At 35.9% G+C, this 144179-nt stretch overlaps 1 long non-coding RNA gene across 5 annotated transcripts; it reads right to left on the bottom strand.

Annotated features, from left to right (window-relative positions):
* Positions 1–4287: 4287 nt before the first annotated feature.
* Positions 4288–117352, bottom strand: LOC146436078 (uncharacterized). 5 transcript variants are annotated; one of them, XR_014852506.1, is made up of 7 exons: positions 117329–117352; positions 92736–92853; positions 89059–89160; positions 85841–85969; positions 37448–37561; positions 36308–36404; positions 4288–4795 (listed from the first exon to the last, which is right to left on the bottom strand). It is a non-coding gene; the product is annotated as an uncharacterized LOC146436078 (long non-coding RNA). The 5 variants fall into 5 exon arrangements; XR_014852505.1 differs by lacking the exons at positions 4288–4795; positions 36308–36404; positions 37448–37561 and adding exons at positions 70225–72304; positions 87067–87185; XR_014852504.1 differs by lacking the exons at positions 4288–4795; positions 36308–36404; positions 37448–37561 and adding exons at positions 70225–72304; positions 96931–97062.
* Between the last annotated feature and the right edge of the window lie 26827 nt (positions 117353–144179).

Consider the following 144179-nt stretch of genomic DNA (forward strand, 5'->3'; position numbering starts at 1 on the left):
ATTTTGTTGAGATTCTTTTGGGGGGAGGTGTTGTTGTTGTTGTTGTTGTTGTCTTGATTTTGATTTGTTTGGGTGTTTGTTTGTTTGGTTGGTTTTTTCTCCTAATTTTTTTTATACAGTGTGTCAGGGAAGGGAACACATAACAGCATTACAGAACAGCTTTTCTCATAAGGAAAATGCTTCTAGTTAGTTTTGAGGTATGCCAGCAGCATTAATTCAGGATTCTGCATGATATTTGATGCAAAGTAGTCTTGCACTATGTAAATTCTCAAACTGTTGGCAGCGTTTTCTGATACCTGAAGAAGATAAAGGTAAAGACTGAATAAACCAGCATAAAAATGAGGGTGAAATGTACACACCAGAATGGAACTAATGATAAAATTACCAGGAGGAATTAATTTTTGATCTTTCTCTCTCTCAAAATTGGCAAAGAATGTGGCCTTTATGGACTCTGAGCTTCCCATAGGATGAAATAACAGTTATTCAGTAGGTAAAGGAAATATGTAAATTTTAAGGAAAAAAAAATAAAGATCAGCTATTAAAATCTAGCATAAGCAGTTGAGGAAATGACAAGATAAGAAAGCAAGAAACAACAGTATATTTTTATTTCTTTTTTAGTACTCCCAAGACCAGTGATTTATGAAGCCCAGTTCTAGCCATAACCCTGCCCCTTTTCTAATGGAAACCCTAAACCAGGACTTTGTTCTACCATTGGCTTGGTTCACAGTTTTTAGTTCATTAAGTTTTGTCTGGAACCAGCAGAAATTGACATATATAGGGTTGGAATCATTGTTGAGGATAGCTGTTGATATAATGCTGAAGCAAGGTTCTGCAAAACAGCCTGTATTTAGGTTTTATAGTCACAGTAACTACTTGGTAAAGTACAAATTTAGGACAGGAAGGAAGCATTATGTAAGAGGAAATGTGAAGCTGGATTGGAAATGTGATTCAAATATGACTCCGGAAAGAACAGTAAAAAATTATTGAGTTATAGATAGTGCTTTTGCTCTGAAGATTTTCCTTATCTGGAAGCAAACACTGGGCTAGTTTCAGTGAATTTGGCAGCACTAGGATTCTTATCAGAATAAGTTGTGAGATAGCTGCATGGGCCTTTGAAGACCAGACCCAGCTGAGCTGGTTACAGAACAAAATCATTGAAATATGGCATTGGGTTAAGGCTGCGGACAGAAGTCATAGGGAGATCTGACAGGTTTGGTTAAGGTCCAGATAGGACCCCAGGGCTGGCATGCCTGGACTAGCTCTGGGTTTTTCAGATGCTGTCTAACCATCATCATCTGATTGAAGTAGGGGTTGCTTGGCTTATCAAGAACTAAAAAATTAAGTTCAGGAAAAATTTAAAATAAAATGCTTAATCTGGAAAAAAATCTTATTGCAACTAGCTTGATTTATGCTCCATTTTTTCCTTAGAAAATAAGTATGATACTTACATACACACTGGTTTCCACTTATTTAATCTTTTTTTTTTTACTGTGATTCTAACCTTTTTTCAAGCAATAATATTTTTAATTGACTTTTTACTACATACTGAGAGTTACTGATAAAACGCTTTTACAGAAAGAAATATTTTGTTTTTTAATTCCCCCTGAAAATTTTTAAGAAAATTATAGAGGCAAAAAGAAAGTTCTGGAACCCTGGACCCTAACTCAGCATAAGATTTCAGCTACTGCATTTCCTTCATATCTGTTTTCTGAATACTGTTACAGCAGCTCTGTTGCCATGGTCTTGTTTTTCTCTCAGCTGAGTTAATTTCCCATCACTGTAAACAAATTAACATAAATTATTAGTTTTCTCATTTTTGCACAATAACAGAGTGGTATCTTACTCCCAGTCACATGAATGAAACATATTTTCTCCAGCATTAAACACTTGACGAAGCTTATCTTCCTTAAACTTTACTGAATGCTGTGATGTAGTCATTCTGGATACACTGGAGAAGCCCTTACTCATTTTCAACACCACTTACTCATGCCTCTAGTGCCAAAGAACTCATCTGGCTTAAAGAGATTACCAGCTACATGTGTGCATGTGTATTGCATCTTGCTGACACAGTAGACTGAGGAATGTTTCATATTATGTTTTCAGATTTTTACAGCTTTGCAGCCAGGACTGTATATATTTTACATAAATATTGGGAAAAGAAAGCAATAGTCTTGATGTTTGAAAGAAGCAGTAAATTAAACAATGAACAGATGGAAGATTTTTTTTTTTTTAACAGAAGTAGGTGACATTTAAAATATTCTAGGCACTGAATCTAATCCCTTTCTCTGATAAATGGCATTACTCTTAGCCTTTCATTTTGCTCCTTCAATAAAAAATATCATTATACTAGGGATATTTCTTACTTTATGTTTTCATTGTTCTTTTTGTCAGTTTTTGTGTGTGAATTCCTGAGTGAAAGAAATCTCTCTGAACCTGTGTCTCCCACGCATACACACCCACCCCTTTCATACCATTTCAAGGCTTTATTTTTCTTCTACTGAAATCAAGGCTATTATATTCACAATTTTTCATCAAACTGTATCATAACAACAGTGAACCATGCAATCTGAAGAGGTTTCTTTCTCTATACTCAGTTGCTACCCACAGAAAACTTCATTAAAATAAATATGAATTCCATCTTCAAAATGGAAGAACACAAGAATGACCTATGTGTGCCACAGTTTCTTTTCTACTTTTTGATCTGAAGAGTCAACCTGCAGAAATACATGGACACACTGTCCTATGAATTCCTTCCATTAATGTTCATCTTTTGCATCTGGGCACTAGGTCATCCCAGCACTGCACGTAATAGAGAGGTAGTGGAAATTGTGATTTGAACTTTGTTTGCCTATTTCCCCTCTTTGACTTACAATTTTCACTTTTTCTACAGAAACAAAATATTTAATAGGTGACAAATGTCCCTGTGTTTACACACAAACCTAGCCATCTGAATTTCATGGATCTCAAGACAGCAAATATCATGTGGATTTGGCAACACTCAGAAGCAAACTGTGAGGGGAACTCATGCCTAACTCCCAAATTTGGTTAGAACTGTCCGTAGAACAGATCACCTCTCCTTTACCTTTCAGTGTATTGCATGCCAGTGTATATGCATCTCCATATTAGCAAAGGCCTTTATCTCAGGAGAAAGAGTATCCAGCTCTCTGTAAAGGTCTAGTTTCTTTAATTACTTCCCATTAATTCCACTGCTTGCTAACACATGCTCTGTTGTCCTTTAGGAGAACCACATCATGCCCCTCTGAATCATCCAGGAAAAATCTTCAATCCTTTTTCACAGAAACGCATAAAGGATCCTACCCAAAGTAGTAAGAGATGTGAATGGTGCACATCTGCAGGGAAGCTTGGTTTTATAGCCTCTTTGTGCTCCCAGTTATTATACAGCACATTGAGCCACCCCTCCTTCTGCATTTCATACAGAATACTTACAACCTCACAACAGAAGGCGACTAAAAATAGCCTTAAGGTCTCATCATCAGCTTCCAAACTAATAAGCCACCAATGGTATCTGAAATTGTTGCACCATAAGATGCAGGGAAAGATAAGCACATTACTATATGCATCTCTCCCTTGGAAACTGTTGTCTGCACCTAGCTGCCTAATTAATGTCTTAAACAGCACTGCAGTAAAGTTTGTCACAAGGATGTCCCAAAAGCAGCACTTGTTTAATTTTTATGACCCTCTATGACTTAAATTTTAACTATACAAATGGTCCTTTATACTATTGGTCTGACTTGAGAGAAAAAGACCCTCAGGCAAAAAGATGTACCACAATAACAAGTCAATTTATTTCACTAGAAACAATAAATAAAAAGAAACTTTTCTACCTCTTACTTCTCAAAGTGCCTCATTTAGATACATAGCCTTCAAAATCTGTTAATTTGAAAAGGTGGGGTTTAGTTTTGTGGTGGTTTTAATGAAAAAAAAACTATACTGTAAGCATACAAAGGCAGATATTCATAGAAGTAGATACCTACATTATGTAAATATAGCCAGCTCCCCTGCCTTCAGTGGGTCTCTGTTAATCCACATACCAGGATCTGGATAGTTTTTGTTGGATGTATAAAACATGCTAATACTGACATAAATTGCTATTTAGTCTATTTTAATAAGTACTATACTAATTAACTTACTGATAAATTCAATATGTACACTCAGACTTCTTTAGAGTGCCATTTTTGTATATCATTAATTAGACCCAAATAAGTGTTTTTAGAGTAGTTCTCCTAAGAAAAGTGTTATTTAAGAATTAAAACAAGAATGGCAATGAGAACACCACTTTACAGTAATACAAATGTATTAAAAGTGATAAATGTGAAATTTTGGGAATAGCTGACTTCTCTGTTTCACATAAAAAAGCAAGGCTTCCTCTCCTCAATCAGCAAAATTTCCCATAACTTCAATGGCACAGCATCCAAACTGTCAAAACCCACAATCCTGTTGCATTATATGACAGTTCAGAGTATATTTCATGGGCTGTAAATCATCCTCAGCATTTCACTGAGAAACAGCAATGTTAACAAGCCTCTTCCATTGGCTAAACCACGGGAAGCCCATGAAAACTGTCATCAGCAGACCAGGAGTACACCCACATTGTGGCAGCAGAAAGAGCAACTGAAAAAGGAGCTGAGGCATGGCTCACTTTAGCACAACTGGCAAGGAGGAAAGAAAAATAACAATAATAATAACAAAAAGTAAAATACTTGCCTAGGAAGTATATCACTGTCATTATTCCATAGCCTCACTGACACACCAGAATTATGAACAGCCACAGCATCTATAGAAAAGAAATAAAGTGCCACACAAAAATTTTGATTTCTTCTTTTTTTTTTTTTTTTTTTCTCAGAGGACTTTACTGACTCTGATAGGAAAAGAAATGGTGTACTGCAGTTTAAATATATTTCATCCTTTGTAAATGTACAGTCACCCGCAGAACCTCACTTCAGGAATTACTCCAGATTGATGTAGACATGAACAGTCAGCAGGCCAGAAAAACAGCTTACCAGGAAGAAAAATGTAGTACACCAAGCAAAACACAGCACAACATTGTGTGTTATGTGGAAGTGAAAAACTTGGCCGTTGTATTTATCACCCCATTCCATTGCGTGCAGCAGTTACTGTGAGTGCTTGTATCAGCAAGCATTGGAGGTGAATATCAAACACACAAGCAAGCATTATAAATACACTATGAGAAACTTCAAAAGCTGCCATGGTTTCCTTGGCTCTGAAGGCTCCAAGCACTCCTGAGAGCTGCCTACCTGTAACCAGACCCTTCACCCCCTGGCAGGATGGACATTGTAGAAGGACCTTGTCCTGTGGAAGGACATTGATGGCTGGGACACTTTCCTGCTCTCTGAGAGGGACACCCTTCACACCCTCACACCCTCCTGGCAGCCAAATGCTTCTTCACAGAGGGGGGGACTTGCAGTGCTAACCTCTTAAATGCCCACCCTTCCCCTGTGAGATTCCTCCTTCCCCCCAAACACAGTGGCCTGGGATAAAGTACTAAATCATTAAAAAACAAAAGGAGGAGTTCACAAAAAAGAGTTTACAGTAAGCAAGAATTACTGTGGTAAACTTCAGGTGAGTGATTGTTTGCTCAAGTAATGATATACTAAAAGCTGAATAATTTCATCCATCTGCAGTCATAGGGGACTGTGGATACTGAAGCCACCAGGTCTTTTTATAAAACATGAGGAAGGAGAGGGGGAAGATGCCCAAAGGATTACTTTTCATTAGGGTGAAAAATCCCTGAGGAAAAACCTTGGAAAAAATAAATTTAAAACCTTTATTAGAAAAACAACTTCAGGGATAAATCTCTATGGAGACAATCAAACTGATTAAAGAGTTTTTCTTGCTTGATTCCAGATCAAGATAATAGATCCTGGATGGTGATGATAATTATTACTGCAATTGTTGAAAATAGAGGCTTAAAGTGAAAAATATGAGTCTTTTCATAAAGTGAATAAGCACCTCTGTTCAAAATATTTTCTAGTTTGAAAGGAAAAGTAAGGTAAAATAAGGAAAAGAAATTTTTTAATGCTCATTTGTAGGGAAAAAATGGTACACAAAGAAATCTAGTGCCGTTCTTATGGTTAAAAAGGAAATTTATATCAATGAACAAATTAATAGAAATCAGCTGAATTACAGTGGAAGGTCTTCTTCTCTTTACAATAAATGATACATCCAGGTAAAATAGCAAAAATAACTCTATAACATGCATATAGTCAAATTCAACAGCCCACATAGCTTTGCCTAACTGCAAGAAAAAAGTAAAATTTTCAGAATATTAAGATGTCAAGCTTTTCAATGTTTCTTTACTTCTATTTATTTTATTCAACTAAATTGTTACTAAAATTTTGTACCAGTGTTTCCAGAGAACATGCAACTCTAAAAATAGATGCATGCTTAACCAGCCTCAGGGTTTGCTCCCAAAAAAGGGGAAAAAAATTTTCCTTTCCATTTTTCAGTATTTTTCAGGGCTTTGCTTCAAAAAGATTCAGCAAAAATTTTCGGTAACAGCTCAAACTGCAGACAAATGTCTGTGTTTCAGGGTCTTGTGAGCTTATCAGAAGCTTTTGAAAGGCAGATTAGAAGATTACAAATGTCCATTAGGACTATTTGAACAAAAAAAGTTACAGCAATGTGCTCTCCAGCTCACAAGGTTTCACAACGGGGTGTGTATGATGGATGTGCATCTGTTAGTAGAAATTATAGATAAGCACCCCAGGTTTTGACTTATCCCTAACTTACTCAAAATTTTGTTTAAAATTCAGCCTGGACCTTCAAATTAAAGAATGTTTTCTAATATCTATCAGTCTTTATTGGTGATAAATGCAATCAGAGATCTTGTTCTATCTTGGGTAAATGTGATCATTGTTCCCTACAAATATGCAAAGAAAATTGAGAAAATTAAAAATAAAAACTAACACAGTGTATTGAAGATTTTTTTGAACAGCAAAAGAGTCATACTCTCAGTGCTTTTGAAGGACTAAGCTTAATTTTATTAACTGCAGATTATTAAAGCCTCTTTTTTTTTCTTTTTATGTTGTTCAATATTATATTTGTACTGCAATAAAAAATACATTCTATAACTGACTGCAAGCAATCTATGAGGAAATTTTGTTACTGGATTTTATTCATAAATAGAAAAGTGTGGTCAAATAATCCATCTGTATTATTTATATTTTTAAAATAATACCTGGGTTTTTTCCACAATATTTTAGCAGCATTAAACATTATAAATCACAAAAAAAGAAGAAATGGAATTGCTATTTCATGAGAGAAATACCTCTGACTTTAGAAATAATTTTATTGTTCTGAGCTTTGACTATAATCAAGGTACTTAGTAGCATGATTTCATTTATCCTTCTGCTAAAAGGGCAAAGCTGATAGACAGGTGACTGATGACAAGTTGAGTGTTTCTTCTATGATATGATAGCTATGATAAACAGTAGGGAGAAATTACACTAATCTGAGAACTTAATTTTCTTCTGCCAATAACTAAAATTCCAGAATTATTTGGTATTGGTATACCTGGAGTTTGTTAGTCGTTCAGGTGAAAAAGTTTATTTCCCAGATGAAGCAAAATGGTTGTTTGAGTATTGGTATTCAAAAATTAACAAAAGAAGTAGTAGTCTTTTGGTCTTGCAGCAGGTTATTCACTTGTTTGTTATTTGTCACTATTACAGCTTTATGACTTTAAAACTTTGCATTAATTGCTGACAAAATGGATAGCTAAAACTGAAACAGAAACCAATATGATGCCATTCATTCATTCTGAAATGTTCAGGTGGCATGCACTAAAAAAGGATATCAAATAAAAATGATCTAGAGTTCTCAGTACCAGAAAATTTAAGCTGTGGAGCACAAGTGTGAGAAAACACTTGGAAAAATTCCTCCTTGATCTGACTGGGTGAATAGGTTGGCTGATCCAGCTACAGGATAAAGATAAGGACCATAGATAATCAGGATAGAGGGAGATGCTTCATAACTCAGGATGAATCATGTTTCTTATTACCATTCAATTTTCCCTTAATTAATGGGATGCAGCTGTAACATTTACTCATCTATCTGCCTGCAATACAATTGAGTAACCATCAATAAATAATAAGTTCAGGGGCATTGTTTACTTTTTTTTTAAAAGTCAAAGTTCTGAGTGTGTGCTGTGGGTTTGGCTGCTTAAATTCAGGACCAAGTTAGGTAAAGGCACAAGTGTTCAGCTTTGGAGGGACCTGCTTGAGAAAGGTCTGCTGGGAATGCTTACCTGGATTTCCTATGCTAGCAGATTCGACTTTGCTGAATGTCTGTATCATCCTTTACCTGTTTGTTCTGACCCTAAATATCTAGACTTCAGTTTTGGCACTGCAAGGCATTGTGGCATAGATGTAATTTTAAGCGCATAAAGTGCACAAACATGGATTTCATTAATACCTTTCATATTTTTGAAATTATACACATGCAAAAGCAAGCCCTTAAAAAATGACATTAGAAATTATAATTTTTCATTCAAAGGTAATCCCAAAAATGTTGAATTTAAGATCTTTTCAAAAATATTAAAACCTCCCTAATTACCAAGTCCACCATGTCAGCTCAGCAACCTTCACAAATATTGTGTTCTAGCAGCCCAAGGTTGTTGTTTTTGCTAGAAAAAATGCCAAACTCATGGAAAATTGCCTCACTAGTCAGTTTTTTTAAAACAGAAAGATGAAATTCAATAACAAGGCCTTCCTATCCCCTCTCCTATATATTTCAGTTGCAGAGCTTTTAAGCTATTTAAAAACAATAAGAAAACATTTGGGTGATATTCACTTAGTTATGGATATCCAACTAAAAACGTGTAATGTATATATGGAATTATAGAATCCAAAAAATTCTGGAGGTAGCCATCTGATAATAGAAAATGTAATTTTTCTAAACCAATATCATTGAAATGTGGCAAGACATGGATGTAGACAAATCGTAACATTGCAGGTCTGATACAGAGTTCTGCTGTGCTGAGAGTCTGAAGGAAATAAGATAGATGGAATCAGATAACTTCCAGCTTTGCATGGGCTTCTTGCTCCTCGGGGATACAGGCAATCCTTTTGCTCATATTCTGCAGTAGAAACCTAAAGGACTGAAGCAAACTCACTGTGGGGAAGCAGGGAACTCAGATGAATTTAATGTATTGAATTGGTTTATAGCAGTATAGTAGAACCTCTTCTAGAGGGTCTTTCCGAGGACAAAGCAAGCAATTCATATTTGGCTCAATAACATTCGCTTACATAGCAGGAAAGAATAATTACTCCATCGTAGGAATGAAAGGTGAAATTTTATAGATTAAGTTATTTTGTGGGTCAGATAAGATGATCATGGTAGTTCTTTTTGACCTTAAAATCTATGGATCTGTGTATTAAGCTGTAGAGACCTGTCTAGATTTTTATATTTAGACTAAAATTGAATACTGTTTGGAACGATTAGAAATTTTTTTCCCTCCCTCTTAAAGGCATAACAGGAGGCAAATACTGATTTTACCTATACTTTTAAAAATCTCCAACATTTTTTTCATTCCCCCGGACTAATTATGAATTTAAAAGGCTTTTGCCATCTTTGACTGACTTCTTTGGCAACAGATTTAGAAGTCACATGCAGTGAATACAACCATGTATCATTCATTGGTCTTTGCAGCACATAGTGTATGGCAAAATATAATGAATATGAAGCACTATTTCATAGCTTCACATCAAGTTAGTATGATAATAAAGAAATGTTGAATTATGCAGTTTGATTGCCTAAAAATTGGAAGGAATTATTTTCACTTCTGTGACAATACTTTAAAGCTAATCAATAAATGGTGAAGAGCTGACTGTTAAATTATTTCACACCCTGAAAATACTTAGCATCTCCCAATTTCTGTGAATAGCAAAGGCAAAAGCAGAGACAATGGCCAGATTGTGTTTATTTTCATGAATTATTTTTTTCAACTCAAACTGTCTGCTGTGTTCCAAAAGAGTGCAATTTGCTAGAAATATTTCCACAAAATAAAAGTATCAAATGCAAAAATAGTGGCACCCAGTGGTCAAGACATACCTTATTTTTATGCTCAAAACAACAAATTATTTTTTCTGGGAAATGCCGTACTTCTTTCTGCTGGAATATAGTATGTCCTGTTTCAATGAAATGACGAATTGCCACTTTACCAGCATTCGTTGCCATAGACTGTTTTCTCATGTTCAATAAGATTCACATTGATTTTGGGATAATTTGTTTCTGTGAGCAAAGTGGTTTTGAGCAATCAATACAAGTTGTTGATTGTCTGTAAGGTAATTAATTCCTTAGAGGTCACGTCTGAAGAAGAGGTTTTATACAAAGATAAACCCAAAATTTCTTCTATTCAAATTTCACATTTACTTTTCCCTAGCTAAAATGTGATTTTTTTTTTTTTAATTTTGAAAGAGAAATCAAATGATTTGGTGGTTTACAATGAAGATGTGGTTTCACTTCAATTTAGTTCAGTTTCCTACATAGCTGTTCTACTTTCTCTACCTTACCAATTCATATTAGTCTATACATGTGAAAACCTCACCAAAGTCTTGTGATTCTTTTGGTCAAAATTGCTAACACACCTTAAGCTGCTTATCAGCTCTGGATGAAGATAAACTACTAGTTCTCCTGTGTCTTCCAAATCAACTTTTGTATAACCAGATATGTGATTTCACCATTCACTGAAAAAGAACTATGGGGCAACTGAATGTAGAGGCCTTAAAACCATCCATCCATGAACAACAGCTACTGAAAACAGCTCACCTATAGGTGAAATACAAGAATGGAACTGAAAGAGTTTATCAGTAGAACAGGATCAAACAAATACAGATAAAAGAAAATAACGTCTTGTCCCCGCAACGTCTTTTTTTTCCTTTAGGAAAAGAATTTTCATGTGCTACGTATGGTAACTACTACCTCCAATATTGTGGTAAAATCTATTATCTCACAACATTATCATTGTAACTAATATTATGTACAAAAGTCAGCAATCAAAAGATTTGTGGGAATATCTGGCTCCACAAAAACTGTTTTCATTGGAAGTTTTATACTTCTTTTTTCCAAACACAATTAGGATTTATCCCAATCAGTAGTAGTTGTACATGACATTTCTTTAAGTAAAAATGTTATAGCAGCTACAGGTGCTGTTTTCTCCGCTACAATGAAATGCTGCTGTATTTTTGTCACATCTTGCCTTTAGGTCAAATCTCTTCCTGTTTTATCAGCATAACAACTAATGTTAAGTCCAAAACATAGTATTTAAAAGAATTCTAGAAAATATTATGAACTATACTGAATCAGGGAAAAAAAACCACCCCAAACAAACAGATAAAACCAAAAAAACCAGAATTTTCTTTTTCCCATTAAAAATCTAAAAGTATTTACTGAAAGTTTGCACACATATTCAAATTTCATGTATGCCTCAGAATATTTAAATTTTTCACTGAAGATTGTACAAATATTAATAAAATAAGCATTCTAGGGCATTGTTAGAATTAAAATAATGGTGAATTTAATTTATTTTAATTTAAATTATACTACCAATATTAAGTAGTTAAGTGTTTTTATTACACTCTACTGTTGATCAGTTTGCTAAAAAGTAAGCTTAGCAGGTCCTATTAGCCAGAATAAGTCATATATCTCAAATAAAAAGAAACAAAATAACCTAATTCTATTTTCAGATGCCTGCAAAAAAGGTAGAAAGAAAAAGAATTGTTTTAAGTTGTGTTCAGATTTGACTTACAAAGCCATAAAAAAGATATTAACACATATGCATTTTCATCTTTATCAGAAGCTGTAAACACCACTACAACTAGCTCAGAAAGGCCAATTCAGTATTTGTAAAATAGAAAGAAACTTTCAACATAGTGTTTTCTACATAGCCCTCACTGTCTTGTGAGGGCAAAAACTGGCATTTTATCCTGTTAAATATGGTTTGAAGCATAATTTTTCAAAAAGTATAAATAACTGCAAATGCCTATTCAGCTCTTCTGAAGAACACACTGTGTTTTTCCAGCAGAGCTGTCTGCCAGTGAGACTTTGAGCCAGCTCTGGATTAGGTTCTTTCCCACTTCCCTTCTCTTTCCTCACGCGCCAGTGTGCCAAGGACATTTTTTTTAGTATCTTCCTTTGTGGGTTTACCTCTTCAAATCATGTTATTTTATTGCCCACTAACATAATTATTAAGCAACTAGGAGAACCTAGACTGTATTTGGCTTTGAATTTTGGATCTCCTTACTATACAGAATGGGAAGAAATTTTGTTTCTTAAGTAATGATCAAAAGTGATGACCAATGCCCAAGTATTATCTTTTTTTTTTTTTTTTTTCCTTGCGGTGAACCTGGATGCCATTTGACAACATCATTTTCTGTGTCTGAGGTGTTTGAGTAGAAAGTTATTCTGAAGACCATTTCACTGAAATTAACACCAAAACTAAACACCTCAGGTATTTGAAATCCTGTAGAGCTCAAGCAGATGAGCATTTGAAGAAAGAAATAACACAAATTAAAGCTGAAAAATATATTTAGCCTGTTTTCAATGAGCTGAACTGCTTATAATTCTTGAAAAAGTGTAATGAGATCTGAACATGCATGAGAAGTTTGTTATGTCCATTACACAACACAGTCTACTATCAGCTCATTGGTTAATTCCAGAAACAGGTTGCTACTTATTAGAAAAATTGCCCTTTTTTTAAATTTAATTACTGCAGAATGGAAGTCAGACTTTTTAGAAAACAAGACTTTAAGAAATAAATTCTATTTATAAATAAAGAAATTGTGATCAAAACTAATACACTTGAGAAAATATACTTTTTTTAGCACTTGCTACTATCATGAGTCTTCCTATTGAAGAAACATTTCAAACATGAATTATTGATCATAATATAGAATTTCCATTTCAGATGTCTTTGTCTTTTTGGTTTTCAGAGTTTGTGGAAAAAATGTTAAGGGGTGGAGTTGCTTTTTTTGAGTTAGCTTTTTCTGGAACATGTCTTAAGAGAGCTCAGATTCTTGACCAAATAACAGAACCAGTCACAGTCTTTCTTGCTTAGTTGTGTAGTAAGTGATAGTATTTTTTAAAATTAATATAAAAAGAAATTGAATACGAACAGGATGGATTGCATCAAATATGTACTACACTGTTCTGAGAATCTGAGTTCAAGCAAAGTTCAGTGGCTTACTGCTTCACTGAAGAAAAACATGGGCATGGAATCAAGCTTGCATTAGCAGAAACCTATCAGAGGTATCTTCTGGCTCCTAAACTAACGTGATTTAATATATGTATCATACTAAAAACATGGGCAGTGGATATGAGTTCTACATCTTGCTGAATGCATTCAACTCCTCCACAGTAATTTAAGACATGTGAAGATAATTCTGGGAAAGATTGTCGGGTCAGAATGTGTTCAGGAATGAAGACAAAAAATCTTTTGTGCGTAGTATAAACAGTAGCTTCAGGCTGATATAATTAAATTCCACACTGCATGCTAAACTAAGCTGAGTGTGTCTGTCTGTGAAGTACATTTTAGAATAGTTTTAGACAAAGCTCAGTATTTTTCAGACTAGTATATTTAAATGTTGTTTTGAGGTTGTTTTTTAAAGCACTGTTAACAAGGAACAAATATTTTTTTTAAAAAAAGTTTTACCTCACTTTGGAGAATTAACTTTCAATGTCTCAAGGTTCTAACAGTACAAAGAGCTATCCTGGGCTTCAGGACGATCTGGGAACTGCCATTTCAGTCTGTGGCTGAGATGTTGTTGCAGATAAGCTGCCATATATTTGATACTTACAATCATAATTAGTTACTCTCTCTCCTTGTGTCCCATAAAATGAAATAAAAAATACACATATTCAGCAGATTTTGAAAGCACCACAAAGCTTTTCTACTTTACACTTCCATAACATTTAAAATAGGCTCTTCTTCATTTCATCGCAAGTTACAACTGAGGAATCCAAATTCCCTGCTGTAGCTTTAGGGAGGGAAAATCAAAAGCTTATCTTAATAGTGTAGAATTGCCCTTCATGAAAGCAGGCAATCATCATCTATGCTAATTAATGAACATTTATCTCATTTAGGACTGCCAGAGGGATTTTTTTAGAAGACAAAAACAACAAAAACAAACAGAACCCCCAAAACCCAATTTATTCCAGTCTCTTTATCCTCTCTTCTGGCTGCCAATTTCTCTTCTCAGACACATTCAGCAGTCCCTGACTCACTTTCTTTTCATTGTTCTGTGAATGTATTTTGATGATGGCTCTAAGCAAAGCCTTTGAGACGAAGGTGAGCCACAGTTTCTGTCTCTCTTCAGTGTGTCAAAAAGGCTGCTCTCAAGATGAAGTCAAGCAGATAAGAAGTATTAGGAAGAAACTGAATGGAATCTCATGGTGAAAACTATCAGGAAGTAACAAGGACTGGTAGCTGACTGAGGGAAGAAAGAGATCAGGATCTCAAGGAGCCTGAAAGAAAAAAAGATATTTTGGACTGATACAGTAAAGCAAGTGGGAGGATTCTTTTGAACTTTCATCATTAGTCCTGGCAAAACTTCCAATGCCAGATATATTCCAGACAATATAAGAAAGGTTTGAATTTCTCTATAATGTAGACATAGTTATAAAACCATGAAAAATGATTCAATTGATTTTTCTTAAAGCATTCATCTGTCAGTTGTATGCATGTTTATGCCATATGAACACATGCATGTGTTTAACACTTAAGGCCTATTGTTACTCTTTTTGGTAAGTTTTTCTTTAAATGTGACACCTTCCAGTGTTTTATGTGGGGAAAGTTCTAGTGTTCCAATCATGTAAGGTCAGACTGGATTCTATCTAAATAACTAGAATAAGTTAGATCTAGAAAAGAATTTTGATAGGAAAAAAAAGAAGGTGATAGAAAAATGTAGACTTTTTTTTTATCTGCAAGCTTCTTTCAACTTTTGGTTTTAAAATCATCATTTTTTTTCAGAGTCAATCTAATTCTCAGAAAAAAGGCAAAAAAAGGATTGTGAGAAATTTAGTGGCTTATCTTTTATTCTCTTTTTAGTTTTGGAAAATAAAATTAACAACAAAATGTGCTATGAGCAAAGGAATAAATTAGATCTTATTTTCTAGGCATCTGTGTCTCTCAGCATAACTTCAACAGTCAACTTGGCATTTTCCTTGCCTTTAACTATTCTGCAGTAATTTCTCTGATTCTTTCCGTCCCAGCTCCATTAATCCTACAGGCAAATCCCAAAGTTACCTTCTGTATCACCAAATCATCACCCAGGAAAGAGGTAGGGAATACTGTTGTTGCTTTGATGATCCAGCAATCCAAGCAGAACATGTGAATTCAGACTACATTTTTCTCAAATAACAGAGTTCATCTTCTATATCCACCTAAACAATTTCCTAAGGAAAGGAATAGAATATCCATGGCACTGGAACCCTTCACGTACCTTTTATTTGAGGACTCAGTAAAAGTTTCAAAACTTATTAAGGTGGGAGTGACAGATGGAAAAACAGACTTGAACTACTGAAAAAATCACCTTCAAATTATCTCTTCCCCACAAATGGAATATTATGCTAAGTAATAAGAACTCTATAGTTTTAATGAAAAAAATTCTCCCAAATGATTGTATTCCTGAGAGAAGAAAACACAGGAACTTCAAAACTACATTTGGAACAAAACTCTTTCAAGAGTTGATAGATGTTTGAACATTGCTTGTTATGAAACCTTTGCATTTAAGAAAAAACATATAACATATAAAGAAAATAACATTTGCAAAAGAACTTGCATGGCTCTCATTTTTATTCACATTCTCTTTCCTCAGTGGAGAGAATCACTTAGAGTATATGAAATAAACGTAATTGTGAGGGCCTTCAATTTAAACTGGCTTATTCTCCTTTTTCTCTTGCAGGCCGGGTCAATATATTTATGCTTGAGAACTGTGTTCTACTGTTTGGGGACAGGTTATTCGTTTTGTGGTAAAACCATCTGGCCATCCATCATTATGTCAGCCTTTGGCTTTACTCAGCTGGTGACTATTTTCTTGCCTTGTTCAGGAGAGTGAGTTAACCTGTTCTAATAAGGTTTCGAGGGAATCCATCAGCTGTTTTCTCCCTTATATTATTAATGAGCTCTATAAGATTTTTTTTTACTGAAGAGCTGAGTTTTCACCTGCTAAATATCCATACATTCATGGGATTTGCTGCATGTAAGCTTGACTTCTGCTTATTTTTCTGTGTTTAGAAATATTTTTTTATTATTTTCATCTACTGAATCAAATAAAGTAAGCTCTTCATGTTAATTTACTATTTTTACTTCTTCTAAGTTAAACAAAAATATTTTCAGATTTGATTAATTTGTTACAGAATTGTCTCATTACTTGGCATTGCTGTGGGGGAATAATATAAAAAATTCTTTCAGTAAATTCTATATTTTCAAAATTATTATTTAAGATACATAATGTGGGCTGATTCAGTATTTAGCACATTTATGCTGTCATGCTTCTATATCTTCCTATCTGCTGCCAGTTCATGGTACAATTGAAAAAAAATTGAGACTATATAATTATAGCTCAAAAAACCCAATGTTTTCAGTCTGAAGGAATGAAAATTCTCTTTTTTTTAAAATTCATGTTATTTCCTGTATCAGAATTTGGCTTCAAGCTCTCATCTTTAAACAAAATTAAAACTAGAACTCCTATATTCTTCATTTCTTGGTAAAAAACCTTATCTGTTAGACTGTTAAGGTCTAACAGTCACAAATTTTTGTTCTGAGCTGGTATTATTTTAATTTTTTTTAATTGTTACAGGACATAATGGCAAACATCAAATGTTTTTAAAGCCTGACTCAAAGTCTTCTGTATTGTCAATACCATCTTCATTTTTGTAAAGGAAAAAAAATTAATTTGTTTTGTGTCTTTCTCTAATGAGTGCTTTGGGCTAACGTGCATGAGATTTTATGTAGTGTTTGTCTAAACAATTTTGCTATTCTTATAACTACACTTTGGAGTTCTACCTTGTGACAGGAAATGTAACTTCACATTTAGCTTCAAAAACAAAATTAAGACCTTTTACAGTCTGATTACGTTCTGGGATCTTGTGTAAATTAAATTTCCATGAAAGAGACACTTGAAAAATACTGAAGACATCACTGTTGCTATCCATGTGTCTGCCTGCACAAATAACTTCTTGATATCTCTACATGACATTGGAAAAAAATTAATTGATAATTAACAAATTTAATAGACAGTAAGTGGACCTCAAGGCAAAGATGTCAGCTATTATGCCATGAAGCTTTTCTCCTTTCCTCCAAAAGATATTGTGTGTTACATGGAAAAAAAATAGCAATATCAGAAGATGTTGTCAACTCTCAGTTCTGGAATACCTAATCCCACATTAAAGGTAAGGAGAATCTTAATAAGGGGAAATTGACCCCTGAAGCAAAGGGGAGATTTGAACCTCTCTCATGCCTTGAATGGACAGGAAAAGGCTTCCTTCCTCCAGCTGGTATGTGAATATTGCTTTTGCTTGTCCCTGTCTGTCTTGACAAGACTAAAAACATAATGTCTCAAAAATGTCAATGCAGTTTGTTGAGTAAATGCCAAAATGAACTGGTTTTACATTTCTGTAACATAAATATTTGGATTCAAACAGAAGTAATTATAGATTCAATCAAAATTATAACTATCCTGCCAGAGGTGGGTTGCTCTATTCCGCTTGTGACTTTCATGTTTTTAACAGTTTTATAAAAATTTATTTTGAAGCCTTTATGAAGTCCTGAGCCATATAGAAACTGTTTTTATGGTTGTTGCTAGTCTCATCATTAGTTAATAAAGTTTTAATTTGATTCCTAAACATCTAGACATAAAGTTTTCCATTTCTTGAGTGCCTCGAAAATTCATGATCTGTAGAGTGTGTAAGACTTTTTTGGAAATGTATTTGTCACTAAAGGGTTTCTTCTCTACTTAAAAAAAATAAATTGCTAGTGCATCTGGATAAGTTTTTTGAAAAACATCTGTGTTTACAGTTTTATTGTTTTTCACTTTACTCAAACTAGTATGTATCTATATGAATAGGTATGTCTTTATGCATTATGCATAAGCCTTATGGAACAATACATAATGCATAAGAACAAATACATTGAGTCCCATTCACTGCTTACTGTAGAAAACTTGTCTTTAAACCATATCATTAAAGTTTTGGTGATGTTTCTTTCACATTGGAATCAGACACCACTTTGTAGGGAATTTTTTATAATGGCACTTCAGAGAAGCTTTGGGGTAATTCTGCAGGTGTTCTTATGATTATGTATAAAACTTAATTCTGTTTCTTTAAGAGGCTGTAATGGAAACCAAAGGATTAATCACTTTTTGTTATAAGAAATTGTAACAACTATCTCGTGTAATTTTAAGAAGCTACCAGATCCTCATTGTCATATATTGCAGATTAAGATTGTGTGAAGATGAGGTGCTCTGTTCCTCAGACATGTCCACCTAGATAAAAAGAGAAAGAAAGCTGACTGATAGTACTAACCTTTATTTTAATCAAAAAGAAGATTGTGAGGGGGAGGTAGTCAATATTCTAACTTGCTTCAGCCTCTTTGAACAGCAAATATCTCAGATGTTTAAACTCTGGTGGGATGAATGATGAACAATGGCACATTAAATAGTTGCACTACTATTTTATGTTTCCATTATCTTAATTCTCTATACCATTCATAAGTTTCATCAACTGAGTATGTGAAAAAAATAATAATAAAATGTGTGACAACTCTGCAATTCGGTGATGTAGTTCCTAAAATATTACAATTTAATATTCAAAGGTTAATGACAATGGAATGCACAGTAGGAGAGCTTTGAGATTTTAAGATAGGGATGGACATGTAAATAGCCCAGCCACTAAATCAGAGAAAACAGATAGATATAATCAGAGTAACCGAGAAATATGCATTCAGTAATTAGTCATTTTTCCTTATTATGCCTCTATTGCTATCTGTAAGTGGTTTTAGTTCTGTCAATATACAGTTGCTTTACACAAATATATACACACACATACCAATATCCTCAAATGCTAAATCAGAATTCATACTTCAGAGATTTGTTGTCTACAGTCCAGATCATGCTGTGAACTTGGTATCACAAATCATGGTATCAGTGTGTGTTTTCAATTAAATGAAAAAGAGATTCATCCATATAAAGATATGAACTTTTGTGGAATCCCAGTACAAACAGGCCTGATTATAGGCCATCTAAAGTGCACTTCTATCTCTTTGCTGTATTTGGAGATTTCGGATCAATCTTGTGTATCTGTACCTGTGTTCAAGTGCAATAACTGGAAGCAAATGACACTTTAGAGGACACTGTGAGATCAAGCAGAGCATCCAAGTTTTACATACCTTGAAACTGAATTATTTGAATAATTTTCATTTATCAAACCTAATGATGAAAAAAGCTAAACAAGTCTCTACAGCAGGTCACAATTCAAATGAGGCAGTCTCAGGCCAGAATGACTCAATCTGAAAATGAAAATATATACAGACTCTAAGTAATGAAACGCATTAAGAAAAATACCTAATAATACTTTTAAAAGATAGAAAGAAACATATAGAAACTTCTTTTTCTTGACACTTGTTCATTTTTTGAACATGTTTTTGGTTTTATTTATTAAACAGACTTGGGTAATTCTGTGTTTTGTTTACCAAAAAATGCAATTTTGCAATTCATTATTTCTGTGAAAATTATTAGAATGCGTGAATCATTTAAGTCAAATAACAAGGCAAAAATGATAGTAAAATAAAATAAAATAAAACAAAAGAAATATAATCTCCTGCCTTTCAGTTTTCACTGTACTAAAAAGGCTGAGGATCTGAGTTCAATTGATTATCACAAAAGGTGACTTTTCCTTTCTCCGCAGCATGCAAAACAGAATGCCTAACTTTTAGGATGAATTTCCCTCATTTTACCATCATAATAAATAAACTTCAGCATACAGTTTGCAGAGATATCATTAAATGGGGATGTCCTCAATTTCTTTCTTTACAAAGTGGGATCATCTCGTCATGTGTTCTTTCTTTCCTAGCTGTTGAGATTCCGGATTTCATGCAACCACCTGAGCTACTTGGGGAACTTTAATTTCCAAGACCTGGGCAGCCTGCCTACCTTTGCACACACTTAATAAAATCAGACAGAAAGAATTACAGACTTAAAAGGGGATGGAAAAAAAATGCTTATGGAAAAAGTAACATAAGGTTGTTATTCTAAAGAGGGTTCACATTTGTTTTCAATATGAAACTTGAATATAGCATGGAAAATTGAAATAGGTTTTTTTTTGAGGGCTGCACTAACACAAAAAAATTAATAGAAAATGTGATTCCAGATTGTAGGGAATACCTGGCATACAACAATTTGAATATGAATAAATCCTAAACAATTAGTTCTCTCTACTTGGTTTAATCTTTTTGAGACAAAATAATTGCATCTGCATTGTTTACCTGTTTACCCTATTTTTGTTAATTATAGGTGGAGGGTTTTTTCATCCCAGTATAAGAGGCAATGCCACTTCTGTTTTATAAACTACCTGGTTTTAAATGTTATCCAAAGTGCTGAAGTAATCAGTAATGACAGGAGATAAATGGAATATATGACTTCTTTAGCTTAGGAAAAACAGAACTCTGTGAAATGAGTCTTCCAAAGAATTTTGAATTTTATTTGTTTATTTCCACTTAGATTTGCATGAGTAAGGTACAATAACACACAGATTTAACTATATGCCAGATGCAAAGTAGAAGTCAACCCCATCCCTCTCAGAAATTATGATATGACAACTTTCATTAGTTCAGTACTTAACATGCAATGACTTTTGCTTTCTCCTGTGCTTCTCACCCTCTCTGGTGTACTGCACACTAAAATGGTTAATTCCTTGCTTGTTAGCTTGATGCTGCATCCCTGCAATTTACAAATGATTCTCCCCAGCCCTCAAGCTTTGGTATTTGGCTCTCAAAACTTCCTTGGAAATATTTCAATTATTTTCAATGCATGTGATGAATAATATAAGCAATGTCTATGTCTCAAATGATATAATTGAGAAATTAGACATAAAGATTAGGATTCTTTTAGGAAGAATTATGGCTACACAGCAACCTAGATGCCTCATGTTCAAGGAAGCCAACCCCAAATATCAAGGAAAAAATAGAAATGTAGACTGTTTAGCTACATGTCACAAATTAAAAATGAGGTTTTACCACCTTTATTTTGTTCCCAGAAAGATTGCTTTTACTTAAATTGCTACTGAGAGCTCCTACATTCTTCAGCTCTTGCTCAAAAGACTTTTGTATCTAGATCTGTGGTAGGGAATAACAAGTCATTATGATACACATATACATACATATATACACCAACTTGTCATGAAATATCAAAGATGAAGCATCAAAATGCCGTCACTGAAAGGATGCACTGAAGACGACCATTTCAGAACTCCTACCAATTTGCAAAACTATTTGTCTGGAAAGGTGAAAGGCTGGTCCTCTACATTTATGGTAATTTGACTATTTGTGGAACTTAAAACCAACAGAAGAAAGGCTTAGAGAGAGAGAAAATGAACAGTATTTCTGATAAAATATCCTTTCAGCAAGATATTGATCATTAAAGCTTGTCTACTTTTTGTAACCTTTGCTATTTTTTCCACCAAAAAAACCCATAACCAACCAAGCCTTTTTTCTTCAAATGTTAACTTTCTTTCTCTTAAGACATTACACTGGGATGACACCATGAAACTAAAAATAAAAACATATAGTAAATCCTCATTAATAGGTAAAATTTTAAGTATTCAATCCCTTCAATAATAATGAAGGAACATCCTGATCATTATATATTTGAGCCTGCCAGAACAAGATTTCTCTCAATGACAAAGTAGAACTAGAAATATGCTTGCAAAAGTGTTAGTTAAGAAGCATGACAGCTTAGTAAGCCACTTTTACTAAATATTTTAAATTTATTTTCTTTTTCTGTTTCTGAATAAGCTAATAGCACACTGATTTTTCAAATATATCTGGTATTTATATATTTTAATATTAAATTATGAGCTCAACAGTTTGTCTGCAGTTTGTCTGCAAGCAACTTATGGAACCACTTTTGAATAGATGCTTTTTTGTTTAAATATTTTCATTTTTATATCTACTGTCTGGATTTCTCTGTCCATTTCTAATCTGAATAATATATATATTTTTGCTATCATCAGTCCTCTATGTATTGTTTTTGCCAGGATGATATTCCGCATTATTCCCACTCTTTAATCAGGCACAGGTGTTTTTTATATATCAGCCGTATAATGGGCTGTAGAACTGACCCAAACTTGCAGATTTAAAAACCTTTAAATCTCTCTCTCTATATATAAAAGTATCAGAGAAAGCATATTCTTGTTGAAAGATTGTTGAAAAAACACTTTCTTAGAGACAGATATAAATTACTAGCAAAAATACGTCTCTAATCATGTATATATGATCAGGGTGGCATCACTTCAGAGATCTTTGCAGCATGCTCAGCTATGCTGCATGGGCATAATTATGCAATTAGGCATTGTCCCATGATAGGAACATGGGGAACTTCTTTGGATCCTGTAATGAACAGCAATATAGAGTTCATAGCTACCTACCTATAAGCTGCTCTTTCTTAGCAGCTTATATAAAACTTGTTTGCCTCTTCATAGGGGTTGCTGATACCTGGTCAATCCATTTGTGTTGCCTGGGCGCACAAGAGCATCTCAACAGGCTTAAAGGGAAGTGTTTGGACTTGCTCTATGCAGAAATGCTAATACCACCTGTACATAGATTCATAATTAAGGTTCTTATCTAATATGCCTAGGCATAAAAAATTCAAAGACATAGGTTAATCCTCCCCCTCTTTCAGACAAAGGTCCTAATTCTCAAATTCTGGAATGTGTTATGAAGCAGTACCTCATTTTTTGCTCAATTAACTGTGTAAAAATGTAAGCCCCTTGATTGGTACCAAAAGTGAGATGCTGAAAACTAAACAATATAAGCAGTGCTCCCAACCAAAAAACATATAACAATCCCTTCCATGCTAGAACACTACAGATGAACACCTAGTCCTTTTTCTTCAGCAGCAAAAAAAAACCTTGAAAACTCACGACATGTCATCTAGGTAGTTAACATCATGCATAATCCTGGAGAAGAATTGACTGTACTTTTGACACATGCTAAAATAAGCCTAAATTGAGATAAAACTACTGGGAGCTTCTTTGGAGCAACATGCTCATTCATCTGTGAGAAGTTTTTGTCATTTTTCTTTCTCTAACTTTTGTTAGATAAATAGTTTTGTTTTTAGACACATACTTTCTTCTCAGTTATCAAGCTATGGAGAAAAACTTGCTTGTCATAATGTAGGCTGAGTCATTAGGCCACTGACAGACTAAAACAGAGTTACCACACTTGACACAAGCATGTAAATCCTCATGTGAACAATCCAGAGTGTGAATAAGATATCTGTTTTCTGCCAATAATTTGTAATGTGGGTTAAATTTATGCTGTTCTAGTGAAATCTGTTCACTAGAATATTTGTAGGAAAGAAAATAAAAATAAAAATAAAAATAAAAATAAAAATAAAAATAATAGAAATAAAAATAATAAAAATAATAAAATAATAAAAATAATAAAAATAATAAATATAATAAAAAAAATAAGCAAATTTATTTTAAACACCTCATATGGATTTTGCTTTGCTTAGCCAGTAGGAATTAAGCTCCCCCTCGTCTCCTCCAATGTTTTTCTTGCTAGTCAAATTGGCAGAATTTGTCTTTAAATCCGTGGTGGTCAATGAGGAATAAAACTTAATCCCATGACATTAAAGAAAATGGCAACTTTTCTTTAGGTGTAGTAGACACAGGACCATGTTAACCATATTTTGCTTTGAAAATATATTTTTTTTCACATTCACAACAGCTTACAAGTATTAGATACATTCTTTTCTTTAAGTAAACCATTCTTAAAAAAACCAAACAAACAAACAAAAAAAAACTGATGTCATCTCTTTCAGACTGAATTTAAACTTCAATCAGGAAATTCCAACCAATTTTCTCTTTCAAGAGAAAAGTTGGCTGGAAACTCTGGGACAATGACAGGTCCTTGAGAGTAAGCCAGTGAGTTACGGTGACAAGAACCATTCTGAAGTGCTTTAATGGTGGACTTTCCAAGGGGAAAAAAGATTAGGGCAGTAGTCTCTAGTGGGTACTTCAATTCACATCTGACCTACTTGATGCTGGCAAATGTAGGTTATCATTGTTTAGAATGTTGGCCAAACCCTCTCCAAACAATTGAAGTGCTATTAGTGGGATATGATGTTATGAGTCAGAAATTATCTGCTCTTTGAAGAGGTGAAACCTTTACCTGTTTCTGTATTGCCTTTTTTAGCTTTTCTTTTTAAGCAGTTTTAAAGATGGATGATATACTTACTGCACCAATATTGCACTGAGTGAAGCCAGCTGAAAAATATGGCAAAAAGATTGCAAAACTGAAGTTTGAAACATAATCCCAAACATTTAGACACTTAAATAAATAAATAAATTAAATAGCCAGCAGAATGTCAGAAGCTTAAAGCCTTTGCAGAAGAATAATGAAATGGTAAGCTGAGGAGATGTGTGAGTATTAGTTACATAAATCTTTGTCTTGTATCCCTCCCTACTGGTTAAATCAGAATCCTCCTCCTTTATTTCACTTCTACACTGATGTTTTGCATGGATTTTGGTCCTGGTGCACAAGACCCAAAGACCTGAAGGACCATTGTTCCAAGAGTGTGATTAAGTAAACAAGAGGGAAGATTTCACTGTATTGCTTAGTATAATTGTTGCAAGCTGTTTTCTAAACACATTGAAGGATGCAGCAGTAGCATCTGCTGTAGTGCGACTTCTAGACATTCTGATGGCATATTGACTATGCAAATTAGTCTTCCCCAAAACTTACAGTTGTTTCTAAACATCAGTCCCACCTAATAGAGCTGACATTACAACATTGACAGCTCAATACATTTATCTCCAAACTATGCACGAAGCAGAGCTCACCCATGACTGCAGTGCAGATATCATGTCTCCAATCATAGTATCAGAAGTAAACACTGCTACTGACTGATCTGCCAAAGAACTTTGATTGGTAGTAGTCTGTGGTGACAGCCTGTCACATTTGGTCTAGGAAGTCACTACCCACAGCCTAGCCACCACAGAGTTAAATACAATGGGTCGGTTACACATATAAATCATAAAATAAAATGTCAAAATAAATCATAGCCCAATAAAGTTATCTGTTTTGCAGTGGTTTTGTTCAGTAGCTGCAACACAGATCTCCACAAACAATTAAAGGAAACTCTAGGAAGCCTGTGCACTGATCCCTTAAGCAAAGCAGCTTCAGGAAACAGAATCCAGTACAAAAATTTTCCTATGAGTCTCTATCCCTTCAAATGATGCCACCACTGAATGCATGCCAAGTTGTTAGTGAAACTGGTGTGCAGGAGACTCAGTGTATACTGGAAACCTGTGAATTATGTCAGCCAGTCTGGTTCTGCTTGGGCTTTTTTCCAGAAAGGATATCTGGTTTGATTCCCTATATCAGAACACAATAGAGCAGAAAATAGTTTGCGGAAAGTCAGGGTAATTGAATGTTTCGATTCAAAATTCATGGCTGTCCAGCTATTTCTTTTATGCATGAACAGAAAATCCCATGTGTGTAAAAAGTTTGGACCAGAGTTGTCAGGAGTATGTTACCTTATCATTTCTTCAGTGAATGCATGGCAATGTAGAATGTCTCTGGAAGACAGAGGTGGTCTAGGTGGGGCTTTCAAAATAGATTTTCCATTTCAGTTAAAAACTTCAAAGATTAAAAGATTCTCATTAATCTCGAAAAAATACATTCTGTAGAAAATGTTAACATTTCTCAGAACAGTTAAGAAACTTGATTATAAACTCAGTTTCACACACTGAGATAGTTCTGGGAGATAATTTCAAACACACCAGAAGGATTTTATCCTTCTAATGAAACTGTATCTATTCTTGTGCATTGTGCAAACTGGACTGGGTTGCTCAGAAGGCTGTTGAGATGCAGAGTAATCTTCCAGCACAGATTCTTAAATATGTTGTGGAATAAAGTTGTCACATTTTAAAGCTATATGTATTAGGAATTTAAAGAGTCACCTAATTCACTGTTGGGAAGAAAAAAAGTCAGGCTTTGTTGGGGTTTTTTTTTTCCTTATTTTTCACTTTTGGGACAAAGATACTTTCAGCATACTACAATCCTCATCATCTTCACCTCTGACCTTCAAGTTGTAAGTTCCTCACAGAGCAGCTCTAAACCTATTGCTCTGACAGCTGAGAGACTGAGCTGTGTGTGACTGCATTTGGAGGTGTGCTCAGTCTCCCTACCTGCTGCTGGGCTATAGACTAGAGAATTACTTTATCTTTCCATACAGCTCCCTCTTTCTGCTGTTTGCTCTGCTAGGTTCAAGCTGTGTCTGCACTTACTTAAATGCCACTAAGATACCAGCACACGTGGCAAGCCTTTCCCTGGAAAGGCTTAAAATGCTGCAGAAATTCCATCTTTGGGCAGAACTGAATCCAGCATCCATGTGACTGGCAGCCCTCTACAGGGGCCAAAGGTATGCTGATCTGTCCTAGGAATCAAAGCCTTAAAATATATTTGTAAAAAAATGAGAATATTCTTGACAGATAAATCTGTGGAAATGCAATCCCACTATTCCAGGCAGCCATGGTGTGGGGATTCTGTCCAAGCCACTGTTTCACAGGCATGCATTAGAGGTTTGTGCTCTGTATCCTGTAGAGTAGCTGTGAAATGTAGCTCCTACTCTGAACTTACTCAGGCAAAAGCAGCCTGGAGAACATTGATAATGTGTAGCACATGTTAACTCAAACATCCAGCGTATTCTTTCTGGACTGCAGTGTGGTACTATTATCTTTATCCCCTTTGCATCTTTTTTCTGAACTCCCCTGTTACTACCCTGTTCCTGATTCATAGAAAATCAGTTAATGAGTGGCACTGTCTAAAAAAATTACTGTATGAGGTTATATTTAAGCTAAATAACAGCTATACTTCTGTAGACACATTCCATTCTGAAACAAACAATAGTGTTAAACAATGCGCCACAAAGTGATAACTAATCTAGGAAACATATTTTCTGTATTGATTCCTTGTGAAGCCTTTTTTTTAAATGAATAAATGACCTAAATAAATATATTTTGTGTGTCTGTATGTGTACAAACATATATATTTTTACATATCTGCCTATCAAAATTCTCATATGTGTTCCTTGCTGTGTAATAGATGCTATAAAATGCCACTTCTCCTTGGAGAGTGAGGTGAATGCATGGTGAGTGTGCAGAGACTGGCAGTGTTTTATGGAACCTGGCAAATGTAGGTGTAATAACAATAGATGTGCCAACATCCGAAGGTCAACATCCAAAATTTTTTGGCCAGACATTTAATCTTTCATGAGCTGGAGATAGTTATTACTCTTTAAAAAGACTCCCCAGTGACTATTAACAGATGCATTGTATTTAAACATATTTATTTACCTAGTGTTATAGAGATGAATAAGATTATTTGTAAATGATTAATCAATAGTACAAAGAAGCTATATTAAATATGGAAAAAGGGACAGAAAAGACAGAGAAAATATCTCTTACATTAAATTATCTTCCTATGAAATGAAATACTTCTTACAGCTGTTTGCATTCATATCAAAGTTGCACTCCCTCTTCACAAAAGTCTGCAAAGAGACTGATGCAGTGACATCATTGCCTTATTACAGGCACTGATTCTGGGCTGAGGTTTGTCATCCTGTCAACAGCAAGTGTGACCATTTGTGTGGCAAGGACATGTTAGGACACCTGGGACACATTTGTATATACAGCCTTTTCCTGCCGTCTGCCTGCCTGCTGCCTAAGCTTGTTCCCACCCACATTCCGCTCTAAAGACCACAGTGGGAGAAGGGCAGGAGAAAGAAGGGGAAGGACATGGGGGTGGGGATAAGAGGGAAAAGTGTTGATAAGGGATTACAATGACCGGAATGTACAAATTGGAGGTGGGGGACATGAGAAGCAGTTAAAGAGGAGTTAAGACATGATGTATGGGACAATCCTGATTTTTCCTATTATTGCCTATGTTATTTTATATTTTAATAATTAAAATGTTCTAAAATATTACCTATTCTTTATCTCTATGTTGCTATCTCTTTGTATATACATACATGTATATATCTACATTTACATGGATCAGAAAAGAGTTAAAATTGTTTCCAGAATAGGCCATGTATAAATGTACTTCTAACTCTATGAATTGTGTTCAAACGCTTGGGGATAAGGATAGTAAGGATAGTAACTATCATTCCTTGGTTTAAAATAATTTATGCATATATGTGTACAAATGTTTTTGTACATACATTTGTACATAATGTACATATACACACTTTACATTTCACTCCTTGATCATATGGAAAAGGTGTAACATAATATTTGGCTTTCAGTTTTCAAGAATTGTCAGAAGCTTAGACTGATCTCTCTTTAAAAAGATCTCCAACAATACTGTCCCTTCAAGACTACACAGTGCAATACCAGCATCAGGATTCATGATATCAATTCAATGTTACTGAATCTTTCAGATTTATAGTCTTCCTATAAGTTCCTCAATTCAAAACTGACCCTTTAACCTGTGAATTCTAGTACAACTAGTGCAGAGAAACAATGCCCTCTGTGCTAGACTGGGATATCACAAGTCAGTCTATGACAATCTACCCTGATAATAGAGAGGGCAGAAAAGGAAACAAAGACCTTGCATAAGTGTGTAAAGATTTGGAATAAATAATGTAGTGATGTTTAGAAATGGTGAACATTAGAGCAAAATGTGCGGTAAGACTTTATGAATAAGCCACTCATAAAATCTACGCCCTGTGGAGTAGCTGTAGGTGACTAATTGACTGCCTGTAAGCAAACCATTACAACTCTGTTACTCCATCAGCTGCAGGGAGGACACAGTGGGAAAAAAACAACTTCTAAGTAAGGTTTTCACACCCCTGCCTTGTGGTGAACTCCTCAGCTGCTTTTCACATTCTAAATCCAGAGCATGTTTCTTCTCACAAACTCCATATCAGTGTAGTGCTGGTATACACAGCATGCTCTGCTATGGCAGTTGTGCCATATAAATAGAAACAAATTTAGCCCTGGTATAAGCATGCACACATTTTCCAACAAAACCACTGCCTTTATTAAGAAAAATGTCACAGTAAGAAAGAAGTACTGTGACACTTATATAAGTGGGAATGTGTCATCATAGAGCATCAACACATCTCCAGGTCTTCTTGTTTATTTTTGTCTCTCTCTAGAACTAACTTAAGAGTGATGATTGCAACAGAAGGTGGAAAAAAACTGGAAAGAAATAAGGTGGGAGTGATTAAATATATTATTTAAAGGTATATTTTTCATGGCAATTAATATTTTGTGGATAAAAGATCATTTACATACTAATTTTGTGGATAAAAAATCATTTACATACTAATTTTTTAAGAAATATGGGAACAAGAGCAAGGCTAAAATTCTCCTAGAAGAGTCTCTGTATTCACGGACATCTAACATCATACTGCTTCCTTCAGTTTTCCTCAGCTTAGCTACTGTTTCCTAGCTTCAAGCTACACAAATGGATATATGTAGTACAAGAGAAAACAAAATATGGTTCACTCCCATCTTCTAATCTTCTGGATATCTAAAAATATCTCTAAACCAGACTCAATGTAAAGACTGCTGATAATCTGTGCAGAAAGTTCAGTGCCCTGTATGGAATGTCCCCCTGTGACCCAAGAAGTATTCCAGAGACCCAGGGGATCACAGTGGAGATGCTCAGGAAATGCAGTGACAGCTGGCTTTTCTGAAAACTTTTTGAAACTTCCTTCTTCTGTTTGGATAAGATATACCAAAAAAAGGCCAGTTGGAACTCAAATATGCAAAAATAAAAGTGAGTATGAATATGTATTTATTCACATGCATATAAATTTCTCCCTATATATAATTTTTTAACAGCTAAAAACTGTCTTAAGAACTCCAACAAAATTTGGAACTGGCTTCACTTCAAGATTGAAGTAGTTTAAATAAGTTCTTGTTTCATCAAAAGGAGTCCATCTACGCCACCATCTCTGGAGATTAATAGAGTATTGCCCACAAGCTACAAATTTGACCAGACATCAGGGGAGGCATGAAAAAGAACCACCACACCATAAACGGGGTCAGGGTTGATTCTTGTGCTTATGATGTGTCATGTCTTATTAAAAACAATGAGCAAGGAGGACAGATAGTCATCAGCCTTTTATTTTCTTCATGCTTATGCATAGTTAGTATTCAACACCCTTATGATGGAGGCAGAAAATCACAAGTAATTATTGCCTGTGGGAACTCATTTAATAGGGATAACTCAATTGCTTGCAATCAAATATTCTTGCCCTTATTTGTCTCAGCATCTGCTGTATTCTGTCTGCCAGACAGAGCTGTGAGCTGAGGGACCTGAGAGGATTGAGGTCTTTGAGGTCTGCGTACTTGAGAGCTCCACATGGCAAACCACTCAAGGTGCTCTAATAGCACTTAATGACATTGCATGTCTTCAGCTTAGTCTTAAAAAGTATGCAAAGAAAAAATAAAATAAAATAAAAAAAAAAAGAAAAGAAAAGAGGTAAAGAAAGAAGAAAAATTGGCTGAGATTTTGTGTGTTGAATGAGGAGATTCAGTTTTTTGAGAAGCAATTAGACTGAGGAAACCTGGCAATGGAGAGAATTAATAATTTCCTTTACTGGTAAAGAAGTTTACAGGTGTATCTGCATCTTTTTTACTTTCCCAGTATCCATCTTGTTAGCCTTTAAGGATTGACCCTTTGTGTTTGTAGCCTTTTAAAAGCTATAAAGATATTCATAAGAGCCTCTGAGTACATAAGACCATTCTTAAGCCATGGGGAAAGACAGAAATAGTTCTACACTTTTTCCTTATGCTCGTTTCTCTCTTATGGGCTTCCTTCTTGTCAATATATTTTTGTGAGATATCCCAGAAAATAGAATTCTACCATTTACCTGCTTAGACAGTGACAAACATTAAGAGAATGATGTACAGCATCTGAGGAAAAACAAGTAACACAAAACCTAACCACAAACAAAACAAAGAAGCAAACAAGAAACTCACAAGTAAGGTGTACAGAAGCATCTCAGAATTAAAAAAGCAGAACTTTTGGAGCTCAGGGACTAAAAAATTATGGTGGTTTTTCCCTTATAATTTATGTATATCTTGCTATTTTGGGTAAAATCTAATCTGGTTTAAAACTTTTATCAGGTTCCAGAACACAGAGTAACAATAATTTTCTCAAGGCAGGCTTTTTATTGCTTCTCTGTTACAACACATTGTTACACAATGCTAGTTAGACACTCAAAAAATAACATTACCAAAACTCTTACACAGAGGCAATGTCCAAACAACCCAAGGTGAAATCCAAAGCAACACTTAAGCACCTACCATACCGTAATCTAAACGTATCCAGAAGGGTGATCTAAAAAACTCCATGTACTCACTTGCATGTTTAAGGCATCTAAGTTTTCTAACTTGGTGTGTCTCTGCACACATCAAAATATGCCACCTTCTCAGCTGAATGAAATGCACATCCTCCACACCTAGTCCCTGTGGGATGCGAAGCGGTGTGTCGTGCTCGGTTTGCCAAGTGTCCTGGCTCAGTAGGTGTGCTGAGCTCGCTTCACGCTCGGCAGCAGCAATGGCAGCACATTGCAGAGCTCCCACAGCCACTTCCATTCAAAAATAGGTCAGGAGAAGGCGGCAAGTACTTGCACAGCAAGGCTGTTATGCAAAACCTGTTTAGTAATATCACCTCCTCCCCCTCCTCCTCCCTCTTCTCGCTGGCTATCTTCTGAAAGAGAAGCAGGAGAGAGCTGTCTGCTGACACTTCATATGACTTACATATAGAAGTGCAGGGAAAGCATTTGCAAATCCTAGTTCCACAGAACCTAATTTGGACTATGCATAAGTGCCTAAATTCAGAAGAAACAAAATTTTAGATGCTTCCCTCCTTGAAATTTTCAAGTGCATAGATTAGCTATCGACCATCAAATACGTTGGCTGATATGAATAACACTTGAGGATTGTACTGGAAAGTGCACATGTTCCATGCTGCACTATGAATTTCACTCCTCAAGTTTACATCTAATTTTGAGGCACTGAGTCAGTGAGAAGCCCTCCAGTACTTAAGAACTGAACCCTTAACCTGATTTTTGAAAGTTGAAGATAAAACATATTGAACCTTGCCCTATGGATCAGTGTATGCACAGTGCCTTTCTCTTCTGAATACCTAAGCAAAGGAAGTTAGATCCTAGTGTTATGAAAAATGTACAAACTGATTTTCCACAGTTATTTCAAAGAATGCCTGGCCAGTGACAGAAATTAAAGGACATCAAAAGCCCAGAAAAAGCTCTATTTAGCAGATGAAATGTAAAAATAAAGGATCAGTCCGCTTCTGCTCTATACTCTGTGTGGGCTCTCTTCCTCTACCAGCTTCAGCAGGAGCAGAAAAGCCAAGGGACAGAGAGTTGATTTTATTAGTTTCATTCACATAGATGACGATGACCTTGACATGTTCTAGAAAGATTTCTCTTCCGCAAAGCTACCAGCAAATGAAGCAAGGGATGAAGTTATAAGACAAACCAACAGTCATGTTATTTGTACAGATACTTCAGAAAGCAATAATTATATGTAATAAGAAAAAAGAAATCCATAGTTGATATAGTTTTCCTGATATCTAAGTCAATATCTTCTTTCACTTCCTTGTAAACCTACAGACTTGCACTCATCTTGCAATTTTTATTGTAGTCTAACTTGGGCTGTCGTGGTCGTGTGGATGTCCTAATCTACACCCTTCAGAATATTGTTTTTGAGATGCCAGCACTTGCAGTATTGTGACATTTTTTAAATGGGCAGAATTAATTTCATTTCATCCATGAAATTTGGATTCTTTCACCCTTCTCTCTCAGATTTTCCCTGTGAATTATCTGTCATTAAGTACCAAGCCAGAATTACCGGGCCATGAAGACATGGGTTCTAGTCCATGCCACTCATTCTATTCAGGTCCCTTTCAAAATACTATGTACTGTTTTCCCTTTTAAAGTCCTCTTCATAAATAAGATATTCACATTTTCTGAATCAAAACTCTTGATCAAGATTGGTTCACAACACCTGTAGGTCAGTTTTGTTGACTTGTGTTAAGAGTGCTGGAACAGTGAGGTAACTACCCATATGGTCACTGAGTGAGTTAGAAATTAAATCCAACACAAAATTTCCTTTTATGACCATCAGACTAAACTTTCCTGCTCCTTAAGCTGTCCTGCATACAAGATCTATTCTTGTAATATTCGAGGGGACAGACCCAATAACTATTTTTTAATGAAAAGCCAATGTGTTCAGTGAGTATTAACTTGTACAAAAATATTTGTCAAGGTCCATGCTAAAGGCTCGTTCACACTGTCAAAGATACAAAAAGCATACTGATTTGTGGGTTTGGTTTGTTAGGTTCTTTTTACTGTTAGATCTGTTTCTGCCCCTAAAAACACTGAGCAGGCCTCCCTGGAGCCTTTTTTTAGGTATTTTGTGTGGATAAATGCATATCATGTAAGTGCTGATAAACGAGGCCAGGTATATTTTAATAACCTTCAACGTGGAAGGTATTTGTGTACCACTCTTACACACAGTCAGTCACTGTGTATCTTGGCAAAGAAAGATCCGTTTCTGAGGGAAGAGAACTATTTCCATCCTTAATAAGTCATTCCAAGTTTCCTGTGATGTTATAAATAATCGGGCAAGCAGCCGGTTTTATTCTCCCTAATTTGATATGGCAGACTTGGAGAACAGAAAAGTTCAGCCTCAACATAAGCTCTAGAGTTGGACTTTGACCAAAATTTCCCCCTTCCCTCCCATAATGAGATAAAGTTTATCATAAAACATGCTTACCAAGGCAGCTAAGACAGGGCTCAGGCTTCACATCTGTTTCCTAGGAGCCCCTAGTCAGTCCTGCATGCTGCATGCATGAGGTCACAGCGTGCTGGGCTTGCCTGGGAGAGCTGGCAGCTTGGCTGACAGTCTTAGCTAATACACTTGTCATTTGGGAAAATGAAAAAGTGCTTGCAAAACACAGCTTAAATTAGATTGTGAGTAATTGGAAAAGGAAATATAAAGTCACACAGTTTTATATGCGCGTCGGGAAGGCAGTGAGGTGATGCATTGAGTACCTGGGTTACTGGCAAAGGTCAAGCACCCTCATGACAGTCTGAGATCTTTTTAAAATTTTGAGGAGACACACAATTGTCACAGAACTTTCAAGAGCTGCACAATGCAGAGACATGAGAACATAACAGAGCTTATTTTTATGTGTAAAAGAAGGTCAATTGAAAGGACACATTCCTTCATAATTATAAGACTGACAAGAGGAATTTGTGATTATATTAGAACTTGAGAAAAGATTTTTTTTTTAAGCCTGCCTCTGTAAATGATGCTTGGCAACATTTTGGGAAAGTCATTCAAGCTGTTTCTAATTGTCCTTCAATTGTAAAAGAAGTTAAATAAATAACTCTATCTACAGCTCAGAAATTCAGGAAGATTAATTAGATAATGTTATTGAAATCGCTTATAGGCACTCTATAATAATAATGCAGGCCAAAGCACTTTACCGATGTTCATTACTTTCAAATATGATGGAAAGGGAATTTTTTTGGTTTTCAAAAGCTTCAGGTCATATTTACAGATCAACTTCATTTCCAGAATGCAATCCAGATGTATTGTTACGGATTTTAAAATAAAATTATAGCTTTAAGGTAAAACATGCTAATAGGAAAATTAACTCGTACTGATGAATCATAACATGAAGTAATTTCCCTTTTAAAACAAAACTAAAACCTTGCTTTGCTCCCTTAACCCAGATGGTATTCTTTCAGAAGAGGTAACTTGGATCCATCTTGGATCTTTTATACTTCCTAAAACACTCTGCATTCTTAAAAAAAAAAAACCCTATATGGGAATTAAGGATATTTTCCTAAAGTAGTCTACTCCCAGTTGTAAACCCTCTATTAGAAAATTAAGAAACTGTTAGCTGAGTTATACTTCCCTATCCTTTATATGACTTCTTAAGAAAGAGTACCCAAGTACCTCACCTGCTCTCTCTTTTCTATCTCTGTCTTTCTATTCCTCAGAACCAAAAGAACTCTCCCAAAGACTGAAAAGGTCTTCCTGGATAGTGATGTAATGTTCTCAAGTAGAATGGATGCTGGAAAGACACAGAGAGACTGAACAGTTTGTTTGGATAGTGAGGCAACCCTGCTGCCCTGTTGCCAGCTGGAGCAGAACAGTTTCTGCTTCTGCAGCAGCAGGTCTGAGCAACACAACCTGGCTGCTTTCTGGAATGTGTAGACCTGAATCTGATTTCAACAAAGGTTGCTTCACACCACTCAGGTGGTGGAAATGAGTCTGAAAGTGAGTATAAATCGTATTTATACCTACTACAAGGCTTCTTTATATGGCTAAGTCAGTGGAAAATTGCTTTGGTGTAAATGCACTTTAGGCTCTCATACTTTTAATTTGGAATAAAAAAGGAAAGAAAAAGAGAAAGAAAACCCTTTCAATGTCCCAGGTTAAGGCTGGATAACAGCCATACTGTAACATAAGCTAAGATTTCAAAGGTGTCTCAGGAAACAGGTCTCCAGCTTCCATTCACTTTTCAAGGAGGCTGAGTGACTCACTTCCTGAGACCTGTTCGAAACCCTATCCAGAACGATTACTCTGTCTGCATACAACTGGATTGTTTTCTAATGACTGACTAGAGTCTGACAGACCTACTACCACAGAGTCTACTTTTGGTCAAGAAATAGTGCTCTTTTTTATCAACATTGGAAGATTTTACCTAGCAGTACATGTGTTCAAGTTATAGCTGACAAAGACATTGTTTTTGCCTATGGCATCACTGTAGTGCCACCTCAGAGGAGCTAATCAGAATAAGGTTTAGCTTGTGCTCAAATGCTTACATGGCAGGTTCCCAAACAAAACACCAGGTGTTAGTCATCCTGTAGGTCTCAGTACTCCCTTCAAGTCAACAGTGAACCATTGCCCCGGAATTTCAAAACCAGCCTGCAGCAGAATTACTCTGTGACCAGCTGGTGACTGCAGGGTCAAGGATTTTTGATCCACACTTAACCATTGTCATCATTTTCCTGAACTGCCAGCAGCACTCACAAAAGCTGGACCCCATTCTATTAAAGGAGATGCCCATGCCTCCATTCTGAGTAAACAGACTGAGAAGTTACAGCAAGACATCTCAAAAAGAAAATTGCAAGAAATATTTTGTGTTGCTAGTTAAGAATCAAATACAACACAGCTAAACTAACTCAAGGAAGCTGTTTTATTTCTCTCTACAGTCAGTGGAGAGAGACAGGTACTTGGAGAAGACTGTCCCTCTCTTCCCTATATTATAGAAACAGAAGGGATTACCCATCCTTGGAAGTTAAATTTTTCTGTGCTTTGATGAAAGAGATGCCTTTAACAATGAACTTATGTTAAACAACTCCAGTTTCTGGTCTTAGAGCTTTAATCGCAATATCATCAAATTTATGCATAATCTTAACATTGAGAAAATTTAATTGTTCAGAAGCTGATATTGTGTTGTATACCTTTGAGAATTTTATTCGCTCATGATCCATTGAACACACTGTGAAATTCATACATAGAGAGATGCAGATACATACACACACATGCATATGCGTTGTATATTCAAACAATATCTGAAACAATGTAAAACAGCCAAAGGTCCTCTTTGGAAAGCAGAAAGCCAAAAGCACAAGGTGATTAATGATGATGGATTTTATTGATTTTATTAGCAAACAAGGCCTCAAACAACTTTTCTTTGTTCTATGGATGCAAAAATCCCAGGACACTGTGCATCAAAGTATTTTTCAACTTATGGTGTTAGAAGCAAGGTCACTGAATGGACTGGGTTTCTTACCCTTCAGTAAATAATATTAGAAAATATCTCTAGTTTTAGCCCTTGCCAGACTTTTGCAATACTAAATGTCAAATTCTTGGTATGAACATCTAAACTGCAATTCACCCACTTGATTTTCAATCCTTGTTTTGAAACCAGCCCATGATGGTTCTAAACTGCAGGCATTTTCCCCACTTACTATCCACTGTTAACCATCTACATCTTTATTAAGCTATCATAGCATTAATTTGGATTAATACAGCCTTTGCAAATTACAAATCTCTAATATATAGGAGACCCAACACAGATGTGAAGGAAAGAGCTTTTGGACTGTAACAAGCAAATCTTCTTACTTACCTGTAACCATCTACGCATTAAACTTCAGATGTAAGCTGCCTGCTCTGGGTGCCTGTGCCAGAAAAGAGAGACAGGCTCCTGAAGATGATTAATTTATCTTAGGTTAGCCAGGACCTTAAGAAAGAGGAGAAAGAATCTGGAGGTGTCTAAATTTATTCAGTGACTATAAATGGAGTCTTGGTAAATAGCTTCTACCTTTAGGAGGCTAAATTTAGGAATGATTATTCCCACTCCTACTGACTGTGCATAAGTCCTCAGTAAATATCAGTCAAATCAAGTGTAAAGATTTTGTGCCTTAAAACTGAACACAAGACAAAAGTCTACAGTAGAAGCTGATTTTGCATTTACAGAATTACAGAATTATAGAATATTTTGAGTTGGAACAGTTGCTCAGAGCCTTGTCCAAATTAATCTTGAATGGTTCCTGGGATGGGACATTTACCATCTTTCTGGGCACTCTCTGGTCTCTCTCTCTCTCTCTCTTCTCCCATATTGCATATTTTTTAAAATATATGCAAGATTAAGGAGTGTACACCAGGAGTGTCCCTTCCACTCATACTTAAGGTATAATAGAAGGTTAGTTTGACCTCCATTTTTTTTTCTGTGTGAGTGCTTTTCAAATTAAACAATTATTTTAGGCTAAACAATTTCTAAGCTGTTGTTTTCTCTGTGTTCCCAATCTAAAGTATTTTAATATATCCAAATGTCTTCTTTTTAATTACTCCAGAAAATATACTGAGCAAAATTAAGGTTCAAATACATAATCTTGACTTAAATGTCAAATCAGTCTTTCAGACAGCAATAAGTGATTGGAATTTTATGATTTTTGTTGGCAATATATTCCCATACAGAAAGAAATGTCCTAACACAAAACTCCATTACCTTGAGATTAATTGATAATCTGACTCTTTTTTCTGTGGAAATGTAAATTACTGGTTTCTCCAACCATGAATCTTGATTTGATTATTGTGGCCATAAACTACCACAACACTGACAATGCACTACAAAGGGAATCTAACCAATTGTTCCTAGCCTTCACTGCCGTGCCAGTAATATGTGGTAGCAAATTTGGAAACTAGAAATAGGACTCTATTTGAAACAGGGACTAGGATGTATCTCAGTGGTTTTTAATCTGCCAGATGAGTAGGCTGAACTCCTGAAGTCCCCTTATTTGTACCAGGAGATAGAAATAAAATCCATAATAAACCTATGGATGAATTGCACCACTGCTGTGTGGGATTCTCTGCTGTTCTTGTAATATTTGTTCTCTAAAGTCATCACAGCATTAAAAAAAAAAAAAAAAGAAAAATAAACCCAAATAAAACAACAAAAAGCCAAGCAAATCAACAAACAAAAAAGTCTACCTTAAGGAGTGGACCTAATTACAATACTTGGAGCAGGAACCATACACATAGTTTTTTAAGTTAGAGGCCTTGGCCTGTGATTTGAGACCAAGTTCCACCTCTGTTAAGAACACAAACCAGAAGACACTTTTAAAAGTCCCCAGACACAATGCAGACAGCCCAGCACTCCTAACCAACAGCCAGGCACGTGGCTCCAGCCGGCAGGTCTAATGAACAAGATTAGTGCCTGTTTTATGAATTAAAATTTGATGTAAAAAATAGTGTTTCATTTTCTCAGCAACCTCAGTCTAATTATTAACAGCAGTTTCAGTTGGCAAAATTCACTATTTTTCCTCCTTTCCTTTGTAAGTGAAAAGCCTCAGCCTCTTATTTATTTTCTTTCTCCTCTAATGCTCTTGTAGTTCTATGCCAGCTGGTTCTGCTACTTTCTTTTTTCCCCTCTTTTATATGGTTTCATTTTCCAGTAAAAGAAATATATAATGTATGAATTTCTGTAAAAGCTCACACTTTCAGATTTGTTTATTCCCATTGTTAGCAATCCAAAGTAGCCACATGTTCACAGCATGTTCTGTCTGGCAGGAACACCCGTTGCTTAATTTCCTACCACCACCCTCACAATCCTGGCAGGCTCTGGTCAGTCAGATGCATTTGTTTTCCCTAATTGCCTGATGGCACTTTCAGAAATCCTTTTCATTGGGAAATGAGTGATCACAGGAGACTTCTCCAGACATAAGAAAGACTGATAGTCAGTAGGCTGAAGGAGGTCAAAGAGTGTTGTTTGCTAGACTGTAATGAGCTTAAAAATGTCTTATTAACTGCTATTTAAACATCATATTAATCCCCTATTTTTTTCTCCATCAATTCTCACAGACACTGTTGCTCTCCAAAGTAAGATCTGCAGCTCAAAGGACACTGAACTGTCAGTAGCTTCAGGGATCACTGACTTAATAAGTCCACACACATTATTTGAAAGTTATGATTGCTAAGAGATGGAAAATAGAACACCTTTCAGAATTCAATAATTCCAATAATGCAATAAAGCATTACCTCCTAAAAACTTATTGCAGAAAATCTCTCCAGGGAAAAATAATTTCAGAGAACCATAGAACTGTTCATCCTGGAAAAGACCTTTAATATCCTCTCATCCAACTGTTCACCCAAAATCTCCAAGGCCCTAAACTATTTCTCCAAATGGCACATCTACATGTCTGTTAAATATCTCCAGGGATGGCGACTCCCCTGGGAAGCCTGTTCCAGGGCTTGAACACCCCCCTATTTGCGAAACAACTTTTCCTTATATCCAATTTAAACCTCCCCTGGTGCCAATTGAAACCATTTCCTCTTGTCCCATCACTTGTTACTTGGGAGAAGAGGCCAACCCTGACCTGGCTACAAATACCTCCTTTCAGTCTGTGAGGAGTGACAAGGTCCCCCACCTTTCCTCCAGGCTGAACAATCCCAGTTCCCTCAGCTGCTCCTCAAGACTTGTGTTCCAAACCCTTCCTCATCTCGGTCATCCTTCTCTGGACACGCCCCAGTACCCCAATGTCCTTCTGGTGAGTGGCCCAAAACTGACCACAGCAGTTGAGTCCTGGCTTCAGCAGTGCCAAGCACAGCTGGCAATTTCCTCTCGTTTTATGTTATCCCTCCCAGCCTTTAGTGGGAATCTGCATAGCAGAAGTGGTTCAACTAATATTACCACAGAGGCAATTACCAGTCCTTTTTCTGGAAATACTCTCTATGTTGTTACCATACAGTTTAATGACTAAATACTTTCAAGTGGGATAGTCTGAGAGGTTAAACAGTTCAAAGTACTGGGTGGGAATCTGAAAAATCTCTAGTGCTCTAGATTCAGTTTTATTTTGGTACACAGATTCTTTCATTTTAATGCAAGTTTTCATTTGACTGTTATGAAATTGTTACATATGCACAGGGTAGAATTTTTTTTTTTAATGGGAACACAATAGGAAAGAAAATCAAACCCATCCTTTCCAGTAGTGGGTTTGTCAACTGATTTTATCAAGTCATGAACAAAGCCATCCCCACTTGGATAAACATACTACTCTAAGAATGTCAAAAGGGAATTAATTGATATTCCAAGACTTACCATAATGTTTCTCTTATTGTTCACTTGCCAATGGATACCTAATCTGTGCATAAACTTTTTCATTTTTTTCCTTGGAGCCCTTACCCTTTGTCCTTTGAGGAGCTATGCAGAATCAAAGCTGTACAGAGTCTTTTGCCTTGAACACATTTTGTCCCACATCTTAATTTTCTTTCATGAATGCTTCACAAATCTCTATGCAAGAAAAGAGCCAAAGAAACAACAAACTGCCCCTAGTCTCTCTACACAGTAATATCCTACAATGAGCATCTAACCTTTTGTCTGACATTTTTTCTCATGATTTGTGAGTGTTCTTATGCTATCTTGGTTATGATTGTGTCAGTGGTATGTGAGAAACACGTTCTGTATCCTGGCTCTATAATATTAAAATGCGGATTAATCATAAATGTAAAGCATCTTAAGTGATTTGGTATGAATGAGCTGAGTATGAAAGGGCATACATATACAAATACAGCCAGGATATTTGACTACATTAACAAAGCTTTCTTACAAAAGCTTTAGGTGAGTATTTAAAAGTCTTCTTGAAAGGAGAAAAGAAAAAGCACGGAAAAAAATAGTAATAAATTTAACAATTAAATGATTCTTTCATCATGTGCTTCATCATCAATCCAGTTTTCGACATTATTGAGGACAGAAATCATTATTTCATATATTTTCTTTATTTCACACATTTTTTTTATTTCACTTTATGCCTTGAGCAATTTTAATTTATATTTGTATTTTGAGTCTGTTGTAGTTTCAAAATGCATATATAGTGTGGAGAAACTAGATCTTAGTTCTGTTGTCAGCATAAAAAAACCATCAGCAAGGAAAAAAGGTGCAAGTGGCATTATGTCTCTGTGGCAAAACTCCAGGCACAGACATTCCCCAAAGATTCCCCAAAAATTTCTTATGCTTTTTGACAGTTTCCCTTGAATCACTTTCAATCACATCTGTATTGATGATCTTGCATCAAAAACTTCTTCCTCCTTACTCGGAAATAAATAAATAAAACATCAAACCAATAAAAATTTCTAGTACTGGTTTTGTTCAGTGACTGTTCCATGTATAACCAAGTAAATCAGTTTTTATATTTTACTATTAATACACTAATGGTCAGAAGCCTCAGAGTTTCAGCTGCTGTTGTGCTCCACCCTCTAGAGATAGATTGGAGGCTCCTCTGGCTATGAAAAGTTCAAAATGCATAAGAGAAAACACATGTAAAAGAGAGAAATAATGATTTTTTCCATCAGCTTTGGTATTTTGTATTACTTCCTTTTTTACCTTGGAATAGGTTTTTTACTGCTGAACTTGAAATTACTTCCAATTTTGATCTTCTCAAATATTGACACAGGGATGCACAAAGAGAGTCGGGGCTTAAGCTTAGATAGTAAGTAAGTATGACCTACCATGATGACTAATTTTTACAGCCAGTCATGCTTTTCAAAGGGAGGGGTGCCTAACTTGAGTTACAGCACTTTCACTACAGTCCCTCTGCTGTTAATAAAATCATATGTGGTGGCTGCGTTGCTTTACCATGCACCCACCTGCCCTGTCCATCAAATGTGACTATTAATTCTAAGTGTGATCTAAGTGTGATACTGGGAAACATGGAGGACTTCTCTGAGTATGATGGTTCATACTTTGCTTAGTCATTTTTTAAATTTTTATATATATATATATATATATATATATATACACACATACTATATATTATTAAAAAACATTACATAGACTTTTGGTTCCAGCCAGAGTTCAAGATACAAATCTCCTCAAGTGTTATCTATTGAGTTCCTTTCTCAGACTCACATACCACAGAAAAATCAATTGTTAAAGTGCATAAGAAAAAAACAAAACAAAATGGAAAAAAAAACCCCATGATTAAAGAGAGTTTTTGGATAAAAACAGATCACATCTTGGGCCATTTCTGTATACACTTTAGGTCCAGGTACACTTCTCAATACTATTTTCTATGCATTTAAATTTAATTTATTTGGTGCTTTAATATTTTATAGATATGGTTTGTGACTAGGTGGGATTAGGGGTGTTGTTTACATGCTCAGGGGTTTTTAAATGGAAATCATGTTTTCTTAATTCTGCTAAGATGTCAAGAGGCTCTTAGGTCTGGACACCTATAAATTAAAATTTGTTGAGATGAGGATGATAACTAAAAATATGTTGTTAAGCTTCTTGGGTCATGGCTGTAATATAAAGTTTGAGTAGAAAGGAAATCAATCTCTTATACTGCCATCATTGCAATGTAACAGATATGAACAAACATTTTCATGTGCAGCAAGAAAAATAACATTTTGCGCTTAAATAAATTTTCCAGTCTGGTTATCTCAAAGCATATCACTATCATGGAATAAGTAATTTAAGGAAGGTATTCAAGTCTTGATCAGGAGTAGAATCTACAGTAAATTTTTTTTTAACCCCCCAAATGAATTGTATTAAAAAAATGCTTCATTATATTTATTTAATGTTTTATTTGCCTCTTTCTCTGCTGTTTTATAGTAAACAAATGTCCCCTTTTTCCACCTGGAGGAAAACCAACAGGAAACCTTGGAAATTAAAGAAAACTATAAAGAACATAATTATGAATAAGAACAAGAAAGACTAAAGTGCTTTGTGCAAGGAGAGAGTGTTTTGTCAATGAATAAAAAACAAATTGTCTGAGTTTTCTCATTAAGTTTACCTAACATATGTAATTATTATGATTGGTAACACATGGTATTCAGAAATCAGTCTTGAAAATGTGTTTTTACAGTGGGTGGCTATTTTTCGTACGTGTGTGAAGGATTTTATTCTTAACTATATTCGAAAGTCTGTCGACAATACAGCTGGGCTTTCCCCATTGTTCTCAGGAACCATACCACCAGCCCATACAATATTGTATTGCCCCAGTGACTTTACCAGAGCTGTGCCAAATTACTCCAGCTGGGTGCTGGGACCCTCAAAGTGAAAGGAAACCATGGTCATTACAAATCAATAGTCTCAACACTCAGGAAGATTTCATATCCATTTTGTTTTAATACAAAGAGCTACAGACATTGTTACAAAGACATTCTCACCTAGGAAATGTATTCTTTAATTTTTCTGATAATTTAACATGTACCATTTGTTTTAGAATGACTAGTGTTACATAGTTTATTAATAAGAAATAAGAATTCTCTATTGATTTAACTCAGTACATTTACAGGACGGATGCCAAAAACTTTGTCCATGTTCAACATGCTTGAATCATGGCAATTGGTGTCTGAATTTACTCAAGATAAAAATAATTTTCTATTGTTAGAGTAGGAGCACAAGTTTATCACTGGAGAAGAAAAGCTGCATATTTGAAAATTGGAATGGTAGTCATTTATTCCAAATTATCTAGCTCAAGTCATATTCATGTTTGCTTGCCATGCACACTTTGAAGCACAGAATGAACAGGCACACTCATTTTTTCAATCTATACGTCAGGGACCAGTGGTATTACTGGTGGCATCTGATATAAAGAAAAAATCCTCCATATTATTATAACATAAAATAAGTAAATAACAGTCATACATGTATTTGTAGAAACCATCATGTTTATATGTAGGATATGTCTGAATACTCCTAGCAGTCTTAGTCTTCTGTATTTAGGCAGGAGAATGAGTCAGGTGTGATTGTAAAACTGTTGCTGCAAGCTGAGCTGGAGTGAGCTACTTCTGTGAAATTTATCTCAGACGCAGTTTTATTCCATAGAATGCGTGAAGATGCTTTCTGTACTCCAATTGGAAGTTAGGCTTTCTCCTGTTTATTGAAGAATTGGATCATAAATATTCAGCTCTAGGAGGAAAACACAATGCTAAGAAAATCCAACTCCCTAAAGTTTTTAAGTGGGATGTACGAGTAAGCAGATCCTCTCACTTTCTTTTCAATCTGCAATCTCTAACAGGCTGTTTTCCTCTTCACCACTTTATTGCAGATGTCTTGACTTTTAGCCTTTTATTCCTCTCAACTTCTTTATATGAAAAATAAAATGGATGTTCACACCCAATTCACAATAATGTCTGTCTTTGTTCATTGTGTCAATATGCTTATGGCTGGCAGCAATCAGGCTGAGATGCATCTCATAAACTTGTGCATACTCCCATCAACAGAAAATATAACCACGAAAAAAAATCCATTTAATTAGAGTATGAATAAACCTGAATTGTAAAAGTGTAGAGCCTTTCCCTTTTTCACTTCCACTTTTTTGAATTGGGAATTGCTGAGACTGGCAAAAGGAAGGAAGTGTGCCAAAACTATTTTAATAGTGTATAAAACTATATAAAGGGACTGGTAATTAATCAACAGCCATTGTCTGAACTAGTCAGCATATCCTTCAGCCTACATACATCTTTTTGTGCAGATAATACTTCAGGAACATGGGGAACGCTACCTGTCAAGCTAACCTGACACAATTTTAGTTCCTACAAGCTTTTCTCTCAGAAAAAATAATTGTAGGATCATTAATCCTAAATGATAGGATGATTCAGGTCTGAAAAGACTTCAGCATGTCTCAAGTCCAACTGTGGCTCAGAACAGGGTAAACTTTAAGGATAGGGCAAGTTGCCAAGGCTTTGTCCAGTCAGGTCTTGAACACTTCTGAGGAATGAGGTCGGCCAACCTCTCTGGATAACCTGCTCCAGAACCTGACAGTCCTCATGGTGGAACAGCTTTTCCTTTAATATTAAGGGGAAAGACTCCGCTGTATATTAAAACTCAAAGCATATCTTCTCCACAGTTTCTAAAAACATACACACAACCACAGACACGCAAACACAGAAAATCACATAAAATGTACATACAGCCAGCTGTAAAACCAGGACAACACATACACACAGGACCCCCACCCAGGAAAGTACACAGGGTAAGACATTTATGAGTTGACAGGACAAATTGTGGGGATCATGCACAGGGCTTGGCCAGACAAGGACATTCAGCAGCAGCCTGTTTACAAGTGGCACGCCCTCCCCACTGCCCTTTTAATTTCTTCCTGATCCATCTTAATCCCTTCATTCTCCTGCTATTGGCCGTTCCTGTAAACATGCAACACATTTTGCACAATTACACAAGCCCCCCCAAATATTCCATAGGACATTTGTCACTTTTCATGAGACCTATGGTTGTCTTGTTTCCCCTCATTTTACCAGTTATGAAGTTCCTTATGAACCTCCTCAAGCCTTTGAGTAGTTTCATCAGTGGCTTGAGAGCTCTGGGCCTCTGTGGGTTTGCTGTTATCTGCTCTTCCTGAGGAGCTGAGTCTGGATGTTTAATGAATTACTTCCTCTGTCTCTATTCCCAAACTGAATGTTCGTATATTCCACATTCCCTCACATTTCTATCCAGGCACAAGCTTTCCTGTTTCAACTTATGCTGTACTGCATCTTCCTGTCTCACACCATTATATGTCTTCACTTTCTTGATATGCTTCTCATAGATACTGGGATTTTCTTTTGAGTCCTGCCTAAGATAGCTTCTCCTCCAGGCTGAGCCCCCGACTTTCAGCTGCTTCTCACAGGGAAATTCCTCTGGTCACCTTGGTGGCCTCTGATGCATTTCCTGAAGTTTATCAATTACTTCCTTGTGTCTGGAATACCCCAAAATGTGCACAGTATTTTCAGCATGGTCTGACAAGTGCTGAGTAGATGGGAATACTCCATTTGCTCAGTCAGCTGACCATACTTTTGGCCAAGGATGTTGTTGGCTGTCTTTGCTGCCAGGCTGCACTGCTGGCTCATATTCATGCAAAATCTACCAAGAGACCTACTTATCACTTGTAGCCAAGCTTCTACCTCAGACAAGCCTCAACCTATATCACTATTCTTCCTTCATATGGCCAGGATTTTGCCTTAGACTTTGTTTAACTTCATAAGGTTCCTCTCAGCTCTTTTCTTGATTGTTGTAGGTCCCCCTTCATGGCAGTCCTTCATTTACACTTTATCAACTGGCTCCCCAGTCATGGTCTCCTGATCTTAAAACTGGGATCTACTAGTTGCAGCAAATATAAAAGGACAGTAATGTGGGTTTTTTAAAAACAATGCTTTTTTGTAACCCCTCTATAACCCTCTTCCTTTCTAGATTATAAGTGGCAAATACATAGCATGGTGAGTTAGCTGAGGTGATGAAGTTTCCTGAGGTGCGTTGCTCTTTCACTGCCTGAGATAAAAACTTGTATGGTGTATGAAAAAAAAAACCAAAAACAAACCAAATCAATACATAACCAAAATACATTCCCAGAAAACCAAACAAACAAACAAATGAGCAAATTAGTCTAGAAATTCAGTTCCCTAACTATGTTCACTGAATGAATCTCCTTCCTTTTCTTTTCTACTTGAAGTGTTCAGAAGGTTATTTTTCTAGGAGTGTCTTTACAAAATGTGCCCTAAAACCTGGCAATCAAGATTACAATACTGTATTAGCTTTCTAAAAATATGATTGGGAAATCAATCGCTACTTATATTCCATTATATTGAGAATATCTATTGTTAATCTATTAAAGCTTTCACTGCAAGGTAACAGAAGGAAGAAAGCATATAACAGACAGTAAATAAAACCTCCAGGGTAGCAAACGCTAAATTTTAAGAATTATTAAATAACTACACAAAAGAACATTTAATTCAGATGTTCTCAAATGATAATTCTGATATTCAGTTCTCAGAGGGACCAAACTAACAGTGACTTCAGGAGAAACTTGAAGATATAGTGCTTAGAACATTTTGTTTTGAAGGAAAAAATCAGATAGAAAACATGCTTAAAAGTACTATGTGTGTTGGCATGGAAACCAGAGTGATTAATCACAAAAAAGTGAAGTTGAGACAGCACAAGTGTCAATTTCTCCTAAAATACACCATCAGAATATAAGCACAAAACTCTACTAAAGAAAATTATAAAAAAATACTGAATATGCAATAAAAATGCCTCCAGAGAGGTTACTACGTATGAAGAAATGGAGATATAGTATCTTTGAGCAATTCTACCTCTTGGGATAATCATGACACTGATATTGACTCATGTTATCTGGGTTGATATTTTAGGGAAATTAACCAAGTCCTTTTGTGATGATCCTTTAAAGATAATGTTTTCATCTAACTAATAATTTTGGCTATATGACAGACAAACCATGAAGTAGATGCCCATGGAGTATTGCTGCTAAGCCTCTGGGAGATAAAAGGCTTTGTGAGTATTTCGTAAGGGTTCCTATTGGCTTTCTATTGATGTCTGATAATACCTTGGTTGTCTTGAAATAATCTCAGGAATGTGAAGTTTAAGGAATTTGACAGGTATGTTGAGGGCCAAATTCCCTTTTTTCCATGCAGTTGGAGCACATGGACTAATTCTGCCTGCATCCCAGAGCTAAGAATGTGGCTCAGCTCTGCTCAGAAGGGTGTGTGCTGCACAGCACATCCCCATGCCAGGATTACTCTCCAGGTGCACAGGCCCTTCTGACAACAGTATTGTCTTTCACAGTTTCCTAGTAAATGCCAGGGCTGGTATAAAGCATGGCTGAGAGGATTAGTTGTATAAAATCACTTCTACAGACTTCATGAGCAGTCAGTCTAGGCTGAAGGGGTCATCTCCTGCTTTCTTTTGGCCCCCTCAACCTCATTCCTATTCCTTCCCTTCTGGTAAGTCCAATGTGATTGGGATACCTTCATGTACTGCAAGTTTAATCAGATTCAAAATCCAAGTGTTTCAAGTGAGGAACTGCAATAAATGGTGGAATCGGGGAGAATGATGGCATTACCATGGTAGTGTTGGATTATATACTTAAGGATTTATTCAACTCTGCCTGAATTCAACAAGAATATTTTATTGAATTTTATTAATAATTTGCCTGAATTTTTTCCTTATATAGGGTTTTATGGGGTTTGAAGTTTTGTTTTGCTGGTTGGTTGGTTGGGTTGGGTTTTGTTATTAAGTCTAAATAGCCAGTGACTGCAGATTTTATCTAGAGGCTCTTTACAGATATATGGTAGAAAACATGAATTTGCACCTGAATCTTCAGATATCAGATAAACTTCAGGGTCTTCAGTCACATGTCTCCCATGATCAAGCAGCAGACCCTACAGAAAACCAGAGAAAAGAAAAAACAAAACCAAACATGGAGGTGTCTAAAAGAGACGTCATAATTTCTTCAATTATTTTTAGTGTCTTGATGTGCAATCAGCACTGAATTACTTTGTTTCTTGGATTTTCTGTCTGTAAAACTAAGAAGTCTCCCTAAATACCTCTTTATCTGTGTGAAAAGATTTATTGGTTTATAAAAAAGTAGCATTTTGAAGCATAGATACTCTGCATTACTTTTTGGGATTTTGATTTTTTTTTTGTTATGGTTTGGTTTGGGATTTTTTTTTTGTTTTACTTTTGCAAAGAACATGCTTGCCTTTGCAGCTATGTGCCAGATTATCTGTGTCATGCAGAACTGCATGTGCTTTCCTTTTGACATCCTGTATCAGCACAGCAAATTGTTTCACTAAGTGCCACTTATTCAGTAAGTGCAACAAAATTAAAGCTGAAGATGAATCATATATGAGGGCAGGGATCAAGGAGCTGTTTATTTTACAAATGTCTCTAATAGGCATATTTCTTCTTTAGATCAAGGAAATATTTGACTCATATCAATAGAAGCATCAGTATCATGAAAGGGCATCTGTACTTTTCAAGGCTTTGTGTATATAATTAATTTTCAAAGAAATTTCATCACTTCTTCATGCATTACTTCTGCATTACAGTATTTCTTAAGTGTCAGTGATTTGTAACTCTAATTGTCAAGGGTATGATTCATAAAAGTGAATTATTTTAAAGGCAAAAAGATAGAAAGAAGGGTCAAGGAACTGCATATCTGCAGTTCAAGAAAACTTGGTAGGACTGTTTTAAATTATCCAGCAAGGCTTATAATCTAAGCAAAAGTCTGAAAGCTAAATTTGAAAAGGCATCAAATAAACCACTAAATGTTATCTCTTTTATATATTTATTTCAATTCACAGAATATTTAATATGATCATTACTCTGTCAATGCATATGTACATTATACAGGAAATCTCTAGTAGAGCATTCATAATGACTAAATGGCCACATTTGTGTATTTATAGAACGTGCCTATCTGGGTTGATGTAGCAAAGTGAGTCAAGGTAACGACTACTGAATCATAATCATCTGCTTTGGAAATCATTCTGGCCTACCTCATAGTGTATGGATATGTCATAAGTTAAATTTGCATTACATACATTTTATGCCTCAAGAAGGTGGAAGAAAGATAATTTTTTTAAGATTTACACCATATTTAGGCTTGCAGCATCAGTTGTCAGTTGTCTTTCAAGTTAAAAATATACTTGGTTTATCTTACTCTAAGGTTTTCTCCCATCAGTGCAGGTAGGAATTAATTTCTGAATATGTCAAATGGTCAAAATTCTTTGAAAGTTTTAGAGAATATCTATTATTTTGGCCTTTACTTTGTAAAAGAGGACATTAGGCACGTTTTTAATACTGTTCAGTGTGTTTGGAAAAATAGAAAGCTCCCATAAATGTTCCCCTCATAGCAAGGTACATCTCTGGGTGCACTTCGTCAAGGTGCTTAGAGTGATGACTTGACTGCAGAGCAGGTGTTTTTCATACAAACCTCACTGAGATAACTGGTCGCCGAATTGTCCATTGTGATGGACCTCCTTGGAGTGCTTCACAGAATGATTTAGATAGTAAGGAACATCTTGCAGCACCTGTGACCCAAGCTCTTTCTCAAAGCTGGAACAACATGGGAGTAGTTTTGCCTTTAGAGTTAGATCATGGTCTATATACAACATCCTTTCCAAAGGAAACCATGGTACATGGATGCACACTGAGGTCTCTCAAATGCACAGATGAGTTGTGGGTACACAGGCATACAGGCTTTAAGAGGGGAGGGACATTGTTCAACTCAATGGCTTGTGGCACAAATTAATTTTTTACGCTGTTACTTGAGCCACGGTTTTACATTACACACAAGAATAAGGTATATAGTGAAATGCACTGACTGTTGCTCAGTCGAAGTGTGTGCTTGGCATTATCAGGGTGAAGAAACATAAAGGGCAACTCGTCATTAACTTCAGAGAATTTATTGCAGAAAAGTTGAAAACCATGTAAAATCCTTTCCTAATTTATGACAGTACAAATAAATGAGAAAAAAAATGTGAAGAGAAGAAGGACAAGAATATCTAGAAGGATGTTTGGTGCAGCCAGTTCTAAGATATGACATTACTTTCATTCCACTCTCTCTGTACTAGTATGAGTTTAATATCTGTGTGCAGCTCCAAGGAACAAAAAATTATTGCAACTAGTCACAATGGTAGCTGTAATCAATAAAAGAAAAATGCCAGAATAATCGAGCTGATTATGTTGAAAATTCTGCCTCCCTGTAAACTTAAAACTAGGAAAAAGGTGTTTGGAGTGTATCTCTAACAAAGTCCTTCTGGCTTAAAGCCAGGTAAAAAATGCCTAAAGAAATAAAGTTTCTTTTAAGGAAAAACGATTTCTTTCCTAGTTCTTTATCCTTCCCTTCCATTACCCCAGGATGAAACCAGACTTAAGCACTGTTTTTGCAAGGCATAATTTCAGAATCTTGCCAACAGAAAAACTGTAGTTGTGGGGAAGGCAGCAAATGATGTCTGCAAAAGATCTTGATTCCAAGCAGATGTCAGTAATAAAAGAAAAGCGAAATCGAGAAAATCCTGAGGCAGAGGCGAGAAGGTGTTACCAAGTTCAAAGTATTTTTAAAGTTTTTCACTGCAGCTACATTTCAGAGGGCCATCAGACCATAACCCGAAATCTGTGAGATCTGTAGAAGTGGTTCACCAAAACTGCTCTTCAGCTTATTGCATCAGAAAGTAAAGACGTCTGTTAAAATAAAATTAAAAAATTAAAATAAAATTTAAAAAAAGAAAGGAACAGTAATGAGGAAGCTCCAGCACTTCAGGAAAACAGACTGAACAGGAAGGCAAAAGGGAATCTGTTATACTACTCAGGCAGCTGAACAGGCTGCTGAACTCTGGCCCAGCGATGGAGAATGTCAAAAGTCTGCCACACACATTTCCTGTTTTGCATTGTTTCATGAATCCCAAACAGCTGCTGTGCCACTGAAGTCAGGAAAAGCCTCACCCAGCTCATTGTTTCAGACATGATGACAAAAAATATTAATGACGCAAAATTAGAATTTTTCATGCCAGGGCCACCAGTCTGTCCCATGGACTTTGACATGGCCATGAATTTATGCTGATTTTTGGCTTACTTCTTACAACTTTAACCTTTGAGATACCAGAAAAAAAATGTGCTACATCTACTATGTTATGCCATCTTATTTATTGTAATATATTTTAATGTAATAGAAAAAACAAAATTACAGACAGTAAGAATTTATATCATCTAAAGGGATAATATGATAGAAAGAGAAAAACTGAAGGGTAATTTAGTTTCTTGGACAGGAAGCTTTCATAGAAAACAGTATTGGTCTTGAAAATCTAGTGTCAGTAGAGAGTTTTAAATTATATTTATTTGGTTTTTTTCCCCTCAATGTGATTGTGTTGACATTTTATTAAAGTTTAAGGATTACAGTTTGTAGATATTTTTCTGAAAAGGTGATTTAGCTCCAACTCAATACCTGATCCACCTGTTGAATTAATGCAAACATTCCCACTGATCTTAAAAAGAGTTGCATTAAATTATGCATTATTTGAATGAAGCAACAAAAGAGTTTAGTGGGATCCTGCATCTATGCTTATTTTTGAGCAAATCCAAAATTATGACATATGATCCCTTGTTTTTACAGAAAAACAGAATAGTTGAGGTTGGAAGGCGTTTCTGGAGATCAAATAGTCATATCACCCTGCTTAATGCCAGATTATCAAAGCAGATTTACAACATCAATTACTTACCCCTTAATGTAAATTATGTCAGTGGAAAATGTTCTTTCAAGAAAATATATATAGGGGGATTCTTTGAAAACTGATGCCATGTAAAGATTTTAACTGTAAAAATACAATACCTATCTCTTTACCAACATGTAATTTTCTCAGCCATCCCCTAGGACAAAACCACTATTTAATTTTTTCGTTACAAATATATGCAGTCCCCTCTCCTCCAAGAAAAAAAATTATAGTTATCAATTACAACTAATGAGCATGTTTCTCTGAAGCTGCAAGAAACAGAAAATATTAAAATACTCTGTAAATGAGTACTGGTTTGTAATGCCTCAGTGATAGACATAGCAAAAAGCTTGTCATACTGTATGAAACCATTTCTTGGCCAGAGATAGTCATCCAAAGTTTTTCTTTCCTTTATTCATCAACTTTGAGACTTCTGTCATTATGAAGTTTGTATTATTCTCATCCATTTGGCAGACTGTCAGGAAGGAGTCAATACTATTAATAGCAAAAGCGACAATGAAAGTTCAAAAGGGAACAAATTCTTTGATATGCTAAGACTGCTGTGTTTATGATTGGTTCAAAATGTTTCAGAAGGAGAACTCATACCACTGCAGCACTAGATATTAGATCTTTAAAGTCAATGTGGAAATCACCAAAGGAAAGTGAGGAAATGGAGTGCTGGAAATGCTGGAAATACTGAAAATAGTGAACATCAGGTTATCAAAGTACCATAATATCAGATTTTATAAACGTACAGAACTGTTAGGGATTCAAGCTTTTGTACACATTTACTGCTGCAAAATATTAGAGTTTATGGTTTGTAAGCACTGCAGTATGGAAGGAAAACAACAGTCAGCAAAAGATTTTCAGAAGATAAAAAAGAAAGGACCAACTTTTTCTGACTTTTTGACAGTTAAAAAAGGAACTATGAGTAAAAAATATTTGCAGCTCTTCTGGAGTATTCACTCAAATACTATACTCGGTAAGCAGTCACATTTATATTCTGGGAGTCTTTGTATTAATTCAGCGTATTTTTACCCTTGTCAGAAACTGCCAGTCCACACAGGAACCAAACAAACTAAAGACTTCAATAATAACCGCCTCTCTTACAAGATTTTCAGCATTTCCCAATGGACCAGGCTCCACAAAATATCTAAAACTTTGGTTTTTTGGGTTTTTTTTAATAAATTTGTCGTCAAAAAGGCTTGACTTGGATTTGCCTCACAGATGGAAATTATAAGGCAATCAGACTGAAAGAAATGACACTTCACTTAGCGCAATTATCTAGAAACTACAACCCTGAGATGGGTTAGGTATCTTTATGACTTACTTTATGCACGAGGTCAGCCAAAATAATCATTCTGGTCCTTTCCATATTAATAGCTACAGTTCTACTTCCTCTCCTCTGCTCTTTTATACTTTCAAATGAGCTTGAAGCCTGATCTTAGAGTCCCAATTTCTGAATGTTTCATAGTTACCCACGTGGAACAGTGGGTAACTTGTTTTAGCTGTGCACCTCACTTGTACACCAAGGAAGTGCTAGCTCATTAGAGCTTTGAACAACACCTAGAAATAGCTGTAAGTGCTAAAAATGTTTACTTTCATGAGCTTCTGATGTCATGCTCTGCATTATACTTACTCTCTGGAATTGCTGTTCAGTCCTTTAAAAACCTAAACATTTAATTTTTATCTCTTGGTTTTTTTCTGGTCTCTCTTTGTGGCATGGGAAGGCAGTGGAGCAGTATCCTTCCATTCAGCCTCCTGCAACAGAACTGTATTGATCTGGAGAAAGGGACTAAATTTTTTCATCCTCAAGTAACACCAGAAATTTCCTTGGATTTGAAATTCTGTGTAGTGGGGCATAGAATGTAATCCTATGCCACCCTCATTAGACCATTTCACTAGAAATTATGACCTCTAGAATAGCTGGGACCAAAGAGAGTTCTTTACACCATGCTGTTAGAAAGATTTTTCAAATGAATGGGCAGCAAGACCACAAACAGCATTACTTAATATTCATAGTGAGAAAAGTCATAGGAGAAACTTTATTTATGTACAGTAGAGTTTCAATTAAAGTCTAAGTTTTTATAAAGTTGAAAATCACTGCTGTCATTGGACTTGTAAATTCCTAATGACTACAACTGCCAAAACACATCAGACAATATTATTATTTCATTATAGTGGTTTGGGCTTTAGACATATCCAGCTGGACTATGGTCATTGAGAATTTACAGCTTTATGTTAAAAAACTGACATAGGACTCCACTGCATACCTGGCATCATTGTATTTTAATTATTTTGCATAATGGAATGGCTGATTTGACTTTAAAAACAACTGTGGGTTTTATCAAGTTAATTCTTTCTTTTTAACCCTCCTGTCTTTCTCTTCTCCAGTACCACAAGCCCTGCAATTTCCAAATTGGACCTTTGACCCATGTTTTAAAAAAAAGAGTAGGGATTTCCTCTGAGGCAGATGTCAGCAGCTACATGTAAATCAGCCTGCGAGATGTAGTGCCATTCAGGGAATACTTGAGCAGGCAGCTTTCCCTCCAAGGCAGAGAGATATCCTCTTAGCAATGTGACTCAAGGACAAAAGGACATGGCAAATGCAATAACTCCAAACATTATCTACCAGCAGTCTAAAACCTTTTAATAGTTGAAAGCTACTCCTCATCCTGGGGCAGCTTTTTCTCTTTTTCTAGTTGGCAAAATCTGTTGATAAGGCAGTCAGCTTTGCTATCACAATTTCAAACTAACCAAAAAACTTGCAATAAAATAGAATGTTAAAATATTTTTGGACTTATTCAACTGTGTATGACTGTGAATAGTGCATCATGATGTGTGTCCTTTTTTTTTCCATCCCCTGAAGGGAGAACAGGCAAGTATTCCATTCAGATAGATCACTGATTAATGTTCACAGCTCTCGGCATTCACTGGCTTCAGGAGTTGTTTATAGAAAATATGTAGCTGAGTCTCAAAGCCAACAACATTCCCCCAGGGTGCCCATTAAGCAGAAGGGCAGCACAGTTGTAAACAATCTACTTTGTAAAGTCAAAGAATTTGATAGAAAAGACATCTAAGTAATATTTAGTAAATATTTCATATTTTGCAATGTATAGCTTGCAGGAAGAGAGAAAAAAGGGAAAGATAAATTTTAAAAGTTATTCAAGTGAAAAATATCTCTCTAATCATAATCTAAAAATATCTCTCTAATAATAATCTAATAATGTTTTTTCATAAAATGGATACATCATAAAAGGCCATCAGTGCCAATGGATGAGACTGGGATCCATAGGTTTTCAAGGAGAAACAGAGCTCAGGAACAACAAGCCAAAGAGAGGACAAGTGTGTGTTGGGAAGGTACTGTGTAAGAGCTTCCCAAGGAGTGATAAAACTCTGCTGAACCCAATAGCACTGACGATCTCAGGACATGAAGAACATGATGCATCTGTGGAACCACAAGCAAAGATGGGCACCCACTGTGGCTTGGTGCCATATGGCCCCTGGCTGCTGTGCACAGATAAAGACTACAGCACAGATTCTCTACCAACAGGCACCCAAGGCCTTCTCTTAACACCTCCTCAGAAGGTCCTGGCACATCTCAGCCAGCCCCACAGCTTTAGGGGAGCAGCCAAAAGGCATCACCCATTCGGGCTGACCTCCCTGCTGCTTCTTCATTCTGGTAGCTGGGAATGAGTATGTGCAGATGCTCATGAGCTATGTGAGCACAGAAATGCGCTGTGCTGTTGTCTGTTAAGAGCAACAGCTTGATTATATTATTATTAACAGCTTAATGAATAAAAGGTGTTCTAAGAAATATTTGCTGTAATCTGTGCCTCCCTTCTTTTACAATTCAGAGGAATTTACAACTGATACATGCTAAGAAAAATAGAGTGAGGAGGAAACACAGCAACATTACATCATTAACAGGCGCTACAAGGTCTAATATACAAATTGTGCACCTTTAAAAATTAGGCAAGAAAAGTTGTTTGGAGAAGCGAGCATGGATAGACATCTATGCTTTATTTGTAAGGACAATAAGTTCTGTGAAACTGGTATATTTCCTTCACAATATGTATAATTGCAACAAGATACCTATATCATATATCAAGATACATACATCATATCACATCTTTCTCCTTCATCCTTTCCACAACATTCTGTTAAAACATTCCTGAGCAGAGACCTTGTCTTTCTAAGTGCTTGCAAAGAATTTATCTCCACAGTGTAAAATAAGGTTGGTTATTAAATTAAACAAATAATAATAACTGATTGGAACAGATGAAAGTGGAAAGCTTTAACCAGAAATATATGGGCATCCAGCATTTTACATTACCTTGAAGGATTAAAATTGAATCTTACAGAATCACTGTTCTATTAGTTTTATCACTCTTGTCATATCTAGAGGTCATCAATGCATGCTAAATGTTAATTAAGGAGAACAATTGGTCTAAACAACCATAGCTTTAGAAATATCTAAGAGTACAAATTATATCATAAAGACATAACTTTTCTCTCTATTTATTTTTAAATGCTTCAGCAGCCAATTCTGATTTGGTGAAATGCACCAAGGCAAAACACTAATTTTGATATAAGTACAACTGAATTTTGCTTTGTACTGCTGTTATTCCATATTATGTTTCTTCTAAGCTGAAAAATAATGAATTACACTTGTAAAAAATTTGACATGCCCTTAAGCTCATAATAATATAATTTCAAACTTTCAACATCCATAATAATCATTGTTTTAATTATTGGAGCTGATAAAAATGAGTCTGCTGATTTTTACTTCTCATAATTGTTTGCTAAAATGCATGTGCAACTTCTCTTTTTCTCTCATGCTCTTTTTTCATAATGTACAGTCTAAAGACTTTTATTTCATCAGATTAAAAAGAATAATTAAAAACCCCCAAACAAACCAAACAGCAAAAAACCCCCCCAAAAAACAAAGACCAAAAAAAAAAAACTAAAAAAACCAGACAAAAGAACAACCAACCAGCAAAAAACCCCACTTCAGTGGCAGAAAAAACTCTGAAAATTATCTGTATATTAATCGGCAAATTTATTATTACTGCTGAGAATGAGGGTTTTTTTAAATTTTGGATTGAAACCCAAGATCAGTGTAGTTTCTCATAGCTTCAAGTTTCTTTGCAAATCCCTGATATCTCAAAATGTAAAGTAATGCATACTAAAAATTAAAACTTGTTGTTAGTGTTCTATTAAGTATTAATTTTGTATCTGAAATTTAGATACAGTTCTTAGCATGTTCATATTTAACCTGACCAGATTCTCACTCCAACAATGTCAATTGAATCAGCAGCCTGTAGTGAATTCTTGTGAGGAAAATATTAATTTCCAGTCACCTACTGCTGATGGTGATGTCACTCAAGAAGTACTAAAAATTGGCTGAAAGAGGAACATGGGATTTTGCGTCCCAAATGTATGCCAAATACAACCTGGACCTGGTCTCAGACCAGAATTTTCTTCCTGAACATGAAACTGTGTTTCTGCAGAGTAAAATCTCCGTGTTAATGGATAACTTCGAGGTCTCTCTACTAATCCAAAGGGCCAAGGCATGGGTTCAGACACTGGCACACATGTCCTGCTGTTTTTCACATGCTCTTCTGCATGGTTTTAGTTCATGTCAACCTGGACAATCCCAGGAAATGCCTGAACACCAGGAAATGTTCTCACAGAAAGTACAGATGAGGCAAGTGTGTCCAGAAGCTGCTATCTGTGACATACACTTTCTAGAAGTGACATAAACCAAGCCCTGGAGCATTTTGTCTGCCACCACAGACATAGCCTATGTGATACAAATTGGATCCAGATCATTAGGGCATTTCTAGCAAATTACCAAGAGCAAGTTGAACAGGGTTTATAACCAGATTTCTGATTTTATGCCAGCTTTCTAACAGCTGGGAGAGGATACTCAATACCTAATCCCAAACAGGCTGTCAGAGAAAATGTCCTTTAAAAATGTTAGAAATGCAATCAACAAAGCCAGTTTGTACCAGTTAATATTCTGTTACAGGAAAAGATCACTCCATATCCAGTACCAAATGTCCTAAACTGAGGAGATTGTTTTGTTTTGTAAACTCATAGCCTGAAGACTTTTTTCTAAGTGAATATTCTATGTATATAAATTTTATGTTTTTGTTTGTTCTCTTCCAGTCCTATTTTTCAGGCTTTTTCCTGCAGTCCAAAGAAGAATTTTTGAGCAGGAAAGATGAAGGACCTGTGGAAATTATAATGTATTTTAACCTGTATAGTTAAAGAAAAATAAATTGTGGAAAGCCAGAGTACTAGTAATATTTTTACAAATTAAATTTTTCTACACATACAGATCTATTGTAAATTCATCAGTGTTCAGAAAACCAATTCATGTCTGATATAGATAGATTTTGTTTATATTTTCGCATTCCAATTTACCCTCAAATAAATAACCATATATTAAGCAAAATGCCTCAAGGAGAGACTCCCCACCACTTCAAACCATACTCACTGTGTCTTTTAGTCCCTTCACATATATTTTGACATTCTAATAATAAACTAAAAAGAAATAATTATTTCAGCTGAGAAAAGCCAACATTATTAAGTATTTAAAGTGACTGAAAGTTCCCTCCTGTTCACATATGTCTTAAAAATAAGTGTTCTTTCAACAAACTTGGAAGGGTATCCAGGGTTAAATCAGAATGTGTCTTGAGGAAGAATGTGGGTTTCATCTCATGACGTACCCAGTTTTTCAGGCAAATTTTTATATAATAATCTTTCATAATCTACTTTGAAGGTGGCAATATGATAAACAACTATTGGGAAACATCACATCTTTTGAGTTATTCTTGTTTCATCAATTCATGACTCTCAAGGGTGTGACTAATAACCAAACATGGAAAAAATTCCCTAGGTGACCATGGCTGATAACTTCACATTTAGAAGTTGGCAATGTTTCTCTCCAATCTAGTGACAAATATGTTGAAGTGTCAAACAGAAAACATATACCAGATTTATTATCATAATTATTATTTCAAACTATATTAACTCAGCTTTCAATATGTCTTCATCCACGACAAAATATCTTTTATCTTGTTAGATTAAAATCCACACTGCAACAAATATTAATGCATTAAATGTAATATTTGTGACATGAAATTAAATTAATCAGAGATGACATAAGACACATGGAAGTTATTAGAAGCCTTTCTATATGAAGAAGCTACCACAGAAACTTTATTGTAAACTTCAGTAAAGATGAGAAGTACTTGCCAGTGCATTTGAACATGTGAATGATAGTTGCACAAATTCATGTGCCAATTTCTGTAAGAATCTGTTTGCTTTTTCTGCTGCTTCTCAATTAGTGCAATGACCATCCTGGGCCTCATCTCTGGTGCTTGTTGACAAAAGTGCCATTTTCTATGAAAAAGTACAGTTGTTGTGAAATGTTTGTCTTTTGCTACTTTGTTTTGACATTTCTTCTGATCTCTTCATGCTTCATAATGCAATTAAAAGACTGAAATAGTTATAAAAGATACATGAATGAGTGGCAACTGCAAAATATTACTCTCCTTGATTTGTGTATTCAGAATATGCTTGTTTCCACCAGCTGGTAAAGAAAGCTGCAGTTAATTTACCCATTATCTGCATCCTGTTCCAATGCACACTGAGGTCAGGTGAAAGAAAGAAAATGATTGCTATTGTACCGATGCATTTAAAGAAAATCTGACATATTTACTGTTTTTCTTCACCTGAAGGCTCCTAGAATCAGGTAAATTTTGTGGAAAGATCATTTTTATTAAAAAACAAAACCAAAAAAACCCAAGTGAAACAAAAATAAACCTCCCCTCACAAAACATAACCTCCTCCAAATATGTAATAAATGCTAAAAAAAATCAGTCAAATGAGTGAAGGAAACCCAGAGGATATTAATTTTAACTCAGCCAGCTTTTGGGGTTAGAAAACTTTTGAAATGCTGCTCAAGGAGAGGAGTCCTTCCCCTCTTCCAGAGTGTAATGCCTCCCACAGGAAAAAGTTCTTCAATGACTTCTCCTAACTGAGTCCATCCCATGGACAGTTCTCCATGAACTGCTGCAATGTGGGTCACTCTTCCATGGGGTGCAGTCCTTCAGGCACAGCCTGCTGCTGTGTGGGTTGCTCACAGGGTCACAACACAAACCCTCACAGGTTTCCTGGTAGGACAACCGTGGGCTCCTCTCTCCATGGGTCTGTAGTGCCCTGCCAGGAGCCTGTTCCAACACAAGCCTCTCAAGAATTCACAGCCCTCTCTCAGGCCTCCACCTGCTCTGGCATGGTTTCCTCCATGGGCTGCAGGAGGATCTCTGCATCCCCCTGGATCTCCGTGGGCTGCAGGGGCACAGCTGCCTCACCATGATCTGCAACAGGGGCAGCAGGGGAATCCCAGCTCTGGTGGCTGGAGCAGCTCCTGGCCCTCCTGCTGCACTGACCTTGATGTCTGCAGAGTTGTTCCTCTCACATATTCTCACTCTGCTCTTCCCTGGACACAACTACAACTGTGCAATACCTTTTTTTTCTTCTTAAATGCATTATCACAGTGGTGTTACCACCATTTCTAATTGGCCCAGCCTTGACCAGCAGCATGTCTGTCTTGGAACCAGCTGGCATTGGCTCTTCTGGACATGGAAGAAGCTTCCAGCAGCTTCTTACAAAGCCATCTCTACAGAGCCCCTGCTACCAAAACCTAGCCATTCAAACCCATTACAACTTTTTTGTCCCTTCTCAGTTTCAATCAATTTTTTTAAATAACTTTAAAAATTAAAGTAGTAATCAGTCAAAGACTGGCTCAGTATCTCCTTTCCAATCAGCTGTGCCAAACAGTTTTTTGTCTTTAAGATATTTAATTTAGTATAATTAATAATTCATTAAGTGCAATGTAAAGTAAATCTCCACTTCTAAACAAACACTAAATAAGATAACTTAGCAACAAATGCAAGATTTTTGCAGGATTTTTGGCTCCACAGAAGCCATTGTTTCAGCATGGTAGTTTCTGAACATGGGATTTGTTTCAATAAAAAATATGAGTTGTAATGATCTGTGAAAACCACTGCTGGTAGCCAAGTCCCAAGTATAATGGGAACTGGCAGGCATGTTGGTGGTGATTTGGGAAATCCAAAAGAGGATGCCTAAGATCCCTCAAATGGAAAATTAAAGGACATATTATCTTGGTATTTTTGTAAGCACTGAGGACTTTTCATGCAAGCTTGATTCATTCAAGTATGTAAACAGGGAGGAATTTACATTACATGACTAGTTATGTCACCCAAGTGTCCTCTGAGAGTAGAGTTGGTGGTGACTGGTTGCCAATAATGTCAGACTGGGAGGCCAAGTGACCCTGAGAGCTGATTCCTGCTCCATTCCTGCAGGAGCTTTCCTGAGAGCTCACAGCTGCTCTACTACAGTGCAAGGTGTTTTTTCTCTGTAGAAGAGTATATCAGGAAATGCATGTGTCCATGAATGTCAAAGGTGGAAAAACAAAATCATGTCCTTTTTCTTTCCTTAAAAACAGATCAAGTTTCCATTGACGTGTCTTCACTGAAGCCATCTGAATTATGGTATGGATTGATTTGGTTTAGTGATTGTTTAGTTCTAGGAAACTCAGTAAAAGTTCATAATTTAAAATTAATCATGAACAGTTAAAAGATTGGTAACTGAAGTTCAGAAAAATGTAATTAGAGGCATCATTAAAATTGTGCAAGTCTAAGATACAATATTTTCCTGATACTAAATATTGCTTTTCTAGGGCCAAGTAATTCAGTCAAATGAAATATAAATTGCTTCACTGACTTAGGTGTACTAACTCTAAACTAGTGGCAGTGCGGAGGGGAGGACAGTTATGGTGCTTCAGGTGGAATAGGCAATGTTGTATGTATTATTAAAATCAATAAAAATAATATGTCAAAGCCTAAAGTCTTGGGCAAAGTCACACTATAAAGCAGTATTTATGGATTAATAAAAACATGGTGTTTCTCTTACTACTGAGTTCTCAAGTGACACCAAATTACTGTTTTTCCACTGTGTCTACTAACCATCAGAAGCAATTCCAGTTGATAACCTTTCAAAGGGAAGTCTGCATGAGGGAGAAGTATTTTTTCCATTTTGGATGCTTGCACTAAGAACTGACAGAACCACACTGAGTTAATTTTCCTTGTAAAGACCTGTAAACTGAGTCTGGATTCTGCTCTTTTGGTTAATCTTTACCTCCTGCCCCATCCCATTTGAAAAACTGGTAATGCATCTCTCTGCTGTAAGCAGACCTTTGTACATTTTTTATGTATAGTTTTTTCTACGATTTTGGAATTAAAACAGAAGGTGAGATGTCATGTTACTGAGGCTTTGGTAGTAAGAAGAATTTTAGTCTGTTTTTCCAACAAATTCTGGACAGAAAAAATAAATCAAAATCATAATCAATATTCTTGATTGAAGACTGACTACACCTTTGGCCTTCTGTCATACCTGGCCCCTTTGCTTATCTCATGTAAAAAATTCCTGTCACAGCAGGATTAAATTAAAGAAGAGCTAAAGACTACACTGTGATGTGCACCCTGTACTGCAGCACCAGGCTAACTGGAGGGCTAACTTGAGTCTCTCTCAAGCCATGACAAAATCAGTGGACAGAAGAAAGAGGTAAGTACAGGTGAGGAGGAGGTAACTGAGTCCAAGGATCTAATGAAGTCTCAGTCCCTCAAGCTAGCTGAAGTAATTTGTTTCTGGAAGAACAAATTTGCCACTGCTGCTGTGTCAGACAGAAATTCCATCAGGATCCAGAGGGGATTCCAGGCCTTTTATCTTGGAGGAGGAGACTCACCTTCCCTGTAATTTTGCCACTCTATGTCACCGTCTGCTCTGTCAGGGCTAATATTGCCCTTGACTCAGCTTACCCCTCTTGAGGCAGTGGGGACAACACTCACTCCTATTGTTCTATTGCAGATACAGCAACACGTACCTGCTCTCAGGCCTTTTGATCACTTCCCACTTGCAGACACAACCAGTGATTGCATTAATGGCAACAGCATGAAAGACACTGAGGAGGGGTGGAGAGAGTTACAAAGACATTTTTCAACTAGGTGTATTGATTTCAGTTTTATGTTTTGGTTCATTCATAATTTATAACAAGCTCATTTTAAAATCCCTAGTTTTGAAATAATACCCGAACTTAGTTACAAACTCTTTCATGAAGTATCTAACATTCAGTTGTAATAGTTATTAGACAGTAATTTTAAAGCTTCCTGTTTTCTGTTTCATTTAATATTCATATTGATTCTTATTTATTCATATTAATATTCAATATTATTATTTCATATTCATTAGTTTTGTTGGGTTTTTTTTTAAAATCACCCAAGAAGTTTAAACATTTTTTATGCTAATCCAGCTGGACCAAAGGAGAAGAACCAAGTGAAGAACAAAAATCAAACCTTTCTTAATTTCTTACAGTAAAATTAAAGAGACACAGGAAGGTAAACATTCTAATAGTCTATGGAAAATAACAAAATTCTATTACAAACCTACATGATAACAAGATTCTGATGTCTTAATTTCTGGAAGAAAAATTATGTGTACTTAAGTCTCTAGTTCACTTAACAAGATCTGTAGTTTCAAAATGTAGGTGTGCCTGTCAATAAGCTTGTACATGTATATAGGTACTTTTAGAGCTCTTAATTGTTTCTGGCCAGGAATTCTTTAGAAGAAGTTCATTATTAGCGAAAATGGATTGTGCAAATTCCCTCAGGTCAGGCAGCTGCCCTTTGGGAAGAATAGCACTGAGTTATAAATAGCAGAAAAACAGTTACTATATTAAAAGCTACTTAATTTCTTTTCAGAGATTTCAAATAGAAAAGCTGTGTCTGCCCATAACCTATACCTGGAATGATAAATGAACAAACCTACAGTTGTCTGAAGACTTTGGCAATGTCTTGAAGCATGTCTGCATAGCACCACAACATTTTTCTGTCAACTTTCCACCAAGTCTCTCTTTGCCAAAAGAAATAGTGAAAAATTGTACAACTATGTTTTCATAATTAATGGAACTTATTTCCATATAAAGATAAAATATCTTGAATTTTTCCAAGTGATGATTGATATTATGGACCACAATACAGAATTTTGCATCTAAGTAAAAGTTGGTTCCAAATCAAGAAATGTATGTAAAGCACAAAAGAAAACAAAATGGATGAAAACAGGTAGTCAACTTCCTCAGAAGATAAACAACAAAACTGAACAGACCAAGCAGGATTTGAGAATAAGATAGTGGAACACTTTCCAGGTGCTGCACCATCTGAATGCCACTATCAATACTAAATGCCACTTTGAAACCATACAAACAGGAAATTTGGATAAATGAAAGTATATAGAACTGTGCTAAGAAAGCCAAGGTAAACGTCAGCTCCTCAGCACTACTTACAGAAAAAGGAGCAATAAATCTATCTAGAACAAAGGACAAAAAAGAGGTAAAAAGCTGCATGACAAGACACAAGAGGGAATATATGAGTAATATCATCAGACACAGAAACAACTGCTGTGAAAACCAATAGTAAAACACTTTATCAACTCGACAAGATTCTAAGTGGTAAATTTGCATTAGCTAAAGGATATACTAGCAGAAACAAACAGAAAGACCACAAAGAATGTATACCACATCATCAATCTGGGTACTTGGTTTTCTAAGCTTACTCTTCTTTTTTATTGCACGTCCAAGTTTCTTGTCTTCACTTTCAAACCTCTCTTCACACCATAACCTCTTCTTGTTTTGAACTTTTAATCTATAGAGTAAATTATTTTCTTCTTTGATATTTCTTCAGTCCACCTCTCTTGTTTACACGTGAGACAATTGAAAAAAAGCCCCTCCTTTGTCTCAGTCCCATCCTTTGCTCAAATATGGAGGACCTCTGTGTAAGTGCTGTGAAAAAATATATTCTTTTCCTCCTTATTTCCCAGGATGGGATTAAACTGTATCAACAATAGTCTTGACAGACACTAAACTACTTTTTCTTAAACACCTGTGATAATGTCATATTAACAACATTTATGTAATCAGGGCAATGCCTTATTTACTTTACTACTTTGCAACACAGGTAGACAATTTAGTATTAATTTTTCATTACAATTTTATGTCCTTGAAGATGATGCATTATTAACTGTTCTTGAAACAGGTGAGAATATGTTTTCAATCTTTCAACATGTGTCATGTTTTCTAGGTTTCTCAATTTTTGTTGTTTTCCTCTGTATTTGCACAGGACAATGCATATCTTTCTTGTAATGCAGGGCCCAGAAGTGGACATAATAACAATGTTTAACATTTGGGGTTTTATTTCTATTTTTCTTGTTCTGCAGGGGTTTGTTTGTTTCTTTTTCATTTTTTTCCACCCCGTATCATCCACAATGCAGTTTACCTGCTCCAAAATAGTATGAATATGCTGATTCTTCTTCAACTCATAATCTTGTTTATAATGTAACTAACCTAAGAATTTACTTTGTTTTCTAGTTGCCTATTCCTTGCAAACAATTGTCTCTGGATTTAATTTTTTTTCAACCATTTTCAAACTGTTTCAGTACATATAGACTGCATTCCAATTCCACTCTTTGTTGCTCTTACATTTGCTCACAGTTTCTTATCCGCAAAGGCAATAAAACTATCCTCTAATTCGTAATTTAATTCTTCACTGAAAATAGTGAATTCAACTAGACCCAGTGCTGACCTTATGGCATCCTATACATAACTACTCTGGAACGAAATAGCTTTTTACTCCTGCCTCTTTATTGTTGATTTGGCTAGAGCTACATTATAGGCACCATATGGCTTATTAACAACAATAAACTAACATTAGATTTTCCTGATAATACAGACTAAAATATGAGCTCAGAAAAACAAAGACAAAAATATTACCCAACAGTCTGCTTAACAAGATGGAAGGATGAAAATAAAGGAGGAATCTAATAAAATTTCACAGTTCTGAATTCAAACATTGAATTATAAAAAAAAATATATATGAAGCAAGTGTATTCTCACACTCTGAGAATAACACGTAGGCTGACAGGAATGTACAGAAAGAAATAAAAACAGAAAGTTGGAAAGCTGATACTAAGCAGTTTAAGTAAAATCTGTATAAGAACATCAAGTCCTTTAACTTTCCTCCTCAAAAATAAATTCCACTTTATTGTATATTTCTGAAAGCTACAAGTTTTCCAAAGGTATGTAGATAGATGTCTAAATGGCTGTGAAAATGCATATCCCCTAGAAAAAATGTATTAAAATATATCAATTAATAACAGCTGCTGAGATATGTCAAAGAATTTTGCAATACTTCTCTTTACTGTTATCCAGCATAAGAGAGTGAAATATTTTGACTGCATGTTTAAAATAAATTCATGGAATCTGTTATAACAGGTGTAACTTTGTGCATCTGGAGGAAGAAATATAACTACCATTTTAAAGTCTTTATTATAATTCAGTTTTTTGCATCTTAATAGCATATAGATATATTATCTATACACAGCTACAAACACACACACATGAATTTTGTTGGGAACAGAAGAAACTTCCAAAAGAACAAAAGAAGAAGCAAGCCTGGATTCTGCCCTTCCCGGCCGGCTCTTGCCGAGGGGCTGCCTTTGATCCTCCCATGAGCTTCCAGCTCAAGAGAACAATACACTCTTTAGTTCTTTGTGTCTCCCAAAGAAAGGTGAAAATCCTCAATACAAGCACTTGCCACCAGTGAAAAGTAGGACCCAGTAGTAGGAGACTAATAGTAAAAAGGATGTTAAAACTGTTTATCCTCCTCTTCCCAATAAATCTGTGGGTGTTTTTTTAGTTCTGGTTCAGCCGGTGTATTTTCAGCTCCTTGAAGTACACCCTACATATTGTGTTAGAAGTTTGAACTGAACAGTGCTGTTCCCATTCTGTTTTAGCACTGTGCTGAAATGAAGTCAGCACTTTTGCTAAACATCTGTTTATGTGTTTTACCTCTGTTTTGCCTAATAAGATCTCTTAATCATAATATTTTGTTTTTTAAAAGTTTCTTTTAGGTTTTCAATCACTGGCCTCAGAATAATTTTGTCACACATCCACAGCACCTGGTCATATCACTCCAGGCAAGCTTTGCTCTTTGCAACTGTGTCTGGATTGCATTGCAACGAGCTTCACCATCCAGCTGGCATTAAATTAGCCATTGATGTAATAGCTGCATTAGGGCATTGCATGATTGGCAGTTCACTTCTGCAGCACAGCATTTTGAAGAAATTCAGCTTTATTAAAATTGTTTTTGTCTTTGTAAGAGTTTTCAGCATTATTTCTAATAACCCATTTCTTAGTTAGAAGTCTTTGGGTCCTAAGACCCTGTACATTGAAGTTTGTTTTCATTTGCCATCTTGAAAAGAGGATTTGATTATATTCTCCATATAATTTATAAAATTTCCTGTGAATTAGGTGCACTTAATTTTACCTTTCCCATAGTTTCCTGATCTTGTATATTATAAATTTAAACTGGCAAGTGTTCTATTATTTTTTTTTCATCTGTTATGTCTTTTGTCTGGACTTTCTTATTTTAATTATGTGCACTTTCTCTGAACACTGCTTTGAGCATTTCTGTGCACATTTCAGCCAAATTTGCTGTTAAAGGGATTTCTGTGGAGTTAGATCTGTTTCTTTGCAATCCCTCTTGCAGGCTTTAATCACATGTCCTGCAAATAAGGCTGTCTCTAGTTAGCAAGTCTTTTGTGATTCCAGTGCTGTGTGTGGATGCCAGAGTTCTCAGCTGTGTAATGTTAATATTGGTTTAGGATGTAAAAACATGTTATCATATTCCAGTTTCATTTATTAGAAGGTAATAATCCTCAGGCATCTTTATCTGCTCTTCCAGTGTTTCAGGCAGTATTCTTAGTCACAGCATCTCACTCAGCTATGCATCCTTTTCCTTTGCCAATGAGCTTTTCAAGGAATTATTTTCATTTTCCTTTATTTTTTAATGGTCCCCTTTCCACACAGGATCAGTATTAACTTTGCATGGACAGGTTTCCATTTGGAAACATGGCAGTCATGGTTTGTGTTTTGCTGACCACTCTGATTTCAGTCATGCTTTGTATGTGACTTTGGCTCTCACAGACATTAAACAAACATCCACATTTCCCAGACCTATCCTGTTATTTCAGGTGAATTATGGTTTCTCTATGTACATTTGCAGATGGGAAACTCCTCCCCAGATACTGGACATTCAGAAACCCTGCTCTTATGGATGTCTGGCAAAAGGTATGATCTATGTATACCGTGCTATTGCATGTCTACACACAGAAAATTCAGTATTATTCAGGAATAAACAGAAGTACAATGCTATGTGTATCCTCTGGGTACTTTCTGACACCTCCTGGAAGAAGCAAATATGTTTCTCCTGCCCCCCTCCTTTCAAGAGCTGGTAAAATAATTTCTCATATTCTCCTCAATTATTCTGCGTATAGAGCAAATTCTATGTAAAATAGAAATGTTGGTACTGAATAACTCTACGATGAATGCACACTCACTTATGGCTTACCAAAAAAGGTATCTTTATTAAGGCATGTATTTAGAAAGGTATTACCCTGAAACTGTAATCAAAACACCTTTTGTTTCCAGGCTTCTCAAAGATCTTCTTTGTGCAAATCGGGATTTCTCAAAATTTCGGTGTATGTTGTTACTTGAAAATAATACTTTGTTTTACTTGAATATGTTTAAAACAGTTGTGTTGCAGTTTGGAGGATGTTGCAGCAGACTTTACCCTAGAGCTTCTCTACCCAGCCCGGTTCAGCGCCTCAGTGCTCCAAACCCTCTGTCCCAGGGCTGGACACTGCGCTCTCACCGGCCGGGGAGCCATAAGGCTAGCTCTGGTTCGCCTGCTTCCACAACCGGCGGTGATAAAGGAGGCGAGGAGGGTCTATGCGTTGTGTCCATGGAAGATGTTTATTCGCATGGTGCAGCAGAGGCCAACGACCTCCCCGAGGCAGAGATGCCTCGAGGGCGAAGGCCTCACATGCTCAGCACATGTGGAGCATAAACACACGTGGAGCATAGACAGCAAGATGGCGGAGGGTAAGGGGTTTTATAGGGAAACAGAGAGGGGCAGGCACAGCACACAGCCCAGTGACCTCTGGGTACAGGGGAGGTACAGGGGCGGAGTTAGGAGTACAGGAACCAATAGGGAAACCCGAGGGAGTGGCCAGGGCCACGTGGGGTTAGGGTACAGGAACCAATAGGGAAAACTGGGGGCGTGGCTAGGACTATGTGGAGTAGGGAAGGCAGGACAATAGGTGACAAGTACAGTCGTTAAGAAAGGGGTGTGGGGAACTTGCAGCCATTATCACAATACAGTTGTAAGTCAAACAGCTGTACTGTATAAGCCTTGATTTATTAAAATTCTTTTTAATCAGCTAACTGCATTTGGGTATATGTGGTCTAATGGTGGTTTTCAGCAATCTGAAATCTGAGCAGAATCAGAGCAAGAGAAACTAAAAAGTAAAAATTTGCAGTTGGTTGAGATCTATAAAATAAGTTACTTTCAAGGAAGTGTCAATCAAGTATTTAAAAATCCTTGACTCCTTAGGCACATCATCTCTTTAAGTTTATTTGTAGGATGATGTTAGCTTTGAAGTGGCCCCAGTTATTTAAGGTATTCCTAGTGCCTCTGGGTCTATTCTGCCAGGTCTCTCATTTCACAGCCTGCCTCAGAACTCTAATACGAGATAATCAATGAAAATAGAGATCTCTTAGGAGCAAATGCCTAGACAAGAAAACAATCCCTTGTTTGGCTTGCTGTTGCAAACTGTTGTGCACTAAAACACAGCAAATCAGTCCCCCACTGTGAGTTAGAGACTTTGTTACAATAAATTCCTCTATGATGTGAATGTTATTTCAAGCAGAACATACAGACATATATGAAATTACTGACTTGAAGATAAGCTCACTGGGAGGAAATACATGTCCCAGTTTAGCCCGATTTCAAGATAGCAGCTTGGACATTTAGGATTAGATTTGAAGAGGAATTGTACTCCAAATCTAGGCTCTGCTTAAATGATTAGGTATGAGATAGGTATAAACCAGTTTCATTCAACGTCAGTAGAATCAGTAGTTTCATTTTTGCTTAAAACATCTGCAATGAGCACTCAGGTCCACTTGAAAAAAAACATAAATTTTCTCCAGACAGAATAATACCGAATGATAAAAAAGAAACAAAACAAAACAAAAAAACCCCAACCAAACAACAACAAACCAACTCCCCCACCAAACAAAAAAAAACAAACACAAAAAACCCCCCACAAAAAATCCCAAATCATACTTTTCTAGTAACAGCTGTTGTAAATTTTTGTTTGTTTGTTTTATATTGAGGTATTCATGCAAATATTAACAAAATTATTAGCAGTGAAGATTTCCCAGGCATTTGTTTTGACATACACTTATTTGCCGCATATGCTATGAAAGGATCTCATTACTTGATTTCAGATAATAATTGGGCTCAGTATAAGGGTTGCTTATCTTTAAGTACAGTTGTGCCAGCAATCTGAACTCTGAGAAAAATTTCAGGAAGAAAGAGAAAGATAGATTTGTTCTCTTCTTGACAGAGTTAGATTTCGTTGCAATGAGAGATTACAGTTATATAAAACCTTTCGTTTCTAAGAAACCTTTTGTGCTTGAAAAACTGTGTGCATGTATGAATCATTTCACAGCACTAGAACTATTTTCACCCAACACTGAAATGAAATCAACATGGCAGGTGCTTAAACAGCATGGCATAATAATTTTGGAATGGAAGAAGCAAGGAGAGTGCTAAAATAAAGCTTTAGAAAGAAAGAATGTGACCAGCCATACAAATTAGAACATCGAGATGCTTGACCTGTTTTTGGTTAAAGCTTTCCTTGTGAAGAAAGTCACATGAAAATACACCAAATAATATTGATGAAAAGCATTCAAGCTGTATATTTTAAACCTTCCATCTAATCAGTCAAGCTGGTTCTTTTGGCACTTAAAACTAAAAGAGGTAACATATATAGAGAGATAAAATTTATAAGCAGATAAAAACAAACGATTGTGAAGTACCCTGTCAATTATTTGAAATGAGAAAGTTGCCAACAGCATTTTAAGAAGAGATACATCTCCTCAGGTTTTCTGCTTATAGATCTCATGGTCAAATACTACGGCATAAATTTTTGACAACTTGATCAAAATAGATTGTACTTGGCATTTTCCATACATGAAGCAAAAGAAATACCATAAACAAGCCTTTCAATTTATACTGCTTTTCATCATGGTGTTCAGCAAAGATGAAGAACATTTTCCTTTCAGCTGTCACAGGGACATTCCTGCTGCCAGTGTCTGATCTTCTGCACATGTGCACATCCATGGCAAAGCTCCTACTCTCTCTCTGGCTCCAGGACAGGTTCCCCTCAGGAGCTCAGCAGTGTTTCACTTTCATTAGCTGTGTGTTTGCTACTGAGTGAATAAACATACATTGATCAGTCAGCAGAGAATATCTCCTTTTCAAGCATTAATTCTCATTATACACTTAAGAGTGTAACAAGTTTTTATCATACTGATTTCACACAGAAGCAACACCTGAGACATGAAAGTGAAATTGGGCTGGAAACAGAGCACTAGCCAATGAGAAAAAAATCCAAGAATTCTGTTGACTTACAATTCTCTGCTCTAGCTAACAGGCAAATTTCTTATTACACCTGCTTCAAACTGAAGTAACTTGATTTAAATTTTTCAGGACAATTCTATCCCAGTGAAAGATGCTCAAATGTTACCTTGTTAAATTCCATTAAAGCTTAACTATAGTGCATATCTAACATAGGTCAATTTAAATAATTTTTTCTTTTAAAGAATGCTGTGATTGTGCATACAATAGCTCAATTAATACCTTTTATGCTTAAAAGATATACAAAAGAAAAATATTTTTAGTATTTTTGTTTCTCTTCTGTAGGTCCTTAATCTTCTGTTAGTGGCAGAAAAACAAGAAAAGGGACCATTACTGGAAATTTGTGTCCTACTATTAAAAGCTACCTGTCTGAAAATAGACCAGGAAGAGATTATAAGACTGGTCATGTAAACTGAAAACACCAATTGTTAATATGTATGACCAAGAGAGATGATACAGTAATAGTCTGTGCTTTGCAATTAGGGTGTTTGTATTTCAAACACAGATTCCGTTTTCATTACTGAAGTGGGAATGAGAATTGCAGCCACATTTTGAACTGCAAATCTAACAGAAAACATTCACAGTTGACTACACATGCAGCCAGATATAAAAGATGAGCTTCTTAGCAGTGAAGGAAATAATGAGGTTTGGATCTACATGGAAAAAAGATTGAGGTTATGATTGAACCAAGGTGCTTCTGCTATTGAAGAGACAGGGACAACCTCTTGTAATGTTGTGGCTGGATCTGGTAACACTCAAATATCATGATGAGAGTAACCATAATATTTGAGATAGTAGGGACTGATTTCTCAGTCTTGAAATCTTTGTTGACAATGAAAAGACTAGTCCAATTTGCTGCAGAACTTCTGAAAAGTTATTAGGAATGCACTTGTAATTTTGGGGAGAGAGAAGTTCTACAAAGAGCTACTTAGAAAAAAAAGTCACAGATCACAGAATATTCTCAGTCAAAAGGGACCCACAAGGATCATCAAGCCCAGCTCCTAAGTGAATGGCCCTTACAGGGATCTAACCCACAACCTTGGTGTTACTAGGACCATGCTCTAACCAACAGAGCTAATCTCATTATATACCAGTATTTTTTATAAGACTCAAATAAACAAGTTCCAAGGATCATTAAAGAATTTTCAAATATTTTTTTTTCCCTTTGAAAGAGTTGGACAAAATTCTGTCTTCAGGTTCTTGTTATTCCACTGTGTGGTTAACTCTCTTGCTACCGTAAAAGTATTTAGTCAAAATGTTCTTTCCTGATTATTTATTCAGGTAAATCAATGCAGTCTATGAATAATGTTTTTTTACTTCACCTTACAAAAAATATGCTTTAAACTACAGGTCATGATACTAGTCTTAGGCATACAGTGGAATGGAAACAAAAGGAAATATTCCTCTCCCAGATTCTGAGATTGGTCTCTACTGGAACACTTCATGTTTTCCAGCAAGACTCTTAACACTTCATCTCTACGACAACAATGCAGTGGAATTGAGGAAAGTCCAGCTCACCTATATCATGCAGCAGATATGTGCCTTTCTTGAAAAATTGAGAGCAAATGAAGGTTTGTCTATAGCAGGTGTTAGAGCAGCCTCTTTTGGTTTATCTAAAGAATGTGTTTAAATACCAGTACACTAATTCTCCTGGGACGTGATGTGCCAGTCACAAACAGCCCTTTTCAGTGACACTCTCTAAAAAAGTCACCACAAAACATTCTTTTATAAGTCCAAGTGTGTTAAACTTTCCGGTCACATTCAAACAGCATAAGTAGAACTATGGGGTTTACATAATTCCATGAATTTATAGTGATTAATCCACATTTGGATTCTTTTAAACTTTGCAAGCAACTCAAATGTCTGTGACAGTCACAGAAATACACTGGTTTGTTAGGTATAAGTGAGAAAGGTGCAGTGGAAGTTACTTCATCGTGTGAAGCCAGAGCACTGCAATTCTGACCGTTGTTGTTCCAGTTATGTGTCACTGAAGGCCTCATCAAATGCCACAAAACCATCTGTGATCAGACAGTTACACTTAAACCTCTGCAAATGAAATTAACTAAAATCTAAATCATATTTAGGAAGATACTGCATAGTGACAAGCAATAACTAATCTTGTACCTTTTTTTCAGGTATATGTAAAAATTATAACCCATAATTTCATATTTTCTAAATATTCAAAGTATATTGAAATCACACATAACAAAGAGTTCTCCTGCTACAAGTTGTCAAATCTGCCTGGAATCAAATTAACTGCTATCTATCCAGCCAGTGCACAGTAGTCTGGGCTAAGACATTACCCCTAATTATTATCCAAGGCCAAAAAAAGAAACCTTACATAAAGAGTAGCAGCACCTCCTAGCAAAATGGGAAAAGCAAGGCCTTCCAAAAAGCTTATGGTTGGATTGTCTCTTTCCAGTGGTACTATGAAATTTGGACAGATATCATTCTGTGTGAAAACAAAGATGCTTCCTCCTTTCCAAGTACCCTCATACACAAACACCAACCGGTGTATAAGTGTGATAAGGGAGACTGAAAATTCCCTGAAATCAGGACTGTCCCAGTCACATGCTGAAGGAGATTTTCCTGTTTCATGGTTTCACCACTTCTGAAGCAAAATGACTCAGGGTGACAGCATAGAGCAGCAAACATCAAGTTTAAGAAGGACTTAAGAAGAAAATCTTAACCAACTGAAACTTCAGGTGACTCTAGGCAATTAATCAATCTGACTTCTAAGAAAAGTTCTGTTAAGTATTTGTTCAACTCTCTTCACAGCCCATCTGTCTTCATGACCCATGTACATTCATGCACTTGAGTTTTCACTCATCAAGATGCTCACAGGAACAGTGATCCACTGCCACAGCAATCGATGGAAAAACCTCCCACTGATTTCCATTGGATAAGGCCCAAACCCCACACATGAAGTTTTACACTGCATTCTCACACATCAAATGTTAAACAGTTGCACACGGGAGCAGCTGCATTGAAATTACCTATATTAAGTCAACATGGGATATTGCTCAAAACAAAGGACTACAGACATCTCAGAGCTCTCTTAAAAAAGTCAGGTAACAGAAAGAATATGATGCAATTTATAAGATATAATCATGACTTAATACAGAAATATCAGAGTACCAAATACAGGATTTGCAGTCCCTGAAAACTTGTAATCATTTTTACAGTTAAAAAAATGAAATAATAATAAAAAATAAATAATTACCTTCTCCAAAACAGAAAAAAAAAAAAATCCCTCTGTTTTGGTTCACCATGAGAAGGAAAATAAAATGAAAGAAAATGAACTTGTCAAATAAATTATATGTTGTGAATCACTTGCTCAGATCTGTTCATTAAACCAAGGCTTCTATAAAACACATTGTTCTATATGAAAAAAGGCTTTTTCTGTTTCTTCCCAGCTGCATGAAGGTCTTCCATTCAAAATTTCACTTTATTCTTCTAATTAATTACACATGTCTTTGTAGCTCTAACCTTAAAATGTTATTCAAAAAGAACATGCTTTTGAATCAATATCAATCACATCGTTTTATTTTCTCATGGGAAAAGATGATGCTCAAAGGAAATTAACCTTATGTTGACACTATCTTGTTTCCCTATAGAATGTGCTTCTGGCCTTTGAAAAGTCTGCAGCATTGCAGAAATAACTTCTGTTTTTTTATTTGACTATTTTGTTTCAAGAAAGGTGGAGGGCAGAATGATGTCCTCATACTTACAGGATTGATATTGTAAGTTTCCTGTTCACACAATTCTTGGTTACACTAATTGCTCTCAGCATTAAAATGTAGGATGTGGTGGAGTTCTCCAATGTGATAGAGTGATAAAGATCAGCCTTATGTTTCTGCCTCATATTGTCCTTTCATATTGCTGCCAAAATCAAGATGTTTAACAGTGTCCCTGTCAAGTTTTCCTCCAGTATAAACCTCCACATTGTTAATTCCCAAAATGTGATGTTCATTATTGTATTCCTTTTGCAAAGACTATAAAATCGCTCAATAATGTGAAAATTTCATTTTTATTTTTCACTTTCCAGAAATGGTTCCTATCCATGGGACAGGGCAAAATCAAGAAAAATTCGTTTTACCCAGTATGTCCACATACTGGTAGTATTGATCAACTGACACTATATTTATTGTATCCTATTAAAATTATGTAGCAAACCCAGTAGACCTACTGTATTGCAGCTCTCAAGGAAGAAAGGGTCTTGGGAAATACTGCAAGAAGTACATTTCAAAGTAAATATTGCTAGTCTCACAAAGAAATCACAGAATCACAGAATCAGTTCTGTTGGAAAAGACCTCTGAGGTCATTGAGTCCAACCTACAGGCAAACACCACCATTTCAACTAGCCCATGGCATAAAGTGCTACATCCAGTCTTTCCTTAAACACCTCCAGGGATGGTGACACCACCAATATCTAATCACCTTTTCTGTGAAGAACGTTTTCCTCTGTGGAGAATTTCTTGCTAATGGCCCACCTGAACCTTCCCTGGTGCAGCTTGAGGCTGTGTCATCTTGTCCTGTCACTGTTACCCAGGAGAAGAGGGCAATCCCCATCTGGCCACACCCTCCTTTCAGGTAATTATAGAGAGCAATAAGGTTCCCCCTGAGCTTCCTCTTTTCCAGGCTAAATAACCTAGCTCCCTCAGCTGCTCCTCACAGGACATGTGCTCCAGACCCTTCATTGTTGGTGAAATCTTAAGGCATGGAAAGCAGAAACAATTTCCCTTGTACAAACTGTAAAATCTTTGATCAGTAAGCTGACAGATTCCAAGCCCAATAGTAAAGTTGGATTTTTCAGCCAAGAATGCCACATGTAAATGTGTGCTTCCAATTTTACTTTTTTCTTTCTTTCTTATTTTCATTATTAAATGCGATTTTCTATGGGGAAAAAAAATTGTTGACAAGAAAAGCAACGTATCTCAAAGTGAAGCTTATTAAATGTCATAAAAATTCTATGCATCATAGTACAGGAGAATTCTTTTGAACTTTTGAACTCCAGATTCTTCAAAGCATTGCTCCCCAGAATCTATCAAAGCAATGTATACTATTGCTGTGGAGAGGATCTTATTCTTGATGCAGTTTGGTATTTTTTGAAAGAAGGAAATCAATCATGCCTCACAGAAATCTTTGAAGCTCATTCTAATGAGAAGTACTTCTATTATTTTCCTGGTTTTATTCACTGCACTCTCTTTTTTATGGCTAAAACTATTCCAAGGAAATGGTCTTAGCAGTTGGCTGCTTAGCACTTCATCTGTTCCTGCTGTTTATTCTTCCCTTGAAGTCACACTCCTGTGTTAAAAGCACTGAACTTGTCCCTGTAGCCACTGGTCCTTATGCAATAAAGCCACACACCACAGACATCAGATGCAATTAAACGGTAAATCAAATAAGCAGGGGGAATGCCAGAAGTGAAAACATCATCTCTTCAGGACTGTAAATAAAACAAGCAGGGGAATGCCCAAAGTGGAACCATCATCACTTCAGGCTCAACAACACAAGTCTTTATAGCTAAAGTCAAAAACTAGTATGAACAGCAAGATTTTCACTTGCTTCTATGATGTTATAATTACATCTCTACCAATATCAGTAGCAATGTTAAAACTGATATTAATAGCAACAACAGCCTCATACAAATTCAGGTAAACTGCTGGTATATCTTGAAGACTCTTGAAGACTCATCAGTCATTGCTGATCATAGGTTTCACTAATCTTTCCCTTTTTCTTTGGAGACTTTTGTGTTCCACCCAAAGCTAGTGACAAAACAACAGTCTGACTGACACAGAGCCAAAGCCTTAATATTGGTTCCTCAACACCAGTGAGTTAGAATATGTTACAGACAGCTTGTGGTAGAACAAGTGTGGCTTCACATATTTCTTTCTCTGTCAAATATACCAGCACTAAAAAGTAAATTTATACAAATTTATACAATAAGTTAGGATTTAAAATTATTATGACTTACCCATTATAGAAATAAAGCAAGAATGTTTAGCTCATCTTAGACATATTCTGTGCTGTCAGGGGGATTGACTTCTGTCTCTAACACACCAAAATACAGGTATTTGACTTTAATAAGTCCATTCACTCTGCCCATATTAATATGATCATTGGAAGAAGACTCTGGAAAGCAATCTTTGTGCTCACTAGATTCTTATGACTGTATTCATCACATTTCGACACCACATTTTTTTCAGATTCATTATTAACATTTGAACCATAACCATGGAATATCTTTGCAAGAGTGTGTCTCACATCGATCTCATGGTTTTGGTGAAATAGATTTTATTTTTTCTGAAGCGTTCTCAATTACAAAAATCCTCTGCATTTGCTGTTAATTGCACAGATCCATTGGTGGTTGTCCTAACTTGATTACAACTGAACTATCCATCTCTATATATAAATATTTTTTATCAGATGTGCGATTTTTTTTCATGAAATTTATTTCATGAAGTTATTTTTAAGCTTGTGTTTTTTTCTTCTTTCTTCAAACTCGAGTTGTGCTAATGTGTTTTGTCTGATCAAATTGCAAATATGAACCCAAGAACTTTCTGCCTTGACATAACTTGCTTGTATTTTCCTGTGAGATAATTGAATATCAAGAACAACCAAATATGGGTTGAAGAAAGAGTATCTCTCAAAAGGATTTTTAATATGAATGAGCCATTTGATTTAAAACAGTGACTCAGTTAAACAAGAACATTGAGAATCTTGACCAAAACATCTCTCCTTAAAAACTCTTCAAAGTGTGCTGGTTTTCCATATTTAACTTTTTCTTGTGTCAGTTTCTTTTGTAACTAAAAAAAGATAAAGATTTTATTTCCTTCACATTCTACTGGTAGCTGACTTTATTGTCACCGCAGGCCAATGAAAGATTTTTTTTATGTCTATCCTGCTCCCCTTCTAACACTAGCCTAAAATAGACACTATTCGGAGGATGATCTGTAAGACAGACCTTTCCTTTCAGCTCTGTTGTGTGTTCTCTTGACAGCCTTTTCATCTGCTGATATGGCTTCCTCAAAGTCCTGTCTGTGGCGTCCTGTGGATACAATGGGAACATGACATGGGTAAAGCCAGCACTTGAGTTACATAACAGAAAGAGTTCTGTATTCTCTTATGCACTTGTATAGTTACCATGTTTCCTTTGGAACTAGATGTAGTGAAAAAGATTGTCATGATCTGGTCTTCAATCAGAGACTCAGCTCCCAAAAATATCAAGGACAGTTCTTCAGTCTTAGAAACACCAGTTCTTTTCTGCTCTTCACGCAGTTTTTAATAAAATTTACTTATTTTGTGTCCTTATGTTCAGTTCAGTACTTCTCAAAGCTCAGTAATAAATGTTTTTAATCAACTTGTGATTGATTTAATGGGAACATTTACTCATAGTAGTACACATGGTTCAAAAATCAGAGATAACGTACAGACATCTGCTCCATTCAGTATCTGAGATGTATTCCATCTATAGTTGACAGAAAAAGTCCTCATATAACACAGAGCTAGGGACTCACAACCAGCTTCAAAATTATTCAGTTGACCAGAGTGCTCATTTATATGTACAAGTATTTGGTCCCATTTTAAATAGGTAATTTTAACTGTAATATTAATATATCTCTACATTTTTACTTTATTAATTAAAAATGTCAAGAATTACAGAGTTCTTTATATTGTCTAAGCAATGCATGCATCTCAGCAATGCATGTTATAAATGAACCTTCTGCATTGAACTTCCTCCCCATGCTCTACACAGGTTTCTTAATAAGAAATTCAAACCAATTCTGGCTTGAATCCACAATATTGAGAAGATTGTCCTCATCCATGGGAAGAAGGTTGAGGCCAACAGTTCTGCTATTTCACACAATGAAAGTCTTCACCAGAAAGATGTGTTTCGGATAAACAGAAAGCAATTTTTTCTCCTGGATACTTGAGGACCACTGTAGTGAATCTTCATTACTGAGCATAAAATACGAACTAAGAGATTTCACAGAAAGCTTAACATTCCAGATAAAGGCAAACCTGAGTTTTGGCTCCATAAAGACACCAGGACTGAACGTCTGTTCTTCCACCCCTCACCTCACATACTCTTAGGAACAAAATGGTTCAGAAATAATTGTTACCTGAGGGATTAAATTCTAGCATTAATTTGTCCATTAGTATAAATTCAGATTCACAGGTATGTTCAGTCTTTTTTTTTAGTATATTCAGAATACCTATCATTTTCAGCAAGACTTAAAAGATAAATGAACTAGAAAGAATGGGAAGAAATTCTTTGGCTCTGCACTGGGAAACAGTCACTATTATAAAGGTGGAAAACGTTTGGTGGAGACATAAGGGGCACTGAAGCTAAACCATCAGCTTTATATAATAGGAAAAAACAAATATGTGATTTATATATTTTCCAACTGTGCCAACTGTGGTGTTAAACACATTATCTCCACGATGGTATGGTGAAGACATTTTATTGCAAAAATCCAGGGGTTTTAAACCATTAGTTTGTTATGAGTTTATGTACTTGTGAAGCACAACAAATGTGCTTGACCAACCACCATAGACCACGATAGGAACAGGCATCAGGTGTAACCAACCATGAGCCCTCCAGTGTGAGCACTTATTGGTTCTAATAATTGTTTTACAGTTATGTAACTTGTTTTTCACCTCTAGTTTAGCTGAGTCATTCCCACAATGCTTTTCTAGTTAGCCAAAGTAACAGAAGAGAGTAAGGATTTTATAAGGGCAGCAAGACCCTCACTTTGCAAGGCCTTTCTGCTCTGCAACAGCCAACCATGGTTTGAGTTTAGAGAAACCTTCCACTGTTCATCTTGATAGCCCAAAACCATTGGAGCTAGCATGTTATGCTAGGATGTCAAGCCAGTGATGACATTCACATTTTACAAGAATCAAAAGGAAAAAAGTTCAAGTACCTAGCAAAAAATTGTTTGAAGAGTTTAGAAGAAAGGCTGGTAGGAGAATTTTCTCACTATCTTGTGAGGTAAATAATGAAGATTGGTCCTAAATAATCAATACAAAGTAGAAGATGGGATGTGTAATAAGAATTACAGGAAGTTACTACCTAGGAAGGTACTACCTTAAATATACCTTTGGCCTTGCCAGATAGAAGATTTAAACTATTAGTGAGCATGTACTCCATTTGAGTGCATAATTACAATGATTATATATGCTGATGGGGTAATTGAATCTGCTAATGACAATTAGCCATTTGCAAATACAATTATCTAATTAATGTACACAACTCTAAATAAAAAATTGTGTCCTTCACAGGTTTTACAAATCACTTTCTGTATTCTGGAAATTGGAAGCAGTGATAGGATTTTATTTTGCTACTCCTCACTCATCAGCAGTTTTGTAATCTACAGTCTTTAATCGGAAGTATACTCTCCCACAACTCTATCTAGCTGTGAAGAACAAGACTGTACATCATCTCTTCACCTTGTGAGCTAAAAGGAGAGAAAGCTTTTTTCTGAAATTTTGTCAGTTAACTATTCCTTAGTGAAATGTTAATGACACTCAAATAATGGAATAGAGAAGGTGACTGCCAACTACTCCTGTTGTGCTTACAGTCATGATCTCTTAAACTTCTTCAAAATGTCTGCTTGATTTTGACCAATTTAAGCTCTGGAAATTCCCTTGTACAATGCAGATCAGGAGACATTCTGCATTCACCATCACAGTACCTTGAGCTGCAGTGACACACACTAGCCATCCTTCAAAATAGTACATTAGTCCTTTCTGGCTGTCCTTTTTTTCCGATCAATCTGATAATGTGATACCAGTCAGAAATGTGGACAATTCAATATTGCAAACAGTTCCAAGGAACACAGAATTAGCAGAACTATGAACCTGTGAGGCAATGACACTAGGTGTGATTGCTGAGTTTCAATATCACATTTTGTAATACAAACAACAGGAATCATTTAGTTAAATACAGACATCCCAAAGCACTTTTCCAAGGCAGTAAAAATCATAAAATAAGATAATATAGGCCAGAAGCTCTCACTGTGATCATGTGTGGTTTTCCACATAATACTTTCCTGGAGATTTTAACTAGCTATTCTTATCAATTCCTGATGAAGCAGCAGAGGGAAAATTTACTTCTTTCCTATTATTCAGTAATTCAGTGGCACATTTGCAAACACAGCTCAAACTCTGGACTTTCAGCACTACACTTTGTCCAAGAACAAATTCTAATATGGTAGGTTATCCGAGAAATAGATGAAATTGCACAAAATATTTTGAGACTAAGCTTTATTTGCAGGGATTTGTAGCTGCACACTAACTTTAGTGATAAAAGAAAAAATTTAAAAACTCCAAAACAATTTAAAAAATCCCAACAAACTCAAACCCAACTCACATAAACAAAACCAATAGGAATAAGCAAGTGAAAAGAAATAGAATGGGCAGCTAGGAAGAGCAGTGATAGGATCTGCACACAAGCTTACTCCTCTGGGTGGAAAGACATTTAAGCATTAGAAGAAGAAGCCCAAAAAGGTGAAGCCTCTATTTTTGGAGATACTCAAAACCCAACAGGACATGATTCTGAGCAGTCTGCTATAGCTGATCCTGCTTTGAGCAGGGGGTTGCACTAGATGATCTCCACAGGCATCTTCCCAGCTCAGCTACTCTGTGATTCTGCTACAAATGTCAAGGTACTGAAGGCCCTGTGCAATAGATTTGGTGTCTTTCAAAGTTATCAGAAAAAATCACCATCACTTCACTGTTAATACAGTGCAGATTAGTCATTTAATGAAATCTCTTTAAATTAATTAATATATTCCCCCAGGTTGCTATTCATGACACAAAGAGGCATAAAAGATCACCAAATTGCCCAGAATACTCTAATTTATTAACAGGGATTTGGATTCCTACCCTTTAATCTATGAAAACCCAGCATTTTACTTCAGTTTTAGACCTTTTGCCATTGTGCCTCTGACACTATATCCTGATATGCAGCATGTTCATCATTCTTGGCTAAGGCTCTGTTGCCATTATTTAGTGGAAACATCAGCTTAGCCTGCAGTAGCACTAATCACAAATAACCATCACATACAAGCACTTACAATATAATCTGTACCTAGATTTTTAGCTCAGTAGCCAGGTGGTTCAAAATGTATTTAACTTCTGTATATGTTAAAGGCAGGGAAAAAAGTCACACAGACACAGGACAGGAACTTGAGATCCTCTTTTTGCATCTGTCATGACCATTTTATGTTTCTTATAGAACAGTAGTAATCTAAGAATATTAACATTGCTCTATTTCATGTAGAAACTGGAAAACTTCAGTTTGTAATGTATGCAAAAGTTTTAAAGATAACAGGAAGACATTGTATTGATTTTGAGTCGCAGTAGAAAAACACATAAGGAAATTTTATTATTAGGGTTGTTATTCACACTACTTGCAAATTTAGGTTGAATTCTGCCAACAGTTGTCTTTCCCTCTGTTCTCAGAAAAGAAGCCAGGGAGGACTCAGTTCAGAAAAGTGATGGATATTCTACCATCACATACCATGAAAGATGACGGCCTGCCCTCAGGTTTTGGAACTGTATTGGTTTATTCCCCTGGGGGAGTAAATTCACACTAATTTCTCACCTCTCTGGACTGTGTGTTATTGCGATAAAGCATTGAGCATCAAAAATACAAGGTTTTATGCTATCCTGATAAGAATGTAATATTTTAAATATGTAGTTGAACTTTCACTGGATTCATTAGGAAATGATTAATAAAGGACAAAATAACAGTTTTATACAAACAGCTCTTCCTATAGAGGTTGAAAGTGACCTAAGGGTATTGCATCAGCCCAGTACTTAAATTTGTGTTTAATCAGTAGCTTTTCTTTAAACTGTTACTTAAATCATGCAGGGAATGGGTGAGAAGATGGATATCACATCTTCTTGGTGACCATCCTACTCATTACATGGTGCTCTGCATACCTTTAAGCCCAAAGCACTCCTTTGAAACTCTTTAAATTTCCATAGGCACTGTGAGATGATTGACAGTATGCTACAATTTTCCCCATTTTCATGAGGTGCTGCTGTTTATGTTGCAAAAAACTTATACTTTCTAATTTCATATCATGTAGATGATTAGGTTTACAGGCTGATTTAAAGCTTTGAGTTCCTTTCAGTTCTTGTTCTCTGAGAATATATTCTTAATGGGTAATTTTCTTCAAGTTGTATCTCTATAACACCACAAATAAGCTCCTTTCACTGACAAAACAACTTCAGATTTTTTTTTTGTCAGTTACAAACTATAGCTTGTGTTAAAACATAATGAAGAATCATCATCTGCTTTTGTTGATAATCTGAAGTTAATTGAGATACCTCGATTTCTAATGGGCTCTACTTTTCTTGGAAAATACCTCAAACCCAACTAATTCAATAAAAGAGGACTAAAAAAGTTGCCTATACAGCAAAGCATCAGCTGCTTTTGCTGATGGCTACCTGCACTATCCAAGTTCTCATAAATAGCAAACATCTTAAATCTTAGAAGACACGACCGCAGTCCAGGTGCAAGTTTCTTTGCCAAATCACTGTTCAAATTGACAAACTACTTTAGGAGAGGATAGTAATTATCTTTAGAAACACACTAACATGGGAGAAGCTTGATTTAATTTAAGCAGTAGCACTGTAATTTAAGTCATGATGCATGCTTTAATTATTCAAAGTAAAATGTTCTTCTCAGAGAACTGTCATTAGGGATCCAGTCTTTGGGAAAACCTAGTCATGTATGGATTTTCTTGCCACAGTAACTGTAAATATCAGGTAGAATATTAACTGAAAATTTTAACTAATTCTGTTTAGCTTATGATTTAATCCAGCTGTGTTAGAATTGTATGACTGACAAAATGATCATATAAATTATTTACATTGAATTATACATTAAATTTATAAATTCATATAATTACACAATTACAGGTTTTGCAACTACTTCTGGCTTAATTCCTAAAATTAATTTATTATTCCTTCCCATCCCAATCACAGAATTTCATAATATAGGACTCTTACTTCTGATACAGGCCCAATAAGTTAATTACTTACCCTTGTCACCTGAAGAGAGTCACACTGCATAAATTGTTCATGTCAAGAAATTAGATCAAAACTACCCTTGTAAAAATATTAGTAAAAGCATGATTTTTTAAGTCATTCCTAAAACTTGGTAAGATAAGTAGACTAACAACAGCACTAGATTTGTGATCATTACAGTGCTTCACATTTACATAACACCCCTAAATATTTCATAATATATACATGACTAAATTAAACCTTAAATGCTTTCAAGAGACAAAGGAATAAATTACACTTACCTAGGAACTCTGTGTTCTAAGACAGAGAAATGTCAAATCCCTGAATAAAGCTGATGTTTAAAGTGGTGGGGGCGAGAATCCCAGTCATGCTTGAGCCTTGATCAAACTAGCAGCACTGCTAGAACAAAACTGAAAAGATATAGATTAACAACCAGAGATTCCAGTAGTTTTCTGTAAAACCTATTAGTGGACTTTCTTTAATTTTAGGTCATCCTACTCCTGATCAACAAACTCTTTCATGCTAACCCACCACATTCTCTGTATAAAATATTAGAAAAATAACCAGTCCTGAAGATGATTCCTTGCTTCAAAACCAGTCAGTTGTGAATATTATAGAATCACTTTGCTGCTTTGGTATTTCTTTGCTGTTGATTTTTAATGAGTAACTAGAGTGGTTTCCATATTATAAAATATATTGATGTCATTGTTAATAAGGACCCTAAATCCTGCTCTGTTATATGAAGACAATCTCAAGTTCTGATAAAATAAATCAACTCAAAACATAATCTACACGATCTATATGTACATCTGCAGCTTAAAATGCATGTAGAGCTGTTTCTTACTGTTATAGGCCAATTTCATGTACTTTTAGAAGAAATGAGTCCTCTTTACATGCTCTCCTCATATGCTCAAAGAAGCTATCTTATTTACAACTAAGTTTTATTCCATTCTCAGCCCCTCCAGATCCAAAAGGTTTTTCACATGTGGTAATCTTATGGATTTATTTACAAATTTCTTATTAAAACCAGTGGAAGCTTCAGCTGTTCAGAATGTCTGTGCTTTAACAAGGTTTTATACATGTTTAACCATTAAAGATATCCTGAAAATTTAGCATAAGTGATCAATGCATGCAGAGTGTCTTTGGTGCTCAATGCTTGATCATCTCTCTGCAGTCATTGAACATGACACTTCTTTCTCAAGGCAGTCAGTAAAGACAAGATTTAAAAGTAATTACAAGATGCTGTCCTTTTGACTTGCTTCCCTTTGGATTTCACAAACAAAATTAGACACTATACATATCCCATATAGGCTGATTATATCCAGGGAAAATCATGCTTACTCTAAGCAGTCATTGCAAACACACTAAATCCAAATCACAGGCAAATTAATGTCCTTGTAGATTGTTAAAACCCACTTCTGGAATAACATTGGCTCTTACGTCTTATGAGACACAATGACTAAACTTTTAGCTACTGACTGAATAGGAAAGGATTCAACATCTCTACCTGTAAGGCTGTAATAGTTGGGGGCTTGAAGGGTTATCTCAGATGGCCAGCGTTGCTATCACATTCAGTACTATCTTCCATCTTTCAAAACCTCCTGTGGCTCACATGTGTGAAGCATTCTGGTAAAGAGTATTGCCAGAAAAAGACTTCTGCATTCACAGGGGGATCAGAAATGATCTCTGTTTCTACAAAATGTGACAGTCTCTGGGGATGAATGGCACTTCCTAAGTATCCTCTTCAACTCTATTTCTGAGTGCTGGATAAAGAGGGGACATTTTGATATTCCTCCTCGCACTTATGTGCAATCAAGTCCTCCTTCAGTGCTTATTCTATAGTCACCTTCTAACAACTGGAGATGTATAATCAGACCTCATAAATGAGGCATGCACTACATCATCTATAATGAAATGTACCCTTTCTTATTGCAGAGCATCTGGCTTCTGCATTTTAGTATGAATCCAGCCACTGCATATTTAGTCTCTGATGATGAACATTCCTGTTAAACCACATTTCTTTTAATTCTGTGACAAATGATTACTAAAATGAACTCAATACATCTACAAATACATTTCAACAGATGACTACAAAAGGCATAGAATGTTATGATAACTAGAGGAAGTACCATCTACTATGGGAGACTGCTATATAAAATGTATTTATTGTATGCATGGCGATCACAACAGCCAGGACATTACTAAACTGAAACCAATTACTAATTATGATGCACAAGATTCAAAAATTGTTGGCAATTTGAACTGAACAAAGGAAGATAAAACAAGCTTATAAACAAGCAACTTTCCTCAAAATATTCTAATGTGAATGATGGTGTGGCTTTTACTGTCCCCTCCTCCAAATATTTCAGTTTTGTATTCATGAAGGACATTAAAAGTCACAAAGTAACGAGTGGAGTGGAGTAGAGAGGCCAGGATACAAAGAATGAATTCAAGTTCCTCAAGATATTAGGCAAATATTTTGTTTTAAAGCTGTCATCTAGAAACTTGAATCATTGCTAAAAGAATAGTTCCTTTTTTTTTTCTAAAAAGAAGGATAGGCAGTGAAGTTATGTGTAATCAGATACTCAAATGGTCTATTTCTGTGTTTTTTTCACAAGCAGAAGATTAGCTTTTAACATTTATAAAACCAAATCTCACTTTGCACTTTCATGTCGCACTAGCAGAGGATGAAATCATCAGCTCTGATTATTGCAGCCTAAGAATCTGTGACACGCTGAATCTGTAAACTGTTTGGGAACGGGTTTGTAAAGAAATATGCAGTCACCTCAGAGGAACCCATCCTCAAGTCCATACCAACTGGATAATGTTGATGACATGAGCACTTACAAGTTATGGGCTCAGTCACCTCCAAGGAATGAATGGTGGAATCAAATCAGGTCTGTGCTATCTGTAGTGCAAGTGATCAGCAAATTACATTCTGTGAAAATGAAACTAGAACTCAGTGCCCTGCCAGAATACATAACTGGAAAGTCCATCACACAGTTAAATCGTGCCACATTTGAGGTAAAGTTGGACAGCCTGTGGACCAGCTGAACTCCAGAACTGAGTTGACGTTCCCAGTTGAACCAGAGCACTATTGTCTTCATGAAGCATTATGTAGCATCATCTCACAGAACAATGAAATAAGACCCAACAGAGGCAGATTTACACTGTGTTATCTCTTAACATTTCTGTTCCTTATCTTAGGAACATGTCTCTCAAATACATAAACTTTTGATAGACAAGTACTGTAATGTGGCAGATGACTGAGGTGAAAAGCACATGTAGTTTTACCACCTTCTCCACAAAAAAAAACCAAAAACCTTCATTCCTGTCTTCTTGTCTCTGATGTACTGAATATATATTATATTTATGATTCTCTTCTTTGCAGTTTTTTTCTTTCCTAATTTTGCAGCTCAATGTCTTATTCTCATCATTTCCATCTGGTCAGAACATTTCTAAATGATTCTCTAACACTGCATCTATTGTATTCACCTACCTCAAATCCTCCTTGTGTTTATGAAATGAGTTTTCTGTGCTTGTATGACAAAGTTCTTCAGATTTACAACCCCAAGCACAGTGAAGTAATACAGAAGAAAATCTGAAATTATGGATAAATTACTCTGTAGGTCAACAATTTTAGCATCCATCATGACCCGCCAGTCATATGCTCTCTGTACATGCAATGTGTAAAGAATATAGAACTAAAAAGTTTTTCATGTAGTCCTAAAAGGATCATAAGCTAATTTTGTGGATAGTTACAATCACTTTATGTGACAGTCCCTGGGTTCGCGGAGCCCTGTCTTTGCCCACCAGGCAGGGAGCCGGCTGCAGGCAGCGCAGAGCTTCTCAGAAAAGCGTGGCGGAGAGAGGCGCACGTGCAAGGAACACAGAGATGTAGGCTCTCAGGTGAGGATTCCAGAGAGTTTATTGTGAGGAAGCAGGGAAGATGATGAGAGGAAGGTAACAAGCTGGAGGCATCAACGAGAGAGCCCCGAACAAGGCTGCGCAGGGGATTATAAGGAACACAGGACTGGGAGGAGCTCTGGCGCGCAGGCCAATAGGGGCACAGTACAGGAGGATGGACAGAACGCATAACCAATGAACTTGACTTACAGGAGGGAGGGGCATTAGACTGAACCAATAGGGAGCAACTCAACTGCAGAACAATGCAGAAGATTCTAGAAAGCAACCATATAGGGGAGAAGAGAGAGGCACCATAGGGAGCAACCAGGTACAACTCAGGCGCATATTCATGAATTCAGTTCCAGAGGACCTTGGGAGCAACTTACAGAATCACCACAAGTTAAACCTTATCCAGCTCCCAAGACTCCTCAGGTGTCTCAACGCCTGGTGGTGTATCTCGAGCGGATAGCTCTGCGAGAGCGACCACTACAATTTTAAACCCACCCTCTAGCAGAAAAAACAAGTCAAAATGCACCCAGTGAAATTTAAAAGGTTGATCTCTTTACCCATGATGTATACTAAAACCTTTGGGTTTGTGTAGAAATGTTCTGGTAATCAATAGATACTCAACTCCTGCATCTTAGCGCACAGAATACCAGCACTGCTCTGATTTCAACACCTTCATAACCCGCCTGAACTAAATCAGCAGAGCATGTCTGACTGTGCTCTAAGCATATGCAGGAGAGCAAAGTATTTAACGCCTTTAATTTGCAGGCAAAGCAGAGGCTGTTAAAGGCAGCGCAAGGTCATACAAAATCTAAGCTCACTGGAATGTTAGATTTTAATTTAAATAAATAAATAATGTTGATTATTTTCCCTGTGAATTTTATTTTTAGTATGATGACATCTGGTTGGTTTCAAGCTATTTGGACTTACTATCCAAATCCTGACTAATGTATACATTTTTAAGATATAACAGAAGGGGAAAGATAAAATGAGGAGCCCTGTAGAGCATCTTTCACAAGGAAGGTGCTACTCTGTCAGAATCTTCTAATTGTAATACATTTTTAAGACCTTTTCAATTAAAAAAAAACCCAAATTTTTTCTATTTATGCAAGAAATTATTTATATTTATGCAAAAAACTCAAATTATCTACATTTTTCATTTCCCTCTACATGGGTTTTTTTCAGTTTATAAAACTATCTGAAATACTTCAATCTGAAAGCACAAGACCCTTTTTAAAAGGTTCCATTATGTAACAAATTGAAGTGATATTTCCACATCCTATCCATTTTTTTCTCATGTATAAACCCACCTTTACATGTATATTTTGAATGTATAAGACTGAAAATTAATCAGATATTTTACTTAACATACAGAATTACTTGTAAGTAACAGTCGAAAAAAGAATCTATGTAGAATAAACTGTTATTGCCAGTCTTTCTATTGCCTAAAGAAAATACAGACATTGTGTGACACTGAATCTATCTAGTTTATGTCAGTGGAACCTGGCTGTCAATATCTTCTGACAATTTGGCAACCATGTAAAAATGGTCATAAAGAAAGTTTCAAATCCTTGATGGAAATCATCAACAAGTGCACCTTTACATCCTTTCAGTTGCCATGGGATATACACTCTGAAATTTCTCTTTCATCAGGAATTATTTATCCACATTCAGGGAAGGCATTCAAAAACAGGGGTGTCCCCATTTTCCGAGTATGAACTTGCCTCTCTCATCTCTCTTTGTCCACCTGATCTAAAAACACCTGTCTTAAAATCTATACCTTATCCCCTTCTACTTAGCTATTAAAATAAAATAATAATTTTATTATTAAAAAACCAAAAATAAACAGAGGTGAGAGATCCCTTTGACATCATTCTTCTTCATCTTTAGGGTAACTGAAACACTTAAAAACTGAATATTTCTGTTCAATTATTGAACAAAATAAAATGCAGGGGTCTTTACTTTTCATGAATGCTCACATTTAATTTCAGTGCTGCCCAAGTATCCTTTAATTTTATCCCCTGATAGAGAATATTGCAGAAAGAATAACAGCTATGAAGGAAAATGTTAGAATAACAGAGAACAAATAAATTATGGAAAGAGAGAAATTGTGTAGAGAGTATAATAATAGATTTCATTTTTCTCTCAGATATAAAACAGCTTCTAGAAATAATACTAAAATAAGCATTTTTCTGATAGCGGTAACAGCAGAAAAGCATCCTCTCCTGACCTGTAGGTCATGTACAGAGAGTATTCTGGTTACTATTTTATCAAGACCCTTTGACCACAATTCTAAATACCCTCAAGGAAGATGTTTTCATATTCACACTCCCATCCACATTCCATGTTATATGCACTTGCTCCAGACCCTTAAAATTTTCTTCAGTACTTGAGCTCCATTAACTTTGAAATTCAAGTAAAATAAACATACTAAGAATCAATATTTTCATACGATGTGGTTTAATGTTAATAAAATAGTGCCATTACATCAATATATGTAACTAAATTTTTTCAACCTTTTGTGCTTCTTATCATGCTTCTTTTGTTTAACAATTTAAATTAGTAGAGATACACATCTGCTGTGGTGAGCCTCTCCTAGGAGCTGTGCTTTGACGGATAGTAGACGAGTTCAGATCCTTATTTACTTTCTCCTGTTTCTCCAGGTGCTGTTCTTACACTATTTCATATTCCTATAGCAGATTCTAGTATTCAAAGATATAAAAAACACAGTTTCTGCATGATGACTGTTAGACCCTCCAACCAGAAAAATAAAGAGGCATGGAGGTCTAATGGAGTTTCTTGTCCTATAATGAGGTGTCCTTTTGTCCACACAAAGTGACATACTATAATTGCAGCCAAACATTTGGCTATATCTTAGGTCTGCCAGTTAGAGGCCTTGGAAAAATAAAACAAAAAAAAATCTACTCAATATTTTTCTTTCTACTTTTTTTGCTTCCAAATAAGATTTAAATGGAATTGAAATATAATTCACATTATGTTTGCAGTGCTGGGGGGCACAGACAATAGACACTCCCAGGGTCCAATAAAGATGCAGAAGATACACCTCCAAGTGCTATGGGCAAATTCATAATTTAATATTACTTCCATTGCTCATACTACTTCTAAAATGAAAATTAAAAATAGCTGCAAATTAATTTCTTGAGAGTGAAAGAAAAAGATTTCATGAGGATGAAAGAACACTGGAAAACAAATGGTAAAGAAAAAGTAATGGTAAACGGTAAAAAAAAAGGTAAAGAAACTCACATCTGTGGAGCATCTTTGTGGATGTCAAGGTGAAAATATGATGTTTTCCAAGTCAGTATCTTTGGTCATGTAGTGTGCCAGCTTTCTTCTTCAGGTCCCTTATTTTTCTTCCATTTGTCTGCAAAAAACAGTAATTCACTGATTTAGATGTGAGAGAATTCCAGATCTCCCTCTAACTTGATTAAAGATAATAAATGGTTCACCACAGTGCATTTGCTTAATGCACTTATGCACAGTCAATTGTTTTCACTTACAATGCTACATTATAAGATTAAAATTAGCAAGGAAAGTATGCTCTGCCTGCTCTTTGGATAAAGTATGCAACAGAGTCTTTAATATGTTTTACACCTTGTATCCATGATGTTATAATTTACTGAGAATAGAGTAAGAAATTAAGCAAGAAAAGGCTCAGTAGTTTTTTTTCTGATAGCTTTAGCTCTAGAATGAATTCTGAGTACACTGCATCCTATCAGGTAAGGAATGCCAGCATTATTTCCATAAATCCATAAACCCACACTTAGATTTCTAAGATGATGACTCAGAAAACTGACAAACATGGAGGCTTTAGTTCACCTGGCTCATATTCCACTTTGGCTGGTGGTGAGTCAAAGTCATCACTGCCCAGTGCCAGTTTCCCAACTCCTTGGTGAACTGCAATGGCCTTTGTGGGGCTCATGGCATTCCAGTAGCCATTCTTTTCATATAAAGTGGTAAATAAAAAACTCCACTCTGAAAGCTAAGGTGAAAGCATGTGGCAAGTTAGTGTTTATTCCTCAAGATGACTTCTGTAGGCTGCTACAAAGTTATATCAATAACAAATAAGTTGTCTCTAATTTTAGAATAAAATGGGACTAGGAAAAACTATATCCAGGTTTTCCTTTCCACTATTTCTCCCTCCTTTTAAATGTCTTAAAGCATATGTGTTGCAGTTTAAGCTGTCTTTCTTTCAGATGGTATTGCAAGCCACAGGCCTCACTGGAGAGCATCTCTGCCCAGCCCAGGTCAGCACCTCAGTGCACCAAACCCTCCCTCCGAGGGCTGCTCACTGCGCTTTACCCGGCCGGGGAGCCAAAGGCTAGCTCTGGTTTCATCTGCTCTTCACAACACAGCAGCACTAAGAGAAGCAAGAAGGGTCTATGCATGGTGACCACAGAACCTGTTTATTCACATGGTCACCAGAGGCCAAAGACCCCCAGAGGCAGAGACACCCTAGATGGAAAGACTCATCATGGTGGAGGGTCAGGAGTTTTCTATAGCGACAGGGGGGTGGGGACAGCACATTGTTCCAGTGATCTCTGGGCACAGGGGCAGTACATGGGGGGAGTTAGGGTACAGGAACCAACAGGGAAAACCTGAGGGAGTGGCCAGGGGCGGGAAAGGCAGCACAATATGAGAAGGGTAGACAATGAGGAAGAAAAGGGGTGGGGAAATACAATTTCTACCACAACACATATGCCCTTTTAGAAAACTAATTCAACCAGTATTACTAAATGGTGTCTATAAGTGGATTACAGAAATGCCACTCATGTTCTATGCATATTATAACATCACATTAAAAAAAAAAAAAAAAAAAAAGAAGGAGGAAAGAAATACTGGCACCTACATGTCTGCATGTTCTCATGCAATGCTTGAATTTCAGTAAGCAAAGCTGAATGTCATTAGCATCAAGGAGTTGCATGGTCACAAAATGTATGCAATTATTTGGCAATTCATTAGCAAAAACTAATGCAGGTGTGATTAATTCAAAATGCATAATCATTGTGTACAGGTAGAGGCTTTAGCAAATTTGACCTGCAGTCAGTGACACATCAGATTTGATGAGTTCTAAGTCTAGGAGAAAGGGAGATGGCTCTTTCAAATAGCTCAAAGGCACGTATACTACACCATGAGATTAAAAATGTTGACAGAAAATAATCAAATTAATCAGCAAAATCTTTAAATTTATGTGAGAAAACCACTAATTGGTGGAATATTGCTGGCTTTGCTTTTAAGTAAATAAAAAATGTTAATTTAATTGTATATTAGCGACATTTGGAGGAGGCCAATGAAAAGCAAAGCAAGACACAAGTTTGGCGTGCTGACCCAAATCATGTTCCATTGTGTCATTGCGTGCCGTTTGTAAATCTGAGCTGAGTGTCCAGATCAGCTTACCTGTGAGGGTGAATGCAATAAAACTTGAAGTGGTATCTTAATGAAATTATGCATCTATAAGGAATTCTGACAGAAATTCCATGAGAGTCTACCAAGAAATAGTAGGAATAACAGAGGCAATAAAAAAAAATATTTGCAATCTGTTCTGAAAGGAAAAGCTAATCAGCAAACCTTCTAGGTATGAAACAATGAGGATGAAAAGACCAAAAAACCAGTTTTAAAAGCCTTGTGTTATTTGATTTCTACTTCACTGAAATGTGATCTGTAGTCCAAAAAACATTTCCCTTTGTAAGATACTTCAGTCATAAATCTGAGCTGTATGTCTAAATAGACTAAACACAATTGTGAACACAAATGTAAATGTTTGTATCTGTCTTTTCCCAGAAGTATTTCAGGATTCTTCAGCTTTCTGAAGCAGGTGATGAGTTATTCTCTGTTCCGTGCAAATGAGATTACTTTGTGATTTCTTCTCACAGCTTCAGAAAAAGAGGACAGAAAAAGATAAAAACATCAGAATCTAAAATTTAGAAATTTTTTATTGTAAAAAACTATTAGCAATTTTTAATGGAAAATACAAAATACACTTTTTATGTCACAAAAAAAGTGAGACTAAAGACTAATGAAAACTATAGAGGGAGTAATTTTAGATAGAAAAATCTATTTGCAAAACAAGTTGAAAAATAAAGAATTGATCATCAATCCTTGTTATTAAAAAAATTCGTTTTTTCTCTTTTTGTACTGTTTTTGTAACATGGGAGAATTAATTCATCATGTTTCAATTCATATAAGATCAGAAAGCAATTCTGAAAACAAATACATCGGCATTATAAATTATAGTTTGACTAACTTGCACCTGGGGATAATATTTTTTTTGGTAGAAAAACTTGAAAAGATATTTTTGTCTTGTTCCTGTCACTCTTTCAAGAGTTTTGTAATCTGAGTGGTTATTAATGTCTCTCATTAATCTTGGATGAATTAGGGAGCCAGGATCTTTGAGGCTCAAGTCAATTATGTATAAATAGAGTCCATTATTTACAGCACCATTATGTCCCCAGCTCATTTATGACATAAATCTTTCCTATCATCTGGAATTTATCCATCCTTATTAACTAACATTTCTGGGTAAATTAAAAAATTGTGACTGAGGTAAATCACATCCCACTCAGCAGAACGAGATAAAGAGTCTAGATTATTTCATTTCTCATGTTTTTGACTGGTTTTGACTCTTTTTGACAGGAGATGAGTCTCAAAAGAAGTAGAGGCAAAATTTCTGTATATGTATGGCAAATGTAGTTTCGAACATGTGATTTCCTCCTGCAAAAAAAGAGGTTATGTCCTTGAGAGCTTATTAGCCTATTACATGATGTCACTGTGAATCTTAACAGAAAAAAATTAAAGCAGAAGAGCCAGCCTAAAATATTTTTTGATAGTTTGGATAGTTTCTCTGTTACTTTTTGCCCCTACTTGAGCTGTGAAAAATTAGGACATTGATAAAAACAGTATAATAAACATCACAAAATCTGCTTGGCAAATTGCCCTTATTTTAAATAATCAGCATAATAAAGACAAGAATACTGAGTAATTATTTTGATCAGTCTCTTACTTCCTTTCATTTTCTCTTTTAGCAGAATTTTATGTTCCAATGTCTAAATTTTTAGTTTTATCTCCCAACAGCTGCAACTACAATTATCTGGTTTTATAACTATATGAAGTTACAGTATGTAAATATGGGGGGAAAGTGAGAAGCAGAGATATGTACATTTGAGACACTGATCAACTTGGGTGAGGTGGGGAGCAACAAATAGCAAATTCTTTCCTTAATAATTCTTAACCTTAAGACAGGTTTATCTAGCATCAGGAGAAACTCTGTCAGGTCAGAGTGGGGAATCTGTTCTCATAGAAGATGATCATGCCCCTCAGAGGGTTTGACAAATTTCACATATACTTTAGCATAGAGTATTAACTGATGAAAATGAATGGTAAGTGATAGAATACTACTTATTTTACATTGTGTCTGGTTTTTACTTTATTGATTTTTTTTTACCCTTTTATGTTCACTGAGTAGCCTTCTTTGTATCCGTCACCAGTCAGAGGCTTCCTTAGCCACATTTTCTTGCCACATCCAATTGAAAAAGTTTCATTGTCTTCTCTTCTGTCTTCACTTTTGTGTCACAAGCTGCAAATCAAAATAGAGAAGATCTGCATTGGTCTCACTTCAAGCAGAGCTTGAGAGAGAGACAAAGAGTGAGAAATCATAAATACAGAGTAATGATACACTTCTGGTGTCAGATCATCCCAGCATTTCAAAATCCTTTCTCAGTTCCTGATCTAGTCAGCCTTTAGAGCATTTCACATTCATGAAATATATTCTGTTTCAATAATATAATCTAGCTCCTTCTGAAGGGTTCTTGATCTTTGTAAATTTTGTATATTTATGATTTTTATGGTACAGTGCCAGCATTGTCTATCATTTAGACACTACTCAAGGATTTATTGTTGCCACTTTTGATGGGCAGCTCCTTGAGCATAATGCCAGTCTTTGCTCTTTAAATAGAAAGAGTTAATTTTAGGGAACAAGAGGAATTATATTACAGGGTCTGAAGGCTGTATTTAATTTATAGTGAATTGGTCATGCAGAGAAATGGATTTTACAATGAAATGAGAGATTCCAAACCTTTCAGCTGTTTAATAAACCATATAAATAGAAGAGATGGGTTGGGATTGAACATCTCAGCCCACCTGCCTACTTGCACATATGGCTGAAATACTCTTGGGTAATAGTGAATAAAATAACTTCTTTCCTATTCCTATAAACTAGGAGACTCATGAACAGGAGTGACAGACAGGCCAATCAACCAGCAAATGAAAACTGGTGGTGGGATATTTCAGGGGACAAGTCTTTGGTCCACCTCACAGTTCAAATAAAAAAAATTTTGAGAGATGGACCACAAGGCCTAAAATTTCATATTTATGGATTTTTATTCATTATTCTGACTATAATTATGCATGTTTCTGTTCCAGTATTTATACTATATTTGGTTTTCCGTTAATGATAAAAAAGAAAAGATACCCACTAAAAATTTCAGAAATTAAATATGAGACAGCTATCTCTGCAACAAATATTCAGACCTTCTCTTCTCCCTCACCTCTGAAAGAATTGTTTGTGAGATAACAAGACAGAGTGTGACCAGAGCCATTTCAGTTTTCAGGTTTTGTACCATGTGGTGAATGCAACTATCAGGTAATCATAATAAACCTTGGTTCTTAGTAAACAGCCTTATTTAGCCATACACCGCTGAGGGTGAAAGTGTAGACTTAGGTCCCAAAACAGTAATTTGAAAGGAATTATTGAATTGCTTTCATCCTTTTCTGGGCTGCTAAATTCTTGCCAAACCTTTTTAACTTTTCATTTCACAGTATTAAGCTTACAAAGTCAGATGCAGTAGGTAACAATTTTGAAATATAACAGGAATTTTTTTTTGTTTTCCTTCATTTTTTCCCCTCTTGCCCAGGTTTTTTTACCCCAAACTTTTTCAAGGTACCTGGGAGTTTCAGCAATATAATAGTATTTAGAAATATCTTAGGTGACTGCCTGGTGTGAACACTAAATATAAAAATTGTTATTTAATGAAATTATCAGTCTTTCTCTTCCTCTTTTATCACTGATTATGCAAAACAGTATAAAAGGTGAATCTTTCCTGACACAGCAACTGTGTTCTTTCTAAAATTAGTAAATACATGAGAAAATTCTGTATAGTGACTGATAACCTTTCATGTTTGCCACATCACTTGCACAAGAAAGAAGCATCTGATCTTGACTCACTTTGAATGCCCAGATAATGCGAAGTATACTAAGAATATACTTTCTCAAAAAAAAAAAATGCTTTCTTTTGGGGTTGTTATTTCATCATTTGTGCTTTGGCATCAAAGAGAGTGTTTTTCAGTATTATGGTTTGTTGGGGTTTTTCTCTGGTTGTTTCATTGGGTTTCTTTTCCTTCTAATCTTCCACTACAGGGCAATAATTTTAATCTTTGATATGTGACATTTCAAAAGATGTGGCTCTTAAAAGATGTAGCTATTCTTTGTGCTAAAGTCTGTGAAAGGCATTGGGCACCAATTCACTTATACTGAACAGAAAAATGTAACAAAAGCAGAGTCTTGTTTAAAAGGTGAAGAAATTCCAATTAAAAACTACATTTTTCTTTCTATTTTTTTTTAGTAGCAACCAGTGTAGTGATTGCTTATGTTGTCTAGCTGTATGTCTTCCCTGTTCTTCCATCCACAGAAGCAGCAGAAGTGGAAATAAATTACGCAGAATAAAAGAAGACATTCAGAAAATCTAAGTGATGACTATCCAAGTTCCCAGTAAAAGTGAAGTGTAAATCCTTCAAGAGACATAGGAGATATTTTCAAAAAGGAGGGAGAAAAATTAAAAAATCAACTGTTCTTAATAATACAGTAGTAATTTCCTTTGGAATCTTTCTGTGGCAGGAGTATGAAATAGGATTATTTCATAATGTAGTCACAGTAGTATATGTTACATTAAAAGTGTTTTCTGAGGGATGACTTTTTGATCTTTATTTTGAATACTTGTACTTTCACCAAATCCCAACTACTTGAGTAAAGCATCTACATAAGCCATTGCCATGGTGGAACTACTTACACGTAAACAAAACATTAAAAAGTGTTTTAGATATCTTCATGCAAAATTCACTGCTATCTAACTAAGAACAAATGGTAATCTCTGAATTATTAAAATACATTTCAGGTAGAGTTTTGTCCTCCTCCATCATCACATCCTAGATTTACAATTACTTTATGCCTTAACAGGAGCAGAACCACAGCTACTTCCTTTTCACTGCATGCCATTCCAGTCTTGAGTTCTCAAACTACTTGCCAGTAATATTTAATTCCATTTTGCGTTTGGCACAACTCATACCTTGAAGAATGCTAATTCTCCAGAATTGCTACTTTGGCACATATTGGATCTGCCATAATGTGGCTAGCACAGATTTTTCCCATGAGAAATTTTCTTGTGTTTTATAAATAAAGATAAAGTTTGGATGTTGTTGGAACAGTGTTTCAGAACTTGGACAGTGCAGGCCTGGCCAGTCAGGCCTGGGGGAAGGCTTCTGACTGACCAATCTGGGTGACTTTTGAGAACTCTATATATGTGATGAAATCAAAACAATAAAGGTCATTCCTTCTTGCCACTGAGAACTGATGCATTCATTACTCTGCTAGCTGCTCAACAGCGACACCATAACAGTGAGGAAGAGTCCAGTTCAGGCTGGAATACACAGAATTACTTTTCTACTTATTTTCAAAACATCACATGGTATTTTTATACTGTAACATTTAAACCTGGTTCACAGAAAATGCCAAGCACAACCAAGATGGTGCAATGGAGAAGCAACCTTCAGGTAAGCAAGTATCAGACAAAAAGCTATTATCAGCAAATAGAGAAGATATGTAGAGCCTGGCTAAAGAAAAGTTCTCTAAGGTCTTGAATATGAATACAGCTTCTCACAGGCAAACCAGTGTTGGAAAGGATTTTGCCTAGAATGAAATGACTGTAATGTCTTACATAAGTCTGTTTTCTTAGAAGGGTTCTCCATTCTTCAGGACTTCATATGTAATTTTTAGCCATTCGTTATCAACTAAATGAAAACTGTCCCTTTCATCAGGCTCCAGACTTCCAAAACTAAAGATGTTTTTAAAGATGTTCCAAATTTATTTGATAAGAACTTCCACCACACAGTTCAAGAACATTCTTTCCATTCAAAGCTTTGATACCATACAAAACGAAGCGCCACATGAGAGATATTGAGCACCTCCATTTTCAATTAAGTTCAAACAGAAAGGAGGGCACTCATCAACTCAGTAGACCCAAAGAAATGTTCCAGAGTAAAAGAAAAATGAAATTTCCAGCACATTTAGTTCCAGGGATATCACAATAGCTTTTCCTCTCATGGCACGATTCCTAGTCAAATTATGCAGTGATTATTCTATTTCAGTTTCTCTATTGAATATTCAGTTTAATTGCTCAAAGAGAATCACTTTTCTATTGAATGTAGGGGAAAAAAAAAAGAAAGAAAGGAGAATAATTTTTGGCTGAGTCTATCTTGCTGCTCTGAAGCTGTAGGCTATAATTTTCAGTGTCCAACATACAGAAGAAATATCTTGTTCCTGCCTTGCTTGCAACCATGAGAGATTAAATGCATTTAGGAAATGAAACTTTCCATCCTACTACTTTGAGTAAATGCTTTCTGTCCTCAGTATGTTAACTCTCTGGTAGTACTGGTGATATGTTTCTAGAATGACACCTTTGGCTAAGGTGACTCAATCTGGTTAGTGCACCATCTGTCCTGTGAACGCAAGGGTGGCAATGTCCTGGGATGAAATGGCCATCCATCATTCCTGGCCATCAAATAGAAAAAATCCTATTCATATGTATCTAAAAAAAAAAAATAAAACACAAGCAAAATTTATTTCAAGGACACGTTATTACATAAAGTGGATGGCTGTTAAGTGGATTGCTGTTTAGAGTGTCAGCTGAGTATGGGATGCCTTTAATGCTGGACAAATAAAAATAATAAAAAAATGCATTCCTTTCTGTGTTAAGTTTTCATTACAGAAGTAATGATAAAAATGGATGGGGAATTCAAATAAGACATCTTTACCCAAGTTTTGCTTGCTGCATGGATGCAAAAACATAAAAATCTCAAGGCAGTTAAATTGCCTTTCTTAACGTGAATAGTGTTAAAACTGTAGAGATTCTGAATTATTTTCTCAGTTTTTACTGAGAAAAAATTGCATAGATATCCATCCAAGACAGTTTAGTTATTGACATAATGGTTAACAGTAAGTGACCTTTATCTTTGACTTCATTCTTGACTTAAAAGGAAAAGAAACTTCAAGAGACTTCAAGTGTCAGAGGAATGAGAGAAATTATTTTTAGCACAAAATTAAAATGAAAAACAAAAGCTCCTCTTAATTTTCAGAAGTCCTTTGATTGAAGAATAAAAAGAGAAGACAGGACTATGAAGATGGCATTGTCTTCGTTTCTAACTTGCATATGAGAAACAGTGATATGTGCCAGCCAGATGTTGAAATCTATTCTCAAACGACCAATTTAAAATGCCAGAACTGTTCTGGACAAGTCAAACACAGACAGTGTCAACATTAACTTCCTTACAGACAGTCCTTCTGAGGAGGAATGAGGGCAGCTGGGATTTCCTAAAAACTAGGATGATTGTACAGAGTTACTCATGTGTGGCAAGTTTGTGATGCCTGAAAGAGCCAGACACACTGTGCACATGCATCACAGCTGGCCTGTGCCTGTGCCATAAAAGCACTGTCTTCAAAACACCAAATTTTTCAGATATGTGATGTACCAGGGAGTCACACGTGCACAAAGACATACCTGATACTTCCCCAGCTGTCAGGCATATTGTACAGGCACATGGCAACTGTGCAGAGTAGGTTCATTCATCACTGCTTCCAAGACAGAGTACATTCTCTACATTTAGCATGCTGTTCATCTACTTACAGTCAACAATTGGTCAGGATTTCCAGGTTCTGGAATGTGTATGACAGACCTGCTACTTGTTAAGCATGACTGATTTTTTGGAGTTCCAAGCAAATGTGAGAAGTATTCATGAATTTCTTGAATTGCCATTTTAAAAAGAAAAAGAAGTCATGACTAGAAATTAAAAGATGAGAATAGATCACAGAAGCATCTTCCCAAGGTCTGAATGAAAGATCAAGTGGATCCAATCAAATAGTTCTTTATTTTTTCTAAGTCCTCTTTATTTAAAGGTGTTCAAATAAAAATCCACATAGATTTATATTTATTTAGGCCAACTTATTTCTAGGGCTTTTACTTATTAATTTCAGTTATATCTGATAAAAAGAATGGGGCTTTTGAATATTTTAGTCTGAACTGCTGAAAAACAGAATTAGACATTTTAGGTTGCTGATGTGTTTAAGTCTCAAAGTTAATAGATCCTTCAGATTTCAGATTGTGTATCTCCATGTATTTATGGTGAATTCACAGGCCTGGTGAATTCCATTTGACAAGATCAGTTCTCTCTAGAATTGCCCAATTCAGCTACGATCCTTTTAAGTAAAGTAATATAGTCAAAGCCTGTTTTATGGATGACCCATGCAAATTAGATAATTTAGTATTTTATAAAATAAAGTTTGACATCTTCCAATAAAAATATTAAGTTCACACATTTCATAAGAGTGTGGCCAATAGACTCTGTGATATATTTAATAGGCATATTAGTGCTGCAAATACTCATTTTGTCATATTTGAGAAAAATTGTCCATTCTCCCTTAAGTGATGAGAGAGGGTGTGTTCTTTTGGTTTTGTTTCATTTTTTGTGCCCTGCAGATTAATGTTTCCATGGCATGAAGATTGTCATTAAATAATCTCATTATCTCTGTTTGAATGAATAAGCAATGGTGTAGAGCAGAAAATTTCTGCATACAGATGGTATATTAGCTTGTATCCACTATAATGGTAATCATTGGATGTATTTTGTATGAGCTTTGATGCTGAACTTCCAAATGCTGAATTATTTTTCCTCTCTTATACTCAGTACTCTAGGGTTTCCTGCCAAAATTCCTCCAAGTTGCCACAGATGGAGGCACAAGAAGAATGACGGGATGTCTGAATCACCCTCTATCGCCATCCTATCAAATGTACAACAGAACTCCCTTATGAGCAGCTCCCAGAATCAAGCACTGGCTCTTTTACAACATGAAATAATCTAGACCTTCAACAATGTGCATTAAGAAAAACTGCTGGCAGCTATGCTGAGTTTGAAATGTCCCTACAATGATTATAAAAAGAACCTGGGGTAACATGATCAGTTCTAGCTGTAGATCCCTGTGAGCTGATAGATGGGTAAGAAATTGCATGGATGGTCCCATCCAGAGCATAGTGGTCAGCAGCTCAGGGTCCCGATGGTCACCAGTCACAAGTGGTGTCCCTCAGGGGTCTGTATTGGCACTATTACTTAATACTTTCATTAATGACATAGATGAAGAAATTGAGTGAACCCTCAGCAAATTTGCAGATGACACCAAAGAGAGTAGTATGGTTAACCCTCCTGAAGGACAGGATGCCATCCAGAGGCACCTGGATAAGCTTGAGATGTGGGCCCAGGGGAATCCCAGGAGGTTTAACATGACCAAGTGCAAGGTGCTGCACCTGGGTCAGATACTTCCAGTATCAAAACAGGCTGGGGATGAACAGATTGAGAGCAGCTCTTCTGAGGGTTTTGGGGGGACTTGGGGGTGCTGGTGGATGAGAGGCTGGACATGGCCCAGCAATGTGCACTCACAGCCCAGAAAGACAAAGTTCAGCATCAAAGCTAAACCTATGCTGCATCAAAAGTAGCCTGACCAGCAGGCAGTGATTCTTCCTCTCTCCCTTCTGGTGAGAACCCACCTGCAGTGCTGCATCCAGCTCTAGGGTTCCCAGCAGAGGAAGGATGAGCATTTGTTGGAGCAAACCCAGAGGAGGGCCATCAAGTTGATCAGAAGGTTGGAACATCTCCCCTGTGAGGAAAGACTAAGAGAATTGGAAAAGAGAAAGCTTTGGGTTCACCTAATTGTGACTTTCCAGTACCTGAAAGGACCCTACAAGAAAGATGGAGAGAAACTTTTTACAAGAGCATGTAGTGACAGGACAAGAGGGAATGGCTTTAAACTGAAGGCAAGTAGGTTTAGAATAGATATATGGAGGAAATTCTTTGCTTTGAGGGTGGTGAGGCACTGGAACAGGCTGCCCTGAGAAACTGTGTATGTTCCACCCCTGGCAGTGTTCCAAGCCAGGTTGGATGGGGTTTTGAGCAACCTGGCCCTGTGGAAGATGTCTGTGCCCTAGAGCAGGGGGGTTGAAAGCAGATGCTCTTTAAAGTGTCTTCCAACTCAACCCATTCTATGCTTCTATAATCCTACAATACTGTAGACACTTAGGATGAATTTCATAATAGGTGAAATACATCACAGAGTTAACATTTTTGATACAACACTACATGCACATAAATTAATGCAAGAATTAGCAAATATATAGTTACAAGAATGTGTTAATACTTTTCTGGAATCAAAGCTTTGGAATTAAATGCATGGGTTCAATGAGAACAGTGTAAGAAACCCTGCAAAATCCTCAAAATTTTCTATGGCAAACAAATAATAACCTAGTAACTAAACCTTCTGTATACATAAGCAATAATGACAAGTCTTACAGTTGAAAATAACTGCTTGCCTTAGGAAAAAACCCACAATATATGATGAAATCATCAGTCATCCAACATAATGAGAGTTAGAACAGTTAGAAAAACACATTAAAACTAAATTAAATAATTTTTCTTTCTTAATCTATTTAATAAAAGGTACTATCTACCCCTAGAAAATAAGATATCTCAGTTGTTGTCCAAAGCCGAATTCTGAAAGTTAGTTTTGAACTTCAGGTAGGATTATGATTCTTTCTCCTTTTTAACAAAGGAAGAAGATGCCAAAGACTTAAGCAGAGACTTCTGTGAAGTCAGAAGCAACTCACTCTTCTCTAATCAGAGCGTAATTTTTGTAATTTTGGTTTTGTTTGTAATTTTTTGTTTTTCAAATCTGCCTTGACCTTTGCTGAGATTCTCTAGCAAGAGCCATCAGCATGATGTGTATCTTAACAATGGATGCACTTGTGTCGGGGAATCCTAAGTAAAAACAAAAGCTGCTATTCAGTAACACAGTTTACAAGGGCACTTGGAGGAAATTTTTATTATTTTTGTCAGGATCCATGAAGCTGAACTGACTTAAGGACAAATTCCTCTTGCATCAATAAAAATGGGTTTTTTTATGCTAAGGTATTTTAGTTTATGTAATAAGTATATTTATCAGCAATAATCTGTTTACAGCAGCAAGAACTTGAGCTTTAAGTCTTTTCAAGCTTCTGAAGTGTTTCTATTTCTTGAAGTTACTTCTATGTTTTTCTATGATTACTGGTAGTTTTGTATTGCTGCAAAATGGCCACATAAGATAAATAAAATGTTTATGACTGAATGGAATGGGGGCCATTAAACAGCATGTTGCAATAATTCCTCCAGGAGGGTTTGGTTGTTTTCCCAAACCAGCCACTTCTGGAAAAAGTAGCTGCTTCATGTATTCATACTGGTCTACAAGAACATGGTCATGTCTGTCAGAAAAAGTGAGTGGGAAGATTTTGTAATAGTAGGAGTAGTATATGAGGGATCCTTCATGACAGGTGAGTGAGTGACTGGTTCTGCATGAATAGACAATATTTTTCTGCAAAAAGAAAATTTATACAAGTTTTGTACATCACCAGTATATGGATACATGTATGAATGGCAGACAGAACACCTAAAGTGGAAATGGTTAGATTTTCTGTGTGAATTGAAGGCATTCAATTTACAGTTGATGACAAATTTACATTCAGCATGAGTAATAGGTGTTCCACCCTCAGCAACAGGGGACAGATCCAGTCTCCTGCAAATGCTCACTGACTGCATTGTGTCAATTGAAACAGATGGTGTAAGGATGGAAGGATGTTAATGTATTAGGGAAGGCACTTTTTTTGGTTTTTTTTTAATTTTTTTTTCTGGTTTTTTTGAGAAAATGCATCATTGCTTTTATGATTTTATTTTCCAGTTTCTAGGACCATGATGCGTAAAACAGAAAGATCAAGTCTGTCCTGTAAAAGCCTTTTGCATTGTTGCTGTTGCTATTTTCAAGATTTATGATACTAAATATAAGCTGGCTAATATTTTCCTCATCTAATGGAAATCCACAGCCTGTTTGGCATGGGTACAATTATTCACAGCTGTATGCAAGATGCTGTTAAATGGAGAACAGCATCTCTAGCTGCCTCCTGCATACTATTAACAGACAATATTCAGATGATGCCTCTCTTAATAATTCCTCTAAATGACCAAAATTTTTCTAGAGATATTCAGGTATAGCAAAATAAAAAATTTAAAAAAAAACCCAACCAAACAAACAAACAAAAAAAAGCCCCACAAAAACTACAACAACAAATAAATGGCAACCTGGTCCCATTTTTCTTTAGTTTACCAGGAGTAAGGTATTACAAGAATAGACTTAAATTTCAAGAATTAGACCTATGCTCCGGGTCTATATTGTTCAATATTCCACTAGGACTTCATTTTTCACATAGATTCAGTGGTATAACCTAGGGAGATTATGTATACTCAGATCGTTTTAATCATCCGGTTGTCTAGATTAAAATTAATATTCATTTAATCAGTCAATTCCCTCTATGCTAACTTCTCTCTTATCACTATTATCACTAGAAGATAATTCACAAAGATGTCTTATTGAATACAAAGATGTATTATTGAATCAGTATAGCAAAGGAATTAGTTTACTGGAAATTTACCCCAAGTAAATTTGAGTGCCTTTTTTTCCAAAATGCAGGACATCTGTCTAAAAAAAGAAAAATAGTAATAAAACAAGAAGTAACCCCAAACCCTCTTGTCAGAAACTGGTCTCTTAAAAAATAAAAAAGTGACTGATCATCAGTCTGATGTCACCCAACCCACTACAAGTAATGGGGTTTACTATGGGGTTTAAGGAAATTCTTTATCAAGCAAAATTCTGGATGGGAATCATAAAATGGTTTGGTTTATAAAAAAGACCTTAAAAGTTACCTAGTTTCAACCTCTTGGTGAGAGCAGGAACACCTTTCACTGGATCTGGTTGTGCAGAGCCCCTTCCAGCCTGGCCTTGAACACCTCCAAGCCTGGGGAGTCCACAATCTCTCTGAACAACCTCTTCCAGTGCCTCATCACCCTTAGAGTAAAGCATTTATTCCTAATATCTAATCCAAACCTTCATCTTAAGGTCGCTCCCTCTTGCCCAGCACTACATTCCCTTGTGACCAGCTCCCCTTCCATCTTTCTTGTAGACCTCCTTTACGTCCTTGAAGTTGCTATAAGGTTTCCCAGAGCTGCCTCTTCTCTAGGCTGAACAGTCCCAACTCTCTCCACATGTCCTCAAAGAAGCCCTGTGATCAACCTAGTGGTTCTCCTCTGGAGTCATTTCATCAGGTCAGCAGCTTTTTTGTGTTGGGAAAGATGGGTATTGACAAACTGCGTAGAAGTCTAAAACCCATCACCTTTGAATTTAAGACCTTAGAAGAAAATGTATTAAGAATGCTGAAAAGCTCTTTCTTTTAAGACAGCACTTGAACTGAAATAATATGGGACATAATAATAATATAGTGACAACACATAGGCCAGATTTTCTGAAAGCATCCTTGTAAATTCATAATTAGATAGCATTTTGTTCCTGGACGTCTTGTCTGACACAGATTACATCTTTGCAGCTGTTAGAATTTTTTTACATATATATATACTGAATAGTTTGGTTCAGATACATTAAAATTTCAAGACTGAAACTTCTAGACTCAGACTAGAGGTTGGGTTAACATAGTAAACAAAGTTAATGTCATAGAATTAGGTATATAATCTAGAAGTCATAAGGTTTAGCAGTGTGCTTCATTCCATTACAACTGGTTACAGCTATTCCCCTGACAGCTGTTCATTCAAATGCAAAGATGTGGTAAGTGCTTCAAAAGTAGTATCTTCTCCTAAAGGAAAATGGTTCAATGGGGAAGCCGAGACAAAGGAAATAATTTCTTGTAAACACTGAGATACTTAAGCTTCCAGTTGTGTCAAGTCAACTGTAAGGCAAAAAAGAGTTTTCTTTCAAAAGCTCAAGTTGTCATCATGTATCAACATAAAGCAACTTGCATTGAATGCAGTGAATCATTTGAATAAAAGCTTCCTAAAATTTTTTTTTGTTTCAATATCTTTTTGTGCAATAGAAATGCTGTATCTGTGCTGGCATTGCTTTAACTTACCCATTGACACTGGTGGAGGTTTTTGAACATTGAAACATGTACAGCTTACACAGCTGCCACAAGAGCTAAAATATTAGCTGTGGAATTGACAAATCACACTAATTTAAAACAGCTTATTTAAGTGATTACATATTAAATTTGCCTTTGGAGCCTGTTTTTCAAATACCTGTTAATTTCAGAAGACTTCATCTCACAATTAGGCATCGGGATCAGAAGCTGTTTTAAAAATGGTCACAGCTGAAGAAAAGAGACTACTACTTATATTTTGCTAACATTTCACAAAGTATATTGCATATGCAAAAATCTTAACACGAATTTAAGATAGCCAAAAAGTAATATATTTGGATCTGATGAATTTTTCAGAAGACTGTACAGATATACCTATTTCTTCTTGTGCAAGTATGTCTGTCCCTTCAGCACTTATTTTGAGTACAATAGTTCTTCCTTTTATGCCACAATATATAATATAGTTAGTTCACTCCTGCCTCTCATTTATTCTTGTGCTTTTCAACATCTGACTATTGTCTTACTGTTTTCTCCATTACTAGACCTCCAATAAAAAAGACTTCAGAATTCACCTTTTCATACTGTATTCTTTTTTTCCCCCCATTAAATACAAAAAGAAGTAACACAATATTTGTCAGTCCATCATAAGAATACAAACTTAAAACTAAATTTTATTTGTATTGCCGTAAAAAAGAGATTTTAAATGTGAAGGACCATTCCACAGATGGTGAATGTCAGTACAAAAATCACCACAGATGTGTGCAATGTTGTTCTCTACTTCTGTGGACTGTACCAATTTGTGTATATGGCAGTTTATTAATACTACATTTTTTAAAGTAATTTCACGCTCTTTAAAAATGTAGGCGCCATATATTTTCCCTTTTTAATACCATTTCTTTACTGGATACATCTGGACACTAAATTAATGTTCAACAACCAGATGAATAAAACAGAAAATACTGTACCACAATTTTTTTTCTCTCAATCTGTTGTTGGAGAGTCATCACAGAGCCTGAAGTACTTAGTACATTTTTGGTAGAAAATCAAGAGAATCAGAACAAAACCATGACCCTCACAGATTTATATTTAAAAAAAAAAAAAAAAAAGGAAAATTTCAGTAAAAGCCCTCCTAAAACAAGCAGGCCAGATCCAAAGATCTCTGAATTTCAAAGTAACTGTACTTGATATAAGTTTTATGTAATTTTGTGAAGAACAGAAAACCTGGAATAAAAATATTTTTCATCATGAATAGGAAGCACCAAAACATGCAAATCTCACAGTGCTGTGAGAATTTCAAGTGCATTTTAATTTTCAACAATTTTTAAAAATCATTTCTTAGTATGTTCATCAGATCCACTCATTTAAGACAATTTCCAAAATGACTCCACATGGTCTGTCTTGTCAAACTCTTATTCGTAGTAATTGTTGAATAGTTCCTAGAGAGTTTATTAATCAGTACAATGGTCTGCAACAAAACGTATACTTTGAAGACCAGTCAAAGTAGGATTTATTTGCACTTGTGGGTTGATTATGTTCCCACATATTCTGTATAAAGGAATCCTATTACATAGATTCCACATCTTCCTTCCAAGTGCAAATATGGTATACTTACAGTCTCAGTGTTTTTAGGTCATGAGAGCTACCAATGTTTAGAGAGCAACTCTATAAAACTGCAAAAAATGAAACTTTCCCCATGCAAAAATCTGTAGTGAACTCAAAACAATTCTAATTTGTGCAGATTTATAAGAGGTTTCAAATTACAATGTACAGAAAGCTAAGACAGATATAAAAGTAAGTGCACTCAAGTGTGTATTCAAGGCCTGCCAGTCCCATTGCAATTATGAGTTAATGTGTTGTCTTTATTTTTATGTACTCTGCCTCTGGTAGAAAGTATAACATGGTGAATGCCTGTTGAATATAATGAAACATCACTTCTTTACTCACTAAATCATGTTTGAGCTTTCTTACATAAAGAGACACCCCAGCAGGGGCTCTGTATGCATTGACATTTTATGCACTACTAATGTTAAAAATCACATTACTTAATAACACACCTTATCCAAGGTTTTCAAAGCATAAATTAGTAGAGTGGCATGGAAACCTTGAAAAGGATTTGTCCTGAAGACAAGCTAAGATGGAAGTTGGAATAAAAAAACAAGAGTGGTAAAACTATGATAAAACTATTATTCCTAAAAATGTCACCCTAAGAAATCTGAAATATTTAATGGAAATGTGTGGATTGCCAAAACAGTTTTTGGTAGAAAGGTTTCCTAGTGTTGTGGTTTCTGCTCTTATATTTTAAATTCATTTTTATCTTGACCATGGTGTTTTTTCAAAACATTTTGAAACTCAAAAATTTACTGTCAGACCTAAAATTCTAATATTTTTTCGCTCACTTTTTATGAAAGGAATTTTGAACTAGAAGATTTGGTACAGGCTAGAAATTGAAGTTCTAGATTTCGGTCACTGCTGTCACTGCCAGCATCATCAGTATTATTTGCTCTGCAATAAAATCTGAAACTTGGTTTAGTCTGAAACATCTGGTAAACTCAACACTAAAAGGTACAAGTGAAAAATACAAATATGATGCCACTAAACACTTCATATCAAAACAGAAATATGATCCTTTAAAGCATAGTTTCCGTAATTATCTGCACTTATCTTGACAGTAATCAGTTCTATAGTTTTTTTACAGTGCCACTTTCACAAGTATGGAGTCATAGAATCATTAAGGTTGGAAAAGATCTCCAAGATCATTGAGTCCAACCTTTGACTGAACCAGACCTTTGACTGAACACTAAATGCCACATCCAGTAATTTCTTGAACACTTCCAGGGATGATGACTTAAACACTTTCCTGGACAGCCTATTACAATATTTAGCCTCCTGTTCAGTGAAGAAATTCATCCTGATGACCAGCCTTAATCTCCCCTGCTGCAGCTTGAGGCCATTTCCTTTTGCCCTGTCACTGTTTCCTGGGAGAAGAAACTGACCCTCTTATGGCTACAGCCTCCTTTTAGGTAATTGTAGAGAGTTAAGGCCCCTCCTGAGCCTCCTTTTCTCCAGGCTAAGGAACCCTGCTCCCTCAGCCACTCCTCATAGGACTTGTACTCCAGACTTCTCAAATCCTCATTGCCCTTCTCTGGACACTCCAGCACCTCAATGTATTTCTTGCATTGAAAAGCCTAGACCTGGACACAGTACTGAGGTGTGGACTCAGCACTGCCAAACATAGGGGGTCATGTAAAGAAGTTTTTCAGTTTTATTCTGTGTGGGATATCACTCTTGAGACAACACCTTGGGTTCCACCAAATGTTAAATCTCATGCAATCGTATGGCAGTTTTAACAAAGCAGCAAAGCTTCATACAACTGAGTGTCTGAAACAGAAAAACAAAACAAATCCCCAGAGCTAGTACTTCACAGATTCACAAAGATATTTGACACCTCTCCTCCCTCACCCCTCCTCTCCTGTTTTGAACAACATGTGTGCACAGTCTTGGAAAAATGAGACTCAACAGAGTTCAGCAGCAGAGATGGTCTGCTGGGATTCAAAAGGTAACATTTTCTGGGACATTTAAGAGCCACTAATGTGTGCTTTAAGACTATCAGGCACTTCCCTAAAGATTCACAGAGCAAGTATAGTTAACCATGCAGAAAAGCACTGAAGTACTCTGACTTCTGTAATTCCCATTGTTTCTGTGCCAAATTCAGTGTCAAGCCCCATGGGAGCAGCCCTGCTCCCTTCAGCCTGAGTTGTCACTGCTGTCTGTATGCTTTATGTCACCAACCAGCTTTCCTTAAGGAAGACACCAAGAAGGTTAAACCTGAATCCAAACTAACAGAACAACTGAGGAAATAAATCTTCTAAATGAATGAACATTTGCCAATATCTGATTTGTACAAATCCACTCCAAATCTTTGAAGTCCTATTTTTTTCTCCCCTGGGAGATGAGGAACATTTGTAAGTTCATTTGGTTTTGGTATTGAAATATATGAATATCAGTGTATCAGATCAGGAAAAGGCATAATTTAAGACTAACCTGACAAAAACTTGAAAGTGTTTAAACTGAAGTGTTAAATATCAGTAGTCCCAGGCTACCAAATGATAAAATATAATGACCATATAAGCTGCTCATTGAGTAAGACTGAAATGAGAATTACAACTTTTTCAATATCAGGTGGACCCACTCTGTTGATTTCTGAAAACCTAATTTACAAATACCAAATCTGTGTTCTTTGTGTGCTTCCTTCCTGTTTCAATAGTGTCCATGAAACCAAGTTTGATAAAGGAAAGACATTAAAAAATTAAGCTTTTTCTCCATTACATTTCCAATCAGCATGAGTCAATTGGAAATGCAATAATATCTGTTCTAACACTGCAACTGAGGTCTCAGTTGTGAGAAGCTCATATTTCCTTTTCTCCTGATTCATTTATTGTCCAAAGAAAAATTTTTCAGGGGGAAGAAAGCAGATCATTTTATTCTTAATTTATGGGGAAAGAAAAGTAAAATCAAATTCTGCTTTACAATCTTAGGACTTTAAGATAATATTGTCACTTTTAATGCTTCAAATTTATATTTACCATAACAGTTATCAAGTTTAGTGTTTGCTGAAGCCCACACATGCTTTTCTGCATTTTAGTTCTGCACATATGTATACCTGTCAATTTTCTAAGACATTTGTGCTATTCTGTTGATACTTGTACAGTGTTATTGGAAAAACGAAATAGGAATGTGATGGGAGTGCAGTAGTGCATTAAACAAGCTGTCACTGGTAGTGACACTGAAATGATGCACAGGATGAACTTTTAAGTTGGATTCTGTGGGGTTTTCTTTCCAGTATGGAATGTATGACATGTGAAAGAGTGAACAGATGACATATGAGGAAGTATCCAATCTAGGAAACAAATATCCAGGGCCCTTTAAACTCTGCCTTAGTTCTCAAGCTTCCAACAATAGTTTCACCAAGTTGGACTGTCACACAACTGATAGATCACTAATTTGTGTGGTCAGCAAGTTTTCACAGTAAGGCTGCTTCTGAATATAAAGAATATGTAAGCACTAGCACTTCTATACACTCTGTGTTCCCCAAATATGACTTTCTTTTTTCATTTGGTTTTGGTTATTTGTTTTGGGGGTTTTATGTATTGTTTTGTGGGGGGTGTTGTTGCTTTGGGTTTGGGTTGGTTTTTTGTTCCACAGATTACAGCCTTTCCACACAATCTCATGTATGAACTTCTGTGACTAACTTTTCATCAAATCTTTCTTAGACATTGAAAGGTTATCTAACTGAAAGGTAACAACATTAAACTCACAGAGCCTGGCAAACATCAGGGGAAAAAAAAAAAAAAGATTGGTGCAGGAATCATTGAAACCGAGCAAGCCAAGCCAGCTACTCAAAGAGTATCAAAGGAGACCAATTGTCCCTAACATAAAATCCAAGATGCGTCAATGGGACAAACTGGAGTCAGAAGGCCACACAAACACAAGGGAAATTATTGCCTAAATGTGAATGAGATTTATTATGAGATCCAGGAAGAAAAGAATTTTAGGATTGTATAAAATTTACAGCATGTTTAGGGAAAGACTAATGGCAGAGTGGAGGGGGAGAGGGGTGATCAAGTTGGGTAGGGGAGGAACATATGCCAGGGAAAATATGTAAAAGGCAGTAAAAAAGGGCCAGTAGTGTGTTAGTGGGTTGCTGGTCAGTATGCTTGTCTGACTGACCCCTGGTCCTGATCACCTCAATTTGTTCTTTCTTCTTAAAGTCCATTACTGATGATTTTCCATATGAGTGCTCTCTTTGCTCCACATAAGTACGTGTTTAATGATCTGCTACAGAATTTCAGGCTAGTTCGGGGTCTTGCACCTTCAAAACCCTGAGACTCTGGCTATGGTAGGTTCTCAACAGATTAATGACAGCACTGGCATCAGAATCCCATCTCTTTCCATCTTTTCTTTATTTCTTATCTTGGTATATTTATCTTTACTGTGGAGAGAATTAGACCTGATGCACAACAAAGTAGATTGTAGGAATTTAAATGGTTGATAAATAGAATAGAGCAATACCTATGAGTAGACTCTTAATTGCCAATCAATGTGCAGCATCAATTAGCATGTTCCAACCAGTGCCAGAAGCAGGATCAACCAGTAGGGAATTTTCTCAGGTTCCAAAGAAAACTTTATAGTACTATTGGAAAATCGTGGAAAGTGATGATCATCATCCTCACTGCCACAACCACCTGATACGCTGTAGATAACCACTCCCAGAGGAAGTCACATCTGGCACTCCTGTCTGTCTACTTGAAGAATTTTCTCTTTCTCTCTTCCCTTCTGTCTCTCTCTCTCTGTTATAATCATCTTTATTTTGTTCTTCCACAAACAAAAATAAATTTGTTTTTATTTCCATAAATTTGACTAGTGTTGACGTATTGCCGGCAGCTATACAGGTCCTTCTAGTAAATCTTTGTGAGTTGAATTTGTCTCAACATACCTTGTGCAACAAGTGGTCTGTATGCCAGCTGTTCAGGTGGGACAATTATTATGAAGGGCATGAAGGTCTGTGGAGCAGCAACTGGAGGAAACCAAGGACTAGGGATCTAGCTGTAGAAGACACTGGTGTTCTTCATGTGTGCATATTCCACTTACTCCATTTATTCATGATTCTGACCAGCAGGAGGTGAAAAGCAAGACTGGGACATGTATTGTACATGGTTATGCCAGTGCTGTTTGTGCTCATGTGGACCAGGTATTGATCTCCATCTGGGTGGATCTGTGTGGCTGTTGGAAGTACTTTGTGTGTGCATGTGCACCAGCATAAATGTCACTGTGCAGGTATGGAGAGCAACTTCCCAACGTTGCTACCGGGTGGACCTGAGGGCACAGAACTGGAGGATTTTCCCATCTGTCAGACTGAAGAAGCATCACTGACTCTAAGAGAACACCAAAGCCAGTGAGAGCAGACTGGGGAGGAAAATTTCTTGGGCCCCAAAGTCCACTAGATCTAGCAACTTTTAACAGAATTTATATTTATATTTATTTTAAAGGTCATTGTTATCTCCATCATCAAGTCCAAATTTTCTTTACCTATAAAATCCATAATCAGGAGCCTGCACAAATTATTACAATAAACTTCCTTTACATAGGACCGATTAGCAAAATCATTGTAGCATTAAATGAAGTAAAAGACAAGTGACACAGACTTCTCCTGGCATTAAAGGTATAATTGAAATGAATTTTGCATGCTCCAGTGAGTTGATGAACTGGCTGCTAACCATTGCAGCTAAAACAATTTTTGTTCCATTTCAACCTCCTGTGCCATTTGGCTCCCTCGATTTGAGTGAATGGGCAAGAATACTATAAACATATGCTTTGTACACTTCCTAAGCCAGTTATTTTCAATATTTTTTCCTTGGAAAGATTGTCAATTTGAATGGGAACTATTTGGAGTGATATAGCTGAGCTGGGATTAGTGAGATTCAAGTGGTTCAGTCTGAAAAGGTGATTTAAGGGAGCTAAACAGATGTTGTTCAGTTTGGACCCATGCGAGACAAGCTCTATCATGAAACAGAATATTGATCTGGTAGCATTCCTTACTGCACTGTAATACTTAATTGAAGGAAAACCAAATTGGAAGAAAACCTACTTAAAGGTTATAAAGCAATGAAATCCAACTGTAACTTGAACAAAAACTCCTTTGGACAGTAAGTTTTCCCTCATCTGATGTGATTTTAGTACAAGATAAAGCATTGCACACACTGTCACAGGCCTCATAGTGTCAGTGGAAAGCTTCCATGGTCAAGTAATAGCCATGTTTTCTGATGAAAGGGCAAGGCATTCTGTTTCTAAGTATGTGATAACAGGCAACTAAGTTATACATCTGTCAATCTTCAAGTTAGCAGAAAATTAATTATACTTCACAATTAAACATTTTTATATCTGATAGTTAATATAATTCTGCTCCTGAAAGAATCAAGTGACAATAATCAAACAAGAAAGCAGAAAGTACAAAGCATTGTCGTGGTAGACCACTAGTTTCACGTCTGATACTACTACTAATAATAAAATTCTCCCTTTGGCCATAGTTTCTATAGCAAGCTAAGCTTATTCCAGTCATCTTTTAAAAAGCAATTAGAAGACTGAACAACATTTCATAGATGCTCATGCTAAATTGCTCAGAGCCTGAAAAATAGATCAAAACTGGCAGGCCACATTCATCTCAGTTTCTATGCCCAATATTTTTGAAGCTGAGCTTCTTCTCAATGATTAGAAGGATCCTTTGCTCATTCTCAGTGGTGTATACCAGACTGCTATGAGATATAATTCAAACTCAGTTTTGAGAATAAAATAAACTTTTAATTTCTTGTATTAATTTTCTATTTGAAAGCTCATCATCCTTTCCTGTAAGATATGTGGTCTTTATTGATCCTTGACCAGATAAGGAACATAGCAAGGTCAGTATAACTACTATTTTGTCAATAAGTAACTGAAACAAGAAAAGCTGTTACTTGAAAAGAAGCCTACCCTGACCCTTTTGAAGACTCAAGACATTCAGCTGGGATGAAAGCTTTGTTCTGTTGCTGCTTCAACAGCTCCCTAGCATGAAACAACAAATAATCGAGCTATCCAAGACTGACACGATAGATGGATGATGTCAGGGATTGGTGAAAACTTGCCAGTGGCTATTTATAAGATCTTTGCAGCTAGATTTTAGCATGAAAAGAGGTAACTGTGCATCAGTGGCTATAAATTCACAGGAAGTTTACCCTCTTTAACAGTTCAAGAAAGTTTCTTAATGCAACAGTTATCCATTTATTGGTGTCTTGAAGTTGACTTAGAATAGAAAATGGAAGGACTGTGTTAACATTACAGAATATTGGTTTTAGCATTTGTGAGTTTTATTTTAATCAAAAGGAAAACATTCTTTTTTTCTTCATGCCTTATCGGGTAGCTTAAAACATTTCCTTCTTGAACAAGTTTTCAGGTGAAATATTCTAGTTGCAGTGTACTGACAAACAGGCTGCACTGCTACCTCTAAGTTTGACTGCAATTCTTATCGCGCTGTTCACTGTAATATTTCCCCAGAAACTTGGCTGGCATTATTTTCCCTCTGTAATTTACCAGACTGGAAAAAACAGGGCAACCTACATAATGATCTACTCATGGCTAGTCTAGCACTTGAATGCTGTACAAAAATACTTAACATATATGTAACCGTGTAGCACTTCAGAATGCTTTACTAATATCATTTAACTGCTTTTCCACTGTCCTTAAAAAAACACACCACAAGTAAACAGTGTTTGAGCCATTTAAGCAAAGAAAATAAATACGCTCCTGTCTAAATAGGTATATATGATGCTTACAAAATCATTTTAGGACCTCATGCTAGGCTGTTATGTAAAGTGGTTTTAATAATGAAATCTCAATAGAAAAAGAAACAGTCCCTTAATCTGAGGTGAACTGGAGATTTTTAACTGTGTAACTCTACAAGCAAAAGCTGATGCTTCCAAACACCAAAACTTAAGCTAGCTATGAACACTGTAGCACATCAGAAATCTTTATCCATGTTATAAAATTCTCTAGAAAATCAGTTTAAATTGTGAGCAGTAGAAGAGGATTTTACATTCCTTTTAGATAAGATGCTCACTATGGGAAAGAAGAAAGGTTGTCCTAAAATAAAGAAAAATAGGAAAAAATACTAGTGAGAGTCAATATTTATATTTTCAAGGCAAACAAATGAGGGGAAAAGAGATGTAAATGTACTATTATTGACTTCGCTTGGATGAAGAAAAAGAAAAACTGTTTCACAGTCAGACTGCTGAAGCTAATTAATACAAAATAAGTCTACTAAAAACTACCAGTTAGATTATGAAAATTCTGTGTAATTTGACTGAAAAGGGAAAAGTGTATTAAAATATCTATCTCCAACTCTAAACCAGGATAGACCTTGTAAGTGTTTATTTTTGTGTATTGTCACACTCTTCCCTCCTGCTCCCTAGAGGGACTCGCAGAACATGTTTACATAGAACACTTTACTGTTGCTTATGAATATAGTGATGGTATAAAACAAATCTTTTTAATATTTATGCTGTCATTAGTTTAGCCTCTTATCAATATGATCTTAGAGGTAGCAGAAAGAAAATAATTGGGTCCCAAATTGTAAGTGGTAATGCTGAATTGATAACTAGATTTGAAAGTCACAGTTCCTTTCAATGAAACATTTTGAATATTCAACACATATAAAGATGATGACATCTAAATAATAGAAATGTGGACTTCAGAATGTAATTCCTACTTTTTCTTTCAGGAAATTATTGTAAAAAATCTCATATATATATATATTTCTTTTGCTGACCAGATTAAAAGGAAGATATATACATTTATGGCAGTAAGTATTAACAAAAAGTCATGTAATATTAGGAATTTAAACCTTTTTAGGGGGTTTGGGGTTTTTTACCACCATACTTTTAAAAAGTGCTTTTCAATTGTGCATTATGCAGCTTTAAAGATAAAGGCTTATCTCTAACACATAAGTTTTAAATTGTAAAACAAAGTCTAAAATAAAAAATAGCAGCATTCCTATTAAGGTGCAATTCCAGGGATTTCTGGGTGTATTTCCTTTTGTGTAGTCCTAGATTTCTTCCAGCATGAGACTGGTGAATTCCTTTCCCTTGACTTCATTGGTGAGACTGATAAGAAAGGCACCAATTAGCCCCTTTCTGATGTTCTTACAATGACCAGCACAGTTCAACTGGTTCTGACAGCCTAACTTTCCCTCACGAGATGGGAATATTTTGTTACTGTTTGTAGATGAAAAACCTGTGAGAGTTTAATTGAGCACAGGAATACCTTATCCGTATTTCCCAAAGTCTGAGATGTCCCATGTAATTTGAAGGAGGTCTGGGATGGGAGGGCAGTTCTTGCTTTCCGCTCTTTGCCCATTTTGCTGCAATGTCACCTTTGTGGGCAAGATGAATGGTAAGATATGAGCAAAGACATGGTAGTATTTGCAGGTGTTTCAAGAGGTTTTGCACATTGACAGAATGAGCAAGAATGCTTTTACAGATAACAGGAAACAGCTAGCAACATTTTATTTAAGCAGGCAACGACAGTGATGTTGCTCGGAAGAATTTCACTACTGAGGTAGATATTCTGGCTGTTTTCAGTGCTGCTGTATTCCTGTCTTAAACAGTGTTCTCGGATGAAATATGACCTAATCAGAGCTTGCTTGGAAAACTAAATACGAAAATGCAACGGATTTGGTGGTTTAAAAACATTTCTATTTTGAATTTCATCCTAGAAACAGTCCTCAAACTAAAAGAAACAAAGCCAAAACACAGAATCTTCAAGTTATATCTTTTCCTTTTCACAAGCATCTTCCTTTCTAAGAAGTCCGTGCTGCATAAAATTTTACTGTTTCACAGGCAGTTTATTTTGTAGCTTTATTCAGCTGCCTCTGACTGCTGAAACTGAGACTTCATGTTGGAATTTCTTGCCCTGCTATTGTAGATTATTGATTGCCTACCTGATGTGGGATACTGAAACAAAAAACTCCTAACTGAATCCTTTTGTCCTTTTTGCTATTGTCCTCCATTCTGTCCATTAAGAGTCTTATCCTGTGATTCTTCATGCAAGATTTTTAGGAAACTTTACCATAATTTGTTTCAAGTGCAAGAAAATACTCTCATCACATTTGAGAGGAAAGCACTTGTGAAAAGTGTTACAGAGGTGTTTGTATTTCAGTGATTTAGCTGCTGTCTTCTCTGGAAGGTAAAAGCCTAAACTTAAAGCAGAAGTCATGATTTTCCCCAGATTTTATTTGAACAAAATAATTTTGTCTTAAAACAAGTTCAATCAGAAATATTTATGAATAATAAATGGTGGTAGACTGGATTTTGCCACTCCAGAAAATAAGCATCAGTTAATTCCAAGAAAAAAAATCCAATAAAACAAGAAACAAGAAAATGAATCCTCTATGCGTTAGTATGTGTCTATGAACGTATATTATTTTTCATGAAATTGAAGATATTTTATGATATATTACTTAGAAAATTTGAGTATAAAAACTATGTCAGGACAAGGGCAAGTTGTATAGAAATGCTATGAAGCCTAAACTACTGGGTTTAGAAATACGAAAGAGATGTGTTTTGCCATGAACAGGGTAGGAAAATACCATTCCCTATTTTATACCTAGTATACCACAAATTAATGCTTGCACATTCAACTGCACTGAGAAAGGAAAACAAAGACAAATGCCAAATAAGGCTTCCATGTCCTCAAACCAAACCAACGACTAGATCTCTCACACTTCCAAGAAAGCTGTGCTCTGTTTGGATTGCACTTTCTAGCAACATGTCCTACACAGTGGGAAGAAGCACTTGACTACCTGTTCCTGGAACCAAAACACCTTGCTTGGGTCCATTGCTGACAGCTTCATGTCTAAAATAGGGACAAGACAGTCCTACCCATGTAGGAAAGTTAAATGGGAAAAAAATTAGAGAAGAAATGGAGAAGAAAGGGTACTTGAACAGCAGGAAACCTAAGAAATTCTTCCAGATGAAGTCACAAGTACATGAAGAAAACTATTCTGTAGTTTTTATATGTACTTCAATCTCATATACCGTAGGTGTAAGTACAAATGGTCAAGGGCTAGTGAGAATGGAACACCCAAATTCTCATAGCTGCTTGACCAGCAAGTCATTTCTTTTAATGGCAAGGCATAACCTAAAGAAGGAGGTACAATAACAGTTAGAAAATAAGGTGCAGATAGCCCTTATATCTGTATTTCTTCAGTATCTGCCTTTACTTGGACTGCTTGAAAATTATGGAGTGAGTTCACAGAAACTGGCAGATTTTAATTAATTGAAAGAAATAATAGCTGTAGTACTTGGTATCATTTACATTCGTGGTCACAGTTAACACCTGTGTTGCTTAACAAAAAGTTTACATTCTTTACCACCAGGAAAATGCACTTTCAAGACCACAGCAATAAAATATACTAAAAGAATTTCCCACCTAATGCATATGAGTGAGCATTTGGATCTTCAGCTTGTAGACATTTTGAAAAGATTATTTTTTATTAAATGAGATGTAGCACTGGGGGTGGTTTTATAGCTAAAAAGCCTTGCAAATATCTAAATCCTGGGAAACCTTGGGTAATATGCTGTGGAGAAATGAAGTGCTCTAACTCCTTGTAGGTAGTTTTGTATTTCTGGTCAGAGGTCAAAAACAATGTCTGTTTAACATCTCAAACCTTGATCAATTCTATGTTAGGAGAAATGTGGTAACAAGGTGTTGGGATATGGGGAGTGGTATGACCACAGCTTGAAAGATGTAGGAAGCATCACTCAGCATCCCAGTACTTGTGAATTAAGTCCAGGTGTTATGTGTACATTACTGTACATTGTTTCAAAATCTGAAAGGCAACCTTTATTCAGTTTCTCACTACTGAAAATGGGACTTACTAATTCAGCTGAACTTTGAAATATTTTATCTGTGAAGTTTATATTGTATTTCTAAGTCAAACTTATTTAGCTTATGAATTTTGTGTCCCAAGTATTAGAAATTATGCTTTGAAAGAGTTTCAGACACAGCTGAGTGCTTAAGGTGTCCATTGCATATTTTGCAGCTCAAATGGGAACAAACACAAATCTTGTAAATCGCAAATAGCAATTCTGATTACTATAATTAGAGATTGCATAGTGACCAGAAGCTGAAGTTCTGTTCCATTACCAAAAACTCAATATTCCTATTGAATGGAGGCAATGGGTCTTACTTTAAGAACAGTAAGTCTTTGTAGGACCAGGCTTCCTCTATCTTTTTAATTTCTCAGAGGAATCTTAGGGATTGGTTTATACAGGATTGATGGCATGCATGAGAAAAGTATTTGTGACAGGCAGCAGACAAATATTTCTAAAATCTCTTTGACTTGATAGCAGAAAGAGATTAAGTGGAAGTTTGCAGTAACAGACAAAAATATCCCAAGAGATTTAAAACAAACAAACAAAAAAAAAATGGAGGGAATTGGTGACCAATTAACTGAAAAATAACAAAATATATGGTTACCTAAAGAACGCATTTTACTGATCTGAACTTTAGCTACAAGGCTACATTAATGGCCCATGTGTGGGGTATGAAACAAAATATGATTACATTATACATTTTTCATTCTACAGATAAACATTGTTGACATTTGCAGGGCAAATTTTTGAGACAGGAGCTTACAATTCCATGTTTCTTTGTTTGAGGACAATGAGCACAAAGTGACATTTTAGAAAAAAAGAAATACTTTTGGCAAGAAAAAAAATCTAGAACACCTCCCTGACTCTGAGAAACTTACATTTAACTATTGTTATGATTGTTAACTGTGCAACAACTTCTTTATAGTCAAAATTAGTTGTTAAACAATAACATTCACTTATCTGTTCATTTTAAGAGACCATAGTTTTGTATTAAAAATTTTATTACTTGCAGTATTTTTGTATTTTATTTCATAATGATTTTATTATTTGTATTCTATTAAGAACAAGAAGTTTCTCCAAAATCAGAGTCAAGAACACTGGGTTCCTAGGATCTGGATGCTCATAAAATCTTTGCTTTATACACTGTTGCACTCAGAGCCTAAATTTTATGGCTAATATGCCTCTCTCAAAGGTTATATCCTTGAATTGAACAAAAGCATATTTTTGAAGATAATGTAAACAAAATATTGCATAGGTGACAATTTACAGTGAGTTTGAATTTGAATTCAGTGCCTTCAACTTAAGAATTTCCTCTTAATGGCTTAGAACAATTCAAAAATTGTTGATCGCACCATTAATACACATTAAATATCCACATTTTCCCAGCACATGGAAAAGGCCGTACTAGCTCAAAATTATTTTCTGATTAGATCACATGAGAACTTTGAATAGAAATGTAAGTAAATGAAAATCAGATTAAACAGCACTTGAGATATGTTCCCAATTCACATAATTTAGTCTGTCTAGCCTGATAGTCACCCAGGCTGCTTTTATAGCCAATAGAGAGAAAACCAGAAATGGATCTCGAAAGGGAAATTAATCCAAGCCTAAAGGATGGGTTAAGTTATCTTGAATTAATGCCCAACACACCAGAGTAATTGCCTCTTGGAAACACTTTCACTTTTCTAGAAAGATAGTTCATATGGTTAGTTTAGAACAGAAATACGTTTGAAGATTTCCTTTATAAATCCACTTTTAGATGGTTCCTAAAGAGAATCCACTGCTACAATGTCCAACTGTACTTCAGTTATCTTTATAAATAATTGATTTGGAATACACTATTAAGTATATTTGCCTTCTCTCTTTAAACTTGGCTCAGTAATTGCTTTGTTTTCCTTTCAAAGAAGGATTTCTGTAAAAGTTCTTCTTTTTTCTCCATTTATATCAAAATCTGAATAATAATACTCTTATTTCTCTAAGGGTTTTCATCCTTACATTAAAATAAAATTTGATTATGTTTGGTAAGGAAAAAAATGTAAAATTGTTTAGATATGTTTTCTGATATTTGCTATTAATAGGATAAGAAGATCTATAATTTCTAACACTGTCAGAACTGCATTGACTTGACACTAAAAACACCAAGAAATATTTTCTTTTCAATCCACACATTATGGAAACAAGCAGTTCTATTTAGTAAATTTCTCAAATTACATTTCAATCAATTCATTTTCCAATTTCTGTTTCTATGAGAACCATTTTCTATGCATTCTTAGCTCAAAAATAATTATTTGACTCTTCAAATATACAATGTAGATTATTTCTTCAAAACTAAAGCAAATTAAAGCATTCTGGTTGGGTATTTTCAATTTCTTATTATGACATTGAACCACAAAGCCCATAATATAATAAGCTAGGTAATGCATTTGAGACTATTTTCTAGTCTTTCCCCAAAGAGGTTGCTGGATCCATTTGGTGTAGCAGCATAAAATATAAATGAAGTCATTTATGAACTGCTGTAACTCAAATTCTGTTCCAGGCCAGTGCTGAAAATGAGACCTAGTCTCATGTTTTCCTCATATTGGGGAACATAAATAACATTGTTTTCTAGCACATGGGCAAAATATTACCAAGTTCAAAAGAGAAAATAAAGGAGAAAAAAGTACTGAGCTATTTGTAACGGTTATATTAAAATACAAAATCATCCTGAATGTCTTACCTCTCAAACAGCCTATGGCTGTTTACAGTAACTGCATAATACAAAACTGAAAATTGTGCTCTCTCAGAGAAAATAGTCTGAACTTAGGTTAGATAAATCATGAATGCTACAGAGTGAAGATACCAAATTTTGTTAAGAAGGATTATTACTGAGATGCAGAAAAGCAATAAGAGGTAGATGGACCTTGTTTTTAGTCATACATGCAGTAGAAATTCAAAATCATGACATAACTTTTTATTTTGATACTATTTTTATGGACACCTTAGCAAAATCTTCATTTGAAGGTGAATCAGAAGGGGTCCCAAATTCAGAAACAGTCTTGGCATTCAGAGCTTTATATTTAATACAATGGTTCTTGATTTAATTTGTATTGAAAATACTAGCTGCCTCTCAGTGCACTGTAAGATAAAATCATCCTCTGTTTTGGTTTCTTTCTCTGTATTTTATTTACTTTTACCTTAGATTTGCAGGAAGTCTTTGACATTGTGCAGTCTACTTACTATTAGTCTGATAGCTTAAAATGATTGTTTCAATAAAGTTACCATTACCATCCAAAAATTAAAAAAAACTCTTACACTTGAGTTGCAGAGATACAAGGGTATCTGCTATAAACATCACTTTACAGTAAGAATGGGAATGGAAAGGAGTCCTCAAATAATGGAGTACTGGTCCAGTTTAGACTGGACCTTTAGAAATTATCCAGTGCACCAAATGTTCAGGGCAGGACTATCTGCTAAGTCAAACAGATGAAAACAGATCAGGTTGCACTGGGTCTTTCCAGTAAAGTTAAGTCTCCAAACATGGGCACTCCACAACCTCTCTGAGCAATCTGTGCCAGTGTACTGCCACACTTGTGAGGAAGAAATATTCTGGTTTTCTTTTATGTAACCTGAATTTTCTTTACTGTATTATGTGATCATGTCTTGTGTTTCTGATGTGGACCACCAAGTCTTTTCTTTATGCCCCAGTTAGTCAAATGAAGACAGACATTAGATCTCCACTTAATCTGTTCTTCAGCCTGAACAAATTCAATTTATATATCAGGGTGCTCTGACCCCTGAAACATCTTGATGGCCTTCCACTGACTTGTTCTGCTCTGTCAATGTCTTACTTCTACTGACAACCCCAAAACTTTATATGATGTTCCAAATTTGGTCTCTAAGCATCAAAGAAGAAATAATCACTCCTTTTGACCTACTGACTACACTCTTGAGGTTAGCCTTCACTGGTGCAAGAGTATATTGGTGATCTATGCACAGTTTTTGTCTAATGAGACAACTATGTCCTTTATGCAAAACTGCTTTCCTGCCAGCCAGCCCCAAGCACACGTTGCATGGAGTAACTCTGCCTCTGGTGAAACAATGCATTTGTTTTTGCTGAGCTGTGTGAACTTATCATAATGTCACCCATGAAACTGCTGAGGATGCAGTCTATTCTACTGTCCAAGTTGCTAATGATGATTTTAAACAGCATTGATGACACCATATCTCCCCTGAGAAATGTCCTTGTAACTGGATACCTGTCCAAATTTGAACCCTTAACCTCTACCATTAGCCAAATCATCCAGACATCTCCTCCACAACTAATAAACCAACCACACAGATCATATCACTTCACTGTGAGCACTGCTGTGTCTCTCTCAAATGAAAACAGGAGATTTCCTCGACCCTTTGTGCTTGATTGGTTTGTCAGTCCCTAGGAAAGCCAAGACCCTTGTGCCAACCAGTCTGTCAGAGTCCTGTTAGGGGGACCTTTCACTGAGCAGTCCTGCTGGATCAGAGGGCAGCTTGACTTGCTCAGGAACGCAGACCAACAGCATAAGGGAGACCCCTCAGTGGGTCTTTCACTTTAATCAATTATGTTACCCACTGCCAGTGACTGCCAGCACTTATTAACTACTCACTTTGACAGTTTACAGAATAACAGTCTATTAATACAAAATTGTGACAGGTTAAGGTTAGAGGATTGTTGGTGATAGTATCTGACTGCAAAAACATATTCAAAGCAATGTACAGACAATTCCCAGTATAAGTATCCAGCACGCATACAGCATGGTTCGTCTCCTGTAGGTGCCTGTGTGGAGAAGAGTTTCAGCCTGCCGACTGATCCCAGCAGTTAAAATGGAGTCTTCCCTAACTTCTCCCTATTCTCTGCCTATTTTTGTGCTATATGCTTAGGTGGAGCATGAGTGATGTTAGTCATAAATACCTTTGTCACTGATTGGTGTAATTCTTGTATAACATGATTACTCATTTCACTGTTAAAGATACAGTCAAAAATATACAGAGCACATGCCCAGTGAGGGGTGGTTGCACCTTGGGGGTGGGTAACTTTGGGGTAGAGATGTGAGTTATTATTACAAATAGGCTACAATGAACTAAGTTCATCCAAGGAGAATGATTTTGCCACAGCAGTTGACTCAGCAGCAGGACATCTCCTGTCTTCCTTCTGAGCTGCAAAGTGGCACAGAGATCTCCTCCCTGCAAGGATTTCAACAGAGCCTGGCTGAGGTGTCTCCACTCCACTCCACTCCCCTCCACTCCACTCCACCCTCCATTCCTTCCGCCTTAGCAGATGCTATGGTTGGAGGTTGTGGGTGTGGGGAATCAGAGTGGAATAGTTTTCAAGCATGCTGACTGCATTCCATCCAGGAAGTAGCACTTGCATTTTACTCTATAATTTCCATACCATTATAACTTCTGTTAGGATGTGGATATAACCTCTCAGTTTCCTCTAATTTTACCCCCAGCCATCTTTCCACAGTCTCTTAATCAGTAGTCTTTCAAATTTCATTTCTTATCTAAAAAAAGTCACACAGGAGGAAGTTTGGGGTTTTATCTGAAGGGAATATTTGGTCAGTCACTGAATGAATTAGAATACATCTTTACTGTAATGCAATCCCTTGAATATGTGATACAAGAAAGGCAGAACTGTTTAACATGTGATAGTAATAGTCTTCTATTTCTTTCTCTGTCTATCCATTTGGCTTTCAAAAGAAAATACATGAGGCATACTTAAAGCAAATGGGGCACCATGATTAATAAGGACATCATACAGAGACACATAAAACTGCCCTATCTCCTTCATCTGTTCTTTTGGTGCAGTGATTAACCTTTGAGTTTATGAGTATTTTTGCACTTGTCTCAGATAAAATATTTTATGACTTCTTACCTCCCAGGCAACTTGGATTAAACTTATCAGGTCTGGGAAGATAGTGGCCCATAATGACTGTTCCCTCGGAAATCATATCTACCTCCTTACCACATTATCAGAATATTTTTTTGTGCAAAACAGATGGAAACATCAAGACAAGAGACAAGACAACTTGTTAAGGTCACATTCCACCTTCCTATACATCATTCATGCTTAATTGATTCCCAACCTTCCTAGAGATAAATTGCCATACATTATGAGAGCTGAGAATATGAAAAGATCATTTTCGTTTCCCCATTAATTCTCATTTGGAAAGGATTTTGTCTTTGGTAAAGTTGCTTTGACAGTCTGCTTGCTAATGACTGATCGCTGACTATCAACAAAGAAATAGGGCAGAAGCAAGTAGATTTATCTTTTGGAGAAATTATGTCTCTCTGATGCAGTATTTTGGGTATTCTGCTCTTAGTGTCAGAGAGGAAAAAAGAATTTAAAAGTAACAAACAAAACAAAAAACACAAACACTACTCCCCCCCCAAAAAAAAAACCACCCAGAGTAACCAAAGCAATTCAAAATAAGGGACAAGACAGAGCCCAGAAGATTGTGCAGGTGAGCAGTTTAAAATATACTTAGAAAAAGGCTTATCACTGTTTCAGGAAAGCTGCTTAGCTTCCCCCTCACACATACCTGACATCTCCCCTTCTACACTGTACAAAGAGGAAGTCAATCATTTTTATGTATGTCTCCTGAACAGGGTGGATGAAAAATTGAGTATCAAACCTGAACATGCTCTAGACCTCCTAATCATTTAGAGGCATTGGAGGCACATCAGGGAAAAAAAAAAAAAAAAGGAAATTGTGAATAGTTACCAAGGATCTTGGACCTTTCTGTTTTTTCTGAATATGTTTTTTCTACAAAGCCATTAATTTACTGATAAAGGAACAGCCATATCAGGGTGGAATGCTAGATTCAGTCTGCACACAGAATTGCAAAGTTGTTATCAAGGATCTTAAAGCCTAAAATTCCTCTAGCTACAACATCCTAAACTATAAATACTAACTCAAAAATTTCAAATAGCAGCCCAGACAGAAAATATCTTATTTGTAATCCATACTGGTATAATAAAACTGCCTGTATACAATTTCTGGACGTGGAAAACTGGTGTCTGGAAGTGAATTACTCAGTCCACTGCTCTGCTCAAGCTCTTGTGCTTGAGCTGTAAGAAAATAAGTGGATAGAAACCTCTGCTGGCTTTATAGTGCTTCAGTTTACATAAAACACAGAAAAGCACTGAAAGTGTTCCTGGCCTCTATAATATTGTCAGGTTCTATTCAATAGAAATCATGAGTATGCTAGATTTGAAAATGTTCCAACATATGAATGGCCCTGCATCCCAATTTGCCATCAGCTACATTTTGAATTTTTGGGCCTTGAATTATCATTTCAAACCATCCTTGTGTTTTCAACTTGTACATTAAAAAATGCATCAGTGCATAAGAATATACCAAAGATCACGCATAAGGATCACTCCCTATGTTGTGCATTTCCTCTCTCGGAACAGAAACCAGATGTTCTTTGGTGGGATAATTTGGAAGTAGAATGAAGTGGAGACAAGGATCTTTTTTGGTAACTGTTACTAACACCTGCTTAATTTCCCTCAGCAGTCTCAAGACCCTTTCATGTGCACTAAAAAAAAGGGGAGAGGACAAGGAGGAAAACCAGGGGCTCTGTTTGCTCGATACTTTTCAGAGAGCAGCTTCACATATCAGTTTGCTGTAGCGAGAAGCATCATCTTTGTACTTCTCTTTCTGGCAGAAATATAAAGCATAAGCTGTGAAAAGCCTTCTTGTATTTTCCCTAGAGCACAGCCATTTAGATGTAAACTCTTACAGCTTCATTGCAAGACACTTCATGCAGAGGAACTGTCAGGTCAGAAGAGGAGAAAAAATTGAAACAGATGAATTTCCTTTGCAGTTTCTCGGTAGGAGAGCTCGGCTGAAATGCTAGTCCAGCTCTACTGGTTTCTGCATCAACAGATGGCAGACAACATTCCTTGTGTTTGCGTCCCATTTGGTAAATCACAGGTCACATCTGGCCTGGCCTCTGTTCTTTCTGAACAGATGGAATTACACATTCGTTATCGATTCCAACAAGGAGATGGGGAGATGGTAGGGAGGAGTGTACGTGGTGGCGGGAGGGAAGGTGAGAAGGAGATAGAAATAGAAAAGGCTAAATGAAAGAAGGCTTAAAAAAGGAGAAAAGAATTTAAAATGTCCAGTACCAACAAATAAAAAGATTGATGATTGTTAAATATGGCAAAGCAGCAATACATAGATAAATGGCTATTAAAAATTATTTCAGGATATAATGTGTTAGAGATTGTTTATGTGGTCACTTAAATTATTAAATGAGAAATAGGGCTATTAAATGAGAAAATGAAAATCTGTTTTCGGTCATAAACTCTTTCCACACAAGGTATAAAATAAAAATCAGAAAACACACAGAGAAATGCTCTAAGCTACTCTCAATCATAAACTGTGTTTTAGGCAGAAAAAAAACAATAAAATCTCTTTTTGTAACTCCCTTGTCACCTCATACATAAATATATCAAAACTTTTTCAATATTCTCAACTTTCTACTAAAAATTGTGCTATTTCTGATGTTATTGTCTTTTAATTGGTCTATGAAAGTGTGTGAATTTTTCAACTTTCATTGCTACTTTTAAGCAATCATAAGTACATGCAAAATTAAATATTTCTAATGATTTTTAAGTAGATATTTTAAGAATCATTTTTAGTTATAATTTGCATTTAAAATAAAAAAATCTCAAAATTATAATATACAAGACTTTCAAAAATTGTAAATAACATAAAGCTTGGAAGCAAATTTGCTATCATAGCCTCAAAACCACACAGAATAAACCTTTATAAATACAGAAAACTCTTGTTAGTGGGTAAATGTACACACGAAGCACAGATTTTGTAAATGTGCACACAAAATACAGATACTGTTGATCCTTAGGCTAGGTGCAAACATATTTCACATTTTCCAAATACTACCATACTAAAATAAACATACTTTCTTTGGTGTCAAGAAGAGAGGCAGGCATGAATAACTTGGCACAAAATGTTCTTATTCAGACATTCCAACTCTCAAATTTGAGTTATATATGAAGCGCTCTGTGTTCTCCTGGAATGCAACAGGTTTAATTTAGGTGATTCTATTTGAACAGTGTCTTTTGAATCTGGCCTCTTGGTGATTTACACATTCATACAGTCTTAAGGTATATTTTGACAAGTGGCATTAATTGATCACACTATCTAATACTACCACTACTGCTTGTAATATAACCATTTTTTAAATAAACTGTTCAAGTTTTTTCCCATTTGGCCATTCATGTGTTTCTGTTTTTCTTCAGCTCAAGTAAAGCATGATTCAGGTTGGCTTTATAAAGGATAAGACTACTAGCCGTATTGAAAAGGCTAGAAGTTTTTCAAACTAGACTAGGCTAGAAGACAACACATATACAAGCTGAATTTTTTTTTTCTCTTTCTTTTTGTTTCATGTCAATGTGAAATTCAGCATGGATGTTTGTACCTAAACTTCATCTTAGCAGCAATTCCAAAGTAAAACCTTTTTCTAGGCACATGACGTGTATTTAACACATACTGTTTCTATCATCCTAGTATTTCCTGTTCTTGTACAACTCCCCCAAGGAGACAGAAAGTTTATTTTTGTTGTCAGGGTGTTCTGTTAAGAACAAACGTTTTTGTATGCTTATACAAAATCAGAAACAAGCTTAATTACATTTCAAGATAACGTCTTAGTTCTTGATATTATTTCAGTGTACCTGGAAGGGTACAAGGGTCAATTCACTTCTATCCCAAAGTGAAAGAACATAAAAAGATCCCCGTCTTATTTGTGGATATATGCATCCCCCATGGTTCAGCTTGTGGAAAATTTAAACAATACATTAGACAGAAAAGACCACACAGAGGGCTGTGGGTGGTGGGACCTTCAAACAAGAGGATACCCGGTAAGAAAAAAACATCTAGTTAGTCACCACCTGACAACCTTCAGAATGAGAATCAAAAATTCTTAGTTCAGTTAGTGTTGCTCCTTATAAATATTGTAATGTACTGGTTTGGACATAGCTATCTAGCTGACCTTCTCTAAACAGAATTATTGTTTTTAAATTGTTACCTAAATCCATATTATCAAGAGCTGGTGTAACATCTAATTTATCAAAAGTTTAAAAGCTTTTATTTTGAGCACAGTATAATCCTTTTTTCTTACTTGATCTAAAAAGGAAAAAAGTAATGACAACTTTTAAGGTTTCCACAGCTGCAGGTGTATTAGAAAGCATAAACCAGACAGATGGCAAGAACTAACCTTACATATCTCGGTAGACTTCAGGTGCCACTTATCCAAATATGCACTACTTAATTCCTGGAAAATTCAATTTGCAAACAATTTAATTATGATTCCTGTTTTCTTTTTTAGAAGTTGTATTAATTCTGATATGCTTTATGGCTTCTTAATTGCAGATAAATTGATACCTTTTTATTTCGACTGTTTAAAACCTTTCCTTCTCTTAATAAAAAGTCATTCATCAAAATTTTAAAATAAACTTGATTGTTTGCTTCTGCCCTAATCATATGTTACTCATTTCCCCTCCTATATTAAATTTTCTTTTCTTTCCTGAAATTCTTAATTATTCCTAATGTTACAGTAGATTCCATAAGTAATAAACCCTGCAATTTTCATTTTGCTGTGAGATTTATCACATCAGTGTCTGAATAATGTGTCCCTCTTGTGTGCTGATGATAGAAAGCAAAAGGATCCAAACAAACTGCAATCATGTCTTAGTTGCACCTGACATTTATTCTATAATATTATAATTTGACAGTTAGCCACACGTCCATGTTCTTGAGAAGTGACAAATGTGGTATCCATTAAAAGCTGAAATGAATAAATTCTATGAAAATATGTGTCTGTTACTTCTATAATAACTGAGGGCAAGAAGACAAAAAATTAAGGTCAACCACTCTAGCACTGGCAGTTTAGATGGTCACAGTTTTTGGGACTAGGAAAAAGACAGTTCCATACTGCTTACTCTATACTCATTTAAATGTATCACACAAATGTGAATAGAAGCATCCAGAAGGATTTTGAGTATTGAAAAAAACTGGTGTGATCTTTAGACAAAAGTGTAGCACTGATACCAAGTGACTAAATACTGTAGTTCCCAGGTGTCACTTCCATGTGCCATTTAACATGAGTACTGACATGCTTAGACTTAATAGCTCTGATTGCAAATCAGTGGGTACTCTTTCCTGAATAAATGTGCTTTTTTTATTTCTTTTCTTTCTGAATTAAGACTTCAATGTAGGCTTAGGTTCTTGTATTTGTAACAGGAATTACACACAGGGAATTGACAGCTATAGATTAGTTTTGAACTACAATCTAAGCAAGCCTGTGTGACAAAGAGTACCATATTTCAGACACCCTAGAATAGGAAAGCAATAATTAAAATTGATTAGAGCATCTTATTCTGCTTCTCTTGTGAGTACACAGTGCAGCTCAATTCCTGATTGAAAGCGCCTAAGGCTTCCTTTCTTCATGGTATACAAAATCTTTACCTGATTCTAAGCCATTTTAGATATTTTTATCACCATTTTTTAGTATAGGCCTTATGACTTATGTACTGCATGCTACTCAACCCTTTACCCCTTACAGCCCTCTTGATTTCCTTATAAATTCTCTATGAGGCTACAGTTTCCTTCATAGAACCCTATATTTCCTCAACATCTCTTTCACCTTATGCATTTACTATCCATGTGAAGCAATAGAGAATTTTTTTTTTCATGAAAGGAATTTGATGTACAGAGAGATCACAGTCAAAATTTTTTTAGGTACAGATGTTTAAACATTTCTTGCCTGTGTACATGACAATTTACAACACACAAAGTGCTCAGAGCACACTGTTTTTAATTTGTAGGAGCACCTCCTTGCCACTGCAGCAAATCAGACCTCTAAGTCCACTACAGCAGAAATGAGGAACCTGATTCTGGGATTAAGCACCAAGGAAAGATTCCATTTCAGCTATCCATGCCAATCAAAAAATAGAACACCTTTTTCCAGGATTCTTTTAAATTGCTCACATTAGAGGTGTTAATTTGATGCTCCTAATTTCATTTTCCTAAAATCAATTCCTGATTAGTTTTCTTCCTTGTACTGAATGAGTTATTAAACTGATAAACAGTCTCTTTTACTACATGAACCTTATTTATCTCCAGCAGAGGTTTATATTTTGCGCTGAGTCAAGGCACCTGTGAAAAAATATTATATGATTAGATAATTTAAAAAGAAAAAGTATATTGCAATTAAAATACCTCTGTATAAAGTAATCTATATTAAAGTGGTTTTTAAAAAACATACACTCATTATTGTTTAAAGTTGCACAGTCACTCTAGAAGGTTTCTTTTTGGGTCAGGTTTTCAAGCAGCATGAAGACAAATAAAGTAATAGATCTTATATTTTGTGATTAGTAGAGATGAATGACATCTAAGGTAGAAAATATTGATATGTGATAAAACAAGGTTAATGCATAATCTGATTGAAGGCCATGTTAACCCATCTTGAAAACTAAATGTTTGATTTACTGCTAGAAAGTTTGAGCTCTACAGGGTAGGGTGAGGACTTGTGTAACAGAGGTGGTATCTAGAATACGTTTGGTTCAGTGTGCTTGGTGAGCTCCTGGAAGTCATTTAAGTGGAGATAAAAGACAATTTTCCAGGGGGGAAAAGGTGGTTTTCACTTTTTTATGCAAAAACAAAAGAAAGAAAAAAAAACTGTGAATGAAAGTATCAGGTATACCCTATGGAAAAGACAACTTATCTTGCTAGCAACTATGTTAGATTTAAGTTTTGAGTTGCTTGTCCTGAAAACATATCCTCATTAACGGGCCTTGTTTGCCCTGTGCAGAGAAAATGAAGGCTAGTGATATTGTAGTTAAATGCATTCAGTGGATCAGGCAGGAGGTTCTGGCAAAGGGTCAAGGACAAGGGACAAAACAGGCTGGTTCACTGGAAGACCATATTTTGTCACCATACTGTGCTAGTAATTTTCTAGGTTTATTTTTACTTTACAGTTTTCTTTCAGGGCTGCAAGAGGTAACCCACATTCATTTGTATGGTGCTCCCCTGAATGGTTCAGTAACCTATACAGTCCCTATTTCTTCAGCCATATACATAAGCTATATATGGAATTGGAAATTGGCAACAGTCTAATTTACAGATGTGCTTCAAATCTGTCCCAGTTCAGTACATGAACTCAATATTACCTCAGATTATTTAATTACCGTTACTTGATTCTTTGTTACATTAGATAGAGTAGTTTGTGGACCTGTTGAGATGATAGCAGGTTCTTCATGGATCCTGCCAAGCAGTTTTAGAAGACCATGAATTTGAAGTCACTTGACCTGAGAAACTGGATGTCTTTTCAGCTGTTATGAAACATATGTCTAAGACTAAACAGTAGATCCTTCTAAAACTTATCATAAGGTTGGAATGTTACAGCACTCAAGTCATGAACTTCTTTATTTATGGAATCACTAAAAGATGAGTCTTTCTCCTCCCACAGCTAGTTTGTAATGTTATAGGACTTTGTCTATTTCTGTTCATTATCTTATGTATTATCTTTAGGTCAGTAATTTTGGCTTACTTAGATTCCATTTTCTGTCTGATCTACCAGAGACAGCTGTAAGTGCTCTAGGTAATTATATGTTTAACCTAGGTTTACCTTGCTCCACATTTCCTTGTTTAAGTCACTCCCTAACTGTAAGTAATGCCAAAGCCAGCTGAAACACTTCCATGAAGTTACCACCCAAACAACCCCAAATCTTAGACCACACATAATTATACTGTTCAACACAGTTCCACTCCAGAAAGTCTACATTTTGTCCTGGTTCAAAAATCTCTATTCAAATGATTTAATGATTTTAAAATGCTAAATTATATTGCACAAAGTACCACTTGACAATGCTAGTGTACATAATTTCGTACAAAAACAAAAGTTTATACAAGTACATGTGTCTTGTTTATATGAAAATAGTGTAAAACAATGTGTAAGAAAATGTATAAAATAAAAGCACTTAAAATAAAGTTTTATTCATCTGGATGGTTAATGGCCATGTCTGTGAAGATATATCCTATACATGATGTAGCAGATAGACAGTCAGTTAATAATTTAGGAATAAAATTATTGAGTTAAATATAAAACTGTACTATTCCCTTATCTTCCAGAGAAGAATCAGATTTCCTCTTAATGTAATATCTCCAGAAGTGTGTCAGTTTGGGTGAGATTCAGTACAGGTGTCCACTTGTAAGCAAGGCATCTCAGGACCATTTATGGTCTGGGAATATCTAAACAATACACTCAGTACAACCAAGAAGTGCCTTGCCTGATTCCAAAACAGCTCTCTAATACCAGCTAACTGAACACTCCGGCTCTATTGAATGTATGGGTTGTACCACCAGCCTAGACACTTAAATCTCCTCTAGGCAGCTACAAAGAAATGCCTTAATCTGGAACTCATTTTCTTCTTTTGTGTAAAGAAAAGTCTTACAAAATCTCTATGCCTGCTCGAGTGTTTAAGACTGAAGATATTCTTAATCTCTGTCTAAACACTGAGATAATTAGGGGGGAAAAAGTATTTCTTTCACCCTCTTACCTAAAAAAAAGAAAAAAAAAGGTATAAAATCTATACTTATTATTTATCTGTTCATGCATCCAGTAGAACTTGAGCTGGAAAAACAAAATTGTTCTTGTCTTCTACGGTGAAACTCCAAAATTTCTAAGTGAAAGAAATACTATATTATCTCTCTGCACCTTTAAAAGCTTTCCTTGTGATGCCAAGAATGGCAAGGATTTATTTCGTTACTCTTTACTTATTCTGCCTCTCAGGCCCAGTAGTTCCTGCCTCTTCCTGTCATGTACTGTTCTTGGTCCTCCAATTATAGAATATGCTACCATACCTACAACAAAATCCAGGATTTACACCACTGGCCAGGATTGTCCTTATTTCATGTTCTTTCTGTGCTCTCATTTCCTTATTGATGTGTAAATAATATACTCTTTAATAATTTCTCACTTTTTTGTATTTCTCCATCTGATTCACACTGATCTCCACCTTGAAATGCATGGAGGCATTTAAAGTAGGGTATTTCCATCAGTGAAAAGCAGTTTTTTCGAGAGCACTTCCCATGATCTATGAACAGGGGCTTGAGAAATACCCAAATAATTTGTAATTTTATTGCTGTTGAGAAAACCATACAAATAAGACACAGCTGCTGAAGAAGTCACTCCATCTCATCATATTTAAAATACTTACACAATAGCTAGCCCATTTGAGCAAAAGCACTCTCATATCCCTCAGCTGTGTGGTCTATTGCAGAATCTCGTGTCTTTTTAAAACGAAATATTCTTTACACTTTAGAGATAGATGTTCCTTCTTTACCTTTTCTATGGCTAAGGCTTTCCAGGACAACAGCCTGGCCTTTCAGCCTGTGGAATGAAGCACACTGAAATACTGATTATGTTTCACCTATTAGGTGAATAAATAAAGAGTTTTGGTGTCAAAGGGTGCTAATCTGGCAGCTTTCACCAGTGTGACACTTAGGTGAGAAAATATATGCCTGTGAACAAAATAGTATTAAAGTTTTCCATGAAGGTTTGTCACCTCTGAATATTTGAAAATAAGAACTATTTGGGTAAACTAAAATCAGATTGGATAAAAAGCTTGCCTACACTACGTTTCAGGAAATATTTCCCCCTGTACAACAGAACTATTGTTTCTCAGGTTTTGTGGTGGTGCTGATGTTTGTCCACAGTTCTCTTGTCAGAAAAGCCTCATGCCAGCATCAAAATCAAACCAGACCCATTCCCTTTAATAAGAAAAATCTATCCAGGTTTGCAATCCAGCTGCCTTTTATAAAATGTATGTTACAATTATTTTAAACCTAAATCATTTTGCTTTTGTCCCTGTGGGCCTTTGTATCATTTCTCCATTATCTTCCCACACCACACCACAATTCCTTCTATTGTGTGCCTGCCCACAGCACCACAGGCTTTGTCCTGATCATGCTGATAATATGCAAACATTCCTGTTGCTAATTCTGATTTCAATTAAGTGATACAGAAGGAGACTCCAGGGCCTCAGACAAAGGTCTCCTCAGAGCTGTCTTTAGCACACAAACTCTTATCCCACCAAGGTATTTTATTATTTTTGCAATGGGCTCTTCTGGACCCAGTTGCATTTCATCTCTGTATTTTCCTCTCCTCTCCTGAAATTTTGAATAGTTCAACGAGACTCTAAGAGGGAGAAAAACAGACAAAAAGCCACACCAGATAAAAATAGGTCAGAAAGCTCAGCTGTTCAAACAACAAGCAAATTCTGTGGCTAAATTAGAAACACAGCAATCAAGTTAATGTTATGACCATTAATAACATTCACATAACTCAAGAAAAATCAACCTTATATTAAGGCATAGAGTATGATTAAATTAATAATTGGAGTATGATAGATTCTCAACCCAGCTCACAGCACCAGACAAAGGTCCAGAGGTAAGAAGCTTCAATTTAAAATAAATTTGTTTCACAGGAATGACCATGGACAGGACAAATACAATTATAAGAAAGTTACATAATCATCTCTAAATGATTAGTAACAATGACCACTGATTCGGCATATGATATGATTATATCAAATAATTGTAACCTGCAGCTTTTAAAAAGCTTAATATTGATAAACTTAATTATCTCTGTTGTTCAGATAAATAAACTGACACTCGAAGTATGCAATAACTCCCAAAAATCTCATAGACCTCATCTATAAATCCAAAATTTTGTGCATGGTCTCAGGATGCCTTCCCAGTGTGTTATCTACGTTCTCTGTACCACTCAAGTACTTAACAATGATACAATGAAGGAATTAATTCTAAGATTTTTTGAAGCTTTATGATAGGAATTTTAGACTGCTTGCTTTACTCTTTGAATAACTTAAGCATGATTAAGGAAATTCCTGTTAAGAATCAGATACCTTTGTCAAATTTCTGTTTGTGGATAAAATTACTCATCTGCACAGTAAGTCTGCAGTGCTTCTTTGCCATCAGATTCTAAAAGCTAGCACACACAATCTCACACAAAGCTGGAAGTGGAACAATTCCTTTTTCCTGTTTAAAGGCAAAGTGTGATTTTCATCATATACCTCAAGATAACTTTTTGTGCATTTTTCTGAGAGTACAATTCAATACATATTTATTAATACTTTTAACATTTCCAATGGGAGAATGCTAATCATAGCTAAATCAAGTCTTTCCTCCCACCATCAGCTGAAATTGGAAAAAAAAAGTCAAGCAAAATAGAGCTCCATAATTTTTGTTGGGGAGTAATTCTTTCCCCATGATCAATAAGGGAGGTTTCCAGTCATGCTTTCTTGCAATGTAAGAATATTTCTTTGATTTCCTTGTTTTCTCCACATCTTTCTTGTACCTTTTCTTTTACTTTTTTTTCTTTTTACCCCACATTCAAATTCTTTGGACCTTAACTCTACGGCCTCATATGGCTCAAACTGATTGCAACAAACTGATGAACTTTGTGTCTGTCTCATTATGTTTTAAAAGACACAGTGTTCAGAATTGTTTACACACATCAATTCTTTAGACTTTCCTGAGGAGATTAAAATCAGTTTTCTGTATTGTTGAACTTCCAGTTTAACATTGTATATGTCTGTATTTTGTTCCTATCTCATAATCACTGATAAACTGATTAACATTGTAAATATTCATGTGACATTCACTTGAGCGGAATGATATTAATTTGTGCATATATAATTTTCAAACATAACTACAATTTTGAAAAACTTGCCTGTACTCACTGGTATTGACATTTTCTTTAAAATTATCTAACAATTCTAACAATCTCATCTTTTTTATCCTGTTCTCTATTCTGAGTCCTTTCGGTGAATCATACTAGATGAGAAGTCAAGAATTTTCAGGATTTTAAAACTATATCTAGACATGCAACTAATAAAAAAAACCTGAAAAATAACCCCCAATAAACTAATCCTGCTTCACTACCTTGGGGATTACAAATAACATTAGTGTGAAGAGGAAATCTGGAGTGGATAAAGGGAAGGAGGAAAGACTGAACCAGGTTTTATATTGTTTACACAGGTATGGTACTGAAACAGGCAGATTAAATATGTTCCTGCTTCTATTTAAATCAAAGACAAAACGTTCTTTGGACTGCAGTTTTGCAGGATCAGGACCAGAGATACATGGGCAGGCAGGACTGTGATAAAATATGGAGTCAAATGATAAATTGTATTTACTCTGCTCTTGTGACCACCTCCCCTGATCTGCTCACTGATCCATCTTCCTTAGGGCTCTTTTTAACATTACAAGCCATGAATAACTTCAAACACATTCCAATTTTCTTTTATAAAGCAACATGTCATGTCCTTTCCTCCCAGAATTATCCTAACCCAAAACTTATGACAAAAAAGTTTCTCTTTTACATTAAAGACAGTTTTAAGGATCAGTGTTTTATCACTGCTTCTGGATAACAGGTGTGGATTAATACATACAAAGCATGCCATTTCTGAATTTTGATAAGAATTAGACTAATCATGATTTCAGTACGTAAAGAAAATATTTAGAAGTTTGCCAAAATACTACTTATGTTTAAAAAAGCAAATACATGCAATAAAGTGTATGACCAAGCAGACTAAACATAATTTCTTAGGTGGTGGAGTAATAAAGCTGCAAATGATGTGATAATCAACATATTTTGCTTTTTCTTTGTTTTGACGGAAAAAATATTCTTCAGTTTATTTTTCTTGCCATGGCTCACAGACAAAAATCCTAATTATTCATGCCACTGTGTTCATAATTCTGTGAAGGTGTTCAGATAAACTTTACACTAGCTGAAAATGGAGAATTCCAGCTTTCAGATCAGTCTTTGCACTTGTATTTGGTCTAACGAATTTTTGTGGTGATCATGTAGCTGGAAATTGTGAGCCTTCTGGAAAGAGAATTAGTAAGGACCTTTTGTTCCTTTCTGGTTTAGTTTGCTTATCTGTTACAAAGTGGAGATAAACAAGATTTTTGAAACATTTTGCAAAATCCTGTCTGAATTTCATGTGACATTGTATCAACCATACGAGAGGATATTTTCATGCAAAACACAGGCAGGTGTCCATTTCAGAGTAACTTGGTGTGTTGACATCATGAACATTGACCAATAAGCTTTCTCTTTATAAGATATTGTGCTGCCTTTTATTGCTAGCTTTACATATAACACTGTCAAGCAGTGTTAGTGTGAACTTTTAATACCACTTCATGCTGGATAAAACCTGTATGTTACAAACCTGGTTAGTTCCACAGTATAATGTTTTAGCTTGTCTTAGCTACCTGAAGCAGCTTTTTAGCCAAACATGAACTTTATTTCTGCTGTTGGGATCAGCTGAATAACTGGAACATGCCATGGAAACAGCTGTGGATTTTCAATCTCAGAAAATATATACAACACTGTGTAATAACCTATATTATTTCTACCTATTTCTCATAAAATTTCATGAATGCAGAATGTTTTATAAATGTGAGTACAGTTAGATTACATGGCAATATTTAATTCTCAGTGGTGCCACTACAGGCAGTTTCCTTCTGTAGATCATATCTGTTTGTAACTGTATGGTTTGAATATATCTGATTTGAAATCTATTATTAGCTTGCCCCTCTTTTTTCCCCGTCCAGATAAAGTGGACAATAAAATGTCTGCTGCTTGTAACAGGAGGAAAATTACACCCCAGAAACAGTAATTCCTAAAAATGGTTAATCCAGGATGACTTGAAAACTAAATTTTAATCCTCTGATTTCAAAAACCTTTGGTTTAAGACTGGGAGTCTCAGTATTTCACTCTCCATCCGTGACTTTGATGTTCAGATTCTTTTTCAAATTCCTTTCAGGCATTCTCTGCACTTACACATACAAGTTTCTTTGTTTTCACACCAAAGTTCAACAGAATCTCATTCTGTGCAAAGTTAAAGACAATTTCAGTGTCCTAAATTCCTTACTAAGCTGTTAGGGACAAATCACTGCACAATATTTTCTGGAATTGAGGTTATTTGTACAGGAAAAACAAAGGGGGAAAAGATAGTACTCTCCTTCCAATTCTGTAATAGTTGTCCTATGTTTAATTTTATTTAAAGTAGTGTTCATATAATAAAAGTTAGGTGCTCAGATCTTATGAACCCATTTTTCTCTTTTCCAAGTGCCATCAAATGCAAATACAGAAATGACCATGTGAGGTTTTTGTTATGGTAGCATGTTATTGGTCTAGGAAGAGATGCCATTAAGTAATTTTACAAAAGAAAGTAAATTGCTAGATATGTGGTAATCTAGTGAAAGGATGCTTTCCAACTTTTGCAGTTCACTTTGGTGAAAGAACTAGACCTTTCTTGATATTGTGCTGATATAAAGGTGCTTGACCACGGTCATCACTTAACAAGGTGTTGTTAAGGACCTAGTGAATTGCTGCTTCTAGTAAATGCCAGTGTAGTTTATCAGCTAAGAGGTGGAGGACTGGGACAATGGGAAAGCAGAAATATCAAATAGCAGGTCCATTCCATAAAAAATTATTTGTAAAGCATAAGGCTCAGTTCTAGAAACAAATGAAAATTAAACGTGATTAATGTGCTTTGTCTCTGAGAATACTACCAAATATTTTTGAAGGAGGTACATGTATCTCTGGAAACTCAAGAATTCACTGAAACTGATCCAAAAACGTATAAACAGTATGAAAACATTATGTACAAATTGTATGTGGGTTTAAGAGCATTAAACCCTTTTGTTGATGCCTTCAATAACCCACATTTCATTTCCTCATCAGTCCTTTTCACAATGATAATGTATTTTCTAATGGTAATGAGTTATTATACAAAGAGCTTCTGCATGTAGTAAAGGCTTTATTCATTTTGAATAAAAAATTACAATATTTTCTATGTTTGCCCAAGCAGTTATTCCTGGAAACTTAGAACTGTTCATTAAATTTCCTGTATATCTTCTGAAATATTTTACAGAGGCTATTCCTGCAGCAGACCGAGAGTTCTACTCCTAGAAGACAAAACAAAGACTGCAGAAAGAAACCATCTCCCATAGTATTTTTTGCATTCTTTTAGCATTCCTAGATCTTCCCTACAGTGCTATTTCCTCTATCTTTTCCTTCATAGCATCCTTTCTTCAAAGAACAGTGCTTGCAAATCTGGTGGGTTCAGATAATAAATGAGTATAGAGAAAGCAAGCAAGAACTTATGAGAAATTAGTACAACCTGTTTTATTGTTAAATATATAGGATTAACCTTCTTACAAGCATTCTAGAAATCCCCACCAGCACCACCAGAAATAAATGTATAAATGACAGACTGCTCCATAAAATCCTGTAACTAAGCTTACAATCTCTGGCACCAACCATAAATTCAAAGTGTGAAATGGGATTAGTTCATTCCCAGTGAATTAGTGTCTCTGTTAATAGAGTTCTAAATATATAATCATATAAATGCCAGTAAGAAAAATCTTAAACAGGCTTTCACTGTGCAGTTATTTCCAGTGTAGACTCGGGAAACCAGCCAGGTTCATTCACCTTTGGGAGCAATGCTTTAGACTTCTCCACAGTTGGACATTCTGTCTAATATTCCTTGCAGGAAAACAGGCAGGTCATGGGTTTTATCAAGCTTTGTCAGATCTCTAAAGCATCATGACTTCCTTAATTTTTTCTATCTCACTCTTGGATTTTTGTAAAGTATAGTGCAGATGTCAAAAAGAGAGCCTACAGAGGGTGTTTGATTTGGACCACAGCCAGCTTCTCAAACCTGGTAGGACAACATCTCATCTAGCGAGCAATACAGCTCTCTACAGGTAGAGAAAACAAGCTTCAGCATTCTTGGCTTCCTGAACTTGAGCCAGATCAGTCTGTGACTATCTTGGT

This window comes from Lichenostomus cassidix, chromosome 5 (assembly GCF_008360975.1).
Source record: "Lichenostomus cassidix isolate B80296 chromosome 5, HeHo_3.0, whole genome shotgun sequence".
NCBI lineage: Eukaryota > Metazoa > Chordata > Aves > Passeriformes > Meliphagidae > Lichenostomus > Lichenostomus cassidix.